This window comes from Ochlerotatus camptorhynchus, unplaced genomic scaffold (assembly GCF_037179485.1).
Source record: "Ochlerotatus camptorhynchus isolate MF236.1 unplaced genomic scaffold, CSIRO-AGI_Acam_v1.1 ptg000570l, whole genome shotgun sequence".
Classification (NCBI taxonomy): domain Eukaryota; kingdom Metazoa; phylum Arthropoda; class Insecta; order Diptera; family Culicidae; genus Ochlerotatus; species Ochlerotatus camptorhynchus.
The window spans coordinates 621-123,028 of record NW_027041051.1 but is presented as its reverse complement, the minus strand read 5'-3'; the positions used below and the strand labels follow the sequence as shown (position 1 = coordinate 123,028).

At 38.4% G+C, this 122,408-nt stretch overlaps 1 protein-coding gene and 1 non-coding gene across 2 annotated transcripts; one reads left to right on the top strand and one right to left on the bottom strand.

Annotated features, from left to right (window-relative positions):
- Positions 1-12,326: 12,326 nt before the first annotated feature.
- Positions 12,327-76,791, bottom strand: LOC135713593 (protein bric-a-brac 1-like). Its single transcript, XM_065236723.1, has 3 exons — positions 74,082-76,791; positions 29,696-29,740; positions 12,327-12,584 (listed from the first exon to the last, which is right to left on the bottom strand). Exons 1-3 carry the CDS (start codon positions 75,270-75,272, stop codon positions 12,327-12,329), a joined length of 1,494 nt encoding a protein of 497 aa, XP_065092795.1. The 5' UTR covers positions 75,273-76,791.
- Positions 22,764-22,904, top strand: LOC135713595 (U4 spliceosomal RNA). Its single transcript, XR_010518752.1, has one exon. It is a non-coding gene; the product is annotated as a U4 spliceosomal RNA (small nuclear RNA).
- Positions 76,792-122,408: the final 45,617 nt, after the last annotated feature.

Sequence of the window (122,408 nt, the reverse complement as noted above, 5' to 3'; positions counted from 1 at the left end):
ATGGCGATAGTAAGCGATTCTTTAGCGGGCACAATAGCGAATGTGCGATGGCGACTCACTAGGCGCTAGACTATCGGACTAGTGAGGATTCGACGCTATCCGGCTCGAAGGACCAAATGTCGGGAGCACAGCGAGCAGCAGCAGAAATTTTGTCCCAATCGATGACTTCCAGGTCGATGCACGAACAGGTAAAGTTTATCACTCACCTTTTCTTCTATTTGTAGGTTACTTCAGGATGGCGGACCAATCCTTCGAAAGGTAAATGTATACACGTGGTTACTGAACTTGAAACGCACTTTATTTTAACTAAACTACTATATTTCACTTAATTACAAGAGGCAATAAACTACGGGTGTGAATTCAATTTCACTTCCTCTGTTTGTTTTGATTACTCTCCACTTCAATGATGATGATGATGATTGAGTACGTCGCTGTAGCGAAAGAGGATCAGTTCTGTCACTCTTCGACTTTTATATCAGGGCGCGGCGGAAGATGGTACAACGCCATGCTACCAATCTAAATTTCCCTTTTGGGCGTTTATCGCCATCGATCAACAGGGGGTTTTGAGATGTGGCCGATGAGCAACAGGCGCATTGATACACTTTCGTTGTCACGAACAGTAGTTATTGTTCATCTAAATACGTGATTCCTAATCTTTTATTCGCTGTTCTCTAGTGTGAAGTGGTTAAGACTAGGATTATGATGCATGTCTCAATATTATGAAATGTAAAACTTTACCTAAGAAGCCTTCTCCCTAGGACGCTCTATTTAACATTGAGACATACGATGCCACCGGTAAAATGCGTAACTTCAAATTTACAATGTTTGAAAAATCATAGCTCAGCCATATATGGACGAATTTCAAATCTATTGGCACTATTTGAAATTACAGACTTTAAAAATTTATTCGGTATCAACAGATTTAAAATGCATCGATAAATGACTGAACAATGATTTTTAAACATTGGCCAGGGCTCCCCTCAAAAATGGGGTCCCTGATTTTAGCCCACCATCGCCCTACCATTAAGACGGTACTGGTCTTGACAATTTTGCACACAAGGCCTCTGAATTAGACCTGTGCGCCTGCCCTTTCATCGGCGGCGGTGGCGGCGGCGGCGTAGAAACCATGTTTGCCTCGGCGGTGACGGCGCGTAGCGGCGTGATACCGTTGACTTTGATCAGCAGCGGCGGCGGCGGCGTGCATCGGAATTTCACTATGGTGGCTGTCAAAACTTCACATTTCAAAGTTGAATTTAAACCAAAATATTGTAATACCGTAGAGGTAACTCTAAGACCAGAAGGTCCCGAAGAAACTTGCTCAACTTTTTGGCTCAGCTCTGGTACTATCTTCGGTCCCAAACAAATCGATGCACCCCTCGAAACATAGGAAAATCCACAATCCCCCCATTTTGTCTGTCAAACTTTCATAGCGAATCAAAACAATCATAGTGTAGTACTATAATTTCGACTTGAATGGGGTACGCTTATATATGTACTTGGGACCAATAGGCTTGTCAAGTGGTGAGTCAATTTAAAATCGTTAGTTTCCACCGGTTGGAACTACTGTATATGTGACTTGTTGCAGATAACTTCATTTTGAATTTGTTACCGTAAACACCATCAAAACATTTCGGAACAGTATCGGAACTATTTTCTAAGGTGGATTTTTCAGTAATTAAAATCATCCCGGATTAAATAGCCTATTCATACGAGATGGCCAGGTTCGGTTGGTTGGTCAGGTTCAACGGGTTCGGTTGGGTACGGGTATGCAAATAAATAGATTTTCGGGTTCGAATCAGGTACGGGTAACAACAAACGTGGAATAGTCGGGTAAGGATATTTCTTGCATCTTATCCAATTAAGAAAGTACGAGATGAACTAGAAATCTCACTAATAAAGTTTAAAAAATTAAGAAAGAAATGATTTTGAGCATCAAAACAAGCTTTCTAGCGAATTTCTTTAACAAATAACACATATCATCTGCCTTGACAAGAACAGAAACCCTCAAAATAAGTATATGTGTTCATTGAACTGTAGATGAACAGGAACGGATTTGTTTACCCAAAACTCAACCCATACCCTGATGGTATTTAAAAAAAATCACATTTCGGATTCGGGTCGGGTTCGGGTTCTCGAAAAATTTATGAATCGAGTACGGGTTGGATTCGGGTATTTCAATTACATACCCGACCATCCCTATTATCCAGTTGCGGCGGAAATCTTACTGGATTGAAATTTTTTCGACTTCCATGAGCATGGAGTGGATGTGCTTGAAACTCTGCTACCTGCGGAAACAATTGACCCTTTCAAAAAATCAGGTCTATGATAAAGAAACAATGTACTTTTGTGTCCCGTGGACCCCAGTTAATACGAACGACACTTCGTGCATATTATACGAGATCGTTTTTAATTTGAAGTTCTTGTAACCCTATGACCATCAGAAGAGTGAGTTTCTGGTAGTCTTATTTGCTGTTTTGTTTTGATTCTGCGTTCCGTTTCGCATCGTTCCATTTAGCATTGCTCCATTCCATCTGCTAAATGTCGTTTAAGCAATAATTTGCACGGTGTGTCAGTCCAGGTAATGTTCACGGTATTGTTGTTTTGGAACTTTGACCTTGGTTGTGTTTTATTATGTGCAATGGCTGGCGAGAAACGCTTCTTTCAAGATTTTAAAGTTAAAAGAACATTACATTGACGGCGTATCCAAAATCATCAAGGCGGTGCGCCGACACAAAATCGCCAGTCTTGCTCTGAACCTTTGAACGATTTTGAATGGTTGACTCAATGAGGTTTTCCCCATCCTACATTCAGTCTGATGAAATTAGAAACAAATTAAATTAAATCCGATTTGAACGAACATAAAAAATCAATACATTCAGAAATACAATACTGCACACTTAGAAATTATTATTTTTACACGAGACGTAAATCATGGAACGTTAACAAACATGGCATGTAAAATTGAGTGTCCTGAAACGGAAACATATGCAACTCGACGAAAAACGCGTTTGATTGAATTGATTTTCTCGTCCCTTTCAACTGATTCTTATGTCAAAAAGGCCGCTTGCATGTGTCGATCTCAGGGCACTGAAATTTGCATGTCTTTTTCGTAATGTGTGGTTTCTTTAATTAAGCCATTTTTGATGATATAATTTTACAAATTGGATCAACAGTTACTATGATTTAATGTTAACTAATCGCAAAATAAAAAGAACTTAAAATTTTGATTTCAAACATGATGACTAGTGTTTTCCTTATTCTTTATTCTTTCTACGATTCTGGTTTTATTTCATAGCCAAACAATAAAATGAACATAACATGATTTTATATGATTTTTCGATTTTGACCAAGAGATGGATACAGCATTTTTAATACCACCATACTTATCGTTGATATTTTTGCAATTTTTTGACAAAAGTTACATTACATTTGGTTGCAATTTTCGATTATAAGAACAAAATTAGAGGCGAAAAAATCGCGTAAAAATACAGAATGTAGTGTCGCTCGTCGTTCATCATAAGTTGTAATTTCCAAACAACAAAATGCAACAATGTTTCAAATAAATTGCATCTTGCCAAAACTCTGCCAGCACTGCACTTTCTCGTCCCAGCTTAGAGTGCGGGTGAGGAGAAATGCAATCCCCAGAACACTCGGCTCTCGTACCGAAAGACACATTCCGTATCAATTATAATTCTTTTTGCTCGAGGCGGCCGACGAGGCCAGCATGTTGGTAGGTAGGTTCGAATTCATATTCGTATATCCGTTTTTTTTTTCTGTTGTTTCCTCTAGTCCCTCTATTCACCACTCCCCGGTTCGAGTTCGATTGTGTCTCCCAACCGACATGTGAACGTTAATCTAGGGCGGGAGATGCAGCAGGAGGCATAGAAACTCTACCAGTGCAAATGAAAACCAGCATTCGCAGAATAAAAATTCTGTTTGCCTCCAGCCGCCTGCCTCCTGAGAGCCTTTCCGATGCCTTGCCGAGGTAGGTACCGATCGGAATTCCATTTCGGTTCTTCTTCTGGTCTTTTTTCGGCAACCGTTAGAAACCTACACGTTTTCCAAAGGAAAAATGGGAAACGCGACGCAAAAAGCGGTGCACATTTCTCAAAAAAAAAGCATCCTGCATGCGAACAAGTACACGTATCGATACTGAAGGCAATCGGAAGCAAACACAGCCAGGCTGGCAGACAGTCAAAGTGTGATGCGAGCGATCCGAGCCCAGGAAAGAGGGAACAGATATACATATTCGTCGTAGCAACGTGAAAAATTCAGATTTTACCCGGCTACCAATTATTCACCTACACCTTCTCCCTCCCCTTGGTAGCGGGTAGTCATCAGTGGAGTACATCTTTTGCTTTTGTTCGGAGGTTTATTTTTTTTTTCTGAGGAACAAGGACTCGCTGCCGCGGTGTGTGCAACCTGAGGGAAGTGTGCGGAGCTCATACAACTCATGCATTTCTCATGACGATCCAATTTTTCTAAATTTCACATTTTTCTAAATTTGCTTCCCCCTCGCCCTTGGTGCGACTTGCTGGCTGGTTGCTGTGTGATTCTCACATTCTGGTCCGTCCGATGTGTGTGAGTGGAGTAGAGCGATTTGAGTTAGATTCGGACTAGTGGATTTCTATTTGTTGTATTGCATGCGAAATGTTGTAGAGAAGCAATGGAACATAAAATTTTATAGTTTGCAGTGAATATTTTATACTCGAGTGCGGAAGGATTCACTCACTAAGTGGGCTAACCGGTTGGCATGAGGGGAGTTAGTCTTTAATATCGCGGGCCATTTGTTAGAATAGGAGTTGTTCTAAGGTAATAGTCCACATATTGGAAATTCCATCGTTGAACAATTTGCATTGTAAACATTCACCTAATACAACTACTGAACTACAAGAAAAACGCATCACCCACCCAGAGCAATTCGTCATAATCAACCGTTCCGTCACTCAAAGAAGAATATGCACTGCACCTTGACTTCTGAACAATGCCACACTAGACGCTACTATTACTTTTATCCATCTCTTGTAACTAGTTGTAGTTGTCGTCGTTCAACGTCCACTGCCACATGGATCATCATGGTGATCATGACTGGAAATGTCACCCCACTGCAACTGGGTGGTGAGCTGTTATATGATTTATGTTGCGGTACTGAATATTAATATTAATTTCGTTTCATTGAAAACACAAGAGAAAAATATGCAACTTGAAGTGATGCGCGCATAAAGATGCAATTTTACGACACTGTACAGCATAAACAAGCTGTGGCTTTGTGTCTCGGGGGAATATTGCACGTCGGTTGTTTCCATTGAGTTGCTAGATTTACATCTCCCCCCCCCCACCCCCGCTCTGTTAGTAGCTCTTCAAAAACACGATATTTGATTTGTTCTAGCTTACCGATTCCGAAGTGGAGATACCCCACTGACCATTGTTCTACCACTCGCTCGAAGTTCAATTACACAGTCCACTTACCTGTAATAATAGAAAGAGAGCAAAAATACTAATTATTCATTATTATTTATAGCAGCGGGCAAAAGTCATACATTTCAGCATCATTAAATTGCAAACAGGGCGAGTCGGAGCAAAACAAAAAACTAATCAACATCCTCCCGCCCAAAGCCCAGTTGCGGCTGCTGCTGCTGCTGCTGCTGCAAGAGGGCTCTGACATAGTGTGCACAGGAGGTCATCTCGACAATGGATAAAACAAAAAACCCGAGCCAAGCAAATTGTTGCAGTATTGCACACCTTTCCGCCCGTCGCAATGTTAGTGTAAATAATAACAAACACAAGCGGTCGTAGTAACGAGCGTAGTAGTAGTGTCGATGGTGGAGTTTAGTAGTAAGCCGCCGTCTAGTAGACTAGGTCAGCCACGTGGTTCAAGCCCAACGATCGACGGCGAAAAAAAAACGGCGATACACGTTGCGAGCGACAGTCAGTCGGTGAGTCTCTCTCGTTAAATGAGCAAAAGCACATGTGTTATTATTATTAATAATAAAGTATTAATTTTGTTTTGCAGGCTGGCTGGTTGTCGACGCTGTTGCGATGTTGTAGAAGCTTAAAAAAAAAAAGATACCGGCCATTTGTGAATATAATGCACTTATTGTGTTTCCTGTGAGCGCGGGGAAGGTAGGTAGGTAGATAGATACGCGTTTGTGTTTGAGACAGCAGAGTGCTGTCACTTGGTCGGTTTATGTAACAGTAATCATTTGTAGTCAGCGGTAATTTTCCCTCCATGACTATGTTTATAAACGCAGATTGTAAACATGAAAAACGGACAAGTTTGGGTCTGCTGGAACTGGTGCTTTGTGCTGTTGCAAGACACAGTACTTTATGGTAAAACAAAAACTTACAATGTTATGAAGAATTAACACCCAAAACAAGCTAAGTAGATGAACTCATATCAAATTTCCAGACTAATTTAGACCAGCCGCTGTTTGGTTGTACTTAACAACTACGTAGGTACGCATGCGAAAATTCAAAACGGGCTCTCAAGCCAGATGGATGCAATGAACAAAATATTGTATATGGGTCATTCCAGCTCAAGTGGGTACAGAATTTTAAAAAGTTGTGGTCGATGTCACCGATTTGAGCCAAAATTGGCCAAAACGCTTATTTTGGCATTCTGAACAAACGCCTTTTTTTATTTTGCTCTAAAGTTCCTAGATCCTTCTGGGCTACAACCCTGGATTTTGGAAATTTAAAAAAAATTCAACTTTCAGAAGAGTTTAATCCACAACCAAATAACCTATTCGTGATCTTAGAACGTCAATTTGAAAGTTTTTCAATGTTAATTCTTATAGGTGTACCCACATTTTGTTTTTGCTATAGTAACTACAGTAAATAGGCTGATTACCGGCAGGTATCCAAATGGTCAAGAAATGGCCTATTTTCACCATGCGCGGGATTTTTTATTTCTTAATATTTTGGACTCAAATTTTCACCACACTTTGAAAAACTGTTTCCAAGGGCAAATGATTTGGTCAAATAGTTTTTGAGATATGACTAGATGAGTGACACACTCAAATCGTTGTGCTTTAGAAGTGCGATGAAATCAGATTGATTAGCAGGTATATAAAATTTCAGTTGTGGATGACAGCTGCTACTTGAATAATACCCTTATTTGAGTAATTTATTTATTTTTTTAGATACAATCTCACGAGCAAGAATGCTTTTTTTATTATAGTTATAAATAAAAATAAACGTTGACCCTTTATTTTTCATTTGTTCAAAACTTACTTTCCTTTCATGAACGTAACTGTCATGTTCTTATTGTACGCATTTTTTTTTGAGGCAGGGAAAGGTTCTTCTGATGGTTCGAGACCCGTCCCCCTCTGTAATGGGGGCTCCCATACAAATGAAATAAAAATTTCTGCATAAATCGAGAACTAATCAAGCAAATCGAACCAGATTTGGCATGTGGAGGTCATAGGGGGTAGCCCCTTAGATAATAGGGGGAGGGAGGGCTACGTACAATTAAGCATGCTTTTTTTTTTAAATTGGCGCATAAACTCAAGCTAATATTGAATCCCGAGCAAGGCCCGGCAGACTCAACTAGTAACTATAATAAAAAAAAGCATTGCTGCTCGTGAGATTGCATCTAAAAAAAAATTTTTACTCAAATAAGGGTATTATTCAAGTAGCAACTGGCATCCACAACTGAAATTTTATATACCTGCTAATCGATCTGATTTCATCGTACTTCTAAAGTACAACGTTTTGGGTGTGTCCCATAGGAACGTATTTTTCACTTTTAGGACCAACATTAAGTGCAGTTTCGAACCCCTTTGGATACGGTTGTGTTTTAAGTTTGTTCTATGTTGCGTGAGTGCGTTCGTTTTCATAGTTTTCGACTGCATTTGCCGGATAAGCGCTGGCACTCTGCGTCCCGGACGGTTATGCGTGTGTGATTGGTGGTTTTCTCGCTTTCCGGGAAGTTTTAGAATCGAGAAAGAAAACGTCATTCATCATGTTTTCAAGCATCAGAAGAGATGTCGCCATCTGCGTTGTTTGTTTTTTTCTCCCGGACCATAAAGTGTACCAAAAGTGCTTCTGAACGTGTTTCGCAGTTGGGTGTGGTGAAATTTGTGAATTCGCAGTTTATGTTCAATGAAAATTCTGTATCACAAAATTTCTCACCGAGTTCCATTTTTTGCCGTTCGACGACGACGAGTTTGCGAGAGAAAAATAAGCATCGGGAATGTGCCTCCGGATGTATTGATTTGGTGAGTACGTTCCAGTTGAAGATTGTTCTTATACATTTCTCGGTTGCATTTTCAAGGAGACGTCCGGAAAGCTTTGAGATTTAAGCGTTGTTGCTTTTGCGGGCAGACGCGTTGGTCACCGATAAGGGCCAGTAAGGACTGCCAGCAGATGAATCAAGAGGTATTCGAAACAAAATTGATAAGAAATGTCCATTGAAATCGATTTAATACAGTTGAAAAAATTTCAAAACTATATACGTGCCAGATTTGGAAATAATATAAAGGTAGACTGAACATGCCGAGCTTGTTGTAAGTAAAAGTGACCTCGGAGTGGTCGTGAATTACCAGGTATTTTGAAATGGGTCACTGGAGCTGCAATAGAGCTAACACCTTCTGACTCCCGGACTAAACCTGCTTTAATTTAAGGGTAATAAAAAGCAATTTTCGTCCATAATAACACTGCCGGACAGTGGGGATTAGATTGAACACACACACACACACACACACACACACACACACACACACACACACCATTAAATTATAGACATAAGTAAATAAATTAGTTAGTTATGATTTCATATAACAAAAATCCTGCCCAGAACATGTGAAAAATAACATAAAATTATAATTGCGCCATGGCGTGAAGGAATTCAAGAAAAAATAAAAAATATTAAATAGCATTTTTTTTATTATCATAGTCACTGGGTCATTCGTGACTTGTCCGGGGGTGAGATTTGAACTCATGACTTTGGCGTGAGAGGCATGGATGTTAACCACTATGTCGGGGTCAACCCCATAAATAGCATTGATTTTCTATCAGAAAAGCTTAAAAGTCCAACTCACTCATCTAGTCATATCTTAAAAATTATTTGTCCAAATCATTTGCCCTTGGAAACACATCAAGTAGAAGAGTTTTTCTGAATATTAAGAAATAAAAAATCCCACCCATGGTGAAAATAGGCCATTTTTTTACAATTTGGATACCTGTCGGTAATCAGTCTGATTACTGTAGTTACTATAACAAAAACAAAATGTGGGTACACCTATAAGAATTAACATTGAAAAACCTTCAAATATACGTTCTAAGATCACGAATAGGCTATTTGGTTGTGGAGTAATCTCTTCTGAAAGTTGAAATTTTTAAAAATCTCGAGAATACAGGGTTGTAGCCCAGAAGGATCTGGGCACTTTAAAGCAAAATCAAAAAAGGCGTTTGTTCAGAATGCCAAAATAAGCGTTTCGGCCAATTTTGGTTCAAATCGGTGACATCGACCACAGGTGGTGTACCCACTTGACGTAGGATTACGTCTTTCGGCAACATATTGGGGGTGCAATTTCAATAAAACAAAAATCGACTGCGTTACGAAAAGTGGTCAGGTTTTGACCACTTATAACTCTGTCAATAGCGGATGGATTGCAATTCTAAATAAGCCAATCGATTGGAAATTTTTCTACAAATCTGCTTAAATAAACAATTTATCAATTTTCAATAGGTCACTATTGAAAATTACACAAATGTCCAACTGTTGCAATGGTGATCAAAATTATCACCGATTGCCTGCAAAAAGCGCTTTCCCTAACACAGATTTCGAAATCGAATTCCATCCGGTCTCCCGAACGGTGCTTATTCAATCACCGTGTATGGTGGTGTCTGGTCGGTCGTCATCAGCAGCATCAGCATTGTTCTCCAGTGCACAACGAAAGGCTACCCGCAAGCAGCGAGCTCCATTCACCGAAGAAGCAGGAAGAAGCCGCACCGCTACTGATCGGATTCAGTTGCTCGTCGTGAGCCGCAGTGGGCCATCATTGCCAAGCGCGTCACCCTCGTTCCAAATAACAAACAGCTCGCCAGCCTCATCTGTGCTGAATTCTAATAGCTCAGCAGTACTCAACCATCACGACAAAACGGTTCTTTTCAGGAGAGTTAATTTTCATTGAACGTTCGCTCGCCTTGCTGCCAGCCACATCACCCCCAAATCTCTTTGATAATGTACCCAGCAACCAAACGCTTGTGGTCAAATGCATCAAGTATTGAAGTGGTGCATACAAATTCTCGCAATGACCGAATACCACATGACCTTGTCAATTAACCAGGAACTCTTCGTAAGGTTTTCTCCAGGACGCTAGAAAAAGCTAAAAAATCTCGAATTTATATGATTGATCGCGAATATCTCGCGATTGGAAAAATTTTAGCGAGAAATTCCTCCAATCAATTAACGGTTTATTTAATTATCTATTGAATAAACCAAAAGTTCTGTGCGTTTTGTGCACGAAAATGCGTTATTTTGACATCAGAAAACGAGGCATTTCCGTGATGGGAAAAGTGGTTTCTCTAACACAGTCGACGAATATTGATTCCAAGCCCTGAGCATGCCAGACCGTACCAATCTTTATGCCTTTTGTTGCAAATTTTAAGCCCCTCCTATTAAGAGAATAATGCCAAAAAAAAATCTTGCCGGGTTCTCTTAATAGAAGAGGCTTAAAATTTGCACCAAAAAGCATAAACGTAGGTACCGTCCCCACCGATCCAACAATCGTGAAATCCGCTTCTGCGTTGCTCGAGCCATCACCGACAGTTGCCTACTGTACGGTGTAGAGCTTACATGCCTTGCCGCCGAGAAAGCCGTCCAGATTATGGAACTCGACGAGGCGAACCGACTGCTCCGCATGGCCACCGAAGTAGATCTCCTTCCAGTGGCCAGGGTCCACTGGTACGGAGACAAAAGTTGGCAATCGCACAAGAACAAAATTGACAGCCGAATCAAGGACCGCTTCAGGGCAGGAGACAACTCGCTGGCCTTACGCCGGACAGTTGTCGAAACTCTCGGGGCGCATTACCAAGGTCATGAAGTTAGGTACACCGACGGCTCTCTCTCTCTAAGAGTGGAGTGGGAATGGGGGTCTCCAGAGATGGTCTGCTTGTGAGCAGATCGCTTCCGACCCAATGGTTGGTGTTCTCAGCTGAGGCAGCGGCCATTCTCCACGCGGTTAAGTTACCGGCCAACCGGCCGATTTTAGTCGTAACTGACTCAATCAGTGTGATATCGGTCCTAACAACAGAACCACCGAAGCATCCGTGGATCCAAGGGACTGTATTCATATGGGTACCCGGTCACTGCGGGATCCAAGGGAACGTAACAGCCGACCACCTCTCCGGCTCAGGCCACACTGGATCCAGCTCCACCGGCAATGTACCGCTCCAAGATGTCAAAAAGTGGATCAAGCGGACGGTTCGGAGAGCCTGGGACACCGAGTGGAGGAACAACAGGAAACACCACCTTCGGAAGATCAAGGCGACCACCGGAACCTGGAAGGATCGACCAAACCTAAGATAACAACGGGTTGTGTCAAAGCTGCGCACCGGCCACAGCAGAGTCTCCCACAACTTCAGAGGAACACCGTTCCTGGAGGACCTGCAAAATCTGCGGAGTGCCAGCCGCCGTGGAGCACATCCTCGTGAACTGCGCGGAGCTGGAGGACCTTCGCCTTGGAATCAATAAGCATTCGGAACCTGTTGGGCGACGAGTCTCCGGCATCAGCCGCCCTCATCACCTTCCTAAAGGAGGCGAACCTTTACAACAATATCTGAGTGTTCCTTGTTTGTATTTCCAGTTTGTTGGCAGTTTTCTACACCTTTTCATTCTAGCAAGATTAATGTACCACAGCCAAGATTGGGAATCTCCTTCTGAGAACCCAATTTTTTTTTCTCTTTATTTTTTTTTACTATCTTAAGAGATGAACTAGCCATATGGCTAAAAATCTCTATAATAAAGACCAAAACAAAAAGTAGGTACCGTCCGGTAGGCTCAGACTCTGTGATTGATGTGTTTTCCCTAATACATATTTAATTTCCGTCCAGGATTGGCTTGTACTGCATAGACATCGATAGAGCACCTCACAAACAGAACTCTCAAATAGCTTCCGAATTGCAACCAATCAAGCTTTATCACTGATAACGAGTTAAGAAGTCAATTTAATATAAATTATGTTTTTCACTGACTTCGAGATGTTTTTAAAAAGCACAACTGCTCTCGTGTACGACTAAAACTGGAATAATTTATTGCATAAATTTGAATTTTACTTCGAAATACAAAAGAGCTTATATTCCTGGAAAATGCTTACATCTAATTATTGTACTATGTACTGTCCACTCCTGCTACCGTGCGGTATCGGGTTGCTTCGATGTTGCCGTTGCCATGCGGTGATCGTCGGCGTCACTGTAGCTGTTGAATTTGTCATCTGGTGCTGAATTGGCGTTCTTGGTGATAAGCTGGTGCATGCTATCGTGGTCATCGGGCTGCCGATGGGCTGAAGCATGTTACTGATGATGATGCTGTTGTTGTTGTCGACGTCCCCATTCGTACTACATTGTGACTTTGAATTTGCCTGGAGATGATGGCCGCGAAATTGCACTCAATGATAAGGCCACTTGTTGTTGGTTTCGTTGAATTATGTCTACCCGATGGGTGATGTCTTCTGATGTTGGAATTGTTGCTGAGAGGTGGTCCATAACTTATATACTATACTTTTGCTGTGACATCAAAACTACCTTTCGTAATCCTACGTCAAATCTACGGTCGTGTCTTGGTTACAACCTCTTACTATTTTTGACGTAGGACCACGTCTGTGATTTCTATATGGGGGTACACTTTGTGAAAACCGAAAATGGAACGTATAACAAAATTATGAAAGATTTTGAACGTTAATAACTCAGCTGCCCCTGAACCAATTTCAATAATTTTATCACTAATCGATCAGAAATATTTCTAGGCATCTGCTTAAGTTAAGACTTTATCATTATTCAAAATGTCACTATTGAAAATTGCACGAATATGCAACTGTTGCTATGATAATTAATATTATCACCGATTGCCTGCGAAAAGCTATTTCCCTAACACAGATTTCAAAGTCGAATTCCATCCGGTCACACCAAATGTTGTTTATTCAAACACCGCGTGGTGAGTGGTGGTGTTCTCCAGTAAACAACGAAAGGCTCCCGCAAGCAGCTAGCTATCAAGGCTGGACTCAACCGCTGAATGGATTCAGTTCCTATCACCGTGTGTGGTGGTGTCCGGTTCTCCAGTACACAACGAAAGCTGCAGCCCACATGAGCATTCATAGAAGAAGGAAGAAGCCGCACCGTTATTGATCGGAATCAGTAGCTTTTCGTGAGTCGCTGTGGGCCATCTATGCCAAGCGCGTCACCCTCATTCCAAACAACATTCAGCTCACCAACCTCATCTGTGTTTAACACCCTAATAGCTCAGCATTACTCAACCATCACGACAAAACGGTCCTTTTCAGGACCTCCATAAATTTGTATGAGTATTTTTTGGACATTTGTCAAGGTCATCAATTGGATGTCAGTTCCCATATTATTATAGAGCTGGAATTAGAGCGCAACAGTTTTTGTAGACAATGACATCTTTCGATGATGTCTTGAAAGTCAAGGCTCGCACATGCAAATCAACATCACCATCAGGTAGGGTAAGACTTCCCCTACCCGACGGTAATATTGGTTTGCGTGGGCGTGCCTTGAACTACTAAAAATCATCAAGAGAAGTCATTGTTTACAAAAGTTGATCTGTCTAATTCCAGCTCCATTTAGATATCTGGCAACATACTGGGTACAATTTCAAAAACCAAAGTCCTTCGCAGTATAAAAGTGGTCTGATTTTGATCCAGAGATGATAGATTTTAATTCTTTTATTTTTTTTTTCTGCGAATCTGTTAAAATTAATTTTCATTTTTCAAAATGTCACTTTTGAAAATTGCACGAATATGCAACTATTGCTATGATAATTAAAATTATCACCGATTGCCTGCAAAAAGCGCTTTCCCTAACACAGATTTCAAAGTTGAATTCCATCCGGTTTTTTTATTCACCGCGTGGTGAGTGGTGGTGTTCTCCAGTACTCAACAAAAGACTGGCTGCAAGCAGCGAGCTGCAGCCCACATGAGCATCCATAGAAGGAGGAAGAAGCCGCACCGCTATTGATTGGAAACAGTAGCTCTTCGTGAGTCGCTGTGGGTCATCTATGCTAAGCGCGTCATACTAAAGAGTATGAACAGAGAGAACCCCGCTCAAATTCCTATACCTACACAAAACACAAGCTCCTGCTGCAGTTAACAAATAGCATTTATTATATAAGATCACGTAGTCCTACGTCACCATTGCGTACAACCCCATAGGGCTGTCCCTTGTATTTTTTGTAATAGAGTTTCTCCATATAGGGTATCGATCAGAAAAGATTAATAATATTAATGATTTCACCGTGTACAAATTAATAATAGGTTTATTCCGATACGTTTATTTACTACAACATAAATTCCATAAGAGCGCATTGTATGAATATTTACGCTCATTGTTCTCAAAACAAAAGAAACGCTCCTAGCGAATCCCCTTTTTCTACGTTTATCCGTAGGACGAAGAAAATCTAATGGCGTTTCAATGCATTAGGACGGAGTTGAAACTCGTAGAACGAATGTAGAATCAATAAGCAGTAATAGATTTTAAAGAATATCTCAACTAGAGAGGGTCTAGTATAAGAGAGGAGCGGACTGGCTGGTTTTGAGCCAAACGAACTGTCAAAGCCTGAGCCAATCAAGCGCCTATCTTGATTGCATTGGCAGTGTTGCTAGAAATCGCTTAGGCATAGGTTGCCAAGGTAGTTTGTTTTGAATCCGCTCCTCTCCTATCCTAGACCCTCTCTAATTTCAACCATTTACGTATGGAAAGGTGAATAAATTTAGAGGCCATCTTTGACAGCAATATTCAATTTTTTGTTTAAACCCGTTCAAAAAAGAGAGGTTAAGCGGGGGTTGTGTTAAGTAGGACGGAAATTAGATCAAAAACCCTACAAACCGTGTTTGACATATTGAGTTATAGAATCAAAATAACACTACATAGAACATCGACCAAAGTAGCTATAGATTTGGGGAAATAACGATTTAAGAATAGTACGATGCATGGAAAAATGAAGGGACCACCGAATCCATCGAGTTATAGAATATCAAGATGTGGAGAGTTGACTGTAGTTGCACTGAAATTGGTTCAGCCCTGTGGTAAAGTGGGTGGCGAAAAAAAAAGAGCGAAAGTAGAAGACGATGGCTTTTCACAAGGATAATTTGTCCGAAGCTGTCGGGGTTGAAAGTTGCCTCCGAACCTGCATGCGTACAGCAGATCAAACTCTTACAAGTAACATTTTAAGTTTTATGAAATATTACAAAGTAACTGTAAAACAACATTCATAAAACTCTGGTCAAAGCTATTTAGTCATTAATGCATCCACCAAAACCTCATTAGGACTAGAATATGGCTTGATGGCCCACCCTGGAGAAGGTTCTTAAGGGTGTATTCTCAAAGCTCTTTTAGATTGATTTTCTTAAAAAAATAAGTCCACCCTCGTAAAATGTCGATTTGACTAATTATTTTATATTGAAAAAAAAATATTCTTCAGATCGAGTTAAAAGATTTTTTTAATGATTTTTGCATTTACATCTTTGCTCATTGCAAAATTCACCATACATCCAAGGAACTATAGATTTAAAATCAAAATTTGTAAAAAACACAAGCAAACTAATTGTAACATAGCGGTGACATAAAAGTTTTTGTTAAAAAGTTGTTTTGCTCGCAAGAAATCCTTAACAAATTCATAAGGTTTTAAAATGGCATTTATGAAGAAAACTTGCAGGCTGAATTGTATTTATTTAAAGCCATTTTGCTTGATCCTAACCCGTTCAGATTTATGGCAGCATTTATGGAGGCAAAGTTGCCTTCAAAACGTCAAAGTTTGTTTATCTTTCGATATTTAGTTGCGCTGTGGGATCCACTGTTCTTCCAGGCGGTTTTCTCCCGATGGATTGGAAGCAGTTACTCAGATAGTTTGCGATACTGTTTTACAACATTTCGGATTTTGAACAGCTGGAAGCGCAATCGTTCCCGAAAAAGCTCCGCGTCTTCCGGATGGTTACCGAAGTGCACCATCCAACGATGCAGGGATGTACGCTTAAAAGAAATTTTCGAAGAGTTGATTATTTAGCCGAATAAAATCACTGCTATGGATCGGAAACCAGCTAGTTCCCGCTAACTAACAGTTTCAGTAGTTTGCTGGCGGTTGTTATTTCGATTGTCATCTATTTGCAAGATCTGAAGAAGGCTGGTATGTTTTTCAACTTTCGACAACGTTTTATGAATTCGAGGGCCTGGCTCCCTTTACTTTTCTCCACCAGATGGTCAGTCATTGATGGTGGGCTGGTTCCTCCAAAGAAGTAAATTTAGCTGAAATCGACTTGAATTTTTCATCCTACTTCGTCTATCCCTCGAGATTTCCATGTCATAAATTTGGCTTTTTTTTAACTATGAGGAACCATCTTTTAAGCTCATTTTGTAAACAGAGTAAATGGGGAGTCTACAGAGATGCCAGATTTACAGACATGTCTGCTAAATTACAGACTTTTATTTCTTCACCGACATTTTTTTTTTCGTTACAGACATTTACAGACTTCATAGTTTTTTTTTCACAGATATTTACAGACTTTTGTAATCATGGGAATATATTAAAATTTATTGTGTTACACTGTTTAACATTTTTAATCAAATTACACGTGCGATGCATTTTGCAACACGCATTAGAAATTTGCACGTTTTCAAATCCACCACACGAACGAGCTGTCACTGTTATAGACGCTCATAGTTATAGACCTGCCATTTTGCATCCAAAACAAACATTGTCCATATGATTTGACGGCTTGTTTGGATACGTCAACTCACGTTGGCCGGTCTATAACTTGACTGTCTATAGACACTGTCACTGAAAAAGTGAATTCGGATTCATCTGTCATATCTCTTATATCGGGTCACAACTCTATAAGTATCATGACAGGTAATGATGACACCCGTTTGTTTCTAAGAAAGGAACGTCGTGAAATCTCAACCAACAATTCAAAAAGACGGATCAGCTTTTGTAATCTAATCTTGTAATGATCTTTTCTCGCAAATCGAAGCTCACCTTGCCAAATCAACAACACCGTCGGCTAGGGAAAATCCTTTGCTATTCGATGGTGGAATTGATTTGCGTTGGCGTGCTTCAGTTTGCAAGATAAGTTCATTACATGCTTGCTGATCCACCCTTTAGTATTGTTGGTTGATAAATCCGTTCGAAAATCGTATGATCAAAAATCATCAATGATGATTCCTTGAAGAGTCCACAAATTGCCTGATGATGGCTGAATATGCCCTATCAGTTCAAATGTTCTAGAGAACAAATTTCGGACACAGCTGTGACATCACTCATGAAATTAGAACTCCCTGTCTGCTGCATCAAATGTGAAGTTCCAGTTTCATTGTTGTATGTTTTGTGGCAGCTGTGCTCTTGAAATTTTGAGGTAATAGTATAGCGCATTACACACATTATAGGAAGTACGAAAACGCATATGTCACGAATAGAAATTCTCCGATATCTCCAAGGTCATTACTAATTTCCATCGCTATCTCAACAGACTTCCCCAGTCTCAGGCATCCGGTGAAGATCAGCATCGATGGCCCCTATCGTTTGGTCTTGGGTTTGGTCACGTTTGGCCGTCAATTCTGTTGCCAAATCTCCGGGTAAATATCGTTGCTTCCAGAGTTTGAACATGCAATAATCACAAAAGCAGGTGCTGTAATTATTTTGCAAAATGTAATGAATATGTTGCGTTTCAGCAATCCTGATACTGATTCATCAGCACTTTTGAGCACGAAGTGCTTAGAATCGTGTTAATAAGCTTATAAATTGCTCTTTTGATTGTCGATTTCTCTATATTTAGGTGGTTAAAAGTTGAATCTCTCACTAAGGTGTGCTCGTTCCCCCGTTGCTGGCGTGCGAAAGAACCAGTACTAAGAAACTAACGGATTTCCACACTACATGGTACATAAAATCGACTCAAATTTAAGATTAAATTACTCAATCTCTAGAAAACGTGTTTCATAAATCTTTTCGAATATGACAAAAATCGACGAAAAATTTACTCATTTTAGAAGTACACACTCAAAGAATAAATCACATATCCAATGGAAAATATTCATTAGAATTTCATCATAATTGGGAATTGCACCACAAAATCACATGAACCATATGTTTCAAAAGAAATTTAAGTGATTTATCATATAGAACTCATGCGATCACATGAATTTTATGTTAAATTCAGATAGATATAATTGGTTTTGTTAATGGAAAAAGTATGATATGCATTCCCAATAGAAACTACATGAAAACTATTTTCCGTGTACTAATTACATATGTACATTGTTTATTAATTTATTTAATAAGGCTCAACCGAATTAACTTTACAGAGCCGAGGATTCTTGTTCACTATACAATACATCTTAAAATTATAGTCAAAAGGTACAACACAATAAACACTTTATCTTCCGCTATCCAAAAAGCCTCCTCCATCAGAACTGGAGCCGCGTCCAGTAGTTTCATTGTATGGCAAATTGTTGTACGCCAACGAGGGTCAGAGCGCATCCATTGCAGCAATGGACGCAAAACGTGGTCAGCACTCACACACTCATCACGAAACGGTTGCTTTCCAAAGTCGACGACGCATCGACCGAAAGAACTGCTGATGAAGAACAATGAGGAGGACCACACAATGGTTGCTGCCGAGAAAACAGACGATCGCGTAGCACACATCGAGAGTGGCCTGCTTTTGTCGACAGCCGAGTGAACACTGACATATGTACATTAGACTGATGTAAAATTTGAAATTTTCGCTCCACAGTGCTCAAATGGTTCCAAATTGGGTCCTGATTATCCTCCCAAAATTTGAACTCCTTTAGTCTGACTTGGCACAAACCATTAGAAGTTTATATGGAAATTACTATGGGGAAACCATAATTTCGGTACATATAAATCTCATAATTCACCAGTTCACTCTACTTTAAAAAAAGGATAGCTGAGCTTGTTGAAGACTACTTTTCGATCAAATGCATGGAACAAAAATTATCAATGATTCAAGTCACCAATGTCTTATGATTATGCTCAATCAACTTTTCAGCAGGCAACATTGGTGTTTATAGCGCGTAGAATAGAGTACAACTATGTCACACTGCAGAACTAATCTCAACTTTGAGTTGACCTCATTTGTCGTGTAATGATAATTTAACTTTTTATTAATTGCTTTTAACGTATACGGCGTAAATGGATGCATTCCCAATCCCAATTAAGTTCAATTCGTCAAAAGCAGGTCATTTTTGCTCGAACATGACTTTTATTAACATTAAAAATTTCACATCTATTTCATGGACAACCCACCCCCCTCCCCTCTTCATCACACGCAAAACTTCTGCTAATTTTATGCAGCCCAATTACAGACATTTCTGAAATTCACAGACTTCTGAAAACAAAACCTGGCTTCTCAGGGAGTGTATGCTGCAATTTAAAAGCCTAAAAAGCAACAATAAATGCTTTTTGCTCTAATGCAAAACCAAATGGTCTTATGGTTGCTTTTAGAATGATAGAACACGTTTATAAAATATTTTATCAAGACATTAACAAACAATTGCTAATGCTAAACAACGTTTCTGCTTGAATTACAGAGCAGTTTTAAGGAGGGATTAAGAACTGTTTTAAATTTATTTTTAAAACAAGACCGTTTTTGACTTTCTTGCCAGACTATAAAAGGTCTTTAAAACCTCAAAAAGCTGAATTGCTAAGCAGGAATGTTTTAAACTTTGAAATTCTGTATTTATTCTAAATGGATTGTTCATTGCCGTTATAAAACCATCGTAAATCAGAGTGGATGCCAAATGATTACTGAATTGTTACTTGGGCTGAGAGACCTGGGGCCAGCAAAACCAAAGTAAGCATGCTGCATTTGGCGGTCTTGGAAGCTCTCAGTAAATAACATAGGAAATAGTCAATGAATACTTCTTTTTTAGATCAAACGCACACTCAAATAAGAACTTAAAGTTGGACGCAACCTTCCCACCCAGGTATGACACGACTTTTCTCATAATTCGCACCTCTTTCCATCTCCGGTTGCATCACGCACAGAGAAGCATCAAATTCTGGTATAACAAATTGCAGGTAATGAGCCGTTTGATTCGTTGACGACGTCGAGCATGTTGTCCAAAGAAGAAGACAAAAACAACAAACGTAACGATTCGTGAAACGAGTGCCATAGGTATATCCATAACTTCCCAAGTCGCAAGTACTTAAGACAAAGTTGTTGGCGAGCACACACACACAGAATCCATAGCGTGTCAAAAAGGCGAGTGGGGAGGGAGGGGTCGGGGGTATCCTCTCTCACTCTGTGCTGCGTTAAGATCGATGTTCCTCCAGAGCATGGCAGGCGAGGAAGACGCTCGATGGGGGAGATAAATAAAAGGAAACACACAATATATTTAGATATATTTGTGTGTTTCATGTTTTTCGCTGTTTCATATTATTTTATCTTCCCCTTCCACCCCCATCCACGGACGCGGCCAGCCGGCTGCTGCCGTTTTTCTGGGACAAGCGGGGCGGGTAGCTTGCCTACTTGTTGTTATGTTATGCTTTTTCGAGTTTTTGTTTCGCTATGCTGCTGATGCTGAGCTGTGTCTTGTCTATGCCGAAACAAATCGAAAAAAGAAAGGGGTCGAAAGACGCGGGTAGGGGATGGGGTAGAGAGAGAGAGTCATTAACATCATCATAATCATTTATTGTTTTTGGGAATATGAAAATGTATATGCATATCGGTGCGTATTTTTATCTCGGTGAAAGTGCGATTAAGGGTGGTTCGGGAGGGTAGGGAAGAGGGGTGGTGCTGTTGAAAAAATGAATCTATGGAGAACAATGAATGAAGGGAAATGGGTGCTGGCCAAGTTTGTAAAGGAATGACCGATCGGTTTCAGTATACACAACCAACACACGGCCAATTGAGAGGGAGAACAAGGGCCGTCGCCGCCGGTGTGGAAATGTTTGGGTCGATGGGATGCGGTGAGGTGACGGGGGAATTTTCCCTAGGTTCAGATCAAAGAAAAGACGTTAAGAAGAGAACGTATGTGCCGCACATATGGGTACGATCATCTGCAGATGTGAGGGAAGATAACCTAGATATGCACCCGGTTGAGGAATATGTGATCTACTGGATTGCTTCCGGAAATGACCCGATGCAGGTCACTAGGGTCTCCCGATAGACGGTTCAAGAGAGAATTTCTCGACTTCCCTGGGTATAGAGAAGCATTGTGCCGCACAGTATACAAATGGAAACATTATTCAAATCACCGTAAAATTACGATATAGTGAATCGACACAGCATCCGAGTAAAAGAGGCTATTACATTCAACAGAAGTCCTGGAATAAATTTCTAAAATTGTTGTTCATACAATTCATCTACCTCGATGAGCAATTTTCAATGTGCCCAGCAAATACATTTTATATGATCTACAATCTTTATCGCTTTCCCCCAGATACCCAGTAACTTCTCAAAACGACTCAAACTGACCATCGATTCGGCACTCGAGTTTACCAGAAACTCGCATTTATGTTTATCAAAAAATATATAAATTGATAAATTGATTATTATGACGCCCAAATGGAACACCAACCGCACACTCCTCGCATACGGCGACGCTTATCACAGGTGTTCAATCACCTGTATTCGATCAGTGTTATACTACTAGAGCACTAACGCGAGTGACCGACTGCGGGGCCATAAAAATTCAACACCCTCATTATTAGCTAATTTTTTGTCAATAATATAGAAATAAAAAGTACACACCCGGGACCCGGGAGATCGCATGACCCGGACGGAGGACGGGTGGTGACGCGAAGCAATGAATAAATACCGACGTGAATCTACAATTATTACTTTATCTTATCTTGAACGATTTTGGTGCGGGTTGTCGACATTTGATGGGCAGTGAAAAATTTGTTCAATAACTTTATTCCGTCACTCGCCTCTTGTCATCTCACAACTAGCCTCAACGAAGCTACCCAGCCTTTGGGAGGCATCAGAAGCTAACTAAATGCGACTTAGCAAAATAGCTGAGAACGCAGATCACAACGCCAGTGGGTGCGTCGAGGGGAGGAAGCAGAGCATGGAAGAGAGAGAGAGAGAGGGAAGGAAGCGGGGAAAGTGAAGAACAAATGTAACATAAATTGTCAAATTGACATTATTGATAATGGGTCCGTATTGTTGTCGTTTGAGTTTGGTGGTGGCTGCGATATCGCGACTAGGCTGGGTGAATACGCGTTTGGTGATGACAAAATTAAGGATTGTTCATCCACAACACTCGAGACCCAACTCATGGAATTTATGTTTTGACTTCCAAAGCGTTCTATATCATTCCAAAACCAAAACCCAATTAGAAACTACCAGTCTTCACCGGTAACTGACCTTTCTATTCAACCCTCCTCTATCCGAAGGGTAGGAAATAAACTGGAAACTAGTTTCATTACCCGTTCCGCCGTATGATTATTCATCTCGAGCACCCCTTTCGAAATGATGCTGCGAAGTTGCTGCATCTTCATACCATGTCCATCGCTAGTGGATCGAGCCGCGAGCTGGTGACCCTTTCCCGGCATCTCCAGTCACGTCAACTTTGCGCAGTGGCGATATCGTAACCAATGAGGTACATCCGAGGTGCGATTATTGCTAGTTGAAAACTAATACCAATACCCCGCCTTGGGGACGTGCAATACCGTCCACAGTGGCAATTTTTGACAACCCCGAAAGGGGTCATTATCTTGGAATTTCCAAGTTGGAAATAAAAGCTGATCTGGTGTAGCTTCAACTTCGATCTGATCATTTATTTGGTGGAAGATCTCTCTCAATCTTTTATCTTGTGGTTCCACTGGTCAGAAGAACACGTTTCAACAACATGGTTAGATCGAGTGATATGTTGATACAGATATCTGCATATACATCCCCTTATTCTGCGCCGCGAGTGATGTGAGGTGACTCGCTGTCACTAGTGAGGTGACAAATTCACCGCGAGTGAGGTTACTCTCCGCGCAAATCAAATGAAATGGGTGCAGAATAGACCTAACAGATTACATTTTTTTTTCAGTATACAGATTTTTGAGATATTTCAAATAAGTGAAATTTATTTTAAACTCTGGATCAGAGTTACATTTTCCTCGTGTGTGCAAAAATGTGCTGCCGAGACTCTCAACAAACCGTCTCCCGTAGCAACGAGTGACACGTGACGAGCGAGAAAGAGACGCGCGAGAATAAGATACGAGCGAGAAACAAATGCGACACCCAAAAATCCTGGCGTGCACGAGGCTCGCGCTGATCTCAAGAGCTACGATTAATGTTAGAAATGCAGAGCTCGAAGTCCTGGAAGGTGTAGGTAAGCGAAATACAGGCTGTTGAAGCTTGCTTGGTTTGACCGACATTTCATTTGCGTTTGCACAAGCCATTTCTATTTTAGAGGAAAGGTAGCATATATTTGCAGTGCTTAAATTCTTGAAATCCTCGAATAGCAAAAGTCATTAATTTGCCGGTCAATTAGAATATTCTTTGTTTATTTTTTTCCGGTTCAACACTTAACTGCACTTGCATGACTAACATCTTTTGACATGTTATTTTCAAAATATAGAATGGACAAAAATTCTACAAAAAGTGTATCGAAAATCAAAAAAGTACGGGGATTTGACCGTTGCAAGATGTTCACACATTTTCAACGTAATTTAACCATTCATCGGCAACACAACTGGTATACATTGTTAGATGGGATGTTACGTATTTTGAATAGATTATATCGGAATGCTACGAATGCAGCAATGTTATGATAATTCAATGGGTGGAAGAAATTTTTATAGAACGTATTACCTTTACGCTTTCACTTGTACTTTGTTACCATTACTTTAAAAATGTTCATATTTTTTTTTAATGTGCCTCATGTGATCGAGCATTCAGATAAATTCTATAACAGAAGCGGTGACCCACTGGGTGATGGCGCGGCCTATGCTAAATCTCGATGAACATTTCAAATGGTCCTATTTGCTTTGATCGATTATCTTCATCGACTTTCTCTTTTGATAACCACGCCTACGCAAATGCATTTGGTGCTAATTTTGCCACAGAGTTTGATAGCAGCAGTTCATATCTTGTGCTTAGAACGTTGAACACAGCAGCGAATGCTTTTGAAGTTGAGTTATTAATGGAAGAGAAAGTCGATGAAGAGCATCGTGCAAATAGGACCTTTTGAAATGTTTATCTAGAAATAACTGCAGCAAAATAGTGACATGAGCGGGCATCGTTGGCTTTAACTCAGATGAGCGTGTAGACCAGTTTAGTGATATATTTACCATTCCAATTATTAATATCACCAAGTCTACCGACCTTCTGTTCCGTTCCTTCAAATCGCTTTCTGGTTGGCACGGTACGATCTAGGTGGCTTCTGCTGACCATTTCTCTGCGGGTTTCGATGGTCCGTAATCGCTAAGAAGAAATAACCTTTTCGGTTAGATAATGGGCGACCTTGCCTTTGTATACCAACAGTGGAAGCGCCTGAGTATCGGCACCAATTCCACAAAGTGACCACCAAGCGCCACCATCTCGCTACAACAAACCAGAAAGTGGTACAGCCATTGCTACAACCTGCAACAGATCAACCAATCAAATCACCATGTTGCCAGAATGTATGGTTTAAATTTGGAAAATACCGTGTTGCAAGTTGATCTATCTATTTGAAAAATTATGATATTCAAAAACTTAAGCACATTCTTAAGTCATCCTTTTTTTTAGCAACTCGCAAATTCAGTTTAGAAGAACATCAGCAAATGCTGATCTTTTAAAACTTCCTGGCTGTCTAGGGAGCATATCTGAAAGAATATCCAGTTACTTATGCACCGTTTCCTGAACATCTACAAAATTTCCTTAAGTTTTAGAAAATTTACTCAAATTTCAAAGTACCTTGAAATTAAACGAGGTTCCAAAATCTTCATCTTCAGGAATTTCATTGAGATTTTTAAGATCTCTGACAAACTGCTATGAAGTTCCCTAAACTGAAACGATGATCCCTGAAGTCTTTTATCTTTACGAAATTCCCTGAATTTTTTCAAGATGCCCTGTACTTCTATGAAGTTATACGAAGTTCCTCGAATTATTACGCAGTCCACAAAACTTCATCAAGGCTTGCTTCACATCTACGTTTCTCGTTGATTTTCCGCAATGTTCGACGCTCGAAATTTCCTGAATTTGTGCGGAATTCTCTGAACTATTTCATCATGAGGTATGAAGTGTCGTTGTCTTATAACTTTTTCAGGAACAATTTACCGAAGCAGTTCGATGAAACTCTACGAAGTTCACTGAAATTCGGTGAGCTTCTACAAAGTTAGCTGAACTTAAAAGAAAAATCTGCAGTTCAAGAAAGTTTCCTGAACTTTTAAAAAGTTCCCTGAAGTACCACGAAGTTTCTTGAAGAACTACATAATTCCTTGCAACTCCGATAGCAGTTAGTACCCTGGTATAGTGGCTGTAGGTGCATTGTCAGACAGCACCAGCAAATCAACAGAGGAAGTGGTAGAGGTGCTGCATGAAGAGGTGGTGATAATGGACGTGCGCTCAAAAGGCCGATAAAGCATGCAAAAACGAACATCAGCATCCTCGGCAGAAAGGGTTTGCGGATCTGTCGAGATTCGATGCGTTGCAAGCACAACAAAATATAGGAAATCGATTTAGATCTCCATTGTAATATTTGTTTAGTCCTTTGGCTCCGCAGAGCTTTCAAAGATATTGAGCCTACTAAATAAACATTTTGGAAAACATGGTTTTCGATTCAGATACTGACCGTTGAGTGTGACAAATATGTTGGATTCATCCCAAAATTTACAATCCAGTTTTCTTATTTCTCATCATATTTTCAGGTTGACTACTACTTGGGAAGAACACACCATGCTTTTTGTCTAAATATATTTGAACAGTTCTCAAAATTAAGTAGATGTTTGAATCAACTAGTGATGTCGGCTACAGCTTGAAAGGCTGGAAATACTGATGTCACACGAATCAATTTCAACAACGAAGTTTTTTTAAAGGGCCCTCCGAACTATTGGTTCTCTGCCAGCTGCAAAATACCTATCAATTTGATCCACCAAGATCAATCGGATTCGGATATCACAAAATTTGAGCTAATTTGGTGAAACTGATTCTACACTGGCTCTTTGAAGTTTATATGGGAATTACTATAAGGCAAGTGTATTTTTTGTCCTCATCGTTCTAGGCCTGCACCATAATGATTTACGGAAAAGTTGTCCATCAGAGCTCCCCCCCCCCCCTTTTACGTGAAAATTTCCCAGCTACAACTTTGTTGAAAACCACTTTTTAATTGAATGTCAAGAAAATTTGTTATTAATTAATTTCCAAGTTGATAACTTGCTGGTAGGATTATTCGGCTGTTTTCAGGGTAACACTGCATCTTGCCTTTATGACATAATAGCCTCGATTTTTTGTCCTTTTATTCCAATTTTGTCTGCTGAGTAGTAAATGAACCATGTCAGAAGAACATCATCTTCCTAATCAATTAATAACTAATTATCCTAACGTTCAATTTTTCAATTCCCACATAAACTTCAAAGAGCCAAGTGCAGTATGAGTTCGCATCCTAATGAGAACAAATTTTGTGAGAATGATCAGGAGCTGATTTGAAATCATTTGAACTTGGTGGAGCTAAATCAATATTTTGAACCATGAAAATTCCATGCGCATGGATCGGTAACAAATAACCCCGCCGGTAATTGGTTCGTAATCGTTTAACTCATCTTTCGCTTGAAATACTTCTATAAAACCACAATCTCTCAACCCTCAAAAACTGAATACCAACTGATTGAAATTAATCAGTTGTACCAGCAACACGAGAATGTTACAGGACTACAACAGTTCTCTGCTGTTTTTTATCACCAATCACTAACCAACCAACCAATCATGCACGCAGGACGTAGGTACGCTGCCGATCTCCCTGGAGCTCACCGAGCTTAGCTCATGAGACACAGCACATGTGACACGAAAGAAATAATACGTCTCGAAATGTACCAGGCACCTACGATCTTATAGAAAGCGTGTCTCTATCACGCGGGATGGATGCACGTGTACATTAACTCTGCTCTGGATAATATTGATTCATTCCTATTTATAATAGTTTCTTCCCTTTGGAGCAGCTACGAGCACCAAACCTAAACCCCATTTTCCCGAAATAAAAAAAATATTATCTTCGTTAATTTTGAACGGACTTCTGGTGTTCAGAGGTTCTGATTTTTGACTGACTAATTCGGAGGGGCTACAAGGAGCAAAGTTTGCAGAAACTGTGGGATTTCTATAGTGATGGTGAAATTAATTAAAACCTAATGTGTGGGTGGAAAAATTTATAAATAATATATAATAATTTATTTAACTGGAATTATGGTGCGTGTTGTTTGACCGCGATGGCGGTCCGTGGCTTGATCAGTCCGTCGACAATGGTGGATCGGTGCCTTCGACTGGTCTGAAAGATGGTTCCTGGTGACTGGAGCTGTGGTCACAAAAATGGCTTGGGTTTGCGCGTTGCGATGGCGGTTCGTAACCAGGGAATGTAGCGATCCCTGTGCAGCTACCAAAGTAGCCTCTTCTGGGTCAACGGCGTCTCCCTTTGTTGGCAAATATCGGCCACCTTGGTCGAGCCGAGAAGGGTCTTCCTCCTTTTCAATTAGGACCGCGTCCGAGGATGCTCTCTTGTCTGGCGATTATTAAGCCGGATAGTGGAAGGTTCTTGACTTTTAGACCAAGATAGTCGTGACTGACTTGGTCGAAACGTGCCGATCGTGAAGATCTATACGTGGAACATAAAAAAAGGTCCTGAACGAACACCAAGAATAGAAAAATGTCGTTCACTGCACTTTGAGGCACTTTGCTCGGTTGACTTTTGTACTTTAGACTTACTATCCACTCACGTCTTGTAAGCACAAACACCGGTTTACTTCTCAGCATCCCAGATCTATTCCAGATATCAAAAACCCTCCGTTCATTATTTCCTCCATTTTCCCTCCTTGTAGCTTATCATCACCCATCCATACCATCTCCTATTCAGTTTTCCTTCCACATTTGATCCCAACACGCTTGCGATCCTGTCTCGCCCAATTATGGTTATAAAAATATCGATTTCAAACTAATCCTACTAACACAAATTTATACATTTTCCCATTACAACAATTTTACCAACAATCCTACTAATCCTACTAACGCAACACTGACACAAAACACTACAGTTCCTTAAAACAACTTGCGCAAATTAAAATCTAGGACATTGTAACTAAACGGTTACACGTTACTGGCTTTAAGATCTACCCCCGAAGCCAACTCCGAACTGCTTAAAATAAGGGGAACAGGATTTTATTTTGTTATCAACGGATCACATCTTAGTACTTGTTACTTTTTTATGCCTTGTTGATAGTGATAAGACTCTTTGTCGATCTAGGATGATCTTGAAGCAAGGTAAAATGAGGTAGGTAGTTATTTTTCATCTCCATGATCCCTAATCTTTTATACGCTACTCTCTAGTTTGAATTGGTTACGAGCGGGACCTTACATTTAGAGTCGAATCCTTGCGATAAAGGCAATAATGACAACTGTATCAAAACCGAATACTTCATCATATCTCAATAGTGATGGAGTAATATAGCATGCCCTAAACGGCGTATACCAAAGTCGATCAAATAACTGTTCGCAGTTGTTTTTGAATCCGCACCACTAGACTTATAATACGTAATTGAAAATATTCAAATTAATTACGAAAATATAACGCTTTGTAGATTCTGTTCCGTAAAAACCTAACCGAAATAATGAACATCGGATAAATGCATAACTTAGTGAAGGAGAAGGTCCTTTTTCGTAGCTTCATGTCGGGTTTGAAAGATCGTCGGCGACGACTTGTTCTTGTGTAAGGGACACCGCCGTCGGGTTTGAACGGTTATAGCATTAACTTCATCATAACTGGGTTGTTCTGATATGAAGGGCTCGGTATCGTAAGAGAGCCGTTTTCGCTTACTGAGCAGGAAATCGTGGGATCGATGCCAGGCCCCATAATATTAAAGAGTATCTCGTAGCCAAATTGCTTGCTCATCGTGTTTTGTGAAAATTATCGTCCATTTCGTCGTCGCCAGGCTACAACAAGTCCATCATAAGTAGTTTGATCTTATATGAGGGACTCAGTGGCCTTAGAGGGACCGTTTATGCTTACTGAGCTCAATATCATGAGTTAAGCCCTTCCACATTCAAGATTTGAGCAGCCTAATAATGCAAAAACAAAATTATTAACAAAATGTTCAATATGATGACCAAAAGTTGTTCTTCTTCGATTCTTGGGCTACACGGAGCGTCAACAAGAAGATTTCAAGTGATCCCGTAGCTCATAGTGTTTCAAATGTTTCCGCTGTTCCGAAAATTCAGAAATTCTAGAGATGTTGAGTGATCCAAAAATAAGTGCGAATACCCAGTCGAAACAGTAACTTTATGTTGAAGTCTAGGGAGTTCTCTCTAGACAATAGAAATACCTGTGTTTTGATCCATTCGTCGAACTTGGAAAGGTTTTCAGGTTTCTAGAAAATGAAAATAAAGATGAAATGATCAAAATTAAGGGATGTAAATGAATCGATCGTAATAGTTTATGTGGGAACAAAACCAAGTCCATAAAATTAATGAAATGAAAATTGTTGTTCAAACGTCAACTTTTTAACTATATTTCTAATTTTTGAACAGCGCAAAATCGTCACAGTTTGAGTTTTTGAAAACTGATAGATCACCCCAGTAGGGTGGAGAACGGTTTCGACCCGAGACCCTATAAGCATGGAGTAAACAATAACTTACAACGCTTAGTTTTTACAGTATGATGCTTTACATCATAGAGCATCATTTGGATACATTTCTGATTAATTTACTTAAAAAAAAAACTTGTGCTTGAAATAGGGTCTTGGAAGCTGAAGCCGTTCAGTTTTTACACATTGAGGATGAATGTTAGTCCCAAAAAGCATCTGTTGGTTTTTTGTGTTATTACAGCTGATCTGGCATTAACAGCGCAGTAACCATGGGTGGTTAATCATGCTCATGCCCATGATAATAAATTATCGCACTAAAGCTTCATGTTGATAGTAGATTAGTATTTCCTCCCAATTCTGAACAAGCCTTTATTCAGCATTTAATGTTAGTTGAGATCCTTTTTATCTAGAAGATAGTTGCCATAATTGCACCGACTCCGACTCCTCAGTTCAGCTAATTCATTAGCATTCCGACTCTGACTCATTGACTGAAACTTCAAATCCACAGACCTGAATTTAATAAATAAAACAACAGTATTTGTAAGCACACCCCTCACCATCCCTCTCCAAAGGGGGAGTTTGGTAAAGAGAGATGAAAAAAAACCGATTTGTACCTTCCTTAAAAGTTGTCCTTGCTCGCTATTCTAAATACTAACTATATGCAATTTTCACACTGCCGTACTCTAACGGAACTATCAACTCTATACTTTCATCTACTCCATCTATCGTATAAAAATTACCACTACAGTCTGTTATTTGAAATAAGCATCTTCAACTATGAAATAAGCATCTTCAACTAAGTATTTGTAAGATTTTTTTCGAATTTTTTGCTATCTAATTCAAATGAACCACCCTATGGAAGTTTTCCACAACGTATTCTAGTGCAGAATGCACATATCGTATCAGTATTTTTTTTCTCAGTTCGGAACCTAACGCCACTGCGACCAGTAATTTGATCTATTATAGTAAATATATCCCATTTCCTTCGTTGAGTGCATGTCGTATTACTCCATCACTATTGAGAAATGATGAAGTATTCGATTTTTTTTACAGTTGTCATTCTTGCATTTATCACAAGGATCCGACTCTAATTGAAAGGTCCCGCTATTTATACCCTTCGGAGTGTTGAAACACCCTCCAAAGGCGCACCCCTTTGTTAGTCAAAATTGGATTCCTTAGCAACAAAATTATTATTATTATTATTTAGCTTTATTAAGGAGGCTTTCAGCCTTGGGCTGGTTCGCCTCCACGCAACAAAATTAAAGAATGACACCGATAATGACCATCAGAACCCTAGTCTTACCCACTTCAAACTAGGGAACAACGAATAGAAGATTAGGAATCACATAGATGAAGACTAACTAACTCATTTTTTCCTTGTTTCAACATCATCCTCGGTGGACAAAGCCGAGTGTTGTCACTATCAACAAGGCATAACAAGTACATAACAAGGACTAAGATGTGTTCCTTTGAATACGGAAAAATCTTGTTCCCCTAGTTTGAAGCAGTCAGGACTAGGAATCGGTGGTAGATCTTACATCCTGTAACGTACCACGAGAAGGTGATCTACCCACGTTACGGGGCTCGTAGCAGTGTTACTCTTATGGGGAGTGAATATTTAATTTTCTGGACTATATTTAGATGCATTCTGTGGAATATTATGATTTTTGCATGTATTTTAATGTTTTAAATATGAAAATGAACCACCCTAGTGAAGCATCAAGTATTAGATGCTAGTGATGGTTCAAAATGATATACAAATAGATTGGATATAGTAGTGAACAGCTTTGGGAGCCAATTAATCAATGTTACATATCCCACTTCCCACTCACAAAAAAGACCAGAATTCGACGTTTCGTGCATTTTTGAGTCATATGGCATCAACTTTTTTATTTTTCAAAAGCTGAAATTTCATTCGTTTTCGGTTTTCAAAAACCTCAAATTTTGATGATTTTGGGCCACCCCTAAATCATGTCTGATTGAGACCAAATTTAGCACAGGGCCTTTTTTTTTGAGACAATAGACATTTTTCACATGTTCAATAGTAATATAAATATATACATGGACCCTACCTATCGACCCATCAACTCATGAACCCGGGACCAACGGCTTTACTTCCCGAAGGAAGGCGTGATCAGAGATGATATGCCTCAGAACATCCCGGCGGCGCCGACTGGGATTGAACCCAGGCCTGCTGGGGTGAGAGGTCATCACGCCTACCACTACACCACCGGCGCCGCTCATAGCATAGCATAGCATAGCATAGCATATGCGATTGCACAAATCGTAGGTGGATATATAATGATCAGCTCATATATTCCGCAAAAACATAATATGTTGTCGCAAAAAGGATACTTGGGATTAATATCCTTTTCCCATACCATGCAATCTGCAAAACAAACCTCGCATTGTATACCTGGCTACGTCCTTACAATCGCAGGGGAAAGGTAGGAATGTTAGTTCAACATCTACTTAAGAAGGTGCAGGGAACCCATACTACCTTCATAGACGTTACAGGGAATGGAAATCTTGTTAGTAGGGGAAGGGGGATATAAGGATGCTCTATTCGACAATATAAAGCAGTATAAACATGAGATAAATAATTTATATAAATACAATCAATTATATGCTTACCTTTTTAATATATTGAAGTCATTTCCTTTCATACACCCGTGCATTCTTTTTCTTCAACTGAGTTTAAAATGACTGAATCGATGGGTTCAGAGCAAACGTAACTTTTAAATAAAAATGGTGCAAATCTATCAAGTATTACCATCATTATTGAAATAAACTTTATTAATAAGACAATAAAGAGATAGAGTATTATATTGTATGCCTTAATCATCTAACTTTACTGCTCATCTGAATCAAATAGCATATATCTCCTCGATTTTGTTTGTCACTTTTTCTCTGTCTCTGGCCAGATCCTCCCATTCTTCCACGCTTAGATCCCCAAATCTTTCAACATTTTGTCGAATTATATCAAACCAAGTGAATGATGGTCGTCCTATCTTTCTATAATGCTTTTTATATTTAGCAGCTAGTTTCAGCAGATGATTATCCTCCATTCTGATAATATGGCTCCAAAATCTCATTTGAAGGGCTCGAATTTTTTTGGTCACGGTTTTCCCTCTTAGAATATGATTCCCATTTGGGCTTTCTCCGTCCATAGTACAACAGCTCGCCAGTTCCGCTACTATTTGTCTCTCGTATTTTCGCATGGACGTGCGAGTGTGTTTGGTGATGACTGAAACTTGGGTTCCAAACGTCATTGTAGGAGAAATGATGGTGTCATACAGTAAGTTTCCAATCTCCACACTTGGCCTGTTCTCTTTCGCGAATGCAATAACAGCCTTAGAGGATTTAATGGCTTTCTTACAGCGTGCTTTAATAGATTTGAGGCGGTGTAATCTATCAGTTATGGTCACTCCTAGGTAGCTGAGTTCCTTTGCAACCATGTAAGTACAACCATCAACAACTAACGATGTTGGTGCTTCTCCTCTAGGTGCCCTAACAACAATTTTGGTTTTTATGGGATTTAAGAACAGGTTTACCTCCTCAAGATGTTTCTTCAGCACCGGAATGATTATGTTCAGCTGTTCTTTACTACATCCAATAATCAAAATGTCGTCTGCGTACACTAAAATGATGGGGTATCGAATATTGTGTACCTGATCCAACACGAAGAAACCATGTAATTCTGCTTCCGTCTTTCTGAGGACCTCTTCCATGATTAGATCAAACAAATACGGTAACAATGGACATCCTTGCTTTATGCCCATTCTACGATTCTCCTTTGCAGATTTTTGTCCATCCCAAAGCGTTTGGTATGTTTCCTCCCGGACGCATTCAACAATTCTGGCTATTAACCCTTTTGGAGCTCCTTTCTGTTGCAAGATCCTTGGGAGATCTTTTAAGGAAATTTTGTCGAACGCTTTGCTGATGTCGAGAGACATCAGCACCAAATCATCTCCCGCATTCCACTTTTCTTCTAACACTCGTTTTACAACAAAAAGATGATCCATTGTTGATCGCCCGTGTATGAATGCTGCCTGATGATGGCCGATTGGGTCTGTGCATCGAATTAGTTCTTTTAGTATCCAGGAAGCATACATTTTATATCCTGCGCTGCTCAAACAAATTCTGCGGTAGTCATTTTCATCCTTAGGATATGCAGATTTTGGTATTGGAACTAATAATGAATGCCTCCAATGAGCTGGCAGCTCATTCTCATCCCATACCCGTTGGAGAACTTCTTTGAACTCGGTGATTGTATTTGAGTTTGCATATTTAATCAGCTCTGCGTTAACGTTATCCAATCCTGATGCTTTGCCATTTTTGCTTTCCCTAATTATGATATCCAAGTCTTCAATATCAGGTACGTTACAGGAATCTGAATCCATCACATTGATTTTTTCCGGCAACAACAAATCACCGTCTTCTCCAATTTTCCACTTCCGCATAGATATGTTTGGTTTCCGTATCCTATTATGTTTTTTTCTATGTTTTTTCATGTAATGATGAGCTCTGCTAATTCGTTCACCAAGCTTAAAACTTTTCAGATTTTTAAAAAATAGCCTTTGATCATTTTTTCTTTTTTCCTACACATCTGTGAAAAATTAGTCTTAGCATCCTTCAACTGTTTTGCTACATTCTGGCTGTACGGATGCATTTTGTTTCTAAAAGACCACTTCTTGACCTCCGCCATTGCTTTTCTACGAGTAGGTGACAACGGTATTTTATGCAATTCAGATATGGTATTATTAGCTGCCTGCTTTAGCTTTGTCACAAGAGAATCCCATGCCTCCGAAATATTCTCGTTTCGAATATTTATTCTGAAGTTGTTTAACGCATCATGGTAATTTCCCTTAAATTTGTCGTCCTGCAACAGTTTCAAATTCCACTTGATTTTCTTATTATCTTCCAGCACTTTTTCCTTATATGAGATATTTGGGCAACTTTCAGAGATGTTTATATAGCAAGAAAGCATTTTATGATCAGTATCAACTGATGAGACCCAGTTGGCTTGAATTTTCTTTAAAAAAAATCCGCGAATTGTTTTTAGTCATAACATGGTCGAACTGGGAACCCTTACTTCCTCTGGCCCACGTTACTAATAACGATTTGTTTGACATTGTGCTCCTTAGAGCAAGATTGTGTCTTCGCAGAAAGAATTTCAATTGTTCACCGTTACTATTTGACTGAGCATGGCCAATGAATTTCCCCAATAGGTTGGTATCTTCATCATCTATGTCATCCCTACCGATTTGAGCATTTGTATCTCCTATGCAGACGAGGTTCTTCTGATTCTTGACAGCTAGTATGCAGTGGCCGAAACTGTTTAAGAATCTGCTATATCCATGATTAGGAGCGTGGAAGTTCATGATATGCATCGTTATCCTTTTACCGCGAATCGAGAGCGCAATCTCGGCTAACTGTATATTATCAAAATTATCCAATTTAATAATTGCAATATACAGACCCTTCCGAATCAGCAACGCCAATCCTCGAATACGGTTCCCACCATTTCTCGATATATGCCACGTGTAATCCTCACTACACAATTGTGTTGCTTCAATACTAATATCTTGAAGACATGCAAGGTGAATATTTCGCTTTACTAGCTGATTATTTATCAACTTCCGTTTTCCTGACTGGCAGCAACCTCGTACGTTCCAACTGCACATAGCTGGTAAATATTGAGAAACATCTTCAAGTGATGCAGAGACTTCACGTATAGGTTCTGCTACATACACTTCTGTAACACTGTGAAATAATCTAACTCCGTTAATTGCGGACTACACCACCGGCGCCGCTCATGATGATTTTTTCAGAACAATGTTTTTTTTTTTGGTTCTATTTGGGGTCTCAAACAACTGTGCACAAATTGGGGACGATTGGTTGTAACCCAGCTTTCAGCATTGCGGTTGAAATTTGTATGATTGTATGGACCAAATACATTTTATACATTCAAAGTGTTTTTATGTTACTTCATACGTGAAGTAAGCGATTTTCAGAGTTGGTTGGAAATGCTAACATGAAGCTTGAGTGTGATAATTTATTAGCTAGAGAATGATCTTTAGATCCTACCCTCTTCTAAAAATCATTCTCTAGCTAATAAATTATCACACCCAAGCTTCATGTCAGCATTTCCAACCAACTCTACATTTTATAATTTAAAAAAAAAAGACACGACCGTAGAATAAACGTAGGATTACGTGCTCGTTATCAATATTTGGCGACTGTGTTTGGGAAATCACTTTTTGCAGGCAATCGGTGGTAATTTTGATCACCATTGCAACAGTTGGACATTTGAGTAATTTTCAATAGTGACCTATTGAAAATTGATAAAGTACTTCCAATCTATTGTCTTGTTTAGAATTAAAATTCATCCGCTATTGACAGTCTGTCAATGACAGAGTTACAAATGTTCAAAACCTGACCACTTTTCGTAACGCGGTCGATTTTGGTTTTTTGAAATTGCAACCCCAATATTTTGCCGAAAGACATAATCCTACGTAAAAAAAAAATAAAAAAAAAATAAAATACATTACATACGTGCCAGGATACAAAAGAAAATTTTGAAACTGGAAGTGTGTGTGTGTAACTAATATCCAATTGATAGAGGTAATACATAACGGGTGTTCAATAAAAAATGAGATTTTTTTCAGGAATATATCCAGTAATAATTTTATTTTAACGAATTCAGTAATTTTTATTTAAAACATAATGTGGACTCCCTAAAAATGGGTGGCATGTTTCTTTTCGCTCGGGTGCTATCAGTTCAATCGAAGATAGCGTCGAAACAGCAAGCACTCAGCGAGCGTGTTGTACGGTTTTACGAAACGCATGGTCATCGTGGAAAAAAATTTACGGTAGACCAAACGTGCCCGTGAGTACAGTTTACCGGATACTGGCATCCCTGAGCGTGGAGCGGAAGGCCGGAAGTGGTGCCTGTGGATGACGAAGAACGACCGCGGGACGTCGTTCGTGCTGGACGACGAAAGTTACTTTCCGCTCTCGAAGACCCACATTCCAGGATATGACAGCTACTATTCCAGCTGTACATCGCCATATCGGACAGAGGGATTTCAAAGCCGTGGTTCAAACCGAGCGGTCTGGCCATCAATCAACAAGTGTACCAGGAGGAGTGTCTTGAGAAAATTCTTCTGCCGTTTTTGAAGAAGCATCATGCGGATGGAAAGTACGTCTTCTGGCCGGACAAGGCGTCTTCCCATTACGCCAAGAAGACGCTGGAGTATCTTGAGCAGAAAAAGATACCGTACGTGCCGAATGAAAGGAACCCGACCAACTTGCCCCAATGCCGTCCCATTGAGGATTTTTTCGGCTCCCTCAGTGCCCTAGTGTACAAAAAGTATTGGCGGGCCAAGCATACGAAGCAGTTGACCACGAGGATCCGGAATTGTATCCGGAAGATGGACGTCAGTGCCGCCCAGCGCTCTTGTGAGACCATCGCGACTTAGTTGCGTCGTACGGCTGACCAGGGCCGCTTCTCCAATATTAAAAAAAAAATGTTTTACAAGCTACATGACTGAAAAAAATCTCATTTTTTATTGAACACCCGTTAGTACAGTTTCAAACTGAAATAACTTCGAAGTTTCGTATCTTATCGATTTGGTATGTTCAGATGAATTATTCGAAAATAACTGTTCAATCTCATAAGCATAGCTATAGCACCGACAAATGCATGACCATAGCAAAAACAATAAAATATCTAACCAAAGCACACTACTGACATCTGGCTCCGTGTTCGCGGGAAATATTTAGCTAAGCCATGAACCCGCATGCAAAAGTTATAAATTGGTTCGTGTCTGATCTATTCTGGACAAATTATTTTTATCTAGATAAAAAAAACCTATGGTTTTGACAGTTCGGATCACTGCACATTTAAATCGGCCGTTTACTATTTTCGGGCATAAGTTAGAATTAAGTGTCTAGGTTATAGAGCTATTCAAAAATATTTGCTCAATCTAACTGTTTTCTTTTCCAGTAAACAGGCACAATCGTTCTATGTTAATTTGTAATAGAGCATTTGAAGGAAATGCTCTGACCTTTTTATCTACGCCTTAAGATTGAGCAAATGGTTTTGAATAATCCATCCGAACAAGCCAATTCGAAAAGATAGGAAACTCCGAAAATATTACAGTCTGAAACTTTACATTAATTGATATAAGTGAGGGGCGGAGGGGAGCCCCTCCCCTTATCTCTAGTAGATTGAGCGAATATTTTTGAATAACACATTTCAATATACCAACTCGACAAGATGGGAAACACCGAAGTTATTTCAGTTTAATGCTTTGCTTCCATTGATAGGAGTCAGGGGTGGGGATAATAGTAAGCCCCCGTCTCTAACTACGCTGATAAGATTGAGCAAATGTTTTTGAATAACCCATCCGAACATGCCATCTTGAAAAGAAGGGAAACACCGAAGTTATTTCAGTTTGAACCTTTACTTCTATTGATATAAATGAGGGGCCGGAGATAGATTAATCGTTTTTGAATAAATCATCTCATCATATCCAATCGATAAGATAAGAAACTTCTAAATTATGCTAGATTGGTACACCTTTGGTTGGAGAAAATGTGATTTTTGGTATTAATTTAAATCCATAAATATTTGAGCAGTTATACCTTTTTTTAGAGACATTCTAACACCGTACATGCTTCGTCAACAACTTTTTAGGAATTTGCTGCATTATACTTGAACATGGTTAATTGCATAGATTCATGCAAAATTGTGGTCTCTAGGGATGCAAATGCAAAAAAATAATTTTTACCATACTTATTTCCATACAAATTTCAAATGCAAAGCGGAAAGCCTGGTTACATCCAATCTTCCCTAAATTTTGCACAGTTTTTTGGGGATCCCGAATGGAACCAAAAAAGGGTTGTTCTCGCATGATGAGGTCAAGTTTGCGTTTTTTCCATATAAAGGTGACCCACCCTAATATATAATAGGAGAAATGGCTCTAATGTTGGCTTATGGATCTAAGATTGGGTTCATCGCTAAAAATCTGCTATTTATCAATTTTATCTAGACGAAAGCGTAATTGGGACGGTACTAATGGATATTTTTGGTCGCTATTGAAAATTTAGTCGATTGCTGAATTTATGTATGGACCCAAATTAGAGGCAGTTAGGCCGACATTACATTCATTAGATTTTTTATTCACACAGAATTGAACTAATTCAAATTGAAGATTTCACCAAACGTTACACTGCGGACAAAAAACAGCCGATCATTCTCCCAGCCTAACCCAATCGACGTCCATCGGCATCGGAATCGCTTCTCGGTGGTGAAGCCGGGGAAACGAACAACAACAACAACATCATCGTCAGCGCAGTCAAAACGCTCGCTGGCTAGCTGACTGACTGTAGCGTACGATACAAATTAGAGAAGAATGATTAGACGAAAACACTACTGGCAATCGTCGAAGGAAGTCGAAGCCAGCGAATATTGCTATCCGTATGAATGAGTGAGTGTATATACATTTATTAAATATCATAATTTATTTACGAGCCATATCCCTTTCGCATCCGCGTGTTCGGAAAACAAGAGAGGTGCGGCGCCGCGTTTCGTTCGGTGGGGGTTATGACGAGCGAGGATCTTTCCTCCTCCTTGAACTTCTTGGGCCCTTTCGGGTGAGTAGTTGTTGCTGTAATGCTGCCTAATTAGACTGGGCACCGTGACGCCATCGCATCGCAACGCATCGGTTGATGGGCCTGATGACCGAAGGAACGCACAAATAAATTACAACTAATATATTAATACGAGAAGCTGATGGTGGTTCTTCTGCCGCCGCCGCCACCACTGCTTTTTTCCGTCTTCTGTTTGCATGGTGTGCCTTATGATTGTCGGTTATTATTGCTCCGCGAGGATGGAGAAGGTGATCGTTATACGTCGTTTTATTTTTCTTTCCTCAGGACTAGGTGGGTGGGTTGAGGAGGTTCGCGGGGAATGAAATAAAATAAATTCATTTCGCTTTATGGCTAAAATTGTTGCGCGGCACACACCGGAGGCAAACCCCATTTACGGATCCAAGAGTGTTTTTATATCCGAGCAAATATTTTATTTATATTTCGATGGAAATATGATCTAATGGTTCCATTTCTCGCGTCGGAATGCCAAATGTCTGCGTGCTAGATGAAGCATAAATCAAACGGGCCATTTTCTACCACGAACGAGCATATATCGGTAGAATTCCTTTGTCAAAAATGTAACGCTCGGTCTCGACCACGGGAATTACAGAACACACGTGCAACAATTTAGGCGGAGAACCACCAGCTGAGGAGGGAATCGATCGAACAAGAGAGCGAGAACAAAAACCACAAATTGCGTTATTAATATTTCCACAAGGGCCCAATTCAACGCTACAAACACAAATTTTATTTATTTAAATGCCGCTCATACAGATGTTTCGCTTGAAACCGAAACGAAAGCGAAAAGGGGTATTACTCTCAAGTGATCCGACGATCTTAACGATGGTTAGACTGGGGAGCCGAAGCATGGTTTGGTTGTTGAACACAGTTTCTAATAACGTTCGCATTGACGGCTCACCGCTCTACCCGACTTTGGACGCTGGAATGCTTCCTCGTAAACTTAAGAACAAACGCGAATGCGTAAGAAGAAAATTATTAAAATATACATTTTAATTCCCCGTGCCCTCCTTCTCTGCCTCGCATAATAGTTTTTCTCTGGAAAATAAATTCTCTCTCACCCTGGAATCGATCCCAACCCGTAGAGGGAGCGAAGCGGTGGTCGGTGAGGGGAGACCCCCGCCTCTGATGTTTATTATTTGTTATATTGTTTCCATACGATACACATACAGTGATGATTCGATTTTATGACGGTCAAGCAAAATTTATGCGCGATTCATTTGAAGTGTGAGATATTTTAAACCTATCGAAAATAAGTGGCACTTCAAATCAAAACCACGATTCAAATGTCAATTATCTATGGACTGTTCATGTTGTAAAACGGACGCACACTTTCTGTCACAACTTTTTTGTTTGTCTTCTTAGCTGGATGCTTTCTTGAGCAAGTATTAAGCTCTATGTAAGCAACATAATAACAATTATGCGCAATACATTCGAAGTAGACCGTAGTTTTCATTTTTCGTACTCATATCAATACAGCTGGAGCACCTGGGTGAATTTTTTTTAATTCTCAATGATGATATTGCAGATCTTAAGAAAAAATTCCATCTGGCGGCTACCGTAGAGCCAGTATGAAAATGAGCTGAGTACTGAAAAACAAAAAACACATTGTGCATTGACAAATTTGAAGTCGATTTGACTAGTCTCGACAGAAGCTTCCATCTATAAATTACATCGCATATTTTTACCATCTCCGTTTGCATCATATTTTACTATACTTAGTACACGGTCGGTTACCACTTCTCCTTTCTACGAGTCACAACCAGCGATTTTACAATCGCTGAATGAGTGAGTGAGTGAAAATTGTTTAAAATCGCTGATTGAGACGGTCAAGAAGTGAAATTAATAAGGCAGAGCTGTGGTTGTGGGTGGCCACGGGTTGTCATTGACTACTTAGCGCTACACACCTCAATCTGTGCCGAACGTTTTAGCAGTGCCAAAGCGTGCCAATCAAGTATCCCATGAGAATGGCAACCCTAAAGTTTTAATGATTTTGCTTATTGTGACGCACTGAAAGCGACAAGGACAGGTGTTATGTGTCAAATACATAGTTTCCAACCTCTTCTTGTATCTGACAAGTACAAAATCATTATAGCATCCAATGATTTCATAAATTCGAAAAGCATTTTTTTTATAGCGAAGTGAGTGGAAGTACCCCTGGTTGCAATCATGTTGGTTGCCAAAGAGGATGACCTATTTATTGCTGTTGCTGGTGATGATCTTGGCGCTGGTATTTATCACTACACTTTAAAAACTCTTGCAGGAATTGGATGAAGTACAGGCTGCAGGAGATATCCGAGCAAAGTCCTATATGTTTGACTTCTACTATGGCATATGATCTTCTAGTCCAATGGATTCGTTAATTTCATCCTGATTGAAGCAAAGATCAACGACCAACAACAAAGTGCGAAACCTAAGCAACTATTGAAGAATCATCGGCAAAAAAAACAGTGATATCGATTTATATTATATTCTGTGACATACTTGTCAGAGTTAACCCTAACGTGTCGATCAGTGTGCCGTGATGTGTTTCGGCACAGTGTGCAGAGTTGAGTACCCCCTGAATAAAACATGTGTAAAACATGTACCTAGGGTGCGGTATGGCTTTAAGATCGTGCTAAACGAAGCCATATTTCCTCTAAGAAAAATCGAAAAATAATTTTCCTGAAAAAATATTGCAAGGCAGTAGGGAGCAGCTTATTTTTCGAATGATCATGCAACCTAAAACTCGTCAATTTTTTTGATTTCATTTGGCTTGGAAAGAGATGTCCTCAAACATGAAGCTGAAATATTTAGATTTAGAGGTGGCACAAACATTTTGATGATTGGTTTTTGACTTTAATAAAATTACTTGTACTAAAATCATCGTAATTCTATAATTTTTCAACCAATTTTGGGTCTCTGCATTATTCACTTCATATTTTTTTTTTTAATATTTGTAGAAAACAAAGTCAAACTGTACCAAATATTTTTTTTTTGTTTATTAATTTATTTGATAAGGCTCAAACGAATTAACTTTACAGAGCCGAGGATTCTTGGTCACTATACAATACATCTTAAAACTAAAGGCAAAAGGTACAACACAATAAACAATTTAACTTCCGCTATCCAAAAAGCCTCCTCCATCAGAACTGGAGCCGCTTCCAGTAGTTTCATTGTATGGCAGTTACGCCAACGGAGGTCAGAGCGCTTCCATTGCAGCAATGGACGCAAAACGTGGTCACCACTCACACACTCATCACTAAATGGTTGCTCTCCAAAGTCGACGACACATCGACCGAAAGAACTGCTGATAGAGGATAATGAGTTGCTGCCGAAAAAATAGACGATCACGTGGCACACATCGAGAGTGGCCTGCTTTTGTCGACAGCCAAGTGAACACTATTCCATACACTTAAGATAAATATCATAAATAATAAAACAATGATACGAAAGCTTCAGTGTTGTTTGAACATTGGGAGCTTCCTAGGACTCTCCGGAGAATCTGGCTGCTGAGTCATCATAAATTTATCAATTATTCGTTCAGTGTTGGGTTTATTTGGATGCGTTTATTAAAAGTAAGAGCTATTTGAGAAAAACACCTTTTCCTTGAAAAACCCTAATATCTTGAAATATAATGAACTATTTTTTTAATATTTTGCTTATTCTTAGTCATAATAAAGATCATTCATATTGCTGTTTACTAAAATAAATCTGACTTCATACAGCTTCTTCCAATGAAGTCCAAAACTAAAACGATAAATCAATAAACATCTGTTTAACCACCAGCCTATATTTAAAAAATATTTCTCTTCACAATTTTTCAAAAAAAAAAATGTTACACTAGGTTGTACGCTCATTTTTGCAATACACTATAAGTGACGTCCGCCACGCATAAGTGATGAAAAATTAAAACCATTTCCATAGAATAGCATAGTTCCAATTATGATTATGATAATTTTCGAACAAAGTAATCTGTTTTCTGAACAATTCACTAAATGAATTTACGTCACATTGTTATCTAACGGCAGTTCAGATAAATTTAAAATGTTGAAGAGTATTATTTTGAGCAACAGGTTGGTTTTTCCAATTACAAACGAACTTCAAGATAGTTTAAGAAATGGGAACTTTCAAGTAATTCTGAAGACCTCAGAATAGTCTAGGAGATTTTTCCTGAAAATTCACTTAGAGTTCTCCTCAGCGTTCGCTTTGTATTCTCCCGAAGTTTTCATGGAATTATTCTAGAAATTCAATTTTTTTTCTGAAAATCTCCTCAGAATCCGCTTCTTTAAACGCTCTAAAAATATCACCGGAACTTCTTTAAATTCCCTTGAAACATTTCTCAAAACGTTGGAGGTATTCTCCGAGATCAGTTGTCTTTAAATTTTCCTTAGAATTACCATGAAATACTTTTCAGTTAGAAACCCTTTGGAATAATTCTCAGATTTTCAATTCAATTTCATTGCATTAGTTTCAGAATTCCCTTTTGAATTCACTCCTTCCACGACTGCCGTGAGATGACAATGTGACGTGAATCCATTATGTGAATTGTTCAGCAAACAGATACAGGGTTTCCATTCAAATCCAATTTTCCAATTCCCGGTTAATAAAAAAAAAAAAACAACCAAAAAATCACCGCTGCCTTAAACTAAAAAGGCTTTCAAAAATAACTATTTTTTCAGCAGAATTGCTCTACAATACGTCAATTTTGGAAAAAAATATGGTATAAGATTTGCATTAATATGTTGTTGATGTAGATCTCCAAAATCTCATGGAAGCATGAGTTCGTATAATTTCAAAGGGTCGCCGCAAAAATTTAGCCTAAATGTTGTTTTGGTATGTTGAAAAAAGCATAAATCAATACGTAGTATTAAAAATTCTTTAAATCTTCCAGGAGTTCAGATCTTGAAGTTCTATATGCCTAAAAACATTTTGTGCGATACAAAGATGTGTTACCAAAATATTTTAATTGTATTGGAGATATTTTACAGGTTAATACATATCTTGTTCGATTTCCACTTTGGAACATTTTGAGTCTCCGTTCGAAATATAATTTAAGATTATCAATACGATGAATCGACTTAATGATAGAATGGGTAAACCTTCGGGGAACCCTTAATATAATTGTCCAATGTTGGTTTTATCATTGTTTTGAAGAGGCTTTATAGACTTAGAATGGACTTAAAGACCGCATTAAAATCGGAAATGTTGCTTGTGTGGTTTGGAATATTAGGTTTTCCAAAATTCCTGGAGTTCAAATCTTTGTTCTTTTTTATTAATTTATAAATTATATTATAATATATAATATTATTATATGTTATATTATTATATACTATATTATTATATATTATACTATATATAATAGCAACTTTAGCACTCATGGATCATTCGTGACTTATCCCGGTTAGATTAAGTTCATGTTAATGATGATTACCTCAGGGTTTGAGCTTGATGATTTATCTCTAAGATAATCAAGTACATTGACTTTAGCGTGCGAGGTATGGATTTAGATCTTTATATTTTACAGGCCAATCATCTCATGATTTTTTCAAGTTCGTTGATTGTGTACGGTGTCGAACATTTGCAGGCCAAGCATGATCGGGTATGCAAGGAGTTTGAGATAGGACATTGTTTTAATTGGCATGAATTTGCTTCTCTATCTTCAAGACAAGATATGTCTCGGTTAGGCTTTATATTAACAGTACTTTACTCGGAAAACTGTAGCAAAATAATTAAAAAATGTTCATCCAATGACGACTAAAAAAAAATTCTGAAAAAAATACTCTGTAAGCCATCTTGGTATGAGCAACGAGTGAAGGAAAAGAATAAATTTGTTTTGTAATTTTGAGGAATTTGATACTTTACCACAGTGAAAGCATAAGATGAAAATTGTAAACAGAAGTGTAAACAAATGAATATGATATAAAATTGATTGATTCCATGTAAAATTGAAAATTTTATAAGGGTTTAAATGATTCTTGAAGACCAAATTATGGCCTACAAGACTATGATAAAACCTAAATTGTTACTTAGGATGAGTATACATTATCTTTCCCGGTGCGATTTTAGTTTTCCCGCATTTTCCCCGGTTTTTTCCGGCAAATCCGAATTCCCGGTTTTTATCGGTTGGATGGACACCCTGCAGATATGTCTGTTTCGCTTCGCAATGATTGCGAAAATTTGCTAAATTTCCACTGGATCTGTTGAATATGTTCTATACAAAGGTAAACATATGTATGTTGATGTTTAAAATAGCTTTCAACTTTTCAGCACTTATAATTACTTATGTGCATAAACAGCGAAAAATTCTACAGTTCTACTCACATTGAAAGCTTCCTATGAATTCATTTGCAGTTCTCCACACAAACTCTCTAGATTTCTTGTTAAAATATTGAAGTAATGAAGTTGGGTTGTTAGCGGTATGCTTAAATAAAACAGCAAAAACGGTTATAGGGGAACTGGTTGTAATGTCGGCCTAAATGCCCCTAATTTACCTTAATTCAGCAATCGTCTAAATTTTCAATAGCGACCAAAAATGTCCATTAGTACCGTCCCAATGACGCGCTCATCTAGATAAAATTGATAAATAGCAGATTTTTAGCGATGGGCTCAATCTTAGGTCCATATGCCAACATTTGAGCCATTTTCCCTATTCAACTTAATTCCATTCAATAAATTTTGGTACAATGTGCAACCTTCATCACTGTCATTCCCACTAAAGACTTATCAAAATCAAATGCCCTTAAGTACTCATCCCCGATGTAAAAATTTCATGATCACAGGTATAAAAATGAAACTACAATGCGTGGAATCGGAACTTACCTAGGGTTAACTACCCCATTTCCGGCCTATTAAGCACAACCCACATTTAGTCTTTCTTAATCTAGCGCAGTTTAGCACCAAACGAAATTTATTTACCTTACCGTACGTACCGTAAGATATGATAAAGAAAAACCAATCGTTTGGATATTGTCAAAAGTCTAACACTGCTTATTGACGCCAAACTTGGCCTACGAATTCTTAACTCGGCCTAACGCATTGAAACGCCATTGAAACGCCAATGAATTCACTTCGGCTTATCGGATGAAGATAAAAATTGATTAGGTCGGTGAACTTCTTTTGTTTTTGGGAATTATGGGTACAAACCTTCATATCACACGTTCTAATTGACTTCATTCGGTAGCTTATTAACTAAATTATCGTACCAAACGCCTAATTTACTTATTAAATCTGAAATCATGGATTTATTTGAAGTTTTCTGCTCGATAGGCCCAAAATCAGCGATTAGGCCGAAGTAGTTCTCTACCCTAACTAATAATAATATAACAAAGTAAAGTAAACCAAGAAAATCTAAACAACTCTCAAATAAGGAAAATCCCAAAAGGCTTGGTAGCCTCCATAATAAAATAATGAAATTATGTTTAAAAACGTAATATTTCGGAAACATTTTCCGTGATAACACCGAAAGTTAAATAAACGGACTGTAGTAAAATCTAAACTTCAGTGTATTCCTCCAATAACCCCTTTTTCGTGCTTTTGTTTCATTTCTCGAGCGTTGCATCTCTTATTCATTTGAGTCATCATCATCGCCGCCACTGCCACCGCCGCCGTCGTTGTCGTCTTCTTCATCTCCCGCTCCGTATTTTATTCTAAATACAGCGTGCTCCTTTTGTGTCTGACGAGAAGACGTATAGCCTTCTTTATTACTCTAACTTATTTAAATCCACTGCCGGGACAACATCGGCAGCATGTCGATGCGATGATCTGCTGAGCCAAGTGCGTTTCGTCGAATGCGATTTTATGTGCGTAAAAAATGGGATTGTCTATTATGTATATATTTACGGAAAAAGGTACTTACGGCACCCTCGAGGGCGCTCTCACTTTGTGGAGGAAAAACTTTCCTGCGGTCGATTTCGATGGGAACTAGGAAAGATGACTTTTGTTTTTTTTTTTTGAATCCACCAAACTCTAGGCTAAGTACGTGACGCCGTGGAATTTCCGAGCAGAAATGAAAAATGATGCAACAATCGTAGCCGTGAAGTGTCAAATTTGCCCCAGCTTATCTAGAGGGCAGAAACATTTACAAACAAGGCACTTGTAGAACACGTTGTTTGGATGTAGATTGACAACCATGTTTGGATAGCCGAAATGCTTTGACCAACCGACTGACCGACAACTGAAACCAGTCGTGTGTAAGCAGATTACCGTAAACATAGCACAGGAAAGGTGCGTAAGCACGTTGCGAATTTTTTTTTTAGGTGTTCGGTGTGCTTACCAGGGGCTGTGTTGGTTAGCGCGAAAATTGGTGCTAAATTACTCACTCATATATTTGAAGAAAAAAAAAAGATATCAAGCAGGATGTTGTAGAGTGTTGTAACATATTAAAAGAAAACGACTGCCATACTGCCATTGTCGGTGTTAAATGTCAAGGTGACAAGGTAAAATAATTGATTGAATTAAAAGTACCAGAGCCGATATCATGATACATGAATTCGATAGCAATTCGCAATTTCGGAGGTGAAAGTGTACTTTAGTTGCAGTGCGCCATTGCTACAGACTTATTACCTTTGTTACTACCGTAACATAGGTATTAAAATCGGAAGTTCACACGTCTTGCCGTCTGTGATCGATGGCCATCCACACAAGCTATCAAACAAAAAAAAAACATTCCCAATCGATAGAACTCGGCTCGATCTGGCTCGACTGTTTGATTACGACATCGTAGAATCAAATTGAATATGAAAAATCGACCCGGCAAGATGAAATTGGCTGATGTCTGTATGTGCGTCTGTGGACGCGTTTCATTTGGGTAAGCTTTTTTCGAGATGGCTTATCCGATCGATATGGTTGATATCTCGTTTGAAAGGCCTCATTGCGCCATTGATCGCTATTGATTTTTTTTTCGATCTGACTTCCGTTTCCGGAGGTATATAGGGCAGCTTCCGGACTCAGGGGAAGGATTAATGTTTAGTTGGGACGTTATCCTCTGAAGAAGAAATCGTACGCATTTGTATTGTGTTGATGTCAAGAGTTTTCATACTTTACAATGTATTCCGATAAGACTAGTTGGATTTTGTCCTTTCAAATTTGTGAGATCAACCCAAATTATCGTTCAGTTTATTCTTAATCGCGAAAAGTGCAGGAGCTCAGCAATGAGTAAATTATCCCCATGTTTTAAAACCTCAATGATCTGCTGGAAAATGAGGAAAATTTACGAAAATTTTACTCAGTCTAGTAGTGGTACCAATAGACCGAGAAAATCCAATCGTTACTGTTATTATATTCTGGCATTTTTTCCTTGAAAAAACTGGAAAAGCATGAAGCAATATTTTCTGAATTCCTGCACTTTTTGCGATTTATGAGTAAAGTAAAATCAATAATTCCCTTGAAATTGTTTATTTTTTTTAATGTCTGTGATTACGAAAACCTTTATCAGGACATTGGACATTACACAGAACTTTTGCTGGAAGTTTAGTCATGCAATAATATTTATTTCTGTAATTACGCTTTTCAAATATAAAAATATCCAGTAGACCCTTCTGTACACAAACTGTAATCAACAACTTTGTTGGTTTTCTAAAATGGCTTGTTTGCCGATTTGACAAAAAAGTAGAAGGGTCTGTGCCTAGGGGAACGAACGAAAGCTTGACGTAGGACCGCTAGTGGATGGAATAAATGTGAAGAGGATTTAGTTCTTTTAATTGATCAATTATCTATTATATCAACTCTTTCCGTGTTTGAATTGTAGGCGTACCAAATTTGTAGTAATCTTTTTCAAAGAGAAAGTTGATTAAGAGAATCAATCAAAATCACTTGGACCTCTGCTTCCAAGTTTGGTTACAAGATTACAACTCTGGAGAGCATTTTGTGTGGTCGTTGGGGGCTTGTGGTTCTGAATATTGACAAACAAGCACAGATAAATTCTACTCCAACTCTTTACTGATGTAAGCTTGATGGCCCTGAAAAGGGCCGTTTTATTGAAGAGGATATCCATGGCCACTTACGCTTGGCGTGTTCAGTGTAGGTGACAGCATCACGGACCTCATTTTCCAGGAACACCTTCAGCACACCTCGTAGATCAGACCGACCATCATGGTGAACCAGACGACCGATGGCGGTTATCTCGAAGAACTTTGCGATGACGCTTGGCGCCTCCTTTACCAGACCTTTTCCTCCTTTGCCACGACCAGTCAACTGTTGCTTGTTAGGTGTGAAGGAGTGGACTAGCCACCACCTTCATACTGCTGCTATTGTTGTTGTTGTCCGAAGCGAAAATGAGCTAATGCCATACAGCAGCGCTCTTTTATATCTTTTCAGGTTAAAGCAGAATGATGTGCAACCGAGTGGTATAAAAGCTACAAAGACTCCTCCCATTATGAGTAGTTTGCTATAAAGTAGCGACACTGGCTCCTTTCCTTTTGCGTACACGGCGAATGAGAATAACCCAAATTTGAGTTTAGTTCACTCATAATCACCAAAAGTGCAGGAACTCAGCGATGAGTAAATTTGTCTCATGGTTTCCTGTGGAAAACCTAAAAAATATGCCAGAAAATGAGGAAATAGACGAAAATTTTATTCAGTCTCGGAGCAGTACCAATAGAATGAGTGAATCCAATCTTTATTTTTCTCAAATTCGGGAATTTTTCCCTGGAAAATCCTGCAAAAACCAAGAAAAACATGAGGCAAATTTACTCATCGCTGAGTTCCTGCACTTTATTTCTTATTTCTGAGATAACTAAACTCAAATTTGGGTCGATCTCATTCGCCGTTATATCACCTTGAAAGATATCGGCACCGGTGGTTAGCGTGATTACCTCTCATCCCAGCAGGCCTGGGTTCAATCTCAGTCGCACCGGCATGTTCTAAGGCATAACATATCTGATCCCACCTTCCTTCGGGAAGTAAAGCCGTTGGTCCCCCGTTCATGAGTTGATGGGTCGATATGTAGGGTCCAGGTGTGGGAGCTGCCTCCCTGGCGTCGGTAGCATTGGAGCTTAGTACGGAAAACAATATCTCGCGTCACTTTTCAATAGGTCCTATCTACATTGATCGATTCTCTTCATCGATACTCTCTTTCGTAAATAACTCGGCTTCACAAATGTTTCCTGCCGTCTTCGTCGAATTAGATGCTAGATTGTTGCTTCTTCCATCGAAAATATCCGGCCATGGCGATTCAAAGTTGATCAAGGTTAATCAAAATAATTTGTACCCCTGCTTCCAGTTTGATTACATGAGCATTTTATGTGATCGTTGGTTCTGAATATGGACAAACAGGCAGATGAACTCTATTCCTACTCTTTACTCTAATAAGTTTGGTGGCCCTGAAAAGAGCCGTTTTGTTGCTAAAGTTGGTGATGATTTAACCTCCGAAACCAAACAGAGTGCGTCTCTGTCACTTCAAAACGTAGATGACATCCATGGCCACTTACGCTTTAGTGTAGGTGACAGCATCACGAATCTCATTTTTCAGGAACACCTTCAGCACACCTCGTAAATCAGACCGGAGATACGTCAGACACCTCCATGGCGAGCAACACGACGGATGGTGGTTGGCGATGAGTGTGCAAAATATTACGCAATTCCATCCTCCCTATTCGCACGCGCCCGAGGATCGGAGGTGAATGCCACTTCGACTTGTTTCGTCTACTTACTACTCTCTGACGACTGTGCTGGGGAAGCAGCATATGCATGTAGGTAATTGGTGGATTTGTTAGTAAATTCGACGCTTTTGGACAATGCTGGACACTTACCAGTTTTTCAATAGTTTCTTGTTGAAAATTAACATTCGGAAGCATTGTTATCGATGCGTAGCCATATTTCTGATCGATTGGTGATAAATTTATTGAAATTGGACCAGGGGCAGCTGAGTTATTAACGTTCAAAATCTTTCTTAATTTGTTACATGCTCCATTTTCGGTTTTCACAAAGTGTACCCCCATATAGAAATCAAAGACGTAGTCCTACGTCAAAATATGTTTAATTAACCTTCGTATCTGTAACCATGTGACATGGTCAATTAAACAAATAGAAGGGAAAACTAATATCCCATCCAACGAGAAATCAGAACATCTGAACATTAAAAGTCCATTCGAAAGATTCCAAGTTTATTCGAAGCTAAAATAATAATATGTATTTAGTGAAAAATACGATTTGGGTTTGATGCTCAGATTGAGTTCAAGTTGCTTAGAAGGAAAAAACAATGATTATTTATCGTAATTAATCAGTTTAAAACATGATGTAACATACATTCCCTTTATTTGAAAAAATCTGAAAAATCTGTATATTTTTCAAAAATCTGTAATCTGTATGTACAGTTATCTGTATCCAAATATTGGAAAAAAAAACTGTTTAATTACAGTTAAATCTGTATATGTGGCATCACTGCAACGAACTCATATTTCCAAAACAAATATTTGGCTTAGACTGGCAAGTTTGTTGGATTTCGGGTTTTTTTTTGTACATACAGGATATTTTGATTTCTTAGAAGGTCAGTATTTTCTTAGCATAATGCGATGATGCTTTATCCGGCCAAAACACGTAGTTTCCGTCTGCGTGTTATATCCTTGAAAAAAAAAATGGAATCCAAATTTTCTTTAAACATTGAATTTGGTACACTTCTTGGTTGATAGCCAAACTGCTAGGCTTGAGCCATGGCTTAAAAATTCCTCTCTCCGATATGGCGATGGGCTTTCTGTTCAAACTTGTGTTTGAACTTGAATCTAACATTTGGAGATCTACTGTTATTATCTGAATAATCTACTACTCTTATCTGAATAATTTCGATCAATTCCAGGAATGTGAGATTTTGAGAGAGGAAGGACCTTTCATCATCCAAAATGAGACATTTTCCTGAGTAATTTCTTTGGTTTTCACGTTCGAAATTTGTTGATCGGTGTGTTCTGGAGCTCCTGATTTCTTTCGACAAACTATTCCTATCCTTTTCAACGTGGGGTAGGGGTGCGTGCACTTGCATTTTTTCGCGGCGTCCTGCTGACTTATCGAATCTTTGTTGTTGAGCGAATCGAAATCCTTTTTCGTTCATTTTTTTTGGCTGGCTTTCCACTACCCCTCTTCGGAACTACTGAAGCGCCCATACTCCGTTGCGCATCCATGTTTCACTCCCGTGTTGAAGTGCCCAACGTAGAGCAACAACTCGCGTGGTCTTTCTTTCTTCGTAAAATGAAAGACAGTGCAATTCCATTTCTACTGTATGGAAAAAGCTCTTTGATGAATCAGTTATCCTGAGGTTGGAACTGTGCTCGTCCGCACCTAGCAAACCTCGGATAATAAACTCATCAGAACAACTGCTCCGATTCTTTATTATTCGAAACCTTTTATACATGAATTCGTTACTTAAACTCTACACAATAGTTTTTCTCCAGTATGTACATATAAAGCGAGACAGATAGTTTTTCTCTTGGAAAGTCGGTGTCTGTTTTTTTTTTAACAAGAATGAATGCTCCTCGCGGTAGGAACGGCTATGTAGGATGCTTACTCACCAATGTTTACTTTGACCTTTCTCGAAGCACCTAGTTAAGCCAGCGCGCATCGCTGACGACGCGGTAGCAACTGTTTATAAACAACTGACCCTGGAAGTGTGCGACATTGTCACTGCTGCTGTTAAGTTGTGTATTTTCTACTACCGTATGGGGGTCTATTACTGGTTAATTTCTTACTCAGATTGATATTGGATTTTGAGGCCTTTGCATCCCCTCTTACTTAACCAGCTTGAGAATAATATCGAAGAGATTCTTCTCAAGGATATGCGCTGGTAACTATTCTATATATGCAAAAATTTTAACTGGATCTTCTTATTATGGTTCTTACTCCTACTGTGCCTTTCTTAAGACACTACTTTGTACTATTAATAAACTTATTCAGTCGTTCATACTTTAACTAAATTTTGTCATTTGACAAATCATCTGTGTCTACAAGTTTTATCATGTTAGCCTCTAAGGACACCTTATGCAACGTTTGTTTGATTCGAAAAAAACGCGTTTTGTTGATATGAAAATTTGCTTAACTGACTTACGTTAATTATGCGTTTAGTTGAGTTATACCACTCTTGTTGCAATTGATACTTAATGTTAACATTGTATAGAACTATTACGAATAATTCACTATAAGGAGTGATGTTAGAATTTGGGGTTGTTGCATCCCCCCTTACTTACTGAGCTTGAGAATCATTTTTCAAAAATTATTATCAATAAGCTTGAGTTGGTAATCTTCCATTTGAAAATTTCGTGCTTTCTTGTTGCCATATTTCTCCTAACCTTAGGGTGATCCTCAATTGTATCTTTCGTAAAAACTCCTTCGTTTCTGCTCGTTCATCCATGCGATTGATAGCTGTTCCTGACTCGTCATTTGGTTGATATCAAATATCAGGTGTGGGTGTATCTGCCATTCCCCGCCATCTATGATTCGTTGTTTGCCGCATTCAGGTTACTCTTCATCGTCTTTCATATCTATGTCTTGTACTGATCGCATCTCGTCGTTATGTATGTTTCTGTTGGAAACTTTTTTAGTGCTTATTAGAACTTCAACTTTCTCTATGGTGTAGTATGATTCCACATCTTCGATGATTTTCGTTATAAGATGTAAACTTGTTTTGGATTTTATCCACGACTGTTCTATCTGTTTTTATATGCAGCTAGTCAATTTATTGTTTGTGCCATACCATGCGTTAGTTGTGTACTTGCTTTTGCTTCATTGCCATTTTTGAGTTTGATGTTTAATGATGTCATATCAAACGTTACGTTGTATGTTCTGTAGTTTTATGATGATGTTTGCGAAACCGTTGCTGAAGTAGCTTATCTTTTTAGATGCTGTGTGATGAGCTTATGCCGAAGATTGCTCATCTATACAGTATAATGTGTTGATCAATTCTGTTATCCTCGATAAACCACTCGATTCCATCTTCCTGTTCCGTATACTTTTCCGATGATCCTACCCAACACCGTCAATCTTCAATCTTTCGCATGATTTGTCTTTCGATTGTCATCTAGCTATTGTGAATGTGACTCTTCCTTCGCTGTTGACCGTCTCTGAGATTCGCCACCTGGTACATCCAAGGATATTCATAATCGATTTTCCCTATTTCACTGTATCATCAATAAATTTCTTTTGGATATTTTTTTTTTTTTATCAATTTCACTCTAAAACATTCATTAAACTATAACTTTGGTATATTCAAATTATTTTTAACTCATCTTTTGAATCAACTATAATTATTTTATTTTTTACTTGGTTTACATACTTTGATATCATTGACATGATATGATTAATAATATTCTTCGTTAGTTGCTTGCTGCTCTTATTTTTTTCAAATTTATATTTTCATCTACACAATAAATAATCAGTATACTATCTATTTGCAGCAAACAAATTCACAATTAATTACTTTAACTGAACATTCTTATCTGATTGTCGATATTACACTTCTTGTTTTACTCTTAACTTTGTTCCTTTGTGTCATACTTCTTATTCTGATATCTTTCATCATGTTTTGCTAGTATATTTATTTTATTACCCTACTTTTTCTCTTACTTCGTTTAACTCTTTTTGTTTGTAGTTGTAACTCACCAATTAATCAAAGCATCTGAATGGCCACGTCATGAAATTGCAGCAAGTACTCTCTTTCTCCTAATGAGGTTTAAAACGGCACGTATCTGTAATTCGATTCATCTTTGCTCGGTTCCAGGTTCCTCTGGCCATACGTTTAACTTTTTATTTAGTCAATTCAATTAATGTCTTGTACGTGGCCAAATTGCTGCAAGTGCTCGTCTTCGCTAATTGAGTGCAAACGGTGGGTATCTGTAAGTAAACTTAAATTTCTGTTAGACTCATTCATAAATTCTCGTGCATTCTGGATTCCGAATGCCATTGTCCAATTGTTCATCTCCACATCTGTAACGGTCTGTAAAAAATAAAATGGCCTTTAATAAATTGTCAACCATAACATCATTTACGACTCTGGGATCATTTACAGTATATTAATGCTGTGTTTTGACGGTATTTTCCGTTCAAAATTGTTTTGTATTCAATCTCGCTGTGAGATTCTTGTGCACAGTTAGTCCAAAGCGCTTTGTAGGTACAATCTTCTTGTCCACTTTGATCTTGTTTGTCATCGTTTTTTTTTTTCATCATTGTCATAAGTATTATTTTTCAACGTGTTTATTTTTTTTTTAATGAAATTATTGTATAAATCTGTAACTGTTTTTCAGTAATTTAACCCATATTGTGTGCTGTAATGTCAATCCTTAGCTCTTCGATCCATTCAAAATCGTACTGCAAAATAGTTTGCTCTTTTTTTGATGAATACATTTGTTTTATAAGCTGAATCATTCAATTACTATATGCATTACATATAGGTCGAAATTTTTTGTATCTCTTTGAAATGTTTTCATCACTAATTATATTAGAAAATACTGTTTACTATTATTAACTATATATGTTTTTACCTTTGTTTTCATTTTCTTGAAACTTTATCTGAAGCTTCGCTTTTATGTTTCCATCTCCATATATGCATGTTTTGAACATTTTGTTCAATTCCTTATTAATCCCAATTGAAATTTTATATATACTTTTTCTTTACAATTTTCAATTGTCTCTTATCATTTTGGTTATTCCATAAATTCATTTTCATATAACAATACTTAATTTTATATCTACATACCCCGGGGTCATTATCATTTAGTCAATAATATCCATTCGATTTTTATTCCTATTATTTATTTATATTACTATTCAATTTAATCATCACCATATACATCATTCGTTCCGGGAACGTCTTCCCTTGTCTAACGCACTCTCTCACAAACATTCTATGTATCCCTCTTATACATTAGCTACAGTTTATCACCTTTTTTTTTACTTCACTAATATTTTTATTATTTGCTCGCACTATTCTTTCCATTTTCATTGCCATCTCCCATGTTCCTCCAAATTTTAATTGTTATTTTAATATGTGTGTGTCTCTATTCTTAATTATAATATAAATATTATGTATATAATAATCGATAAATAAATAATTATTTGTCGGTACTGACGAATTTGTTCCGCGTACTTTTCATTGTTCATTGATTAATCATTGTATCGCTTTATACGATTGACGTGGATTTTTTCTAATTTCTTCCCATTCTGTATTACCACGGTTTGTTCACTAGGAATTTCCATTACTGTGTATGGGCCACGCCACATACTCTGCAGTTTTTGTCCTACCCCCATAGGGTTTGATTGCACTAAAACTAAATCTCCCCACATTGGTTGCCATTGATTTGAATTTTTGTCATATTGAACCTTCCGCTTTTCTTTTGATATTTTCAAGTTTTCTCTTGCGTTATAATGAATGTTGCTCAAAATGCTCTTCATTTCACCAATGTAATCATGATAGTCCATTGTGGAATTACCTTTTTTATATATGGATGTAGGAATTTTCGCCTTTCGTCCATACAATAATTCAAATGGGGTGTAATTTGTTGAAGAGTTAATCGTTGTATTGTATTCAAAGTTGAAGTATGGTATCAATTGGTCCCATGTTCTTTGATTCCCTCCAACAAATTGTCTTAAATAGGTTTTTAACTCTCTGTTTGAACGTTCCACTAAATTCGCCTGTGGATGGTATGCACTTGTGTTGATTTTTTTAATTTTCAAAATTTTACAAATGTTTTTCATGAGGTTACTCATGAAGTTCGCACCTTGATCGGTCACTATTTCTTTTGGACACCCGAATTTACAGATCACATTTTCGACAAAAGTTCTTGCTACTGTTTGTGCTTCCTGATTTTCCATACATGCGACAATTAAATATCTGGTTAAGTCATCTTGAACGACTAATCCGTATTTATTACCCCATTCCGATTCGGGTAAAACAACGATATCCATAAATAATTTTTCAAACGGCTCTGTAGCTGTTGTAGTAATTTTCATTGGAATTTTGTTGGACTTGCAAATTTTGTTTTTCTGACACGAATCGCATTTTCTTACATAATCTTCAATGTCTCGTCTCATATTTTTCCATGTAAAAAGAGATCCAACTCTCTTTCGCATACGTTTTGCTCCTACATGTCCACCTAGGGGTGCGTCATGAAATTCTCGTAAAATTGTTTCGATTTCTTCACCCTCTATTTGAATACGCTCAGAGTCTGCATTGTACAAAGAAATTTTCTTATCAAATGTCAATGATATGAATTGTATCATTTGTAATACTTCAAACTGTTTTATTTTGCGAAATGATAATATATGGACATGTTTTGCTTGCTTTAGATAGTCAGGACCTTCCATAAAGCTCCTATTGAGTTTCTTTAGGAAACTTTTACCATTGAGCAAAGAGTTATTTTTTCCTTCGATAATCAATCCTGCAATCTTTTCGTTTGGTATATTTATAATTCCATTTTTATCATAATCCTTCAACCCATGTGGTAAATTACACAGAGTTGAAATTTCCTTGTAGGCTGATCTACTATTTAATATAACTAATGTAGCATCTGCTGAGTCATTAGTTAATTTCCCTGAAATCATAAGTTCATCTGTGTTTACTAATGATTGTTCTACGCTTGCTTTGAAATCATTGTATAAATTGTGGTTATCATCTTTCTTTGTGGTGTTTTCATTGTCACTTATATCCATGTTAACTAATTCATTAAAAACTGAGTCCCTTTGAGGTTGGTCAGTTCTCAAATATTGGTCAGTGGAATCGCTTGATCGCTTGTTGTTTATTTTTGTTTGGGTTGTCTGCCTCTGCATTCTTTGCTGCTGTCGCGTAACGACTGCAACTACCTGCTCTTGTTCTACCGACGAATGTTGTTGTTGATTCTTAATGTTTACGTTACCTTTTTTAACCTTACAACGTTGTAACCTTGATTGCCCCTGACAATAGCTTGTTGGTTGAATCTGGTTGACGTTTTTGTTTTCCTTCGTGCATGGTAGCCTTGACAAAAAGTCTGCAACAATGTTCTCTTTCCCTTGTTTGTAGCGTATATCACATTTAAGACCTTGCAGCTTAAGTCGCAGTCTTGTTAATGTGGGTGACGTTTCCTTTAACCGCCAAATTGAAATTAGAGGCCTGTGATCTGTGAAAACAATGAATTTTTGATCAAATATAAAATGTCTAAAATAGTCAACCGCCCAAACGATCGCTAATAATTCTTTCTCGATTGTGTGGTATCTACTTTCTGCACCTATTAATGCCCTGCTCGCAAAGGCGATCGGTCTATCGACAGTTTTCTCGTTAGATAACACCGCACCTATCGCGTAATTGCTAGCATCTGTGGTGATGACAAAAGTATCCTCATAATTAGGCCTTACTAACAAAGGTTCAGATATGAGGCATGTTTTAAGCATTTCGAAAGCTTCCTCACATTCACGCGTCCATACAAATTTTACATTCTTCTTCAATAAATCGTTCAAAGGTTTCCTGTACTTTGCAATGTTGGGAATGAATTTTCCGTAAAAATTAATTGTACCTAAAAATGATCGAACATCTTTCACTGTAGATGGACTTTTCATCTTTTGTATACTTTCTACATTTTCTTTGGTTGGTTTAATACCATATTGATTTATTATATGACCAAGATATTTGATTTCTGTTTTCAAAATTTTGCATTTTACAGGTTCTAATTTTAAATTATGTCTGCGTAGTCCTTGCAACACTTTATATAAGTTTTCATTATGTTCTTCGATTGTTCTTCCTGAAATGATGACATCATCCAGATAAACAACGGCTCGAACATCTCCGATTTCGTATAGTACCGTATTCATTAATTTTTGAAAAGTTGATGGGCTATTCCTTAATCCCATAGGCATTCTTGTAAATTCAAAGTGTCCTTTTGGGGTTGAGAAGGCTGTTTTAGCGGCATCTTTTGGATCGATTGGGATTTGATAAAATCCTGATTTTAAATCCAATGTTGAAAAATATACACTATCTCCAAGATTATCCATGATTTCATTGATGAGTGGAATTGGATATACAAAAGGCTTAGTTATCAAATTTAAAGCCCTAAAGTCCACTACAATTCGATATTTCTTATTTCCAGCTGAATCCAAGTCCTTCTTTGGTATACACAAGACTGGTGCATTCCACGGGCTTTTACTTGGTCTGATGATCCCTTGCCTATACATTTCTTCGATTTCTTCATTAATTTGCTTTTTTGTTGCTTCTGGGAATCTGTATTGCCGTTTATTAATGGGTACGTTCGTTGAAGTTTCTATTTCGTGCACTGCCGCATCTGTGTGGGTCAGTTTATCACCCTCAAGAAAAAACACATCACTAAAATTACTTAAAATTGATTCAATTGATTCTAAAGCGCTTCGTGATAAATGATCAAGTTCGATCTGTTCGAAGATTTTATTATATCGTTCGTGTCCTTGAAGCATTTTAATATTTTTGTATTTGACAACATCGTAGTCTATGTCAGCATTTAAGTCCAACATTTCTCTGTCGTCATATTCACTTTCTTCTTCATTATATTCTACATGATAAAAATCATTTTCCGACGGGTCATCTGTTTCCATTCCATTGAATGTATGGACTTGTGTAAAATCTTTACACTCGTCTTCTTTATAGTTTTTCTTGCAAGTGTCAAGCTCAAAAATAGCATATTCAAAATTTCTTCCAATTTGTGCTACATGTTTTTGAAGGAACTCTCCTCCGAGTATACATGGTACTAATAAATGTGTCATTAAATGAAATTTTGCTGGGAATACTATGTTTCCTATGATTAAACCTATGTTAACTGATCCCATTGTTTTTGTATTTCCACCAATTCCCGCTATTGTTATAGTATCATTTGTATTTACATGGTCTATTCTTAGTGATTTGACTGCTTCATATCTGAGCAGATTTACTGATGAACCTGTATCGAGTAAACATCTCAGCCTATATGCGGGGCTATTAGATGTAGGTATCTCGACAAAAAATAAGTTATCTCTAGAATAGATTTTTTTAAGTGCTATTTTATTTGATATTATATTATAAAGGGGTGATTCGCTGTTATTATATTGCTTATTTTTATTTTGTTTCCCCATTATTGCATGAAAATTAAATTCTATTTCATGACTATTTTTACTTGAAAGCTCCTTATTTCTCTCAATTATATTTTCGTCCGCTGTAATTCCTACCATGTCCTTTTTAAAAACGTATGGTTCAATTTCCACATATCGCTTAATGTCTTTCACACTACTTTCTCTATGTATATAATCAATATATTCTTTATTTATAGGATGAGAGAAGCTTTTGAAGATTGCAAATCTGAAGCTTCCACCTATACTTTCGATATGATCTCTTGCGAATGCTGTGCCTATTGTGGCTGGTACAGCTAAATTATGAACTAAGTTAAATTTTATTGGTATGTTGCTTCTGCCTATTTTTAAATTGACCCAAATGTCTCCAAATGATTCTTCTTCTTCTCCGTCTATTTCTGTATATGCCACACTAAGTGGGTTAATCAGTTTTGCTCCCACTTTCAATGCTATACTTTTATGCATAAAATTTTCGGTTTTACTTGTGTTAAAATAGTATCTGCAAAAGAACTCCGGGTTTTCTGCTGTTGACATATACCAGTAGAAATCCCCGTTATTTCCGCCGAACATTGGATATTTATGCTTTGTTGTAATGATTGGGTCAAATTTTATCCCAGCGTGAAAACATTGGGAATCTGTAACATGTGTCTTTCCAGGATTCCGGGATTTTAGTTTTTTATGTCTTGTGTTGAAATTATCTCTGATACTGAAATTCTCTCTGCGGTTTTCGTCATTGTATCTATTGCTGTATTCCCCTTTGTAATTTATGTTGTAGTTTCCGTTATCATTCCTGTTGTAATTGTCTGACCTATTCGGTGAATTATTGTTATTCATATTTCTGCTAAAATTATTATTTTCTTGGTATTCGTAACTCGTGCCCCTGTAACCATTTTGATTTCCATTGAACGGCCTTTGATTAGACCTAACGAAATTATTCGGAAAATCTCTATGAGATCCGAATTTTCTATCAAACGAATTATTTTGTTGATGGTTTCGTTGATACTGGTTAAAATATTTGGGTTGATTAACATGATTATCCCAATTATTTCGGTTCCTTTGTGATTTTGATTTTTCAGCAATGTGAATACACTGAAGTCTTTTTTCGATATCCTCAATTTGTTTTTCGTAGATACACTCTTCCTGTAAACATTTGACTAGTTCATTGAAGGTGTTATTTTTCTGTGATTTTGCCATATTTTTCAAGTTCCTATTTTTCAAACCTCCCAAAAAATGTATCCTCAAATTCCGTAGTGCATATGACTCTCTGCCTTTGGCATTATTTTCTTCATATTCATCCACGTGTTCTTTTAATGTTAATGCCCTATCTTTGTAATCTTGAAAGGATTCGTTTGGTCCTTGTTCCAAAGTTTCGATTTTCTGAAAAATTTCTTCCAGCTTAACATTTGTCCCAAATTCTCTTTCGAGATTGGTTCTCACTTCGGGCCATGTTTCCGCATAAATGCGTTTGAAATACCCTGATGCCGGATCTTTCAATTTCATCAAAATTACCTGAATTAAAGGTTCATGCGATTGTTCTACTGGCAATTTCTTAGCGAAGAAATCGCACTGGTATAAAAACGATCGTAATTCTGAGGCCGCGCCTCTGAACTCTGGAATGCATTGAATAGCTCTTTCAGTTGGGAACTCTGCCATTTTTTGTTTGTTTTTCGAAGCAAACGAGAAAAAATGCGACTGTTTCTCAGTCTCTTATTAAATTATGGATATTGCTATTATCTTCCGTTTTCGCGAATTTATTTGGATCAAAAACGCTTTCAGCGTAAATTCAAGACAAAATTATTTTTTTCATGTTTTGTGCTTTGTTAATTAAATTTGCCTGCTGGCCTTTTAAATTTGTTGAAATTAATTTAACGTTGCCTTAAAGTGGTTGAAAAAAAGGATAATAATTACACCGCAAAAATTCTGAATTTTACTTATGATGTAGACATTGATGAGTGGAAACTTATATTTCATATCACGCAATCCAGCATCTTGCAAGAAATATTGCTTACAAAGATTAAATGTACAATATTTAAAACATTGCATGAAACGTATCAGAACTTTAATCAATTTATAATGTTCACTTGTATGATATGAGACGCTCCATTTATGTGTATCTAGAATAGAACCTTACCATTTTTTTTAAACTGTGTACTCACCCTATCAGGAGCAGGATCAGGGTTATTCCTTGTTGAGTTTGGATGAAGTTCCCAGATGAAGTCCCCATATCTTTATTGTTGACCAGATGTGCACCAATGTGCTGTACTCTTTATTAATCACTAGTTCACTTTTTCCTTTTTTTGTAATTTAATCAAAGTCACTTTTTGGTGTTTTAACACTTACTGATTTTAGCCAGTCGAAATTTTGGCGTTCCAACACTTGAAAATAGCGGTTTAGTTTCCGCTGTCACCAGATGAAGCGCCCATACTCCGTTGCGCATCCATGTTTCACTCCCGTGTTGAAGTGCCCAACGTAGAGCAACAACTCGCGTGGTCTTTCTTTCTTCGTAAAATGAAAGACAGTGCAATTCCATTTCTACTGTATGGAAAAAGCTCTTTGATGAATCAGTTATCCTGAGGTTGGAACTGTGCTCGTCCGCACCTAGCAAACCTCGGATAATAAACTCATCAGAACAACTGCTCCGATTCTTTATTATTCGAAACCTTTTATACATGAATTCGTTACTTAAACTCTACACAATAGTTTTTCTCCAGTATGTACATATAAAGCGAGACAGATAGTTTTTCTCTTGGAAAGTCGGTGTCTGTTTTTTTTTTAACAAGAATGAATGCTCCTCGCGGTAGGAACGGCTATGTAGGATGCTTACTCACCAATGTTTACTTTGACCTTTCTCGAAGCACCTAGTTAAGCCAGCGCGCATCGCTGACGACGCGGTAGCAACTGTTTATAAACAACTGACCCTGGAAGTGTGCGACATTGTCACTGCTGCTGTTAAGTTGTGTATTTTCTACTACCGTATGGGGGTCTATTACTGGTTAATTTCTTACTCAGATTGATATTGGATTTTGAGGCCTTTGCACTACTGTCAAGGATACCAGAATACGATAAACAGTAGAAATTGGTACATTCTCTGATTTGATCTACTTTTCGGTTTTTGCAATGAGCATTGATGATTGCAACGATTTGTGCCTGAAATTATTAATTATTTTATTCGAAATCCGTTTAAAAGTCTCAATAGTCGAAATTGTATGTTCCTCGGTAGTACTGTACCAGGGACGCAACTGCAAAATCATTTTCAGAACTTTTTTCTGAATCCTTTAAAGTGCATTTTTCTAAGTAGTGCAACAACTAGACCATATTGGCCCAGCGTAAAGCATGGCCGGTCAAAAAACTTATTTAAGTATTAGAAGTTTATTCATCAGGCAAAGTATCGATTTCCTGTTTATAAGAGGATACTAACATTTTATATATTCATTAAATTTTGATTGCCCTCAATGTGATCTTTACCATATGTGCTCTCCTTTAAGATACCATATGGTAACCCTAGGTTTAAGGAATAACGGCGGACGTTACGAACTTTAAAAAAGTTAAATAGCTCATCTTTATTATGTTTAATAATCGAGCATTCCAATTCAAAACATTTGATGATTTAAAAATCATTACTGAATTTCAAAGTCATGACTTTGTCATTAGCAAATTTTACTCTGGTTAGCATCAAACACGGAGTTAGTTTTCAGCATATCAGGAATCATGTAGGTTAGTTATACATCACATTTTTTTTCATTCTTGAAAAATATCAAGTAGGGGAATTTACGTATTCTCGTCAATCTAAGCAGCGTCCGCACTTCTATTAGCATTTTCACAGCGTCACGCACATATATGACGTGTCTGTTTGTTTCAATTCATCTGTTGCTTGCTTCTCTATCCATTCCAATCGACAGAATTCTTCAAAACTGTTTGAAAGCGTTTTTACAACGCTCTAAACTTCTCAGGTGAGTGTGACTATTGTCGGCAGCCTCTTTTTCTTCGGCAACCTTCCCATTAGAACTGCGTGTTAACCAGCTGTTCTATTATCGGCAACTCGAAATCAGCCCCATTTTGTAGTACGTATGCTACATTTGAAGAAAAATCTGGCATAACAGGATTGCTCGGTCCTACAAATATAATCAGATTGAAGCTGAAAGACTAAAGAATCATTTGGATACATTCAGGGAAGTGCGTTGATGGTAAAACATAGTGAAATTAACGTTTAAATTTTGATTGCCGAAAACAGTCAATGGGTGCCGAAGCCGACATTTACCCTATCATTCGAGCTAAAAATATTTATTTTCATAATATAACCTTGAAATGTCAGTGTTACATCCACCTTATATTGAGAGCTGAGGAGACATAGAGCAGCATTGTATGTAAAATATTAATTATTTTCATTGCAGAATACCAGCATAACAAACAACATATTTCCATGATTTCGTATTTTAATGTTCTGATATATTTCATTTATCCAATACATATATTTACTTTATATAAATAAATACATTATATAAATAAATACTGGGTTGGAAGGGAGCATCAGGGTATCATTTGACCCGGAACAGGCCGATTGGAGTGGTATGATAACCAGAGTCTAGGAGGGAATAGACACTTCTTTTTTTTATCCTACCGATTCCATTGTGGTGGTGTGAATTCTACTCCAACAGTTTCAGTAAAATTGACGCACACTTCTTAACAAGCCATTCTGCAGGAAGCTTAATACGCATTGCGGATTGCGTTATTTGAATTGTTGGGCCGTATCGTTGGAAGGAGATTCTTAAATTGTCGTGGATTTCATGTAAATGTCACTGCTTACGGGTCCACCCCTCCGTTTTGACCCTTCATACAACGATATGGTGAATTCAGATCGGTAGCTCAAATTGATCTTGCTATTAAGTGAAGCTGCATACAAGATAAGATCTTCGAAGGTATGGTGGATCCCTTACATACATACATACATACATCAGTAACAATGTAGGTAAATTATTTCTGTAAAAATGCCATTTTAGGAGCAGTTAGTCAAAATCATCCAAATTTCTATTAGAATTATGTTGACTAGAATTAGGTTTCGATTTCTACAGTTCGATAGCATCCTATAGCAGCATAGGTAGCTCCATTTACTTGCTGAACATTGTAAGCAGCACGTATAGAAGAAGAATTTGAAGCTTATGAGCTGTTTGTACCTACCGCTTAGAACAAGACTGTAAGATCGCTTTGCGAGTCTTACATTCCCAAAAATTGGATTTGTGGTTTTCACCACAATTTGATCTTTACAATTTCTAAGGATATTCCTTCACAGGACAGTCATCCGTTCCGCCAAAGGTAGTACTGCTGCAGCGGCACTAGGTACTGCGACCCCGGACCGAAGAAATTACTGGTTTAACGGTGAATGCAAATTGTTAGTAGAGTAGAAGAATGCAGCACGGGCGAGATTGAATGTGGAGCAAAGCAGACAAGCGCGGAACAGACAAAATTCGGTTTACCCAAGGAAGAAATGCCAGCAGGAAGACCGAGATCGCGAGGCGATGGAAAATCTGTACCGCGTAACCGACACACGGAAGTTCTACGAGAAGCTAAATAGTTCGCGCAAAGGCTACGTGCCGCATGCCGATATGTGCAAGGACTTGGACGGTCACCTTCTTACGAACGAGTGTGAGGTGATTGAGAGGTGGAAGTAGTACTATGACGAGCACCTCAACGGTGATGCAGTAGAAAACGAAGGTGGCACGGTAACAGACCTTGGAGCACGCGCAGAAGACGACAGGCTACCAGCCTTTTATATTCAAGAAGTTTAGAAGGAGATCGGTCGGCTGAAGAACAACAAAGCAACTGGTGTAGATCAACTATCAGCTATTAAAATACGGCGGTGAAGCACTGGCTAGAGCGCTGCACTGGGTAATTTCCAAGATTTGGGAGGAGGAGATATTACCGGAAGATTGGATGGAAGGTGTCGTATGCCCAATATATTGGCGACAAGTTGGATTGCTGCAACTGCACTCTACTGAGCTCCGCCTACAAGGTACACTCCCGAATTCTATGCCGCCGTCTGTCACCATTTGCAAGAGCGTTCGTGGGGCAATATCAGGCAGGATTCATGGAATGCCGTGTACACAACGTACCCTCACATCATTTGTTCATCGATTTCAAATCCGCATACGACACAATCGATCGAGATCAGCTATGGCAGATTACGCACGGGTACGGATTTTGCAGATAAACTGACTCGATTGGTCAAGGCGACGATGGATCGAGTGATGTGCGTTGTTCGAGTATCGGGGACACTATCGAGTCCCTTTGAATCTCGAAGGGGACTACGGCAAGGTGATGGACTTTCGTGTCTGCTATAGACATCGCGTTAGAAGGTGTGATCAGAAGAGTGACACGATCTTCAGGAAGTCCATCCAGCTTCTTGGCTTCGCCAATGACATCGACATCATGGCACGGAACTTTGAGACGATGGCGGAAACTTACATCAGACTGAAGGCTGAAGCTAGGCGGATTGGACTTGCCATCAACCCATCGAAGATGAAATACATGAGAAGAAGAGGTTCTAGGGGAGACAATGTTAGCCTCCCACCCCGAGTTCAGATTGACGTGTATTTGGGGTCACTGGTAATACCAGCAGAGAAATTTAAAGGCGCATTATGGCAGGAAATCGTGCCTACTTTGGACTCCGGATGACACTTCGCCACCGCACGAAGTTGACTATCTACAAGACGCTCATTAGACCGATGGTCATCTGCGGCCACGAGACCTGGACTATGCTCGTGGAGGACCACTACGTACTTTCTACGGTGGAGTGCAGATGGATGACGGAATGTGAAGGAGGCAAATGAACCACGAATTGCACCAGCTGCTGGGAGAATCATCCATCGTCCACATTGCAAAAAATGGCGACTGCGGTGGGCTGGGGACGTCGTAAGAATGCCGCACGCAACCCAGTGAAAATGGTTCTAGAAAGCGACCCAACAGGAACAAGAAGAAGAGGCGCGCAGCGGGCAAGGTGGATCGACCAAGTAGAAGGTGAGCTGCGGACCCTTCGCAGACTACTAGGCTGGCGAAGTGCGGCCATGTTTTGAGTAGAGTGGAGACGACTTCTTCGGACAGCAGAGGACAACAAGGCCTTAGCCTGATTGGTAAGGTAAGTAAGCAGATTAGAATCCCAAGGATCAAAGAGAAATTTTCCAAATCGATATCCAAGCAGGATTGCCTCGGGTAGCGTCCAAGCAAGGATCGAAGAGGAAGCACTGAGAAGAGCTGTTTAAAATTGTTGTAGCTTTAGGCAGTAGTTACACTTCCTACACACGATGCGGACTAATACAACAAGAAAACTCAACATTTCAACATGGTGGGTCGAGATAAAAAAAAATGCTTTTTTGGTTGTTGAGTAATCCCTGCTTAAAACTTAAATTTCTGAAAATCATAAAAATTCAGGGTTGTAACCCACAATAAACTAAGCACATTTGGCCAAAATAAATCTTATAATATCAAAATGAGCATTTTGGCAAGGTTTGGTGGAAATCGATGACATTGACCAAACGGCGCCAGTGGTGTAGTGGTAAGCGTGATAACCTCTCACTCCTGCAGGCCTGGGTTCAATCCCAGTCGGCGCCGCCGGGATGTTCTGAGGCATAACATCTCTGATCACGCCTTCCTTCGGATGGGAAGTAAAGCCGTTGGTCCCCGGTTCATGAGTTGATGGGTCGATAGGTAGGGTCCAGGTGTGGGAGCTGCCTTCCTGGCATGTCGGTAGCATTGGTGCTCAGCACGGAAAACAAGATCGACGGAAAAAACAAACCAAAGGAAAAAAAAAGATGACATGGACCGCAACGTTGGAATGACCCACATTAGGCTGGTGAAATGAAACAATTTTCTGTTAGCATTACCAGAATTTATCTTCAATCTTTAATTTTTTATCTGATTTTATCAAAGTGAAACAAGCAGTTTTGATTTACTATCTTCAAAAGATAATGTTTATATGAGTGATGGTAGAATCATATTCATATTTTCCGAGAACAATAAAATAACAATATCAATCACTGAACTGCTCTGCTCTGAGGTTATCTGTTCTTTTCTGAAATGCTCAAAACTGATCTAACGTTTTTGCAGTTCTCGTGAAGCTTATTGTACTGCGCTGAATTCAATTGTATCGTCCTTAAAATGTTCAAGCTTCAGTGAACTTCTGAACTGATGCGAAGACATCAATTAAATGTTTACGTCTCTGAAGTTATATAAAAATCTGCAAACTGCTTTAAATTTCCCACAAATTTTCTGAAACTAATGGCTTCTCCCTGAAATTCCTCCTATTTTTGGAGCTTAATTAACTGTTTTCAAAAGCTCCCGCATTTTGCAAATGTTCATAAAAAATCCCTGAAGTTCGCGGATCTCCTCTTAAGCTCCATATATATGAAGTTCTCGAAATGTTTCTGAAGACCACAGTCCTTCTGTGAAGCTTTCGAAGTTTTTCAAAATTTCAAGATCTTTTATGCTCCCGCAGTTTTCATGGAATTAGAACGAAATAATTACTATAGTTTTATGATTCCCACTGAAGTTCTCATGATTTTTCTGAAGTTCATGAAACTTCCATTATATTATCGACACTAATTTAAAACTTCTTCAATACTCTAGACTTTCCTGGTGTTATTAAAACTACCTAGACAGCCCTGAATTGATCAGTATATTTTAAGAACCTGAAATTAATTGATTTGCGTTGAAGTTTCTTTAATTTTTCTTAAGTATTTTAACCATTAAAAACACTCACTTATTTTCCCTGAACTATGCCTATTTGAAGTTCTTTAAATTTCTTTAATAATTTTGTTTTTATATACACATTCAAAATTCCCTGACGTTTATGGATCAACCAGTGAATTCTTGGAATACCCCATAATTGCACGGAATTCCTTGTAAGTCGCTGCAAATTTGCTTAAGTTAATGGGATTATTCTGAAGCTATCTGATCGTCCTCGAAGTACTCGAAACTTCGCTGAAACTGAATGAAACTATCTAAATTCTAAGTTCTCTGGAGTTTCTTGAAGATATTTGTCGCTGCTTGCTAAAAGTTCTCACATTTTTTTAGATTAATGGAACTTCGTTGATATTCTCTAATCAACTTAGCTAAATTTTCGCATTTTTTTTAAATCCCTTGATATCGCGCTGATATAACAGCCTTAAAATACTCTAACGTTTTCCGGATGTTCATATATTTTTTATCGCGTTCCAGAAGTTCTATCAGAGCTTTACTTCAGGAACCTCCTTAAGGTTTCTACAATTTTCTTGAAATTATTTGAACTGCCCTTTGATTTTCTGATCTGTTTTGATGTTCTCGAAGCTTTTAGGGAAGCACTCAAATATATTGAAGATAAATTTCCCTTAAATTCATTGGACTTCTCCCAAGTAACAATTCTAGTTTTATGAGGGTTCTGTAGACCATGATTGAGACTTGTAGAATGCTATAAAACCGCGATAAAACCTGCTATGTTATTTGGGCTGTGAAGTTCCTGAAATATTTCTGAAGTTTTCATAAATTATGTGATGGTCTCTGTACATCCCTGAAATTCTCGGAACATCTTAAGGTGATACTCTAAGGAAGCCTTAGCCTGAAACTTCAATGGCACAAATGTCACGTTTCACTAAACATACAAATTTGAAATTGCTACTCTCTGTTTGTAGTAGCACAGCAAACAAGGAGTAGCAATTTCAAATTTGTATGTTTTGTGGAAGCTAACATTTGTGCCTTTGACGTTTCACGCTAAGGCTTCCTTAGAGTATCACCTTAAGGGTTCTCAATTTTTCTAAATTTACGATTATAGATATTTAAACTGCTCCAAAAATTCTGAACTAAAGTCATGGTAACTGTTCTTAAGATCTGAAATTCCCCAAAGATCTCTAGATCTAGCTTTTCAGAGGCGCTTAGAAATTCTATGAGCTTCATAAAAGTTCCTGAAAATTTTCGGATGTTAAAAGAACCGATTTGATTTCGAAAAATGAATAGACGTAGATAGAGAAAGACGATTAAACGTCACAAGGCAAAGAATGATCAATCTTAAAATAAATTCACGCTAAAAAAGTTGAATATTGTGACTGATTACAAGAAAAAGTGACTTTAGTGACTTTACCTTAAAAAAAGAGACTTTTTAGTAAAAATAAATAAAACAGCAAAAAAGGGTTATCTTTCATTTAATTCCACTTAATTAATTTTGGTATCCATGACAGATACGTATTTCGGCTACAATGTGCAGTCTTCATCAGTGTCATTCCCCCTAAGGAACTTATCAAAATCTAACCCCCTTAAGTACTCATCTCCTAGGTAAAAAGTCAAGATCACAGGTAGTACATTAAACTACAATGTGTTGAATCGGAACTTTTTAGTGACTGGCTACCAGCCCTGGAAAATGTTCTGAATAACAAAATGGACTACCTTTTCTTACTAAAATAACACTGTCAAAAATACACGACAAAATGGTTTTGAAGACGCCAAAATAAACCAACACTAAAGTTAGCTTAAGAAACGCCAAAATACCCAAAAGCTTATCACAATGGCTTTAATAAAAAAAAAAGAAACGGAAAGATCCATGAAGTCTAAATAAAGCTATTCAATGTTTAACCCAATATTTTCCTCACACGTCCGTAAAGTGAAAGGCCTTCCCGAAAGAAAAAAATAATAACCATGCAATTACCATAAAATAAAATACAGTTACAACGCAATCTATTGTCAACAATCTATCTTATTTTAGGTGTATTGTGCAAGAAATTTTAACATATTGTTATTACAATTATTACATCTACAATACGTCCCAAATTGTAAGGATTTTCAACAATAGAACAACATTACAATTAACGGTAAATGGCTCAAGTTTGTTCGAAAAAAAAGTGATTTTTCGTATGGTTAAGATACATAACAGCCCCCTTGTTCTATTGTAGATTTCCCTATTTACCATAGATTTTATTGTGGAAATAATATTTTCTATGGTTATTTTATTGTTTTAGAGTATATGATTTATTGAGAATACAATAAACTCTATTGTATGGTTGCAATACATTTTATTGCACCTCTATGGTTCTTTTTTTACGGGTTGAACTGAAATTTAGTTTTAGCTAAAAGTCCACTGTTCAAGCTTAAGTATCTACAGCTGTAAAAGTTGTGCATTATCTAAATATCAAGAAAAATCAGCTGCGCATAGATGCATTTCAAATGCTTTTAACAACTCGTATGGCATGTTAAATGCATTCCATTTTAGCGCTATGTGAAAAGCAAACATGTTTCAGTTATCGAACGTGAAGTGGAAATAAATGCTTCGCTTCAATGCCTATAGATATGAAATGTTTTTAGGCAATCATTATACTTTGCGTTAAATAAATTGTTTGTTGAATTGAAAAATAGGGTAAATGAGCCACTTGTGCCACTAGTGCTTCAGTTTTTGGCCCTAGTGTCTAACTCAGATTTGAAATAAATTATCATGGCTTTATTTGCGTAGATATATGACAAAATCTATGTTCTAACTCTGCATGGATATCCACACTTAGAAAACATAACCGGTAATTTTTACCGAACTTTCAACAGCTCAACCGTTCGGAAAATCAAGCATTTTAATTCCTTAGTTTTACTTTCTGCTTCTTATTCGCATTTCAAGCTTATTCCTTAGTGTATATAAGCTTATTGCGTGCTCTCAACTTAGTGTTCTAAATGCACTTCCACAGTTATTAATTGAGAGCTTTCGATGCCAATACCAATGCTTGAATTTGTATATTGTGTGGCAAGCACAATGATACTTTATGTCCAGGGAAGTCGAGAAAATTTCCAACCCGCAAGATTCCCTCGACCGGACCGGGAATCACACCCGCCGCCACCGGCTTGGTAATACCATGCCTTTACTCACTAGGCTATGAGGCCCTAGCTTCAAAACTAGGGAAAATTCAACGCAATGGCAAGATTCGATTATTCAAACAAGACAGACAGTGTTTTGAAATTAAAATTTAGTGAAATAGCTTTTGAAATGAGGGTCAAAGTTTCACCGAACGTTCAGCTGTTGAAAGTTCGGTAAAAAATTACCGAAGTCGGTAATAATTTCTTAGTGTTCTAATATGGTAAAAAAATATAAATATTAAAAATTCAGATAGAGCCCATTAGGGAACGTCTTGGACCAAAAACTGGTTCATTTACTCTAAGCCCAAATAAAAACAACCATAGTAAAACTGATAATCCAAGGAAAATTACAAGTTTTATTGAAATTTTAACGCATTCTACAAGTCTTAATCATGGTCTAAAGAACTCTTATAAAACAAAAATTTTTACATGGGCAATGACGTATTCGGGGTATCATCCATACCAGTTGTGGAATAGTTCTACCATTTGGGTTATTGTTTGATTCTGGTAATTGTTTATTAGAGAAAGAAGCATTTAAGTCTTCAAGTGAGCACCTTTTTTATGTATAAAAAAATGCCGCGCCGTTTTAGTAAATGTTCTAAACAACCTGATGCAATATTAATAACTAACAATTAAAATGGTGATAAAAGAAAATTTACATTGCTTTCAGAAGTTTTCCACAATTTTAGTGTACTTTCCGAGTAAAGTCGGATATCAAAATAATATAAAAATGAGATCAAATTATGTTTTTGAAATCATATTGATAACATTTTTGAAATACCATTTTTTAATTTCAGTTGAATTCATATTTTGATATTTCTAAAAAATATATAATTTAAAACAAAATTTGATATTTTATGAAAAGAGCATCCACATTTATCACTGAAATCTTATTTTTATTTTATTTTTCTTACGAGTCAATCTGCATGCTTGCTGTTTTCTTTATGAATATCAGAAAGACAATTTTGATTCTTATTAATATTAATCTACCTGCAAATTAAATTTACAAATCGATATAAGATAGATATCGATAGAACTGATTGAAATATAGGTTTATTTTTAATTTAAATAAATGATAACTTATTGCAAACAATTTTCAATTTTGAATCTTGATATCAACCAATAGATATCAAAACATTCAGATTTCTAAGTTTGATATCATGATATCAAAATAATAACTTCTTACCATAGTTATAACAACATATTGATTACTTATTTTGTTTATTATCAACGAAATTACTGATATCAAAACGCACACATACATTTGTTATCAAGAAAACATGATTTGTTATCTTTTTAATACCCTTCATATACCATTCAGATCTCATTTTTATTATGATTACTGTTAACTCGACCACATACTCGACAAATATGTTATCACGACCGCTAATATCAAAATATCAAATTTAGTTTTCATTTTGTTTTCATTCTCTGCTCGGGTTGCCGCCGAATGAGAGCATTAAGCCAACTTTTTGAAAACTGTCAGCAGAAATAAATTTATTATAATCCTACCAACCTCCCACAACTAATCTTTCCCCAATTGCCTCTGTCACCAAGCACAAAGATTTCATTTTTATTTTATTTTCCAATAAAAACTCACCCTTTCTTCCTCGCGGATCATCTCGGCGATGCCGGGTTTGATTTCCATATCGTCCGGGTGGTTGCTGCCACCGGCGCTACCGCCCGCACCGGACAGGCCGGACAGCGACGACAGGCCCGCCATCTGCTCGCTGAGCGCCGGTGGGATGGGGAACTGCGGCATCTGCTGGTTCGACGTCGAAGACGGTTGCGCTATCGAGGACGGAGTCGGCGGAATTGGCGAGGGCGCTTCCAGCTGATCGGGAGTGCTGTCCGCTGGGCTGCCCACGCTGCTTCGTTCACCAGAGGGCCAACGCCGTTTGCGGTTGTTTTTCGGGGTGGAAGCCTGAACGGTTTCGAGGGCGGCGCTGAGAGGCCACTCGCCTGCGGCTGCAGCCGCTGCCGCTGCAGCAGCAGCATTCAGTTCACGGGACATATCCCGTGAAAGATCCCGCGGGAAGTCGCGAATGGAGATTTGGGTGGATTCCCGCTCCCGGGATGTTCGCGGTTTCTTCGATTGCATGTGTCCCGGTGAGCTGTTGTTATTGTTGTTATTAAGCGAGGGGTCCATCGAAATGAGACGGCCCTCGTTTTTGATGATTCCTCGTGACAATAAGCTGCTGCTGCTGCTGTTGTTCGAGCCCGTTTCATCGGCCGCATTTACCGACGGCTCTGCGTGCTCGACTTGGTTCAGTTCCTGATCGCCATTTACGTCGGCTAGGCCGCGAATTTTCAACATTTCAGCGATTTTTAGCAGCGGTCCGATTTGATCCTGGCTGACGTTGATCTCGCCCTTGTACATAAAGTCGACGATGGCCTTCAGTTCGGGCCATTTGACGTCCCGCATGATGATGATGGGATGTTGACACGGGTTTTCAAAGAAAAGGGTCTGGAAGTAGGGACTGCAGGCGGATAGAACCATCTTGTGCGCCTTGATGGATTGGCCATCGCAGGCGAGGGTCACATCAACGAAGGATTCGTTTTGAAGCAGCTGATCGAACACGCTGGTCAGATTGGTTTGGTAGTTGTTCCAGCGGAGACAGAACTGCTGATTCGGAGTCATCGTTGGCTTCAGCAAGGGCTCTGATTTGTCCCGCTTGAAACCGGTGGCACCGGATAGGGTCGCGGTGCTGGATGGAACCGATGCCGGACGGCGATCGGAGCTGTCCATGATGGGGGACGAATGCATCGGAGGCGGTGTGTCCGATGGCATTGCTTTAGCGTTCAATTGTCTTCAAGAATGTTTTTATTTCTATGATTTAGTTTTCAATTGAGAATGTCTATTTACGGAAATTTATTCACAAGTTCTTCCTATCACGCGGGTTCATCTCGTCGTCGTCGTTGTTGCACACTGGTATCACACTTTCCGGGTTTGATGGGATTTGTCGTTCTCTAATCAAAACAAGCACCAGGATCACACTAACACATGCAAGCTCACCGGTGTGGAGGATTTCGTCTACTTCCTGTTTGCCTACGTAGCACTCGGGTTTTTATCAGGTGACTCGCACGAGGTTCTTCTCTAACACAGACACCCGTCTGTTATGGATCCTCTTCTGGTTGGAGACTTTTGTTCACGATATGCTTATTTTCGCACCATGTGCCTTAACCGATCCGAGGTGACGATTTTGGTGCACAAATGTCATCAGTTGTTCTTATGTTTTTTGCACTACGTGTCTAGTCTCGCATACACTTGCCGCGTCACTCGGTGAGCACTCGTGTCGAAGCAATTTCGGCTTCTCCCTCGACGATCTTCCGGTGCTGGCTATTTACCTACCATTTACCATTCAAACGCTCGAGCAATAATGTTACACAGTTTAGCTCCATATTCATGTATTTCTTTTATTTTTGTTTTATACGAAAACGCCAAAAAACATTGCGCACTTCCCAAGTTTTTTGGTCACTTAATCGTATTTTAATGATTCTTTCCTTCTTTTTGCACCTCCTCGCTCGCTGTTTCTCTAGCTTAGGCTTAGCCAGACTGTTTCCCGAGGTACACCGCTCTTCACTCACATTTTATTTTCATATTTCCTAACACAGTTTAATTGCTCTTTCTCATTTTTGGTAATTATAATTACCAAAATTTTCATTACTTCCACTAAAAGGTTTCGGCGCTTCTCTTCTTCTTGTTCTCCTCCAGTGCTCTTCTCAGGGCTCCCTCTTGGGTCGGAAAACAAAAAAAAAAAACGTGAAAATATTTATACTTCGCCTTGAAGTTCTTCCCTCTATTCGGGCTAAGCGCTCTTCACCATGCTGTACGGGCTCACCCTCGCGCTTCCCTCGCCACAGCACTCGCGATGTATTTACTTTTATTACGCAAACAATAAAAATTATAAATCCATCCAAACAATAGTAATTTTTTATTGCTTGATGTTTTCCCCCGCGCGCTCGCTCTCTCTCTCTGCTTCTTCGGTTTCTTCTCACTCACTAGACCCGTCTTGTTTGCACTAAGCCCTCACAGGTTCTATTACTCGGTACGAAATCCCGGCTTCAGCGATGTTCTCTTCCAACTCGCAAAACTTGTAATTATTTATAATAATCATTTAGGCAGAGACACACAGCCACACTGCAATTCGCAATTACAACAACCCACTCTCCTCGGTGTTGTTACAGTACTGTGTTGTTGTTTTGTGTATTTGCCCTATTGAGTCCGCGGGTATGTTGTATGTACACCTACTATCACCAACTGTTCTTCTTCGCTGTGCTTCTTCCAACAACTACCCGACGCAACGACATTTGAAATCGCACTGACGATGACCGCACACGTTCCAGCAGCACAACGGCACAGCCACACAGCAGAGCACTCTCGACAACTTGCCCTGTCTATGGAATGGAACGCGCACCTTGCCGCAAAAAATGTGAACCCCTCGGTCGGTTTGCTCTCTCTCTCTCAGTACATAACCCTAAAGCGCTCGCACGAGAACTCGCTCTCTCCCATAATCAACATACTCTCTCCACATAGCACAAGCAAAACAACGTGCTTCCATCCACCGTTCGCTCCGTATGTACGCTCTTGCTCCCAAATCGGCTGTTTGTTTTTATAAACCCACTGTGCCTTCTTCTATGTACCTACACCACACCGCCGGCTTGCACCAACACACTATCCCACACGCCGTACAGACAATGACAGCTCTCATCTTCGTCGTCCACCACTGACGATGACGGCTCGATGACGATGACGATCCCCCACTTGCATCGCTGGGCTCTCCGGGTGACGGAAATTATTGTCTCTCTCTGGCACACTCGCTTCGCACCGTGAGAGAGCACGAAGTTTGTCTGCACTTTTTCGCAATAAAAGCATGCACGGAATGGAAGGGAGGGTAAGGATGATAAAACTATTAGCTTCCCTCGTTTGTTCGCTCGGTTCGGCTTGGGGTGTGAGTGAGCGAGAAGAAAAGAATTATGGACGGCCCCACCAGGCTGTGCGGGGATCCGCACTTAGACAGCACGCGCGTGGTGGGTGGGTGGTGCTGGTGGTGGGAATCCGAGGCAGCACAATGAGATAGTGAGAGAGAGGCGGTGCTTTTCACGTTGATTTCGCGTAGGTACGTGCGAGTGTGAAAAGAGCGATCTTTTGCTTTTGTGTCGATTCTGGGTTTATATTTTTTTTATTATGTTCGGGGTTCGTTTTTTATTTAACACTCCTTTTTTAAATATTTATATACAAATGCCCGTTGCATGCCGAGGCGGAGGCGAAGATTCTGCCGCGTGTGCAATGAGAAAATCATGCGTGTGCTGAAGAGTGATGCACCCGAGTTGGTACGGGGTGTGGAAAGAAGAAAAATAACCGTCATGATGCGTCAAAATGATAAGAGATGTGCATAGTTGATAGGAAGACATCAATTATGGAGAAGAATTGGTTGTTGTTTGCGTTTGTACTTAAGCATTCAATGTTATTGTTCGAGTGAGAAAAGATTCGCTGATAATATGAAATTCTATCATTACCATGAACATAAGGAAGGGGAACGCTTTTTTTTCAATTTCCAGGCGATGACAAAACATAAAATAGCAGTGAAGTAATGAAATTGGGTTGTTAGCGGAATGCTTAAATAAAACAGCAAAAAAGGTTATCTTCCATTTAATTCCACTTAATTAATTTTGGTATCCATGACAGATACGTATTTCGACTACAATGTGCAGTCTTCATCAGTGTCATTCCCACTAAAGAACTTATCAAAATCTTACCCCCTTAAGTATTTATCCCTAGGTAAAAAAGTCAAGATAAAATAGCAGGATTTTGATTTTGTCGAGACTGAAAAGCCACCCTAAACGAGAATAAAACATATGCAGAGGATGTAATAAATCCTACCTCCCAATGGATGTAAGAGGAATTTGCTTTGCGTGAATACAGTATGTTTACCCCCTGACGATAATAGGTTAAAGTATTTACGCTACACATATTGAAAGCCAGTGGGGCCATCAATAAACTACGTAGAAAGCTTTTCGTCATTTTGTAACCTCCGTATTCCACCGAACTTTCCTGCAGACATTCTATCTTCCCTTTTCTGCATAACTATTCACATATAATCATTTGAACATAAATATTACCAATTTTTTATGGTGTGCAAATGAATTAAAGACATTCCAGCAGCTTTTTCTCATTGCAAAAGGTTATTAAAATCAATGTGATAACATTCTGATAAAAAATAAAAGGAGGTTTCACACAACACCACATATGGACTCAAGGGTGCCTTAAAATCAGAATTATCAAACAATTTACTTGCTCCCTGCTAAAACAGTAGATTAGGTTGTTAAAAAAGAATAGCTGAATACTTGAATACTCTAAACAATTTTAAAGGGTGCGCGCTTCGGCTTTCAGAAAACTTTTTTTTTCAGGATTGTGCTGTATTGTACAAACAATTGAGGGCACTTATAAACAGTCTTGTAAGCGGTCACGGTAGTCGACACATTTTCTGTGATAATCGACTGCCTTTGCCTCCGACACTTGCAAAACAAGCTATCATAGTACAGTACCAAACTCAAATGTCATTTGACAGGCTCTGTCATACGACACTGTCGCCGAAGACCGTCACGAATGTATGTATTTTAGTTTCTCTCATTATGAGAGCTGCTGATGTTGTGCTTGTGTGAATTCTGAAAAAATCAAGCAAAGATGTCCTAGAAATAACATTTCTGATCAGAAATGGTTTAATTTACACCAAACTGAGGAATTAGAACAAAATCACTCATATCATTTGATAGTTATTTGATCATTTTCTTTTTGCTCGAATGTTATTCTACCGGTTGTGTTGTGTGAGAGAGACGACGGTAGAGCATGAGAGTACGAATAAAAACAGACTGTCGCGCATGACAACGAAGCGAGTGTCGTAAAAAACGTCAACAGTTTCAACCTCTGCTTATAAACGTCAAACGTTGAATAATAGCTTTCAGAGTTGAACAAGAATGTAGTTGTATTAATTAATTTAAATTAAATTAAAATCGAAGTCATCACAAACAGCATTAAAAGCTCTAAGACAGGATTTTAGCGGACTATTAAACCCATAACTAGTCCTGTGACTGGGAATGACAATAAGGGCAGAGTTTCGTAATTGGCGCTGAGGTGCGTTAAGCATAACTTCCTGTAGAAGATCTGGACAGTCGGTGTTGTTCATCAGGATGTCGAATACAACCAATTGTTGCAATCTCAGCCGTCTCACTGATAGCAACTCTAAGTTGATTAAACGGCACCTTTGTTGGTAATCAGGAAGATTCACGGGATCATTCCACGGTAGGTTCCGGAGTGCAAATCGTATGAACATTTTTTGTATACGTTCAATGCGGATCACCTGGGACGTGTGATATGGTGCCCAAACCGGGGCAGCGTATTCCAGAATGCTGCGCACTAAAGCACAAAAGAGTGATTTTAATGCGTACACATCGGTTAGTTGAGAAGCATTACGACGAATAAACCCAAGTACGGAGAAAGCTTTTGCTGTCATGGTGGAGACATGTTCGCTGAATCTAAGTTTATAGTCAATTATAACTCCCAAGTCGCGAATAAATTGCACACGTTCTAGCGGAGTAGTGTCAATTCGATATTGGTGAGTGAACGTTGACAAACAGCGACTAAATGTGAACGTTTTGCATTTATTGATGTTCACGCTCATACCATTCTCTTTGCACCAGATTGACACTACGTCGATGTCAGCCTGCAGTACAGTACAATCGAGTACAGACGCGATAATTCTGAAGATTTTGAGGTCATCAGCATAAAGGAGCTTTCCAGAGGATATTCGAAGGCACAGGTCGTTAATAAAGAGGACAAAGAGCAAAGGTCCTAACACGCTACCCTGTGGTACGCCAGATGGTATGTCGAACGTATTGGAACGAGACGAGTTCACTTGCACAAATGCCTTTCGACCCGTTAGATATGACCTTATCCAGTCCGCAATCCAATCCGGAAATCCCATGTATTTCAGTTTTTCTGTGGCATAGTCATGCGGGATGGTGTCGAACGCTTTCGAAAAGTCGATGTAAATAGAGTCCACCTGGTTGCGACGTTCTATCTCACGGAACAGTACGTTGGTATAGCACAGTAAGTTGGTTGTAGTTAAAAAGTTAGAGCAATTTCATAGTGTGGCAATTTCATCGTGGACACCCTTTACAACAATTTGTTCAAGCTGTCTACAATCGTCCAAAGAAACCGCAGTACAGTGCAAATTATTTTTAACAGCTACGAAAACTCCACCACCCCTCGAAGAATTACTAGTAGTTTCACTTCGATCACACCGAAATATAGAGTAGTCGGAAGTGAGTTCCGTATCGCTTATATCAGACCGGAGCCATGTTTCGGTAAAAACAATTATATCGTAGTCGCAGCTCGATAGCCTTAACTTCAATTCAATAACAGAAACGTGCTTGCCAAAGATAGCGGGTTGGAAGACCCCTTCTCTGACCCCACACACAGGGCCAGGACGACTGGTGGCCGATGACGGGAAAAGCTCGACTGTGGTAGGGGGATTAGGGGCTTCCATGTAGCCAGTATCGTTGCGTCCCAGAGTTGAAACATGCTGAGTTGAAGGTCTTGAATAATTACGGCTAAACGGTGTAGTACTGAAACCAAGCAACGAATCAGGAGTTGGGCTGAACAAGAATGAATCGTACTTCCCTGCGGTATTAGTTTGGAAGACCACGTTTCCAAACTCACACACAGGGCCGGGACGACTGATGGACGATGGCAGGAAAGGCACGACTGTGGTGAGAGGATCGGTGGCTTCCATAGGGCGAACACCGTTGCGTCCCAGAGTAGATGGAAGTTGCGTAGAGTTGCGAGTAGTTGATGTAGAGTGTATCGATAAACTTATTGTGGAAGTATTGGTGGTCGTAGGTTGATTGGAGTCGCGTCGTCTTTTGATTCAAATTCACGTACATTTACTCCATCAGGCCAGTAGAATGAATCCCCTACAGTGGTTTCCAAGTCGGGTGAAACGGATACTTTGAAGGAGACAAAGGTTAGCTCGTTGACTTGTTTGCCTCTAGGTACCAGCTTCACACAGCGCACCGTAGAATTTTCGATGTTGAAGGTTTCGCGGAGGTATTCCAGGACATCTTCTTCAGTCTGCTCGACGTGGAAAGGGGTAATATAGAATGGTTTCAACACTTCGGTTGTGTCGGTATTGCTTTGCTGCCTTCGACGTTCGTTTCTCATGACAACCCTTCGGTTATTTGTCAAGGTAGCTGTTGAGGTAACCGTGGTTCCAGTTCCAGGTGCGGTGATTGATGCGACAGTTGTGCAGTTCTTGGCAGCGGTGTTCATGGTTATTGTAGAGGCGACGGCGCAGTAGAGCTGTTAGTGGTAGCAACGGAAGTGGCATTCTCATTCGATCTAGTGACAGTTGTGGCAAGGATAGCAGTTGGAATGGCGGTCGTGGTGGTGGTGAGAGCAGCAGAACGCCTTACAACAGAAACAGCGGTGGTTTCTGAAGTTATGGGTTCGTCATGTTCACCGAAAATATTCCCTAGGCTAGAATGCAGCGAACTATTCAGGTTTAACCGATCTATGCTGTGGTGAAAATCAGTGGGAGCACCAGCTGGATGCTGATGGAATCTCAAATCGACATTCGATTCCCTTCTCAGGTGTGAAAATGATAACAAGCTGTCCATGGTCTTCAAATTTTCAGCATACTGTCCAATCCGAAGGTCAATAGAGTCTACTCGTATTGAGAGATCACGCAGTGCTCTGAGTATGTGCGATTCACGATCAACGATTGTTGGGTTAAAGTTAACTCTGCAAGCATCGCAAAACCACAGTAGACCGACATTGGATGACCATGCCTTGAAGTTGGTAACGTTGAGCCCAGCACAATTGAAGTGGAACAGTCTGTTGCAGACTCCACTGCAGAGAACGTATTTGTCATTGCCGTCAATAGGCTCCGAACAAGTATTACAAGCGCTCATGACGATGAGAAATCTCCTCCCGTTGTTTAATGCAGCGCAATATTACGGTGATCCAAGTAAGAATGAAAGCGCCTAGATGTATGCAACGTTAAGGTTACTGAGATGTGCTAACTTCCAAAGTTTACTGGTAGATGGCGCTTCGGAAGAGAGACAGCGAGTAAGTAGGTATGAGCGATTACGATGATACAATGCGTATTTCACAAAAACACAATTGCATAAAACACTGTGGCACAACTAGGTAAACAACACTAGATTCCGATATGCTTTGACCAAATATTGCACTAACGAGCGCGTCCGATAATATACAGCGCGAAGAAACAACGAAAAACGGCGAATTAAAATCTGCGACGACAACAAACAAAGAGTGATGTTGGACAGAGAATGATTGTTTATCAGAGCATTCTAGTTATGTGGTTTTATTGCAGATTTGGCGACTAAATTAAATTTTAAACTCGAAAAATTACAAACAATCCGATTCAGCGGACCAAGAAATCACTAATAAACACAAAACTCTTTGACAGCCAGGTTAACAGCTTCACAACGAACAGTGCCTCCAAATATGTGTGTTAAGCATTTATTGAATTATTGTAAAGCCGTTTTACAACGCCTAATCAATCTTAATGAGGTTGTTTTTTAATGACTTATAAAACTTTGTTTCAGCACTTGCGTGACTTGGGTTTTAAATACCAACCACAATTGTGTTGCTAAAAATAGCACAAATGATAGATACGTTTATATGACGGTAAAGCAATAACTGCAAAAGAAGTCACACGAGATGAGCTTCATATACCTCTCTGATATGATCAAAATATGTAATCAAGAAAAGAGCAGATGGAAACATAAGCGGCCGGAGAAAACCAGAATCATGAGTTCGAATCTCGCTTCGAAAAACACTCGCCGGAGTAGAAATAAATTATATATAGGTATTATTAATAAATGCAAACATTAATTTAAGACACATACAATTGTGTTCAATATTATAGCAGGGGGCCGACGTGGTGGTTAGTATCCATACCTCTTACGCCAAAGTCACGGGTTCAAATCTCACCCCCGGAAAGTCACAAATGACCCAAGAGCGTTAAAGTGACTATAATTAAAAAAAAAATTATAGCAGCACATGCCGATTTCCATACAAAATGGTCAACTTTGACAAGTTATAACTTTGTTCTCTTATTATCAATTGAGCTGAAACGTTTACCACAGAACTACTAAATATGTTCAATTTTACGATAACAAAATACAAAATTTTTAAGCACCTGTTGGAAAGTGAGACACTGGGTAAAATTGTTCAAACTAATAGTAAATGTGCAACAAATAACCTAGCACAATCCTTTTTGATTTGGATTAAAATTTTCACATATTTTCAGTATGATGATCTCTAGCGTTCAGAATCATAAAGGTCTAACTAGATGATATTGAATTTAATTTAATTAATTCATCGTAATCTTTGGCATTAGAGCCTCACTAACGACTTATGATTGTAATGAATGGTTGTATTAGCTAGCTGCACCATGAAGCAAAATTCAGATGCAGACCCTTTTTTCTATGGAGATTATTTTGAAGGCTCATTGTATCTAGGAGCTACACGGAGCGATGGGACTAATATTTTTATGTATATCTAGGGAGAATGAGTTCTAAATTTTTCATCTCCTATTTTTCTTCTTCTGCATCGCTTCGTACTCGTATAGATCGTTCTAATGCTTCTTCAGTCCGCATTGTGCTCTCTTGCCAAGCGGATTTATTAGCTTTTTGATGAAGGAAGTGTTACTGTTACCTAAAGGTACAACAAATTTAAACAACACTTCGCAGTGCTAAATATGGCCTGCAAATTTTCTACCTTATTCGACTCTTATTCCTCTTCGATCCTTGTTTAGACCCTATCCGAGGTAATCCTGCTTGAATATCGATTTGGAAGTCGATTTGAAGAACCTTTCTCTGCCGCCATGGCACCTAAACTCAAAAGAAAAGGACAATCCCTTGATCCCCCTCCCGATGAAATTTATTTGAACAAATTATTTGATATGCTCACGGATGATGAGAATGATCCGTCATCCAGGCAAAATTCCATTAAACTTTCCAGGCTCAATGCCAAGAAGAAAACGGTCCCCCTATTGTGATAACCACTTTAGATTTCCATGCTCTTCGCACGGAGGTCTGAAACTTCATGAAATTCAAGTTTTCACTTCAGATTGGCCGACAGGGTGAATGCCGTGTAAATTATTTCATTTGTCGAAATGATCGTCTTGATGGAGCCGGTGGTGGCGTAGCCATCATTGTTCATAGACGTATAAAACATCAAATTCTTTCTTCATTTCAAATTTCAAATTTCAAATCAAAGTTTTTGGATTTTTTGGAGTTTTTGTCGAAACAAAATTTGGACAACTTACATTTATAGCTGCCTAATTGCCATTCCAAAGCGTAGCAAAAAAAAAAGTCTTCTGGGTGACCTTCAGAAACTTACCCGTCAAAGTTCTAAGTTGATTTTGATGCACAATACCGCTCATGGAATAATGCTCAAAGGAATTCCAATGGTAGTATTCTGTTTGATGATTGTTCTGCAGGTTATTACACTATTCAATATCCAAACAGCCCTACATGCTTTTCTTCAGCAAGGAATCCTTCAACTATTGAATTGGTCTTAACTGATTCATATTCTTCTAAGACCATTATCTAGCTAATAAATTAACACACTAAAGCATCATGTTAGATAGCATTTCCCACCAACTTTGAAAATCGCAAACTTCGCGTATGAAGTAACAAAAAAAATACTTTGAAGGTTACCCATGCTGATTTCGGTTCCAAGAGGATGCACTTCAATCGTGTCGAAAATCTCAGAAAATTTTTATGGCCACAAAAAAACAAACAAACAAATGCATTAAAAGCAGCGTAATGCCAGTTTATGCAGTGCATTAATGATAATTTACTTTTAAGCTAGTAATATTACACCTTATTTTTGTTTCTTGAAAACCAAGGGGCTGTTCATAAACTACGCAGACAGTTTTTTGGGATTCTTGACCCCCTCCCCTGCGTAGACAACTGTCCATACAAAAATTTTAAAATTTGTATGGCCCGTGGATAATTGTCAACATCTCCCCCCCCCCTTAAACTGTCTATGTAGTTTATGAACAGTCCCCAATGACGCTACAATTTGACGGTTTCGTAAGAGTTTTATATTTTTGACGTAGAACTACGTCTGTACACTGGAACACTTTGTTGAAAACCGCAAACGGACCAATTTCAATAATTTATTACCAATCAATCAGAAACATATGTTAAATTTAAGACTTTATCATTTTTCAAAATGTCACGATTGAAAATTGCTGCGATAATTAAAATTATCACCGATTGCCTCCGAAAAGCGATTTCCTTAACACAGTTTTCAAAGTTGAATTACATTCGGTCTCACCGAACGGTGTTTATTCAATTACCGCGTGGTGAGTGGTGGTGTTCACCAGTACACAACGAAAGGCTCCTCGTAAGCAGCTAGCGATCAAGGCTGGTCTAAACTGCTGATCGGATTCAGTTCCAATCACCGTGTGTGGTGGTGTCCGGTCGTCGACATCATCATCATCAGCAGCAGCAGCAGTGCTTTCGACGCGTGGCGTTGAACATTGTTTTCCAGTACACAACGAAAAACTGCCTGCAAGCAGCGAGTTGCAGCCCACATGAGCATCCATAGAAGGAGGAAGAAGCCGCGCCGCTATTGATCGGAATCAGTAGCTCTTCGTGAGTCGCTGTGGGCCATATATGCCAAGCGCGTCACCCTCATTCCAAACAACATAAAGCTCACCAACCTCATCTGTGTTTGGCACCCTAATAGCTCAGCATTACTCAACCATCTTTACTCAACGTACGATCTTTTTCAGGACCACCATAAATTTGTAAAAGAGCATTTTTTGGACATTTGACAAGGTCATCAATCGGATGTCAGTTGCCATATCAAGATAGAGCTGGAATTAGGGTGTAACAGCTTTTGTAAACAATGACTATGTTTAAATCTAATATACCATGTTCTTTACGGCAACATTGGGGGTGCAATTTCAAAAATCAAAGTCGGTCGCGGCATGAAAGTGGTCTGATTTTGAACCAGAGATGATGGATTTTAATTCTTAAAACGCCAATCGATAGGATTTTTTTTTCTACGAATCTGTTTAACAGACTTTATCATTTTTAAAAAAATGTCATTATTGAAAACTGCACGAATGTGCAACTGTTACTATCATAATTAAAATTATCACCGATTGCCTGCGAAAAGCGATTTCCCGAACACAGATTTCAAAGTTGAATTCCATCCGGTCTCACCAAACGGTGTTTATTCAATCACCGCGTGGTGAGTGGTGATGTTCTCCAGTACACAACGAAAGGCTGCCTGCAAGCAGCGAACTGCAGCCCACATGAGCATCCATAGAAGGAGGAAGAAGCCGCACCGCTATTGACCATTGCACGGAATGAACTCATGAAAAAAAATTGACGTTTGAGCGGTGCCAAGTTTACTAAAAATGAACACAAGATGTAATGCTCGCGTAACATTTAAAAATTACACATCAACTTTTGTACACAAAGCTTGTTAACCCCTTTTCGCGCGAACCGAAGTACGCCCACGCATACCAACATTCCGTGCATTGTTCAATTGATCGTAATCAGTAGCTCTCGTGAGTAACTGTGAGCCATCTATGTCAAGCGCGTCATACGAAAGATTATAAACAGAGAGAACCCCACTCAAATTCATATTTCTACACAAAACACAAGTTCCTGCTGCAGTTAACAAATAAGATTTATTATATAAGACCACGTAGTCCTACGTTACCGTTGCGTACAACCCAGAGATGCCAGATTTTTTTTTCAGAAGTCTGCGAAAAATGTCTGTTATTGGGCTGCGTAAAATTAGCAGAAGTTTTGCGTGTGACGAAGGGGAGAGGGGAGGGGGGTGGTCATGAAATAGATGCGAAATTTGAAATGTCTGTAAAAGTCATGTTCGAGCAAAAATGACCTGCTTTTAACGAGTTGGAATTGGGAATGCATCCATTTACGCCGTATACGTTAAAAGAAATTAGTAAAAAGATTAATAATGATTGCACGACAAATGAGGTCAACAAAAAGTTGAGATTAGTTCACTCATATTCTTGAAAACGTAGCGAACTCATGACTGAGTAAAACTTCCCGAGCTTTTACAGGAATTTGTTTTCTAATATGAGAAACATCTCGATGTACACATAAATCTAGTACACGGAAAAAAGTTTTCATGTAGTTTCCATTGGGAATGCACATAATATTTTTCCATTATCAAAACCGATGATATTTTTTCTGAATTTCACATAACATTTATTTGATCACATTAGTTCTATATGATAAATCACTTAAATTTCATTGACAATGATTTTGTGGTACAATTCCCAATTATGATGTCACAAAAAAGTTATGTGAAATTCTAATGAATATTTTCCATTGGATATGTGATTTATTCTTTGAGTGTGTTCTTCTAAAATGAGTATATTTTTCGTAGATTTTTGTCATATTCGAAACAGATTTATGAGACTCGAAAAATTTTACTCATTCTACAAGTAAACTACGTTTTCTAGAGTTTGAGTAATTTAAAATTAAAATTGTGTCGATCTTATATGCCATGTAGTGTGGAAATCCGTTAGTTACCTAGTACTGGTCCTTTTGCACGCCAGCAGCGGGAGAACCATCACATCTTAGTGAGAGATTCAACTTTTCACCACCTAAATATAGAGAAATCAACAATCAAAAGAGCAATTTATAAGCTTATTAATACGATTCTAAACACTTCGTGCTCAAAAAGTGTTGATGAATCAGGATCAGGGTTGCTGAAACACAACATATTCATTACATTTTGTAAAATAATTACAGCACCTGCTATTGTGATTTTTGCATGTTAAGGTGATACGATACGTCACGCTTTTTTGCTTTTTTTTCTCTCGTTTCTATGTGTCAGTGAAATGATTATCATTGATGCTGTAGGGGTGTGAGTGTACATCATGCACTGTCACCACTACCGTAAACATAGCTGCTAGAGTTCGTTATTAATAGGTCGAATGTCTATTTATCATCCACAATTGACACCATTACTACATTTCTATTCAAGTAATCATAGTAGTTGATTAATTCAAAGCCACACTTTGTTCACTTTGGTTACACACGACCGGTCCAAAAATGATTCCAGCACTCAAACCTCCAGATACATGGTAAGAAAAAAGTACCCAAAAGTAAGTTATTTTCACACATCTCGACTCTTTATTGCAGGAAGCCAAAAGAAGGTAAAGTGAGTCAAAGTAGTTTTCAACTTGTGTTTAAATCTTATGGAATTGAAAATTCGCTTTCTACCCAAAATTAAGTCAGTTACACCCAAAAGTAGGTGAATATGATCGTGATTATACTCAAAGTCGAAAGTAGCTAAATGTGAACTGGCCGCTAGATACGTTTTTTGTTATCGTGTATGTTTATGTTTTTACATCATTCTTTTCCCGCCTTTTCAATATCAGCTGATGGCTTCGACCAGTGCAACCAAAATGACAAATATGTTTTCCATAGAAGATTTGTAGGTTTATTTATTTCCATTTCTTTTCAGGAAAATCAAAATAAGAAATTGTTTTTAATTTGTATTAGTGATGGTTTCTAAATTGAACACAGTTAAAGAACCTTCAAAAGCAATAAAAACATTGTTTTTAAACACTTTGTTTCAATTAAATTGACAACACTGGATACGATGATAGATGGATTCGTACACACACCTTCGTAATGTGGTGTGTAGAAAAAAAGTAAATAAAACAGTTTCAGCTTACGAAATTATTCGCGGCTCGCGTTTTTAGCGATGCAAATGATATTGTTTAAGTAAATATCATCTTTAAAAGTGAATTAACTTGAAAGTGCTTGTAGAAGCACGTGTCGTAATTGTTTTAAGTGTGGTTCTGGGAAGTGAAAGCTAGTGAAAACAGTTATTTTAATTACATGCCCAGAGTAGAACAAAATCGACTGATCGTACTTTTTAATGCAAATATTACGAATGTGTGAATAAATTGGCAATATTTTGGTGAGAAAGTGTACAGCTATGTATCCAGATCTTATTCATACAATTTTGGCCAATTTTTTAAGGTATGTAATTAGTAATTTACTATTTTGTAAGAAGATGTCTTTCGTACGCATATCAAAACACGTTTATTTAATGATTGTGGGGACAGCCATTGTTGCATGACGTGCCGTATCACCTTAAACGATAGGTACCATTGATGCTAATCTTCACCGGATGTCTGAGATTGGGGAAGTCTGTTGAGGTAGTGATGGAAATCAGTAATGACCTTGGAGATATCGGAGAATTCCCATTCGTGACATATGCGTTTCCGTACTTCCTATAATGTGTGTAATGCGCTATACTATCACCTCAAAATTTCAAGAGCACAGCTGCCATGCCACATACAACAATGAAACTGGAACTTCACATTTGATGCAGGCAATTTGTGGACTCTTCAAAGAATCACCATAAATGATTTTTGAACATACGATTTTCGAACGGATTTATCAACCAACAATACTAAAAGGTGGATCAGCAAACATGTAATGACCATATCTTGCAACTAAAGCACACCTACGCAAATCAATTCCACCATCCAATAGGAGAGAATTTTCCCTAGCGGACGGTGTTGTTGATTTGGCAAGGTGAGCTTCGATTTGCGAGAAAAGATCATTACAAGATTTGATTACAAAAGCTGATCCGCCTTTTTGAATTGTTGGTTGAGATTTCACGACGATCCTTTCTTATAAACAAACGGGTGTCATCGTTACCTGTCATGATACTTATAGACATGTGACCGGATATAAGAGGTATGACCGATAAAAATCAATATTATTTGTTTTTAGAGATTTAAGCACGAATATATAGGATGAATCCGATAAAATGGATTTCTCCGACTATAAATCAATAAATCAAACTTTAGAGTAATTTTCGACAAATTTTGAATAAATCTTGGACTTTCGTCCACCTTGATTTCATTCACTTTTTCAGTGACAGTGTCTATAGTTATAGACCGGCCAACGTGAGTTGACGTATCCAAACAAACCGTAAAATCATATGCACGGTAAGAAAAAAGTACCCATTGGAAATTTCACATTTACCTACTTTTGACTAGTTTGTCTCCTTTTCTCCTTTTAATGTTGTCAAAAACGGAGAAGCCCAACAGGGGTAGTAAAGTGTGGGAACCCAACGTTGAGTATAATCATATTGACCTACTGTTGGGTACAACTAACTTACTTTTGGTTAAAAAGCCAGTGGAAAATTCCATACGAACTGCACACAAGTAAATGAAAATTACTTTGACCCGCTTTACCTACTTTTGGGTTCCTGCACTATAGTGCCGAGATGAGTGAAAAGTACTTAATTTTGGGTACTTTTTTCTAAACGTGTGGAAAATGTTCATTTTGGATACAACATGGCAGCACATTGACAGGTCTATAACCAGCGTTGCCATCATGTTTTTAAGCTTATCGGTATCAAAGGTTTTAAAAAATCGGTATTTAACGGTATTTACTATTTTAATTAATTTTAAATTTTTGCCGTTTTTGAAAGCGAAAATTTTTATCTTTTGGACTATGATCGGAAAATTCCGGGGAATGTTTGAATAAGCTTCTGGAGGAAGCTGAAAACAACATCCAGAGAAAGAAAAAAGAAGCTCTTCTGGAGGAAAGTTGAGGAAAGTTCTGAGAGAAGTCGGAAAATCATCCGTGAAACTTCCAAGACATAAATTGAGAAACTTCTGGCGAAAATTTAAAGAAACATTCAGAAAAAAAAATCGGATTTCACATTCAAAGGAAGGCAGAAAAGTTTCGGAAATCGGAAATAGATTACAGAAGTAGCCATTTACAGGGAAGCCAGAAGGAGCTCGGAAAAACCTTCCAATAGAAGTCAAAAAAACAACTGGACAAAATTCCAGAACTAGACGAAAGAAATTTCTAGGAGAAGTTCAATTGAACTTCCTGGAGAAGACTGAAGAAACTTCCTGAGGTAGATTGGAAAAATTTTTTGGAGGAAGTCGGAAGCCAGAGCGCTAACGGAACAGTCGAAATAAACAAGAACATAATTCCAGAAGAAAGAGCTCTTGGGGATGTTCTAACTATCCAGAAATTTTCCAATGCCCCTGAAGTTTTTGGAACATTCCTGAATTGTACTTAGGAATATTCCACATTTCCTCGGGCTGTTTTGGAGTACTGTGATCATCTTTGAAATACTTGGAACTTCCCTGATTATAATGAGACTAACGGAATATCTCTAATCAACTTTGAAGGTCTCTAGACTTTCTTAAGGTTACGAAATTTCTAAAGCGCTCTCACAATTATCTTGAATTTATTGTAACATCAGCATTGAAGTTCTCTGATCTTCTCGATTTTTCTAATTTTTAAAAGTGATCGACACTGTCATTAATAAGCACGAAACTTCCCATTAAATGTTCTCACAATGTGCTAATGTTCATGTAACTTCCCTTACGTTTCTTGAATTTGTATGAGCCCCTCGGAACATTGCTGAAGTGTTCGGAAATTGCCTAAATTTCTCGGAACTCCTTTAAAATTTCAGCGATTTCCTTCAAATTTATTGATCTGTCCTGATGTTCTCGGAGCTTCCAAAAGTTCTCTCAATTCTCCTGAAACTAATGGAACCGCCCTGAAAACCATTAAATTTTTCAGAAGTTCTTTGGACTTGTGAAGTATCCAAAATATTAATGATGTTTCCTTAAGTTCACTGGAGTTCGCTGGACCGGATTTTACAATTTTAACAGAAGTTATTGAAACATTCTTCAATTTATCGATACTTACTCAAAAGTCTGGACTTTTCTGAAGATTCAGAGCTTCATAAAAGTTAATCCAGCTAGTGTGGATTCGCAATCGCAAAATCTGGAAGCATCCCTGAAGTTCCGGGAAAGTTGAAAAAACTGGCGGGAAAAGATGGAAAAATCATTCGAGCGAAGGTTGAAGAAACTTCCAAGGGAAGTCGAAATAAGTTTCCGAGAGGAATCGTAAAATAATTTACGATGTAAGGTGGAAGAAAATTCAGGAAGTTAAATAATGTTTAAAAAGTATTTCCCGATTTCCCCGGAATAACAAGAAAGAGTCGTAGATTGTTTATCGATTCATGGGTAGCCAAAAACGGTGAGGAAATTGAAACATTAATCGAAAGAGTATCCATAAGACATTTTAAATATGTTTTTTTTTTCCAATTTTAATGGCTCAAAATATTTATTTATTTATTTATTTATAATTTGTTTTTATTTAATAAAATCGGTATAAATCGGTATAAAACCTCAAAAATCGGTATTCTGAGGAACTTTATCTGTATATCGGTATCTAGTTCGGAAATCGGTATAAATACCGATAAATCGGTATATCTGGCAACGCTGTCTATAACAGTGACAACTCGTTCGTGTGGTGGATTTTAAAACGCTCAGCACGGAAAACAAGATCGACGGAAAAAACAAACCAAAAGGAAAATAAAAAATAAAAAAATTAAATTATAAAATAACTAAACAGATACATTTTAGTAGTAGTTTTGTACAATTATTTTTTTTTGATTTGATCGCACTTTTTATATAACAAAAATATTGCGGAAGCCACTAAGGTACTCAAATGACTCGATTCGGAGCTATTCATTTTGTTCTGCCAGACTGCATTCCTGGACCAATGAGGATTGTAGTTTAAGACTAAGAAAAGTAGAACGAGTGAGATTTAGAGGATCAGTTATGATGCCGAGTGTTACAATCGAGAGTGTTAGAATAAATAGATGTGTCAAATAAATCAAATAAACACATAGCTTTTGAACTCACTTGTTTAAAATGCAGAATACCTTCTTAAGCCTTGTTATTTTTAATATGGGAAGGCATAACCTCAATCACTTTCACCAACAGACTATTCATTCAAGAATTATGTTTGCCATCACCTGTACCAGTAAATCATTGGTAAAAATTTCGAATATGAATTTAATGTTGTGATCTAAATGCGACAATTCGAGCAAAATACTATTTCCCGTGGAAAAGCTTCGGATCACTAATTGTGAATATGTGCAACGTTCCAGTATTAACGAACACGAAAAAATTGCCAAAAATTCCCAATCAAACTCGCAGTTTCTCATTTCCCTTTCCCAGAGGAACGTCCATTGTCTTCTATTATTCGGTCCATTTTCAAGCTCGAATAAATCATTTCCTCTTCGGGCGTCTAATTTTGATAAATTAAATGATGGAATTATTTCGGCATTGGGGAAGGTTTCCTTCGTCTCCCGTGTGCGCCAAAAAGAATTGATAGAGAAAAAATACACTACATGCGTGCTTCCTACCTTTCCATCTGCAGGGCAAAAAAAAACTCTTCTAGACCGAACACACGATGGGGAGAAAGAAAAAATCAAAGCTAATAAACATTGCCAAGCGCTTGGCCGGCATCTGGCCCGGGATAGGCCAGCATCCGAGTGCCCAATTACCAGTCCCAAATAATGTCAAAATATTGAAGGTGAGCTTGCAGTTTGTGAGCGCTGGGCCGAAGACCTCCTCGGTCCGTCCGTTGGGCTTCATCCGTTCATGGATCATGCTAATGAATAGCTGATGATTTTTCTGCCTGCCCGTCTGACTCTCTTGGAGTCGCAGCCGCCGAATGCGGAAGAAAGCGCTCGGGGGCGGCGTCGAGCTCGGCCGATCAACTCGAGCAACAGAAGTGGCCCAATCGCGCATAGGAAAAGAATGATTACTGATTATTTGGTTCCGGTCTTTATTAGCTTTTTTCTCAGACAATTTTTTCTGACGCGATGGGAAACTGGTCGAAAAAAAACAACAAATCCGGCTGCTACCGGACTGCCTCCGAATAAAGAACTAATGACATGAATTTGCCTTTTTTCCTTCCGTTATTATCGCCCGAATTTTTCGAACTTTGACTGCCGAGCTGCGGGTCAGAAGTTGGTCTTTTGCTGATCCCGTCTGGACCGGGAGTCGAGTTTTGCTTGGTGGTTTTATTTGTAACTTGTGCGCTGGCTGGACTTCGTTTTTTGGAAAGGTTCCTGTATTGAATGGCAGATTTCGCTTATTTGGGGAAAAAAATGCCAAAGAAAGGTTAACTTTGACTAGAGGCAACAGGGCTTTATTCAATTTTAAATAAAGCTGATGTTGATATTTTTAGAAATTCAAGGAGCGATTAGAGAAATGTCTATACCTTCCAAATCGAGGACACGAAAAATTTCTGAACTTTTTAATTTTTGCTTTCTATAAAAAAAAATCGATCGCTCACCAGACCTTTCTATATAGGGATTGCAGATGCTTGCTATTTCATGAAAAACTGTTCAGAAATCGCTTGCACAAATCTGGGAAAAGTAACAACTGATGAGGTCGTTTTGCCAACAAACTATTATGTACACTGTATTATGTAAAATTCAGCTCATGAATCCCGAATTCTCATTGTTTGAAGTTTTCCACAGCGTTCATAGATGATACAAATGTTTCAGAATATTTTCCCCAAACCTTGATTTAACAAATCTAATTTTCTGTCAGAATAGTTCAAAATCTCATGATCGCAGCAGGGTTCCAAGCTTTAAAAAAAAATCAAATCAGATAGATTGACCTAATTTGCACAGCACAGAGTCCAAAAAATCAACTGCAGCCCGGCAAACCGTTCATCACCCACGGGGAACCATTTCCTCCCGATAATCACGGCCAGCGGCTTTGAACCGTAGTTCGTGTACAAATGATTAATTGTCCCTTAGCGGCATGCTCACTCGATCGTTGCTTCACCACACAAAAAAAAAAAATGCACACAGCGGTCGATTGGTGTGAACAAATTTCAACTCGAAGTTATTTTACTTGCCAAGCACCAGCAGTCAAATCAAATATTTAATCAACAGAAGGAGAAAAAAAAATGAGAAGAACGTAACTATTTATTTACATCCCGCCAAGCGGACACAGTGGAAAACATTCCCAGTTGGGGTCGCCTTTTCCTTCGAAAATGAAGAAGCAAATGTAATCCTAACATTTGAGTAGAAACAGTAAACCACACAGGTCTTCACCAACGGAGCCGATGTCGAGATGGGAGCGGAATTATGATGAAATTGGAAGAGATTAAAGAAAATCGCCACGGTAATTTGTTATGAATGTTGCTGGCCGGATCAAAACATTTAAAAGTAACCTGCCTGGCCGGTGGCGGTGGGAGATAAACAATCGCGATCTCGAGTCCGTTTCGAAGATTTTAACTGGATTATTTCAATGCTTGACGAGCGGTCGGTGGGATGGGCGGCTTTTGATGAACGCGTTATTGCGAAGGTGTGAGGTGAGTTACAGTTCGTTGTGGGTTTCGGAATTGTCACAATCTGAAACATCATGATGTGATTTTTTTTAAAAGTCTGTGGGTAACGTCTTTTAACTATCAGTTAAGTCATAGTTAGTAATGTTAGCACTCTTGTGAGTCTGACCATTACATTCAAATCGTCAAACTCATTGAAGAACGGCGCTGGTGGTGTAGTGGTAAGCGTGATTACCTCTCACCCCAGCAGGTCTGGGTTCAATCCCAGGGTTCTGCATAACGGTGCCTTGTCCGACCCTATCCGGTTAGTCATTTGCGTCAGACAGGGCTGTATTATTCGTAGTATCATCGCTACTGCTCCTCAATGAAATCTACGAGACACAAGTGCTTTTTTTTCGAAAAAAAATGTGCGTCATAATTTTCTTAATAACTCTTCTATATAACACTTTGAAACGGCCAAACGATCGTTTCATATAGAAGCGTTAGAGTTGGTTGCTCCTAGTGCTTAGGCAATAGGTGAATTCGAGTGCTCGAATCAATTTGTTTTGAAATGACGATGATAGTGGGTTGACTGTGTTTTCACCCATGTCAATGATTAATGACAGGGAAAATCTAATGATGAATTTTAGAAATCAAGATAGAACCGGAAACAAAACTTGGAATATTGAAAAGATGAAATGAATAGAAGGGAAGTTTATTGGTTGGTCAGGGAGAGCTATTTGGTCTTTCCCTTTTGGACCGCCGAGTGAAGAAGATCAGTAAGGGAGAACAGCCCATAATGCACCCCTGGGGTAAAATGCCCACTTATAGAAAAACAGCGATAATTTTTCCTCAGATGCATTTTCCGGGTAACGGTTTGTGATTGTTTTCAACTGGAGGTTTAACAAATAATTCTTGATCATAAAATCATGTATTGACCTACTGATTCCTTAAAAAAATTGCATTTTGTGCAAAACAGGACGCAGTTTTTAAAATCATCGACTGTAAATTAAGCTTTTATCATCATGTATAACAAAAAAAAAATTAAAAAAATTACGTTTCGTATATTTTTTAGATATTTTACTTGATGAATCACAGTTTAACATTCTATTGAGATTTTGAGACCTTATTTCTGATGTAACATAAAGAAATAATCATTTGAAATACCGCATCCCTTTGCATTATCTACTTGCAGGGGTTATGGTTTGTTTACCATGGGGTGCATTTTACCCCAATGTTGTGGTGCGTTTTGGCCATTGTTGTCGTGCGTCTTGTCCCAATGTTGTGGTGCATATTGCATCATGAATCAGGCGTTTTGCCCCGCTATCATTTTGGAAGCAATTTAAAAAATACCTTGAAAGTCATGGAAAATCATCCTTTTGTAGTTCTAAATCACTCGATCTTTGTAGAAAACATGGTAATGAACCAAACGCCATTACTTTCTTCTTGATTTTAGCGTCCATTCGCCAGCCATTGACGATTTTGCTTAAAGGGTGCATTTTGCACCATCCTGCCCTACAGAATTTTAAGAAAATCAGTGCAGTGAACTATCCCAAATGGTGAATTCCTTATCTAGCGAGTTTCGCCCGGCAACGCCACTCGACGACATCCGCCCCACCCGGTGCACGCTATTGGTCGCCACTCTGGCGACGCTCCCTCATCGTTTCCCTTTTTGAGGTTAGAATACGGCGTTGTCTGACCTGGCGATCGTTGCGGTCAAAGCGATCTCCAACCGTCGCATCTTCATCTTGGTCGCGGTGAACAACTTGGCACCGAACCATCGAGCATCATCGAGCCGGTCTGAAGTAGATTGGTTCCCCCCGGCAACGGTCGGGGTGATCATCATCGTCCATCATCATACGGACGAGCCACCCACTACGGACGAGTGTGGCTCGACCAGGTACCATTGAGCAGCAACCGTAAGTACGCGAACCATTCTCCTCACACACACAAGCACACCGATTTATAAGTAGGGACCCTGAATTATATTTAGTAGGGGAAGAAAGCTTTTTTAGGGGTTAGAACGACTCACAAGGGAACACAAAGGGGGGGGGGAGGGAAGAGTGACGTCACCCATAGGAGAAAGAGGTAGAGCAGGGTTTTGTGAATAAAACAACAACATCAAAAATTAAAACGAGCAAACCATAAATGGATTTTTAGAACCTTTTAAAACCAGGTTTTTTCGTTAAATCGAATTTGACTTTACTGAACTTGATTTTAATAAACCTGTTTCACATGTACCGTATTTTAAAATTTACTCAATCAATTAAAAATAATTGGAAGATAAAATTAGAATAAAAAAATTGGGGGAAAAAAGAACGATTGGACTATTGGACTTGGGACGTTGATGGTTTTTGGTCGTTTGGTTACTCTAGTGGGTGGAATCTGCTGGGTTGAGAAAACTGCTAGCTGGGCACACATATCTGCAATTCTCGGCAGACGACTTCTTCGTCCGGCGCATAAGCCGGAATTTTTTGAGAACCCTAGCAGGATCCCCCGTACAACTTTTTTCGAAACATAACAAAAAAGTTAGAATAAAAATACTTTTTTTAGGGGCACCCTAGCAAAGGAGAGAAATTGGTCTAGTATGGTCAAATGAAGAGCTAGAAAAATGATGTCTTGAGCAAAGTTGCTTGAAATTATATGTCTACAACTTTGCTCAAGAATATCTTCTTCTTCTTCTTCTTCTTCTTCGCATTACAAGCTTATTGCATATCGCATATTAGCTTAGTGCGTGCTCTCAACTTAGTGTTCTAGATGCACTTCCACAGTTATTAATTGAGAGCTTTCGATGCCTGTATCATTTTTGCATTGCACAGTGGTTGAAATCGGCATTTTCGTGCGCTTAATTAATAGCTCCTTTATCATGAAACTAAGAGATATGGTGTCTTCAAAGAAGTGTTTTAATATGTTACTGTGCTTCTTTTGATGTTTTTAGTTAAAAGATTAATCCCCCTAAAAGTGAGAACGAAAATTTATTTTTTCAACTATTCAAGATACAGTGTTGGTGTATTCGACAAAGTTGTAGAAATTTTTTTTTTCAAAGAATTTTGTCAAAGACACTTAATTAATATCTTTTTTACTTTTCAAGATATGTGACGTTTATTGCCGACGGTCCCTCAAAAATGGTTTTCTCATCATAACTTTTTGGTCTACATTTTTACGGCTTTGCCATCTTCTAGTAAATTATAGATAATAACAAAATACACAATATTGTACAATAACGCATTGCATTATCTTCTGTAGAAAAAAAGTTATGGAAGTTTTTGTGGTTTTTTAGACCATAATTTAGGAACTTGTAACTTAGCAGGGGGCAAAATGGGGCAATATACCTATAGTGCATCTGAACTTTAATAAATTTACTTCAAAATGATAGCAAACATCTGTGAATGTAAGCGATTGTTGGTAAACTATGATTTAAACAAAATAGTGATAGCCGTGCCTAAATGTGCATGCTATTTCATCAGAATTGCCGCACCTAGTGTAAGAGATATCTTGTATACATTATAATGCTACTGTTGAAATCAAGTAAGCCATGACCCAAGACTTTAATAATTTTTCTGAGTCCCTTAGCAACCATCGTCAAGTGAAGTAAAATAACATTGTTAAATCTTAATTATTTGTTGGACATTGAGTGGTTTGAAAGCTCTATTGTGTACACGAATCACGGTAACAGTGCCCAGTTTTCAACTGTATAAATGGCCTCCATCGGTATGTAAAATATCTTAATTTGAAATTTGACTGTCTATGTTTTGGAATTTATGCCAAGAACTATTTTTTAAATCATTCTTATATTCCAGTTGAAATCGATAAACATAAGAGCAGAAAAGCTTTTTTTGCGAACGTTAAACAAGTAGCAGACATCACTAAACTAAATCTCACAGCAATCCAGCGCTGGTGGTTCAATTCTCAAATCTATAGGATCAGGTTGCGAAATCTATTCAATATCATTTGACAACTATTGTGTTGAGACAGCACGCTTGTTGGTGAAATTATATCCCTGGTACTATCTACCAGCAAGTGTCCATAAGGTTCTTAAACATGGGTCTTCCATAATTGACAATTTTATGGTACCAATCGGACAACTCTCAGAAGAAGCGCAAGAGGCAAGAAATAAAGATTGGAAAAAGTAGGTACTAGCTTCATGATGTAATTATTTTTTTTGAAATATTATTACCCATCTAACACATACCGAGAATTCAACACCCGAAAGCATTCAAGACAAGCTACGAATCGTGATCTTCTGAACATGCTACTAGTGTCTTCTGATCCATTGATCACAAGTATTCGAGGATGGCCGAAGAAAACCGAAAACCGGATGACGCGAAAAGCCTTTTGAAAAGTTTTTCTCACGATACTGAGAATGACAACGAAACCAAAAGCAAGGACGACAGCGATGCATGAAATAGACATGTTGAAAAACTTTTATTATCAATTAAATTAAATTAAATTAAATTGAACCCGATTAGCGTGCCGTATTTTTCTACTATAACGAAGAAAAAGTTTTAACATGAAACATACCTTCCAAAAGCCTACAATCACAGATGTTTGCTATCATTTTGAAATAAATTTATTTAAGTTTCAGATGCACCATGGGTATATTGCCCCATTTTGCCCCCTGCTAAGTTACAAGTTCATAAATTATGGTCTAAAAATCTACAAAAACTTCCATAACTTTTTTTCTACAGAAAATACTGCAATGTGGTGTTCTACAATATTGTGTGTTTCGTTATTATCTACAATTTACTACAAGATAGCAAAGCTGTAAAAATGTAGACCAAAAAGTTATGATGAGAAAACCATTTATGAGGGACCGTCGGCAATAAACGTCACATATCTTGAAAAGTAAAAAAGATATTAATTAAGTGTCTTCAGCAAAGTTCTTTGAAAAGAAAATTTCTACAACTTTGTGCAAGACACCAACATTGTATCTTGAATAGTTGAAAAATAAATTTTCGATCTCACTTTTAGGGGGATTAATCTTTTAACTAAAAACATCAAAATAAGTGCAGTAACATATTGAAACACTTCTCTAAAGACACCATATCTCTTAATTTCATGATAAAGGAGCTATTAATTAAGCGCACGAAAATGCCGATTTCAACCACTGTGCATTGGTATAATTGTGTGGCAAGTCCAATCATACTTCTATGCCCAGGGAAATCGAGAAATTTTCCAACCCGAAAAATTCCTAGACCGGACCGGGAATTGAACCCAGCCTCCTCCAGCATGGTCTTGCTTTGTAGCTGCGCCTTTACCGACTGAGCTAAGGGAGGCTCAAGAATATAACCACCTCTAAACAGGCCCGAACATACTTGCTTCCAGAGTGTAAGCGAAATCGACAGATTTTATGAGTCATACACAAACTTTACCTCCTCTACTTACATTTAACATATACAAATTATTAGTATATTATCTCATAGTTTCATAATTTCTAAAAGTAGTATTTTAGCTGTAATGAGTATGTTTAGACATGCCCCTAACTTAAATCAAATAAGTTAGAATATACTAAACGTCGAATAGACTAAACGTCGAATAAACTAAACGTCCAATGGGGACAAATGGTCGAATGATCCAAAGAGGAACAAAATGTCAAATGAACAAAAGGTCGATTGGGCAAATGGTCGAATAGTCCAAAAAGGGACCCTTCTCTAAATTTATTGCAATTTATATGAAGTTCTGTCTTAAAAATCCATAATCTTCCTTGAAAACCTTTGAACTTCGGTGAGGTTCTCTATATTTTTCAAAAAAATTCTAACATTTCTGAAGGCTTCCGGATATATTGAAAATTTTCCGCAATTGTCCTGAAATTAAATGCACTTCCTGAAGTTTCCCCCATTCATGGAACTGCCCTGAAGCTTACGGTACTTTTTTTTTAAATGATCTAATATTTGTCTGATGTTCATGAAACTTTCCTGAAATACTTGGAGTTCCCCTGAAGTTTTCTGGACTTATATGAAGTTCTCACATTTTTTTTTTGAAGTTCTTTGGAATTGTTTTGAAGATGTTTTCCTGAAATTTATTAACTTCCCTGGAGTTTTGGGGACTTCGAAATAATAAATTTTGTAATTAAATGTTCAGTTAAGTTCATGGAATTGACCGTAAACTATCGAAAATTCTTCTCCATCCTGAAATTCCAGACGTTCGAGATATTTACGTGCTTTCCTGATGTTATTAGAACTGCTGGAAAGATTTATGATATTCGTTATGTTTGCTAGACTACCCTGAATTACGCGGTGTGTTTTGTAAAGCTCCCGCAATTTTAATGATGTTAATTGATTTGCCAGAAGTTAATCCAAATTACGGGAACTTCAAGGCAAACTTCCTTAAATTCATAAAACTTCCCTTAAGACCCTTTATTGCCGCTCATGTCAGGTCCGTTTCATAGCACCAATCAACAAACCGCGAAAAAAAAACCCGTTTCAAGTTTGCTTCGCTTTGCAACCCTTTCTGCTGTTTTCGAAACTTCCGGAACGAATTTGTTGCTTCCATTTCTATTGAAAATCTTAGTTTTGACAAAAACGTGAATGGGACCGGCTAGCGATGGGCGGCAGTATAATGCTCCTGATGTTTTCGGTACATTCCTGAAATTCTTGGTATATCTCATATTTCTTCGGAACACTTTGAAGTATTCTGCAGTTTTAATGGGGCTGCTCTGAAGTTTTCTCTTAATCTTGGAAGTACTCAAAGATTCTCTGTATATTAAGAAACTACATCAAACTTTCTAATTTTCCTAAAAATTTTCTGGATCTTCTTGAAGAATTTGGAACTCCTTAAAAGTTTCCGCAATTTTCTTGATACTAATGGAACTACTCTCAACTTATCTGATCTTCGCTGAAGTGCCCGTAAAGTTTTGAAGTTCTCGAAAATCAAGGAACTTCCCTTAAAATGTCCTCACATTTTCCTGATCTTCACGTTACATCCCTAATGTGTCCGAAATTTTCATGAAGTACTCGGAACTTTTTCTGAAGTTTTCGTAAATTCCCTTAGTTTCTCGGAACTCCTTTAAAGCTCCAGCAATTTTCTTTGAATTAATTGGACTGCCATTAGTTTCTCAGATCTGTCATGATGTTCTCGGAGTCTCACAGAAGTTCTCTCAATGCTTCTGAAGTTCTTTATACGGTTCGGAAATAAATGGAACTGTCCTGATAACCTTCAAACATCCCTGAAGTTCTCTGGACTTATGTGAATGTTCCTATTTATTACTATTTATTAAGTTATCTGGGGTTTTCCTTAAATTTCTTACACTTCTTAAGGGTTCCCGAAATTTAAGATTAAATGTGTCTTTAATTTATCGGAACTGACTCTTCTATATCTGGATATTCCTGAAACTTTCAGACCTTCCATGAAATTATTGGAACCACGCTTAAGGTCTCCAAAAATCTCTAAAGATCTCCAGGCCTAGTTTTTTTTAAAGTAAATGGAAATTCTTTAAAGTTTCAACAATGTTCCTCTCTCTACTTCTGTGATGTTTTCTTGACTTCCCTTAATATTTCTGGATACCCCTGAAGATTTAAAACTTCTGTTAAAATCATGCCGTTTTCCTGACGCTAATGAAACTGCCTTTAAGTTCATTTAGCTTCCCTGAGGCTCACAAAATATTCCAACAGTTTATTTTATTTATTTTTTTCTTTATTATAGAGATTTTTAGCCATATGGCTAGTTCATCTCTTCAAAACAGTTTATGAAACTTCCCTGAAATTCTCAGAATTTATTTTCATTCCTCAGTCCTTACAGTTTGCTTTAAATTAAAAGGAAGTTGTCACTCTTCTCCTCATCATCGAGTTTCCCTGAAATTAACAGAACTGCCCCAAAGATCTCTAAACTACCTTAACTTCTATGGTTTTCCGTGAATTTCGTTGATCTTTTGTGAAGCATCGTAATTTTTTCCAAATGTACCGTCGAGCGGTGACCAGGCTCTACTTTGTGTCTTTATATTTTTCCGGATCCACGCACGTTTCAAAACCAACCGAATTTTCAATTTCTTTCACCAACAGAGAAACATTTCATATTACATGCAACGATTTTATTTCATGCAACGAAACGATAAAACTGCTGCTGTTGTTGATGTTGTTGCGGTTGCTGATTTGGCACTGGTTTGCTACTATTCGTGGACGTTTCATTGGTCTTGTCTACGGCGACGCAACCTCGTTGGTTTTTTTCTTCGGATTGTTGTTACTATCGTAAGCGATTGGTTGATGTTGCTGGTGTAAAGTTGGTGCTAGAATTTGTCGAATGGTGGTTGACCGATATTGATTCCAGCACTCGAATCCTTCGTTGAAGAAACTCGATGAGGCAGCTGTAGTTCGGGTTTTCGATAGTCGACGCATAGTCCTCCCAGGCCTTGAGAGAATTATCGTGCAACCGTGTACATAGTAGATGTTCCAGAATCGCACTCCAGCTGTCAGTAGGCTCCCCCAGCTGGTGCATGGTGTCATTCAAAGTCATCAACCAAGCTGTGGAGCGTGATAGCTGACACGTGTTGTATCGAGCATGTGCCTCTTCTTTAGAAGATACTCGTTAGCATACCGACCAGTTGGCGTATTCCACGCTAGACTGTAGTTAGTCGACGAAATGGCGATCGACTCAACTAACTGAGCAGCTTCCCTTTTCAAAGCTGCCCATAAGTAGTGAAATTTTTGTATCACAGGGAGGTCCGAATTGTTGTGAATGAGAGCGACGAATGTGTCGTGAAATGGCAACCATTGCTCGTAGTCATCATCAAATTCGGGAAGGGGAATCGTTGGTAGCCTTATTCCGGAGAGAGCGGTGGTAGAGCGAGAGGGTAGAGGGACTTGCGCATTGACGTGAGGAGGGAGAGGTAGTTTAGAGATCAAGTCTGCTTTGATTCTAAATAATCGTGGCTCAAAAATAGCTCGTATTTCGGCATGCTGTGCCCTACCTCCGTTTGTCGTTTCGGTATCCTCAAGCTGACGATGAACAGTGGCGATTAATCCGATTCACTTCTTTGGGAACGGTTGTCTAGCTGGTTCGACGGTAGCCGGGAGCGTGACGCTCGAACTGATGATCTGGGCGCAATGGCTGGATTGCAGAAAATTTCTCGGACAACAAAGATAAAGAGATCTAAAGCGTACCCCTAGCGACATGAACTAACCTTCGGCCAGAAGGTATGATAAATGATGTATCCATCCGCAAAGCTGGCTGGCGCAAAACGTGGTCGAAGACTCCAATGAATAGGGAATAATAGCGATCGCAATGGCGGCTTCCAGAAGCGATCCTGGTCACGGCACTTATAATTAAATTTCCTTGGACTATTCTTAAGTATTTGAAGTAATGAAATTGGGTTGTTAGCGGAATGCTAAATAAAACAGCAAAAGGGTTTATCTTCCATTTAATTCCACTTAATTAATTTTGGTATCCATGACAGATACGTATTTCGACTACAATGTGCAGTCTTCATCAGTGTCATTCCCACTAAAGAACTTATCAAAATCTAACCTCCTTAAGTACTCATCCCCTAGGTAAAAAAGTCAAGATCATAGGTATAAAAATGAAACTACAATGTGTTGAATCGGAACCTACCTAACTAATAAAAACCAAAGATTTAAGTGAGCTAAAGGAGAAAAAATCTATACAACTCTCTAATAAGGAAAATCCCCAAAGGCTTGGTAGCCATTGTTGCCTTTGATTCACGGGGCCTATCAATTTTTTTAGGCGAATATCAGAAATCCTTTAAAACATTCCTTCACAGCGAAAAATAAATTTTAATATTACATCCAAGAGGATACATTTCAATGCAGGAAAAGCAGCGAAATGTGCATTGTGTTATTGATAATTTTGTCCTTTTTGGCAAGTAATATTACGCCATATTTTCGACACGATTGTTCATGTTGCCTTGCTATCTGTTATTCATAATATGACCATAGAACATGTATCATATTAATACAAAGTTCATATGTTTCAAAGTGATATTGAAAAACATCGCAAGACTTGTATTACGCATTTCCCACCAATCTAGGCAAATAAGCGCGTTTTCACTTATTAAAAAGTGTGATAAAAGTGCACGTTGATGTAAAATCGTTTTGATGTCTTCGGTGCACTTATTTCTTATGAAGCAAGAAATAAGTGCTCCGAAGACAACAAAACAATTTGACGTAAACGTGCACTTTTATCACACTTTTTGCATTTTTGGAGCAGTCCAGTTTTAAGTGCCTGCGATTTGCATTGAGTGTCGGAGATTGTGAGCAAGCTGAAGGATATCTCGCTGGATACGCTCAAGACTGGACGGGCGGTAGCTGGTGGCCGTGAACGGTTCCTGGGGAAAGCACTAGATGCGACCCTCCTCCCAGATGACCATGACAATACAGGAAGTATTACAACAAATTTAATTGCTATTAGATATTTTGCAAACAGTAACAGATAGCGGACAAGAAGAACCAGTTGAGGTGCCGGGCAAAGGTGTTTATCCTAGACAAATGGTAAGTTACAAATTCGCTGTTGTCGTTGTCGTAGGCGCCGTCGTAGTTAGTATATTTAAAATTAAACATCAACCGCTGAAAATATTAATTATCGCGTATTTCTGTTGTTCATTACATGTCAAGTAAAATCCGAGAACGTAATTTCATTTGAATAGCTTGTTAACCAGGTCTTAAACAATCGTCACGTCGGTCATAGCTTGTTATGATCACCTGAACCATGCGTAAAGAGAAAATCGAAACATTGAATCGTCGGTTGCAGTGGCTTGCTTACTGAGGAGAAAAACGCGGTCCCAGATCCTTTCATATTAAAAATGTATGGTAAGATTGCTTGTTTATCGTGTATTTTGTAAAACTTTTCGTTGTCGTCGGTGCCGGGTTTGAATAGTTATAAAAACTTGAGAAACGCTATAATGTGATATAAGGGGCTTGGTGGCCTTAGAGCAACCGGTTTTGCTTACTGAGCAGAACATCATGAGTCTAATCTCAAGCCCATCCACATTCAAGATTCGTCAATGATTGAAAAGGAGCTCGTTTGCCTAGTGGCAAACGTTATAACTTACTGAGCAGAAGACCGTGGGTTCAATCCCAAGCTCCTTTGCGTCATATGATGGATAGGACATCAATTCAGCTTATCGTGTACCAAGACGAACCCTGCTGCAAACCCAATCCTATTACCCAATATCCCAGTGATTTATCGTGGAAGTGCAGAGGTGTTCTCGGCTTCCATCAAAGCGAGTGTCACGTCAACACATTCCTACCCCTTCCGGCCGGTGCTGGTCAATCATGCTCATGCTCATGCCGCTTTGAAGCAGTCCAGTTTTAGTTGCAACCAACAATACTAGAAGCAAGACGGAACATTGAGCAATAAATTTGATAAGTTTGACAATGTTTTGTAATAGAACTTATGTGAATAATACACTTTTACTGAATACAGCAACAATTTCGTAATACTCACGCTCTAAAATGCAAATAATTTCGGGAGGAAATGGAGAATTATCACTTTCTTGCTCTGTCTTCGTTTGAGGTTGACTTGCCATCTTAGCGAGTAAAACTAATCAAATTCAATGGATGAAAACAGTGGTGCCAATTCAAATGACAATCGTTTTGATTTAAAGGTGTTGTACAGTACATATTTTTCAACGAAGAATCACTTTGTTTCAAAACGCAATTCACTTGAAAATCAACGACAAATCACTTCGATTCGAAGTGCCTCATGATAAACTGAGTGAAGAGCAAGAGCATTTGGATTAGATCTGAAAACTTTTTACCGTGTGCAGTATTGGTTTGTTTACAATCTTTTGCTGCAAGCTGCTCTAACAATTTCAGTCGAAAGAACTATCAAAAACTGTTTTGAAACGGTCCAATCTTTTCTAGTGAGAGCGACTATTGTGGGCAACATCTTTTTATTCGGCAACCTTTCTATTTGAACAGCGTGTTAAACAGCTGTGCTTTCATCGGCAACTCGAAATCAGCAGCATTTTGTAGTGCGCGTGTTTCATTTCAAGAAAATCCTGCTAGATTTCTTTTCTCAAATATAATCAAATTGAAACTAAAAGCCTAAAGAATCGTTTGAATGCATTTCGAAAGAAAATCCAGTGAAATTAGCGTTTCAAATTGGGTTGCCGAAAATAGTATATCATGCCGAAGCCGGAATTCTCCCTAGTATTTTGTCAAAGCTCTTTTTGTGTAATGATGCAATTTTGCGTCAACCAGCTGTTAGCAATACAACGGCGATGGAGATAAACATTTTCATATCCTTTTTCAAGTGCCTTTTCCATGATCCTCTTACAACCTGTTAGTAAATTGTAGCCCGTATTCTCGTGTAAGTCACGGGTATTTGACCCCTGAATAATGGATCCGCAAAGCTACCGCTATTGAACCTTGAGAATTATATTAATAATAAAAAAAATCTGAATTTTTCTAGTTCCTGTTAGTACTTTGTAGTAAACCACTACAACTAGGATTCCTAAAAAAATACTCTGGCTCCTACACCAATCATCCACTTAATTGCCCAGAACAAGACGATGAAATGTAGGAACAGCAAATTACCTGTAACAAACCTGGACTTCCACACCAAAGCCAATGAACCTACCTACATGCGACCAGATTTCATTGTCGACACAACCTATCCAAGAGAGATCAATGAATGAGCTTTGAGCACATAATACAACGTAGCCCAAATCAACCGTCGACAACTAGGCAATCTACGGAAAGAGAAGAGAAAGGAAAAAGGGCTGAAAGATAAATCCATTCAATCAAATCTCCACTTTTTACGCTACTCACTCTGACTAGCGCCAGCAGCATCCAAAGACTCATCCAAGACGACCATGAATTGCGAGTCCGGTCCAGTCAGTGAGAAGTAGTCAATGAAATCTTGGGACACACATATGCCTAGGCACATACAGTTTTCTCCGATGGTCTTCTGGAAAAGAGACACATCCGCAACGTAACTACCTATATACTCTCACAGCAAACGACGACGACGACGGCGACGTTTGGCAGAGGAAGTGACTTGAACGAGTGGGTAGATGAAGGAGGAAAACTTTGCGATCATTCACAAATGACTATGACTTTGGCGGTCAATCACCAGAAAATTTTGACTTCAACTATGACAAATAATAGAGGTGTCGGGATTTTAATTTAATTTTAATTTGTTCGAATCATATACAGTTAACTTACCCGTCATGTTTAGAGTGCAGCTACATTTGAGCATTTGAGCATCCCTCTAAACCTACGTCCCGCAAAATAGCGGAACGAGTCAATCGATATCCGCTTGGAGGAGTACCCTGAAGAAGACACACATCATCTTCCGCAGCACATATACAAACGCAAGCGGTTGGTGGAAATTACTCGCCGCCAAAAATGGGTACCCGTAGAACAATGAAAATTAGTTTAATTAAATTATAAATTGCTACCAAAAAGGTAGCGGTAAGCGCGGAACCTACCTACCTTCCTAGACTGCCAATAATCTCAAGTGCGACCGCTGGCTGCTGCTGGTGGATGGAAGGCATTTGGAAGCCGTTTGGTCGTTTGTAGTGGATGCGAATAGAAGAAACAAAAAATGTTCAATTTGGAATTTAATGATGCTACATCCCGATTTTAATAATATAATAAAATCCACACTCCCGAGTTGATTACTTTTTTTTTCCTCGCTCTCTATCCCGCTTCCACACATCATTAGTCATTATTTTTTGTGTGTTTGTGTGGTGCCGTGTTTGGCACTGGGCTGCGCTGCTCGAGTTTGGATAGATAATATGGAGGGAGCTTGATTTGCATTGGCGTAGCTAAGGGGAGTTTTGCTAGGAATGATAAGTTGCAGTTGCTTCAAATTTTTAATTTCATTAGATTTCATAATTGCCTTTCACCATAAAGTATTAAATTAAATTGATGCAAATATGTCAAGAGTTGTAATATTAAGAAGACCTTTTGAAGCCCCTCCCGTATTTAAAAATATCCCCCAGTTACATCCACGTTGGTTTACCTTCCCGCGTGCCATTCCCTGTGTGGAACTGCTGCTGCTGCCCAACTCGATGATGGTTCTATTATCTAAGGGAAACGCAGGAATCGCGTTGGTGGCTGATGCCGATCCCTGCTGTGCCGCGGTTCGATAATCTATCGCTCAATTGACTCATCATTGCAGGTTGAACGATTCGGAATGGCTTGAATTGAAAGTTTTTACTCGAAGATTGTTTGTTATGTTTATTTTTACACTCCAAGACGGGGTGGGATATAATTTCGAATGGATGTAGATTCTTCTCGATCGATTAAATTTTCTCTGGTCGCGCTGGGTCGGTGAAGAACTTACCCGTCTTTAGCTTGCATATATGTGTTCGATAATTATACTTGCTGTTTTGAAAAATGGCATTTTTTTTCCCTCCACGACACACAAACAATTAAGATCACCTTTCCTCGCTCGCTCGTCTACATTTGAACCGAATGGCATGCAGCCGTCTCAATTTGCCCCATCCGGTCGGTCGCTCGCTCACTGCTCTCTAAGGTTACGAGGTGCTACATGTGAGTGCCTTACTCTCGTTTGAAAATATGAAAAATTATGCAACCTGCTATTTTGGCGTTTAATATTTATTGTATGCACCGTCAATGGATGGATGAAACATCATCACCCCGAGTGCTGAAAGTATAAAACGAACAACAATTAAAATTATCGCATGGTCATACACTGTAAGCTTCAGCGTTGTGTGGTGGGAATTAGTCTGCTGCTCCAATGCACTGCATAAAGCATATGCAGTGAATGAAAGGCGATGAATATGATGAACATTTTCAAGTGCTCAGCTGCTTGCTTTGCATCTTCTTGCAAGGCTCATTACAAGTGTAATTACTAGAGAGATTAATTACCTTTTGCTCCACTTTTACGAACGAGCAACGAACGGTTTCGATAGGTCAAGTCTGAAATTGGTGAATGAAACGCATAGGAACATGAAAAAACTGCTTAAAAATAGAAAATCAAGATGAAGAAAGACCCGATGCAAATTGATCGTTTCTCGCTAAGAGGACACGTCACATACGATCGACGAAACGGTTGATGATAGTAAAATTGCACGGTAAATTATCGGACATTTCTTTCATTACCCGCACCGGAGATGGGGATGGGGTTTGAGGTGGCCAGGTTAAGATGGCAGTGCACATTCTTCATGGGCATGGCTATATCAGATAGGAGAGGAGGATGGGGTAAAATGGTCTACCGAAGGAAATTGTTGTTGTTTTTGGTGAATATAAGTTTGAGCAATGCCAGGACAAAGCAAACAAAAAAGATTGAATTGCAGCCTCATCTTTCTCCGATTTGCATGAAACTTTGCATGTCAATCATTAACCTTTGAGTTAAAGTTTTTCCATTTTGAATCTCGCAAAAACACATTCGATCATTCTTTATTAAAGAGAGAGAAAAAAAGAATTGTTTTTCAGGAAGCATATACGTAGTATATGTCCGCAGCCATTTTGGAATTTAAGATCGTGGCCATCGATGTTAGAAAAAAAAAACTCTGTCAAATTCTACAGTAATGTTTGTTTGTCTAGAACATTATTGACTAGGAACATTATTATATAACAAAAAGTATCTTAATAAGGCAATTTGTATCATCCACAAAATTTCATATTTTTAGTAGTTGTAGGAGATTTTAGGACATTTTATGCGATATTTATGTGGATAATTCCGCTAAAAATGCTCTGTTGGTTAAGTCAACAGTTTATACACAATTCAATTAAGTTTGTAACTTTTCTATCTCCGACCGCTGTATGCTCTATTTTAAATAGGTATCTGAGGATTTTTTTTGGGCCGAAGGGTCTCAACATTTTATGAAAGTTTGTCCACAGGCAGAGCTTATATGAAAATTCCTTGAAAAAATATTTTAGGTTTTTGGATTTTCCCGACATACTTTGAAAATTCATAATTCATGATGAATTTGATGATGCATATTTTATCAATATATTATTAGCCTATTCAATCAGTTTAGATCCAACCAATTATTTGGTTAAAGTGACTTGCCACTCAACGAATTGCCCGATCAGAACAGGATTAGTTCCTGTCGCAAATTGATCCAAAACGCATCTGAAAGTTTGTTTAGCCGAGACTGATTTCGCAAATAAACTGTCAAATATGGCTGAACTTGAACAATTGGTGCTCATTCTATCGATGGATGCGTTTCGCTACACTGCTCTTTAATCGTTTCAAACAGCTAACATGCATGTAAAATTAGTATTTTTTTATAATATTAAAAATGAACTTAGGGAATGTATTTTAGTATGTATTTGCAAACTGCACTAAAAAGTGTACTGTATGGTCACCAACAAAGATTTTACGTATTTTGTATATTCTAAAGGAAGTGAGAGTTTAATTAAAAAATATGTTGATACTATATTCGCTTGTAGGTTCGAGTTTGATTTTAATAAATAAGTTTGGCCTTTCCCGCAACTACCACGGTCCAATATGATACATATGTTCACTAATTTTCCTATAGCATAGATTTCATAGCAGGTTTAAATTCCAAGCTCGCTGCTTTTGAAACTAATGTTTACAAAAAATAGCAACAATTTGCTTTATCTAAAATTAAGATCCGAAGAGAAAAGTCTAGCTAAAAAGCTCTGTAGAATATCTTTGGAGTTGGTATAAAATTTGCGCCAACATGTATGATTCGGTTGACCATTGCTGATGTAGATATCACGATTGTATTACTCTTCCAGGTAGGGCTTCTTTGAATGGCCATTTTGCTTCAAGTTCTGTGGCTTCGTTGCCTGTTGGTTCGTCTGCGGCTGAGGGACGATGTGATGCACAGGTGGAGCCGGGTGGTTATGGTTGGTTTTGAAATTTTGAGCTGCAACCTCCTGCCTTAGCCAGCGGATTGCGTACGATTGCACCTCGATAGGCATGGTCATCGGCCATAATTTCGATTCGAGACGCTAAGCTATTGTCCGAGCTTTTCCTGGCGCTGATCAGTCCAGGTTGGCTTTGTTCGCTTGGTGTTCGTTTGTCAGTAGTGTGGGAAGATTTCCACGAACTGGCGGAAGAGTGCGGTGACTTGTCATTATTGTTGGAATCGATGCTGTATACCGAGTTTTTAGAGATGAACTAGCCTAAGGCTAAAAATCTCTTAAATAAAGAAAAAAAAAAAAAAAAAGTATACCGAGTGTTGTTGCTTGTACTGTGGAAATTTTTCTACACTGATGTCCACTTCGATGGCAGAGTTCCCGAAGACAGAACCACTGTAGTTAAGTGAGTTGCTACCGGTGGTTAAAATATTCTTATTGGATGATCCATACTTTTGGAGTGAGAATACTGGCCATTTTTGACGGAGTTGGTGTAGTCCTTACTGCCGCGTCGCCTCAGTTTGAAGTCCCGTTCTTCGGTGTCTTCACAGACCGACTTCCATTGTTTCCAAGCATGCCACACCAGCGGATCAGTAGGTCCCCAATTCTTCGAAGGCTCTGTAGCCCCATGGATCATCCTGAGTATGTTGTAATCTACCTGTTTGCTGATCTCCACGGGTAAACATACTTTTGAATATAAAAACCTATAAATGATCCATAAAATATTGGGAAACGTCCCATAAAAAACATCCAAATGATCCATATTGAATGATCGGAGAAAATCCCTAAAAAAGTGTGGATGATCCATAAAAAATATCAATATTATCAATATTTTTTGTGAAATTTAGCAACACAATTGTCAAAATGTACCGCTAAATTTCTAAAGAATGAGCATTGAAATTGTACGAATTACCCATAAACATATTGCAATTGATCCATAACATATTCAGCAGTAAATCTTAAACTTAAGAAAGCGATCCATAAAAAATCAAGTTTGCGCACTTAAAAATATAGCCATGTTCGGATTAATGAAAGCAACTTCCTCATAACAGTCTCTTTTTGGACAGCTTGAAGCTGATATAGGTTTTATTAAACTAATATAAAGTCTAAACCAATTTTAATGCTTATAATAAAACCTATTTCAGCTTCAAGCTGTCCAAAACGAGACTGCTCTGAGGAAGTTGCTTTCATTAATCCGTACATTCTTGAAGAACAACATCGGATATAACCTCAAAATGTCAGAGTAATCAACACCACCGTTGAGTGAAGAACAGAGCAGCGATCTAAACTGTAAACTTTGTGAACGTCATGACCACGTAGATGATATGGTCCAGTGTGATGTCTGCGATTTCTGGACCCATTATAGTTGTGCTGGTAAGACAGCAGCTGTAAAGGAGGTTCCGTAGACGTGTTCTAAGTGCACAAATATGCTGAAGGTGGCAAAAGGAACCAAGAAGTCTGTCCCAAAGAAACCACCTAGCAGAAATAATAGTGCGAGGAGTGATGCCGGATCCAAATCTGGAAAAGGGTTCTTTTCAAACCGAGAGTTATCTTCCGTCACTCTTTCAACAAAGATTTGGCTAGATGAAGGATTTAGGGATTCAATTATTATTTTAGCTAGGCACGCAAACGATGAAGAATGAGCTACTTACTAGTAACTTAGGGTAAATCAAGTATATAGCGCTTAGGAACAAACTGTAGGTTACCAGATTTTAGGATCAAATTGAAGCATCTAGATTAAGCAAATATAGAGTTATTAAATTGAATATTTTCACAAACTCCACCTCCAACTAACCTACTTCAGTAGCTAGTTCACTACAAATCACTAAAATTTAGTTAAATGATAGGTATAGTAACAAATTTAGGCAATTAACTTAATTTAGCTGTAAAACGTGTTCAAGGTGGTTTGGAATTAAACCTTCTTTTCCTCTTTTATCTCGTTCTTACTCCAACCTAACTAAACTCACAGTTCCGTCTGTCATTTCTGACACCGACCGTTACCGTAGCTCTCCGAATCTCCCACAGGGTTGTCGCTGGGCTTGGTGGTACAGGATTATCCCGATATTCTGAACAGCCATGATCCATAAATTAGACCTATATTATACACGTTTTGGACACTAAATTATTAATTTTGATCCATAAACTATGAAAAATTGCTCCATTACTGCGTAACTACTTAGATTTACTGTCCTGTCGTGTTTTTTTAGGCAGAGGTGCGGAGCGATGGTCAAGTGTCTAAAATTAGCTTCCTCAAAAAGCTTCTATAATAATCTTCTTTAGAAAATATGAAAAATAAATGTTTATTTTATGGATCATTCCTAGGGTAGGTGTTCCAGTTATTTGTAGACGTTCCTATTATGGTGTGTTCCAATTATAGTCTATGGGATATAGATATGTTTTTCATGTTTTGGACCCTTTTTTAATTTTGATCAATAAACCTTGGAAAATTGCTACATTACTGCGTAGCTAGTCAGGTTTACTGTTCTGTCCGTGTTTTTTTTTTGTAAGAAGAGCGGAACGATGGGCGAGCGTCTAGAATAAGTAAGATTCTTAAGAATATTATTATTATAGAATCTTATTTTGGAAGCTAATTCTAGACGCTTGCCCGTCGTTCGCACCTCTACCTAAAATACACGGGCAGTAGAGTATTTAAATCAAAGTAGATATGCAGTGGAGCAATTTTTTATGGTTTATAGATCAAGCTTTAAAAAAAAATAGTGCCCTAAACATGAATAATATACGTCTAATTTATAGACCATGCCTATATTCTTAAGGGCGCAAGCTTGATTTTTTATGGATCACTTTCTTTAGTTTAAGGTTCATTGCTGAATGTTTTATAGATCAATTGCAATATGTTTATGAGTAATTCTTACAATTTAAATACTCATCTTTTTGAACTTTAGCGGTACATTTTTACAATTGTGTTGCTAAATTTCACATAACATATTGATAATATTGATATTTTTTATGGATCATCCACACTTTTTTAGGGGTTTTCTCCGATGTTTTATGGATCATTTTGGATGTTTTTTTATGGAACGTTTTCCAATATTTTATGGATCGTTTTATCAATTCTAAAAGTGCATACTTACGGCTGCCGATCTCCACGCATGCCAGCAGCATGAGGACGCTCAAATTGAATACCGCCGGCAGCCACTTGGGGAAGTGATTGATCAGTATGTCGTTATCGAAGTACGTAACGGTCCACCACTATTGGATCGCTATCAATAGCACTGGAGTGATCCCCCAGATAAACAGGCATGCTTTTAACATATTATCAGAATTGTCATTCTTCAATTCTTCTTATCTTTTACTGATGAAAATGTCAGAGTGGTGTCTCTTACCGGATTTCAGTTTTGTGTAAATAATACATCAATACATGTTTCTCAAATTTTGTTTGTTTAAAGCAAGTACTAAGGATCCGAGAGTCAATTCGTTAGTAATATTTTAACGGAAATTATTGCATTCACACTATTTTTTTAGACTTGTGACCGAACATCAGTATTTTGATTTGGGGTTACTTCGAGGGGTACTCAACTCTGCACACTGTGCCGAAACGCAGCATGATACACTGTTCGGCATATTAAGGCACACTTTGACAAGTAGTACACAGTGTTGAGTGTTGACGTTTTGCCAATCGTTGCTAAGGTTCAATGCTTTGTTTACTCTCAAATGAAGCTTGTGTGAGAGAGCCATACATAAAACTGGAGATACAAGAATTCAATTGAGAATTTAAAAAGTAAGTAAAGCCTAAATCATGAATCTCTTCAAACCTGAACAAAAATCCCAGCGGATCGTGTTTTTATCTAAGTCTAGTTCATCTACACCATGACTGGTCCAGAGCGTCTTGTCGATACGGCAGTCAAAACGGCCAAAGCGGGTTACTTCTAGAGACGATTGTCTTTGATGATAAATTCGGAAGGTCACACCACCACTTTCGTCAACATAAAGCAAATAGATCTCAGCTATACGACAGGGATGGCGGAACACCTACAATATGATTCGTTATGTTATTTGTACGAAAAGAAGAATACCATTCATCCTGCGACGATCGGATTTAATTTTGGAACTATGCGCATCGAGCATCTATAGCTATAAAATACTCACATTCAATATTAGAAAGTTCACCCAAATTCACTACGAATCAAGATTTTTTCAATGATGAACTTCGTGCAATATCGCGAACTTTTCCAACGCTGCTAAAATGCTCGCCCACATGCTTCACCCAAAGGTCGCCCACTGGATGTCTTATTTAATTTTTGAACTTAATATTTTATACTGTCGTGGATATTCTATCTCGAAGCGTACAACGAGGATCACGGCAGGATCTTCTGTGAGAGTTGAAGTTCTTTAACAATTTTGTTATGCAGAATGATCAATTAAGAAGAAAACAAGCTTATCATACGAGGTGGCCAAATTTGAATCCCGGTCTTGCCGAGTATCTTCGGGATGGAAATTTACACATTTTCCTCTGCCCTTTTCCATGGAAGTTCTTCCCAGTAATTTGGCATGGACTTCGATGGGATAGCTACAGGACTTTATAGGGATGTCCATACAATTTTGAAAGATTTATAAGTACTGCTATAAGCTCTTGAATTGTGAGTGCCAATAAACATATCAAATGTTCCATAGAAATCACTTAAGTTAATGGAACATTTCTTTTTTTATTGGTGCATTTTATTTATTTTGTTTTTTTTTAACACTTCAGAATTTTTAAGGGATCATTTAATCTTTTTTGACGTAGGAATACGTCTGTAATTTCTATATGGGCGTACACTTTGTGAAAACCGAAAATGGAACATGTAACTAAATTATGAAAGGTTTTGAACGTTAATATCTCCGCTGCCTCTGGACAAATATCAATAATTTATTACCAATCGATCAGAAATATTCCTACGCATCTGTTAAATTTAAGACTTTATCATTTTTCAAAATGTCACTATTGAAAATTGCACGAATGTGCAACTGTTGCTGTGATAATTAAAATTATCACCGATTGCCTGTGAAAAGCGATTTCCCTAACACAGATTTCAAAGTTGAATTACATTTGGTCTCACCGAACGGTATTTATTCAATCACCGTGTGGTGAGAGGTGGTGTTCTCCAATACACAACGAAAGGCTTCTCGTAAGAAGCTAGCTATCAAGGCTGGTCTAAACCGCTGATCGGATTCAGTTTCAATCACCATGTGTGATGGTGTCCGGTCGTCAGCATCATCATCAGTAGCAGCAGCCGTGCTTTCGACGCGTGGCGTTGAACATTGTTCTCCAGTACACAACGAAAGGCTGCCTGCAAGCAGCGAGCTGCAGCCGAAATGAGCATCCATAGAAGGAGGAAGAAGCCGCACCGCTATTGATCGGAATCAGTAGCTTTTCGTGAGTCGCTGTGGGCCATATATGCCAAGCGCGTCACCCAAACAACATAAAGCTCACCAACCTCATCTGTGTTTGACACCCTAATAGCTCAGCATTACTCAACCATCACGACAAACGATCCTTTTCAGGACCACTATAAATTTGTAAAAGAGCATTTTTTGACATTTGACAAGTTCATCAATCGGATGTCAGTTCCCATATCAAGATAGAGCTGGAATTATGGTGTAACAGCTTTTGTAAACAATGATTTCATTGGATGATGTCTTGAAAGTCAAGGCTCGCTCAAGCAAATCATCATCACCATCAAGTAGGGTAAGACTTTCCCTACCCGACGGTAATGTTGGTTTGCGTGGGCGTGCCTTGAATTTATAAAAAAATATCGAGAGAAGTCATTGTTAACAAATGCTATTACGCCTAATTCCAGCTCTATCTAGATATGTTTAAATCTAACATACCATGTACTTTACGGCAACATTGGGAGTGCAATTTCAAAAACCAAAGTGGGTTGTGGCATGAAAGTGGTCTGATTTTGATTCAGAGATGCTGGATTTTAATTCTTAAAACGCCAATCGATAGGATTTTTTTCCTACGAATCTGTTTAAAAGACTATATCATTCTTAAAAATGTCACTATTGAAAATTGCACGAATGTGCAACTGTTGATATCATAATTGCTTGCGAAAAGCGATTTCCCTAACACAGATTTCAAAGTTGAATTCCATCCGATCTCACCAAACGGTATTTATTCAATCATCGCGTAATGAGTGGTGGAGTTCTCCAGCACACAACGAAAGGCTGCCTGCAAGCAGTGATCTGCAGCCCCCATGAGCATCCATAGAAGGAGGAAGAACTCGCACCGCTATTGATCGTAATCAGTAGCTCTCGTGAGTCGCTGTGGGCCATCTATATCAAGCGCGTCATACGAAAGAGTATAAACAGAGAGAACCCCACTCAAATTTCTATTTCCACACAAAACACAAGCTACTGCTGCAGTTAACAAATAAGATTTATTATATAAGGCCACGTAGTCCTACGTCACCATTCCGTACAACCCCATAGAGCTGTCCTTTGTACTTTTATTAGATTATGGAGATTTTTTTAAATTTGGTGCAATTTTACTTATTCATGGTGCCTCCACGTTTTTTACTGAGCCTTTCAACTCAAACATTGACACATTTGCCTGATTTTTATAGGTCAATTATTAATTTCTTAGCGTGATTTTTATTGTTTCTATTGGTGCAAAATATAGGATTTCTAAAACAAAAAAGAAACAATACTAAGATCAACAACGAAGCTTTAGTTAGAGAATTTATTAGCTAGAGAAAGTTCTGAAGAGGATAGATTGATAGTTCCGCTAGAGTACGGCAGTATGAAAATTGAACAAAAGTTGAAATTGACGGGCTATGAACCATTAATGCGGTAATACTAATAAAATGCGCACTCCTAATTCATACATTGATATATGAGGGGATTTGAGGTATATTCTCAAATCCACAGGCAAAAAAAATGGGCTTTTGACTTGACTTGACTTGAGAACATACCTTAAATCCCCTCATCCATCAATGTACATATAAGTTACGTAAAGGAGTGTGCATTTGATTAGTATTGTCGCATTATCACTACGAACACGACGCCTCCGGTAACAATGTGTAACGGTAAACTAGCAATGTTTGAAAAATCATAGCTCAGCCATTTATTGTTCAATTTGAAATTATTTAGCGCCATGCAATTTCAATATTTTGACAATCAATAAATTTAAAATCTATCGATAAATTGCTGAGTAATGGTTTTTCAAACATTGCAAATGTGTAAACATTTTTCCGGAGTAATCGTGTTCGGAGTGTTAATGGCCCTTCGTAAAATTTCAACTTATGTTCAATTGTCACACTGCCATAATCTAATGGAATTATCAATACATCCTCTTCAGAACTTATATTTATATAATTATGTTAATAAATTATCACACTAAAGCTTCATGTTGATATTAGTATAGTATTTCCTCCTACCTGATGAAACGATAATTTTCATTTACTATGATTGGTCGTTAGTTTTCGGCCATATCTCCAAAACGGTAAGAGAAACCACTTTGAAATTCTCACCATTGATAGATAAGAAGGTTTCAAAAATCTATAATAATTTTTTTATGTACCTGTGGTCCGAAACAGGAATAAATTGTGTACTCCGTTTCTACTCATTATAGGGGATTAATGTCTTGGTAGAACTTGTTTATAAACAAATGGGCCTTATTTTTATAAAAATTATGATTAGGGTGAACCTTATTTTAACTTGAATCAAGAACCTAACTTTTTTTGTTTAAAGTTATAGGTGGTTACATTCTTCAACAAAGTTGTAAAAACTAATATTTAAAGCAACTTTGCTCAAAAAAATGATTTTTCAAGCTCTTCATTCTAGAACTATTTGTTGGCTTAAAACTAGGGAGTTTCTAAAACAAAAAAATCTGTCTTTTTTACTTTAACTATTTGTTTTGTATTACTTCTGCGTGAAGTCAACGGTTTTCATAGTTGAAGATTTTTTTTTTAATAATTCGTTTATTATTCCAGGCTCATTTGCTGTAGCTTTGCGGAGCCGATATTCATTGTTTTACTTAAAACTAACGTTAGTAAAGCGCCGATTACTCGCGGCTATCTCGAGGTTAGGGGTAACAAATTGTAACAAATGGATGGCAGGGTAGGGATTGTGAACACAAGGTTTGGAGAGCAATGTGCTCTTGATCTCGAAGTAGGTGACACTCTGATGAAAAAGACAAACATGGGGGTACACCGATGGGCAGCTAACAACTTGGGAGAACACAAGATGACACTAACTACTAAATCCTCAAATCTATCCGTTTTAAAAACACATAAATTAAATTCAAATAGTCGAGGTCTCGGGCCCTGAGGGATGTGGATAGCTCAGATCTGGCAACACGGTGTAAGGTACATGACCAAACAACATGCTCGATATCGTGATAACCACTGCCACACGCACATAAATTGCTGCCTGAGAGCCCAATTCGATAGAAATGCGAGTCTAACGAGCAGTGATTGGACATATTTAAGCCTTGATATAACGCGTATAAAGTCGCGGCTCATGTCCAACCCTTTGAACCTTGGTTTGTTCGACACCTGTGGGAGAATAGAATGTAACCATCTTCCCAATTCACCATCATTCCATTTTTGTTGCAAACTGATGAGGACTTTTAGTTGAAGATGCTAATTTCAAATAACAGACTAAAGTGGTAATTTTTATACGATAGATGAGGAGATGAAAGTATAGAGTTGATAGTTCCGTTAGAGTACGGCAGTGTGAAAATTGTATATAGACAGTAGAAAGCAAGCAAGGACAACTTTTATGAAGGAACAAATCGGTTTGATGATCTCTTTTTACCAAAGTACCCCGTTGGAGAGGAGGACTTTCATCTTCTCATCTATCGTATAAAAATTACAGTTTTAGTCTGTTATTTTAAATTAGCATCTTTAACTATCTTTTTTCTTTCAAATGCTTTTGAAAAGTGCTTCTGAGAAGAGTTGTAGGGAAAATTATGATGAACATATTATTTGGGTATAACTCAACATTCAAAAGTTATGGGTGGTTGTAAGTGTCTTCGAATGTTAATATCTCAGGTAGTTGGAAAGATAATTTTATTCGTGATATGGCTTCTGAAAGGTTACGCATATCGCAACATTTGAGGTTAGAACTGCAAGAGCAACTGTTATTAAACGGAATAAATAAGCTTTAAAATACTAACTCATAACTCATAAACTTTCGGACATAATAGCATTTGAATACTGCATGTTTTTTAGGTAAACGTTACCCATAACTTATGAATGTTAGGTTAGAGCCAATAACTTTGTTCATCAACTTTTTCCAAGCTTACTTTTTCGAAACAATTGAAGCAAAAATAAGTGTTTTTTTTTTTTTCTTGGGGCACCCTAGTTTAAAGCATTCAAATTATTCTAGCGTGGTCCAATGAAAATCTAGGAGAATGAATTGTATATAGCGTATAAAGATAAATTAAAACATTAAAACCCTTTTGCTTGTTTACGCGAGAAAAGAAAAATATGGAAATATTTTTTTTTTTTGTTATTTTGAAAATGCATGTTCGATTATCATTAATTTAAGCAATGTACATTTTTGTTTGGTTCATAATCTATATATATATCCTGAACAATCAATTCGCATACAATGAAAAATGAAAAAGTTCCCAGCAATTTTATGTCCGTTTAATAAGTTGAACAGTCCTTATGTCATACTGTATGAAACAGTGTTGCCCTTAAAGTAGCTCATTAATCGCCGTGGAAATTTAATAAATCCTAATTTCCGTGACGTTCAATAAAACAGTTGTAGTTGGAAAAATTTCACACAAGTAAAGATAGCAAACGTTTCCGTAACTTATGATGAAGAAGGGCTAGGATGATAAGCACAATAAGTTCACCCATAGTAATTCGCACATAAACTTCAAACGGTCAGTACAGTATGAGTTCGTATCCAAATAAGCTCAAATTTTGGGAGCAAAATCGATTTTTTTAACCACCCTAATACATATATATCTAATCGAACCATAACAGCAA

What these genes read in the sequence shown, in the direction of transcription:
- LOC135713593 (XM_065236723.1), bottom strand. Translation starts at nt 75,272, where the DNA reads ATGCCATCGGACACACCGCCTCCGATGCATTCGTCCCCCATCATGGAC. An exon ending in TGATCCGCGAGGAAGAAAGG is followed by an intron (nt 29,741 to 74,081) that starts GTGAGTTTTTAT and finishes TTCATTTTCTAG; the next exon opens with AAACCTGAAAACCTTTCCAA. An exon ending in ACGAATGGATCAAAACACAG is followed by an intron (nt 12,585 to 29,695) that starts GTATTTCTATTG and finishes CATCATCTCCAG; the next exon opens with GCAAATTCAAAGTCACAATG.